The 126,396-nt window shown below is 44.7% G+C and overlaps 1 protein-coding gene across 1 annotated transcript; it reads left to right on the forward strand.

The window, feature by feature from the left end:
- The first annotated feature begins 9,894 nt into the window (after positions 1-9,894).
- COX10 (cytochrome c oxidase assembly factor heme A:farnesyltransferase COX10) lies at positions 9,895-120,439 on the forward strand. The gene is made up of 7 exons (XM_030861373.3): positions 9,895-10,013; positions 15,603-15,736; positions 17,456-17,777; positions 32,041-32,165; positions 85,297-85,367; positions 106,100-106,332; positions 118,610-120,439. Exons 1-7 carry the CDS (start codon positions 9,971-9,973, stop codon positions 119,011-119,013), a joined length of 1,332 nt encoding a protein of 443 aa, XP_030717233.3. The 5' UTR covers positions 9,895-9,970; the 3' UTR covers positions 119,014-120,439.
- The last annotated feature ends 5,957 nt before the right edge of the window (positions 120,440-126,396 follow it).

Genomic DNA, 126,396 nt, shown 5'->3' on the forward strand with positions numbered 1-126,396 from the left:
CCTTTGGTCTGTTCTTAGACTTGTCATTTTGTTCCAATGATCTTGGTAGCTACTCTTGGGGAAGCACCACCAAATTATTTGAACAACTGGAGCTTCACAATACATTTAACACCTTGGTGGACAGCCCTGCCTTATTCACTTTACTTTCTAACTTTTCTTGGCTATTCTTGGTCATTTATTCTTCCTGAAGAACTCGGGGGTTATTTTATTAAGTGCTGTGTCAGGATTATGTTACAGCCCTATATTATACTGGAGAGAATTAACATCATTACAATATTACCTCTCCTGATACAGAAGCATGGTATGCCTTTCATTTTATCCAAGTCTTCTTTTATGTCCCTGTGGCAGAGTAATACCCATATGTTTCATTGCTTACCTACATTTCTCAGATGCCCTTGCACTGCAGTTATGTTGGGGACATTTGATTAGTCCTGAGCAATGGATTGGGAGTATAAAAGACATTTGCCATTTTTGACGCGTACGCGCGAGTCTCTTTCTCTGATAAGGTGGTGACCATACAGGACATATTGAGAATGGTGGAGCCACAACACAGAAGCAGCCTGGATCTTTGTGTTACTGCTTGGAGGATGGCAGCCTTGACGAGTCACCCAGCTTGCATCAAGCTTTAAGTGAGCAAGTAAACCCTTTTGTTGGTGTCAAGTCATTTAGATTTGAGGACTTGTTATCACTGTATAGTCCCTTAGGAAAGGTTGCAAATTTCTTACTCAGTGTGTCTTCGGATTGATATCTCTGTAGTTACTGTGATAGGGAAATTGTGATTTGATTTACCATAGTATTACTTCATACCATATAGAAGGTCCGTGTGCCTAGCAGGTGAGGAAGGGAACAGATATGGGGGAAGAACTTCACCATGGTGCCTCAAAGTCTCTGTTCCTGATTGTCATTCTAGCTTACCCTTAGCTAGTGCTCTAGGGCAAAGGCTCCAGGGCAGCATTTCCCAACTCACACCCACTTCCTCAGTTTTAAGCCAGCTTCACCGCTGCCCTTCTTTACTTAGTCCCGGAAGTCATTCCAAGTATAAGTGTGATTGAACGCTTCAAGCAGCCTCTGTGTCTCTACCTGATACACTGGCTTCCAGATTCTGTTTGTCCTGGCTCCCAGCCCCTCTGGCTCTGAGTTTGGGGAGGGAGGTTCTGGTTGAATTTTGCTAGGCGGCCACTCCTCTTTCTCCATACATGAGTCTCACCCTTTATATGTCATGAATCATAGACTGATGGGTTCTTCTCTCACTCTGGCCTCACCTGTACTCTAATTTGCAGAAATTCTCAGAAATTATAGCCAAATGGGCAAACCCTCAGTTTGAAATGGAGACATGTTCTTTTTATAGAGAATCGGGGAGGGAGAAGTAATTAAATGTGCGAATGCAAACCATTATTTTAAACTAGTGGTCCTTTCATGGATATTTTCATGAGAACTTGGAAAGACTAAGTGGAAACCCAGATGTCAGCTGAGGGAATAAGTTATCTCCTTCCTTCTACCCTCTGTATGTGGAAGGGAGTAGCAACTGCAAAGACTGATTTTCCCACTGAAACTTTCCTGAGAAGATGGAAATGATTATGGTCAGTTTCAAATCATATTTTCCCCCCAGTGGCATAAATCCTGAAGGCTAGCCAGAACACATTTTCACTTGTCCTTATTTAGGTTCCTGTGAGCTCCTGATTCTCAAACACCCATTCATGGGTGAGATCTTATCTACAGAAAAAGTTCTTCGCTCCTCTGGGGTAAAATATATTAAATACAAATATTTTTTCCATAAAGCTAAACTATTCCATTTAAGTAACTATCAGATTATATTCTTTTAATATTTTTGGCATTAAAATGATCAATCTTTTATGAAGCCATTATATGAACACTAGATGGTAGTTTGATTTGTTATAAATGCCTTTACACAGTTAAAAGCTGGCAATCCCTATGTTGGTTTCTAAATTATTTTTGAGATTTTTTTCTGGTTTCTATAATCTCAAACCCTCTGAACCACTGGAATGTATCTTCAAATAGTTTTTCAACACGTGGAATATTTTCTGAGCCCTTGCATTTCTGAGAACGCCCGCCTGTCCCACTGAAAGAGAAATTGCTGGGTATAAGGTTCTTAGCTCATAACTTTCTCCCCCTCAGAACACTGTGTGGAGTCACTTGGCATCTAACTGTTGCAGAGGAAATGTCGGAGACTCACCCAGAGTTTTGTTCTCTTGTAAATAAATTATTCCTGAACAGTTGCAAGATTTTTCTCCCCACTTATTACACCTCCCCCTGCTCGAGGCACTGTGGCACAACGTCCCCGAGTGTCTTCCCGAGACAGGATATGTGGTGGCTGACGGCCACGGGGCCAGACTCTAGCATCACCCAGGTTCAAATCCAGTCCTGCAGTTTACTAGCCATTGTATCCTTGGATAGTGTTATGGGTTGAATTGTGTCCCCTAGAAAGACATGTTGAAGTACCCCAGGATCTGGGAATGTCAGCTTCTTTGGAAATAGGATCTCTGCAGATGTAATCAAATTAAGATGAAGTCCTTAGGGTGAGCACTCATCCAATTAGACTCATGTCCTTAAAAGAGAGAAATTTGGACAGAGACACACACACAGCATAGAATGCCTTGTGAAGACAGACACAGAAGGAAGACTGCCATGTGAAGGCTGAGGCAGAGATGGGAGTTTGGCTGACACAGCCTGGGAACTGAATGCCTGGGTCTCTCAGAAGCTGGAGAAGGCAGGAAGGATGCTCCATAGAGGCTTCCGAGGGACCATGGCGCTGCTGATACCTTGATTTCAGACTTCAGGCTCCATAACTGGGGGACGCTACACAACTGTTGTCTTAAGCCACCCAGTTTGTGGTACTGTTACTGCAGTCCTAGGAACCTAATACAGATTTCTCAGACTATGAGCTTCGATTACTTTATCTATAAATGTGGATAATCGTCTGTTAGCTGTAAGGTTGTTGCGAAGGCGAAATGTGATTAGATGAGACAAGGTACGTAAATTCTGGGACACAGGAAGAATCTAAGAAATAGAGGGGGTGTCTGTGCTGTTATCATCATCATGGCCGCCATCACCACCATCACCATCACCATCTTCCTTGGGGACCCTTTCTCTTGGGAATGCTTTTTTTCTTTTTCTGTACTCTTGACATTTTACACAAAGCTTATGTGATTTTTTAAAAATAATAAAGTCATTTTGCTTAACTCTGGATTCCCAGGCCCACCCCCAAAGATTTTTGATTCGGTAGGTCTCCGGAATGAGTATTATTTGAAGGTGTCCAGACATGAACTCTCATTAAGTATTGAAAGTGCAATGTAATTGAAGTGGTGGACCTGGTATTAGTATTCCTGTTCTATATACCCAGAAACTGAGGTTAAAGGAAATTGAACCCAAGTCAGAAAATGCAAAATCAAGTAATTTTTTGAGGCCGGACTACAATAACTTCACTTGTTTGATGAAATGTGAAACTCTATTCTAGTATGAAAAAATGCCAGATAATGAGGACTCTATAATACATAAAATATGGGAGACGGCCCAGTATTAGGATTAAGAACACATCCTTTGTAAATCAGGCAGGTTTAAATTCTAGTTGTGGTACTTACTTCCTAGCTATGTGAACTTGGAAAAATTATTTAATCTTTTAAAATCTTTTAAGGTCTCAAGTTCTTCATCTGAAAATGGGAATGACACACATCTTGGTGCTGGAGAAAAGTAAATGATGTCATGACAAAGCACTTAATGCACCGTAAATGCTAAAGAAATGGCATATTTTTGCAAATATGCATTGATACTTATTTCAAAAAAGAAATCAACATCTTCATTTCCTGTTATCAATTGTCTTAAAGGTACAAATGCAGGGAGAAAGAAAATCCACAGATGGGAACTAATAACTAATTTTAGAAAAGATCTGATGTTTATGCTTTCTTAGTAGCTTGCTAATTATTTTTGTTCTGAGAATAACCTTGCTGGGATTCTTCTTATTAATTTGCATTTAGCAAATTTCCTTGTACCTTGGAATTCTCTAGTTTTATAACACTGACAGGTCATTTACCAGAATATATAAGAACCATTTTTAAGAGTTCCTGGTAGCTAATAACAAAATGTGTGTTTAGGTGTTTAGGGATGCTCTTTATGGGTTATGATTTTCTCAACCAGCAGTGACCAACAGGATTTGTTTCCTGCTACACTTGGAGCATTCCACCATATTCTTCACGAGGTTTCAAGATTCCAAGGAGGAGGAAACGAGAAAAGGGATACTTTCCTGATGTGGGGAAGCAGGACATTTTGACATCAGCAAGGGAACTGGGTGCACAGTAAACAGCCAAGCAACAAGATAAGAAGCTAGTCTGCACAAAACTGCATCTTGTATTTGTTTTATTTAAACCGTTGTGGGTTTATATCCTATTGGAAACAGCTACCATGTCGAGTTTGTGTTATTCTTGTTAGACACGGCCTGCGTTTCAGCGGTCTGGCGTGATCTGGGTTGCTTCTCCATGCCGTCTTCCTCAGCAAGCTCTGGTGCAGGTCACTCGGCTCCCCAGCCCTACCCCTCAATGTCCCATCAGGGACGCGACGAACCGGAAGCCCGGAAAGTAGCTTAAGCAGAACAGTATGCTTATAGCAGTAAGTCTGCAGACAGATGTTCCAGGCTTGGAGCAGGGGCCCAACAAGTTCATCTAGAATCTGGGCTCTCTTTTTCCTACTCCACCTTCCCTGGCATGTTTCTTCATCACTTCACAATTGCGAGACGGCTGCCTCAGTGCCAGAAATTCCACTTTCAGCCCTGCTTCCTGAGAACGAAAGGCCCAGCGCACCGTCCTTTGCACACCTTCAGTAGTGAATGAGGTTTTTCCTAGAAAACTTGTCTGCAGGTTTCTCCTTCTCTCTCTCTAGTCAGAACTGGGTCACATGGCCTCTCCGGCTGTCAGGAACTCTGGGCAAGTGTGGCTGAGATCCCTCTGTTTGGCTGGAGGCCATCGTAACTCACCTCCTGGGCTGAAGGTACTGCTTCCCTTAAAATCGTGGCCCGTTGATTAATGAAGGTGGAAGGCCGCGGCAGTGAACAGAATTTGCTCAAGTGCATTTCCCTGCGGCTGTTTCATTTTCCTGCATTCCTGAACTTCGCTTTCCACTTACGATGTCACCAAGCTCCTGGATGGAATCAGCCCTGGGGTGTAGAGCTGGAAAAGGTTACAGCTGAGGGGTAATGTCTGACTGGAGTGAACTTGGACCAGGATCCTTACTGGTCACCTTGGAGGAACTATTAAGAGATCTGAGGAACTGATATTGGTTATTCAAGCTCATAGGAGGCTGATTTGTAAACCCTAATCTGTACACTTACAGTGGAACGTCTGTTCACCTAAGAACTCACAGTAGTTATCTGTCCTGGCTCCAAACTTACCCTGTATCCGGTGCCTGGTGGTGCTGGAGCTGGGAGTCTGCAAACCACACTCCTGCAGGCTCTCTCACCGCTCGGCTCTGCCAAGATGGGACAGTGATGCTGCAGGATGGAGAGGGCAGGGGTCCCACCTGCCACCTGCTTCCCGTCTGCCTGCGCCCCTGGGCACCTCACTCCAGTGCTCCTTCACCCCAGCAGCAGCGGCTGAGGCCACGTACAGCTTTCCTAACACCTTTAGATCCAGCTCGGTCAGTTCCCCACAGAGATCACAGCATCAGTAGAGCAGTGCCTGCTCCTCTCGGTTTCCATACTGCAATAATCCTGACCTCATTCCCCATCATCCAGTTACAGAGGTGGTAGCTGCTTTCTGAAGCTGCTACCTCTGTGACACTTAGAGTTCTTTTTAACCCTTTCGATTGCCTAATTAACACCAGTCTCCTGACCTGACTTGACCCAGCATCACCACCATGAAGCCATGGCCAAAGGCAGGGTCCTGAAATACTCCACGCTTCCCACACCTGAGTTGCCTACTGTAGCAGTGGTCACCTTTGCTAAGCCTCCAGAGGAGGACAAGCGTGGGTAAACGCCAGTTTATTATCACACTGAGGCTCTGGACACACACACTTATGTGGGAGCCCTGACGCTGGTGAGCAGAGCTACATCTGGTGGGAGCCCAGCTCACTGGAAGGAGCCTGAGCATCGGCCTTTTCACAGCAGGAGGGAGGCCTCCCTCAAGCACGAAGCAAACCAGGCCTGTCTTGTCACCACCTACCCCCAACATCATGGGACCAGGGGAAGAACCCTGTCTTTCTATTGTTGAGTAAGTATGTCTTCATTTCTCCATCTAGGAGTGGAACTGCTGGGTCATATGACAGCCCTTTATTTAACTTTTTGAAAAACTGCCAAACTGTTTTCAAAGGCAGCTGCACCATTTTACATTCCCAGCAGTAGCACATCAGGTTTCCAATTTGATTTTAAGTCTTATTTCTCTGACTGCTAATGCTGTTGACCACCTTTTCGTGTACTTATTGGCCATTTGTATATCTTCTTTGGAAAAACTCGATTCAGATCCTTTGCCTATCCTTGGGCTCTGAAATCTATTTTGCTTTTAGATAGATAATTCTGTGCTAACTGATTACATCCTGCATACTAGGTTGGGATTTTGCCTAGAGGAAGCTACGTCTGTATCTACTGCAGTAAATTCACCAAGGCTTTGAGAGAGTTAGCATCCACTCAGAAGTCACATCAGATGGAATAAAATGCAGATTGGATTCAGTACAGACTCTGCAAGGAGAAACTTTGAGATTCTGCTTTCAAATTCTGAAGCAAATCCACTACAGGACAAAGTGGGAGTTGAGGGTAGCTTGGTTTTTAACTGAGTGCTAAGCCATTATCTAGGTAAATCGTGATAACATTAGTTTCAAGAGACAAAGTACAAAGCTTTACATTGGTTATTCAGAATCACTGTTTAAAAATACATATGCAAGTGATAACTGTGGTTAATGACCACATTAACATAAAATTGAATACAACTCAACTTTCAGTAACTGTGGGCTAATTAAAACTATGCTTTTAGCTAAAAATAATGCTTTTAATTCTTTATGTCTCTTGTCATAAGCAATATTAAACAAAATAAGCAGGTAATTAAAAATATATTCTACAAAAATCTAAGAAACATATTTATTTTACTTGAAATGTAAAAATTTAAAAATCCAAAGTCAAAGAAATATATATAATTGTGAAGCCCTACTTAATTTCATTAGTGAAGATGCCACAGGTAGAGTCAGGGACAAGAAAGACAATATAATGAGATGGAAAAATGCTGGCCTGGGTGTCTGGAGACAAAGTTCTATCACTCAGAGTAAATTACTTAACCACTCTGGACCTCAGTTTCCAAATCTATAAGATGAAAAGGTGCAGTTATATGGCTGTTGAGGCCCATCTCTACATGTCCTATTAATCTACAGTGACCGAAGGGCAGAGCTTTTATATGGCGTTTTCTAAGGAAACCTGTCCAGGAAAAGTAAGTCGAATGAAGTTAAGATGTTCCAAATCAGGAAGTCTATTCACCTTCGAATAAGTGAAAACTGTCAACACAAACATAGTCCAAGCCCCAAATTGTTTGTTTGTTTGGCTGTGTGTGTGTGAGAGAGGCTGGCACTTCCCAAGTTTTCAGGGTATTTCACAAAAGGGTTTGTTTCCAAAATGTTTGGAAAACAACAGGTTCAACAAAACTGTGGCACACCCTTTTAGCTGCTTAACCAAAATCCATTCTCTACTTTTTTCTTAGTTTAACATCACTGTGGTTTGATTCCAGACAGCACTATGTCTGGGGGATGGATTGTGACTGGCCTAAGCTCATCACTACAATCCTGCTCTCTGCTTTCTCAGCCTCCCTTGCAGCTACAGGCAGCCAATTCACCGCACATGGCAGTGGAATTCTCTTCCTCCCAGAAGTATCTCCAGGGATTACTTTTCCGGAGACTATGCTTTGGGATTATTGACATAGGCTAACTTAATTACAAATGAATGCACTTCCTGACCAATCTCATCAGAAGGTATTCATCATTTAGGCCTTTTTTCCCATATGACACTGACTGGTTTCTCTCAATAAATAAAAACTGATGCATTCATTTATGTACTTGACCTTGCCCCCATTTTTGGAAAGAACTGAAAATGAAGAGAAAAAGCTGTTGGCCAAGGAGGAACATGTCTATTAAACTTCTTGTCTATCACAAACCTAGAGAACTCAGGAATTCATATTTTCGGAGTACATGAAACATTAACACTCATGTGAATCAACCTTTTAGACATAGCTGTGTTGTCAAAAAAAGAAAAAAAAGTTGGATTCTAGTGATTCTCCGTTCTGTGTACCAAAATCACCTGTGATACTTTAAAAAGAAAATTATACGTCCGTTCCATCCATTCCCCACCCTTCCTAATTTAATAGGTCTGGAGGTGGCTCAGGCATCTGTAATTTTTAAAGCCCTACAGGTGATGCTGACAGGCAGCCAAGGTTGAAATTCTCTGTGTTTTACAAACCACAGAGGCTGTGACTCTTCAAGACGCTTGGGTGAATAAGGCCATAAGACACGGTGGAAATCACGTGGTAACAGGTATCAGAGGTTCTGGTCTTGGTCTGGAACTCAGCAGCTAGGTGACTTTGGGCAAATAAAACTCTTTGAGCCTTAACTTGTTATTCAAAAGAGGTTACCTTTTCCTGTGGATGTCAACACCAAACGTTTCTAAAAAGCACATGGAAAATTACAAGGCATTTTGAAAGCTTTTAACATAGTATTTAATGCTGTTTACCTCTTCAGGGAATATCCTTTCCCTTCCTTGTTTGCAGGAAAAATCCACTGTTCCTCCAACTGAGTACCAAGTTTAAATCTCCGAAGCCTTCCCTGACCAGCCACACAGAACTGCTACCTCACCTGGGTTTCTGAAGCACTTTCTGCATCACCCCCATCACACTGACCTTGCTAACTGACAACCCCTCTCGCCCCACTGGTACCGTGTCAGCTCTCACACAGGGGGTCTCATTCTTCTCGGTACCCCCGTGCCCGGCAATGCTAGCCGAGATGACCCACATGACCACCTATCACCTTAGCACTGAAGACAGAGAAATTACCCTCCTGGAACCCAGTCACCTATTTCTCCTCTTTCAAATGCCGAATCTTTTTCCTTCAGTGCACTGTTAGTTGCGGAACTCCAACACCAAAACCGGAACAAAGGAGGAGTGCTGAAACCTGCCCTCCTGATCAGACACGAATGATAACTTATCAGTTCTTGGCCGTGACAGGCGTCTGGCTGGGTACCCGCTGCAGAGGCATCATTTAATTCTCTCAACCATCTTATGGGACATATGCTATTATGATCCCCGTCGCACAGCGACATAACCGAGGTTCGGGGGACTTAGGTCATTTGCTCAACACGTCAGGAGGCCAGAAGGTGGAGCCAGGAATACAGAGGTCACTCCGGAGCCTGGAACCTTAAACTCTGCACGCACCTTCCACGCTCCTGACGACTCCTCGGCGTGGCTCAGGGGCCAGGAGCCCGCGTGCGTCGCTCCCCGCATCTGACAGCGAATATGGTAAAGCTGTAACCGATGAGGCTGGAAGCTGGGGGCACCGTCCCCAGAACCATTTCCTCCCGGCGCCTCGGCGGCCCAAAAGTATCCCGGAGATAACTGCAAGCGGCCCGCAAGCAGCCCGCGGCCGGCCCTGCCCAAGCGCCAGGCCCCTCGGGTCCGGCCAGGGATGCCGGCCTCGGGGCGGGAGGCGCAGGTCCGCCGTCGCGCGCGGCCTTTCCTCGGAAGCATCCGCCGCCCCGCGCTCCTCACGCCCCGCGAAGGTACCTCAGATCCCGTGTCCTCGGCCCAGCGCGCTCCAGCCGGGCGGCCTGTCAACGCCCCTCAGGCCACAGCCCTCCACTTCCGCGTCCCGCCCGCCGGAAGTGACGAACCGGAAGCTTCCGCTCCTCTCACGGGGGGCGGGGAAAAGAAGATGGCGGCGCCCAGCAGCCGGTGAGGAGAGAGGACGCGGGGACCACGGGGGGCCACCGGACTTGTGCGTGATGGCCGCATCCCCGCATACTCTTTCTTCGCGCGTCATGACAGGTACTGCGCCCGTTCTCGGGCACCACCTTGGGGGAATTTTCTTCTTTTTGCCACGTGTGACGCCGTGGTTCCGCCTACCTGCAACCTTGGGAGCCCTTGGCGAGGTCGGCGGGGCACCAGTGCGGGAAGTGACTTTTGGAGTAGCCTGACGTGAAGAGACCACGGAGCTAGGGTCTAGTCTTGCACTGGGGCCCCGGTGGTCCGCACCGTCTCCATCTCCTTCTCCCCCTGGGCGCGATGTCTGGTGCTTCTTTCAGTTTTCAGAGACTGGAGGCTGCGGGAGAGAGGACGGAGTAGAACCTGGGGGCTCCACGAGCCTCTGGGCTTATTAGAGTCTTAGGTCCTAGCCATTTGTAAGTTACTCGTACGTCCCGCTTGAAGGACCGGGCAAGTGCTTTTCTCCCCCACCCCCCAACCCGGAAGCCTTGTTCCAGGATAAAGCGTCCTGATGGCGATGATAAAGATGATGACCACCACGGACAGCGGGCCACAACCACCCCCTGACCCCCAGACTTTTCTTTCTCCATTAGCGTGGTCCCTGATACAATCCTTCCACGCCAAGGACCTGTCACAGCTGTATGTTGAAAATGGGATGCACTTACCTGCCCCTTGGCTCGGTTTCAGCTCAAATGTTACCTGTTCAGAGAGGCCTGACCACCCTATCTAAGGAGAGCCCCCCGCCCCTCTGTTCTTGCATCACCCTGTTTCTTTCATGATGGTTAGCACAGTCTGTAGTTATTTATTTATAACCGGTTTATTACGTGTTTCTCCTAACTAGAAGATTGAACCTTGTGCAGGCAGGGACGGTATCTCTCTGTCACCTCTGTGTCCCCAGTGCCCGACACAGTACCGGGGGTACACTGTTGGTGCTGAATAATTACATGTGAATGAATGAAATTTCTCCTGATGGAGTTATTAAACTGGAGGTTGGGAACTGTTTTGCCCCCCTCCCCCCCGTAGTTTAGGATGATAACTTATGGGTCACGAATGTGTTGCTGGTGGCCCATGCTGGAGATGGACTCCCTTTGGGCCTATTAAATGAGACAGTTCAACTATTAAATGAGACAGTTCAACTAGATGATCTCCAAGGTCTCTTCTGGTCCAAAAGGAGGGCAGGAGGGTGAGAAGTGGGAGTGTGTATAGATGAAACAAGATTGGCAGAGGTTTGGTAGTTGTTGAAGCTGGGGGATCAGTGATGGGGGCTCATTGTGTTCTGCTATTGCGTATGACTGGGATTTTCCATAATGGTACATTTTTTTTTTTTTTTTAACTTTTATTTATTTATTTTTTTGCGGTACGCGGGCCTCTCACTGCCGTGGCCTCTCCCGTTGCGGAGCACAGGCTCCGGACGCGCAGGCCCAGCGGCCATGGCTCACAGGCCCAGCCCCTCGGCGGCATGTGGGATCCTCCCGGTCTTGGGGCACGAACCCATGTCCCCTGCATCGGCAGGCGGACTCGCAACCACTGCGCCAGCAGGGAAGCCCCATAATGGTACATTTTATCTAAAGGGTCTGTAGTTATTTTTGAATTTCTTTGTTGCCTTCTCCCATCCCCGACTGTGCATGTTTGATCCTGACCCTAGACACTCATTCTCAGAGAGCTCATCCTTTCTTAGTGCTTGAATTACTACCTCTGTAGGGAGGTTTTTCCAGTGTGCGTTCCTCAAGATTGGCTGCTTTTCTGCCTTTCAGTTCTGTATTTTCAGCTTCCTATAGGACAAGTCCACCTGACTACTTAGAATTCCCCAGTTCAGTAAGTGGACTGCATATGGTCCACATGGTTTGTTGCTGGACCCATCTTTCTGATGCAGGTATGGGGGGAATTAACAGACAGCTTAGCTTCCTGAAGCTATGAACATAATCGCCAAAAGATCTGCTAGTAAGTGGTCTGTGCAACCTGCTATGATCCACTTGGAAGATCCACTGGAAGAGCTTGATATGGAAGCAGCATGGGGGGAAGGTGGCAGAAGGGTAAATAGGGACTGTATCAGGTATCTAGGGGTCATGCCTGACTGTTCTTCTAAAGCTTCAAAGAATTTTATAGCCATTAAAAACTTTTCAGGACCTTTCAGCTTCTTATCTGTGCACTTCATTTTTTTAAAAAACTTAATTAATTAATTAATTAATTAATTTATTTTTGGCTGCATTGGGTCTTCGTTGCTGCGTGCGGGCTTTCTCTAGTTGTAGTGAGCGGGGGCTACTCTTCGTTGCAGTGTGCGGGCTTCTCATTGAGGTGGCTTCTCTTGTTGCGGAGCACAGGCTCTAAGGCGTGTGGGCTTCAGTAGCTGTGGCACACGGGCTCAGTAGTTGTGGCTCGCGGGCTCTAGAGCGCAGGCTCAGTAGTTGTGGCGCACGGGCAGAGTTGCTCCATGGCATGTGGGATCTTCCCGGACCCGGGCTCGAACCCGTGTGCCCTGCATTGGCAGGTGGATTCTTAGCCACTGCACCACCAGGGAAGTCATGTGTACTTCATTTTAAAAGCCCTAGGATCATGACTCAGTGTTGATGATGAATAGTGGATAAGATCATATGTTTCCAGGTTTTTTTTTGTTCTTTTTTTTTTTTGCGGTACGTGGGCCTCTCACTGTCGTGGCCTCTCCCGTTGCGGAGCACAGGCTCCGGATGCGCAGGCTCAACGGGCATGACCCACGGGCCCAGCCGCTCTGTGGTACGTGGGATCCTCCCAGACCGGGGCACGAACCCGTGTCCCCTGCATCGGCAGGCGGAGTCTCAACCACTGCGCCACCAGGGAAGCCCTGTTTCCAGATTTTTAATGCATCTATTATAAGCCATGTGTATCTTCAAACCTACATTTGTTTACATGGGACCAAAATGTCTTTAAATTTCTGGGCACTGACTCATAGAGATATGACGTGTTTTGACTAAATGAAGTGGTTTTTTTCATCATTTAAAAGTACAGTTTTCCTAGCTGTTTTTTTCCCCCCCCGTAAAATCTCGGTTTTAACCCACATAATCTTGAGAGATATTTTCCAAAGTGGTTGTTTTCCTCACAGGAACATGCATTTCTCATTGGACCAATGGAACTCAAAACTCGTTTTGAAATTAAGGCCCAGAACAATAAAACTTGATGTCTTCTCGACATAATCTTTTAATACTGAAAATTGTATTATCCCAAAGAACAATGTCAAGGCAAAAAAGGAAATACACGCAGCATCAAATAAATAGATAACAGACCCTTACTATCAGAGGACTGAATTCAAAGGAAATTTCAATCAGTGGCCTGATTTCAACACTACTGTTCCTTCCTGTACCTATATACAGACAACACATATTCTCATGTATGTGGAAAATAAGCGTTTCATACTTACCTGAGGGTTGAGAGTATGATTCCAGTGAAGAAGGGACTTATCTCCAGTCTAAGATAATTGCCATGTTTACTGAGGGGTGGTGATAGCTCTCCTTCCCACAGTCCAGGTGAGCGATGTGGGTGACCCAGTCATCAGACATCATCTCATTCTTATATGGAAGGCACTCTGCTAGCTGTTGTAACGGAGGTGAGGAAAGGAGAGTCCCTACCCCTGAGGAACTGAAAAACATGATGCAGAAACAAATGGAAATATTTGCATTAAGAAGTGCCACAAGTGACTTCCCTGGCGGTCCAGTGGTTGGGACTCCGCCTTCCAATGCAGGGGGTGCAGGTTCCAGCCCTGGTTGGGGAGCTAAGATCCCACATGCCTCTCGGCCGAAGAGCCAACACATAAAACGAGGCAATATTGTAAAAAATTCAATAACGACTTTAAAAGTGGTCCACATCACAAAAAATCTTTAAAAAGAAAGAAAGAAAGAAGTGCCACACAGAAACAGTGTGACGTGATAGGGCAGCTGAAGGAGACTTCAACAGTTTACAGGCAGCGGGTGGAGGCAGGACCGTGCCAGCGAGGAAGCAGCGTCAGCGCAGAGGCACGAGCTGGAATGGTGGCGCGTGCAGTGCAGAGCCCGAGACAGCGAGTCATAGGTACAGGTTTGGGCAGGTGATGTGTATTTCGGGCTTCAGAAGAAAACCGTTGGCTCTATGGGACTTGGGTTGGAGAGGAAAGAGAGTTAACCGAAGTCAGGGCGAGTGGCTTGAATCCCACGCCTGTACCGTAGTCCAAGTGTGGGATGACAAGGGTCTGTATCTCTCAGCGGCAGGGAAAGAAGTGGACAGATTTGACCAGTGTTTCCGAGTTGACTGGAGTTGATGATTATTAGGTGATGAAGGAAGAGTTCAAGGTGGTCCTAGAATCTCAAGTAGGCGATGGTTCTATCAGCAGTAGGGAACAGAGTAAAGATAAGGGTGAGAGTAACATTCTCAGAGACGTACTAGAACCCATCCACGTGGAGATACTCAGCAGATGGAAAGAGGCGTAGTGACTCTAGAAATGGGTTGAAGATGAACAATTACCCTGGAATTACGTTTGTTCAGAGACAGTATGTAGTGCTCAGAACAGCAACGACACAGCTGCCTTCACGTGGCTGACACAGCAAGAGGAGCCACCGCAGGAACCCGAGAACTGATAAGTTGCGGGCGGTGGAGAACCACGGGTCCTTAGGGTCATGGAAGCCATGGAAGGAGAGACTTAAAAGAAAGGTGGAGAGGGGGTCTGTGCTGTGGTCCTGTTGAAGGCTTGCCCAGGATGAGGCCTTACATGGAAGCATTGGATTTGTTGATGTTTGAGAGAAGGTTTAGAGAGAAATGATTAAAAGCCAAATTCAGATACAACAAAAATAGCTTCTTCCTAACTAGGTTCATAGACTCATACTTTATTGAGAGCTATTTCCTCTCCCTTTTCCTTGGCTTACCTGACATGGCCAAAATATTAATCTGAAACATATCTTCCAGTTTACTGTTATTTATTGAGAAAAATTCTGCTTCTTATTTTATACTTTTTAAAAAGTGACTGAACTGATTGTTTTATATTTTATTCTTTTTTAAAAATTAAAAAAAATTTAATTAATTTATTTTTGGCTGCATTGGGTCTTTGTTGCTGTGCGCGGGCTTTCTCCAGTTGTGGCGAGCGGGGGCTACTCTTTGTTGCGGTGCGCGGGCTTCTCATTGCGGTGGCTTCTCTTGTTGCAGAGCACAGGCTCTAGGCGCCTGGGCTTCAGGAGTTGTGGCTCGTGAGCTCAGGAGTTGTGGCTCGCAGGCCCTGGAGCGCTGGCTCAGTAGTTGTGGCACATGGGCTTAGTTGCTCCGCCGCATGTGGGATCTTCCCGAACCAGGGATTGAACCCGTGTCCCCTGCATTGGCAGGTGGATTCTTAACCACTGCGCCACCAGGGAAGCCTTATATTTTATTCTTAAAAAGATCTATGGTTTGGTCATTTCAGCATTTGATATAATAAAAGCCTAATGATCCTGAGATGAAAGTGTTCCCTAGCCCTGCTGGAGAATTACACTCACTTAAACGGTGAGCAGGGCTGATCAATACCGTTCATTCACAGGTCTGGATCAGGTCATTTCAAAGTTCTGACCCATCACTCATGTGTTGCTTACCGTGGTGTGGGCTCTGCTTCTGGGTAGGTCCAGTCATCACTTGGTGAGAAGTATTAACGATTTTAACATTTTTCCCCCTTCCTCTCTATTACAGGCTGGGTAGGAGGATGTGTCTGGTATCTAGAAAGGAGAGCCTTGCAGGAGTCACCTCGTAGGTTCCTGCATCTTCTCAGGAACGTCAATCAACAGTGGGTTACATTTCAGCACTTTAACTTCCTCAGGCACATGGTACGTTGAGAAGGCCATCCTCACTTTGTGCTCCCTGCCTTTACTTTCCCTGTATGAGGGGACTGTAAGAAGAGTTTTAAGAAGTACTCTTTGAAAAGGACTTTTATTTCATGTGGTCTGAAGTTTATCTACAACTTTAATCCCTTGTTCTGTTTATACTTAACTGAAACCAGAATAATTCTGGTGTCTGAGTTTTAAAGTATGATCTTGAACTTATTGATTAAGTTTGGGAAAAGATTGAAAACTGCTGGCATGTTTTGACTAGGCCACAATTAGGAAAAGCTGAACTGTTATGATGCAACTTTTTAAATTCTTTAAAGTTCTGTGAATACATCAGTAATACAGAAATAATTGCTTTAACCGTGTGACCTTCCTGTTTTCTAACATCAGCAGTGTATTCAAAAGTCTTTTAAACACATGCCCTTCTGAGCAGATTCAAACAAATTGAGTTTGTGATTTGCTGGGCATTTTACAGTGGGCGTTGGTAATATAGCTCAGTAGACTTTTGTCCAGGTCGACTTCGTGGTATCGGCAGTGTGGTAACTTACATTTGCCACTTTCTCAAATGGCAAAGAATCATAGGATGAAGAAACGACAGCTAAAAACTCACGATTTCAGTGCAAGCAGGAAAGAATAGCAAATTCATACTCTGAAGTCCTATTTGACATTTCTCTCACCTTTTTTTTTAACTTAAAATGCCCACTTTAACTTTTAAAATCTTAATGAAGCACATTGTTTTGATGAGAGATTTTAATTTCCAGAAATGTTCAGACTTTTAAAGTTGGGGATCGAGGATAATGGATGTTTAGAAGAGAAACTCAAATATGTTTAATGCCTTTTTTATGTAAACAGAGCTCTGAATTCATTCATGAGTTTGTAACTCCTTTCTAAGATGAGTATATGTAATTTCAAGTCTTTGTGATGTAATGAAAAATTGCTTAACTAGTTATCAGGATAGGTTGCTCCAAGTCCCAGGAGCATCTATAAGTAACTAGTTGTTGATTCTTTTCTCTGTCAGTTTATTTCCGAGCCTTGGTTTCCTCATCTGAAAATTAAAGCGAGAGATACTGATAATGATCCGTCTTTTTTAACAACTTTTGAGAACATTGGATGAGATATGTATTCAATAAACTCTAAAGATATATGTTATATGAAACTGTGAAGTGCCTCAAGGATATTAGTCATACTTACTCCTTTTGTTAGTAAGTAATAGAGATTATCTGACTCTAAAATCCAATTCTTTCCCCACACCCACTGCCCTAAGGTCACTGAGCCCTGGGTTGTGTCCCCCACTGAGTACGTCTGCATGCACTGTTCACCTGGGAACATGGAAAGTCAACAGGTTGCCTTGGCTCTTGATTATAGAAAACTTTTTCATTGTATTTGGAATATGCAACCTCCAGTTTCTGGTACTACATGGAGGGAAATTCTGGGGGAGATGAATATGAAATAAATTTATCTTTCTTTCAAGGAACTTAAATTCCTAGGATTTTCTAAGCCGTAGAATTTGAAAAACCAGTTAACTGTATTCTCCATATTTCTTAGTAGAGTGATTCCCATGTAACACTCTAACACAAGTTACTTCAGTGAGTATTTTTAAAGGTATAGGAAAATCTTTTAGGTATTTTACAAGTTGGACTGATGGAAGGTGCTACTGAATAAACATTTAAGAGCATTTTGGGCCTTGGTTTCCTAGTAACGTGTACCTTTTTTATTCAGTATGTCACACAACTGAACAGAAGCTTCAACCAGCAAATGAAACCAAAGCCGGAACCAGTGGCATCTCCTTTCCTTGAAAAAGCATCTTTGGATGAGGCCAAAGCCGAAATATACGAGATGAGACCTCTTTCACCCCCAAGCCTGTCTCTGTCCAGAAAGCCAAATGAAAAAGAATCAATAGAACTCGAACCCACCCCAGTAATTGAAGGCTCTATAGCTGTGGGAACAGAGACAAAAGAAGAAAAGCAGTGGAAAGAGATGAAGCTGCGTGTGGATGATTTGCCAGGAATTTTGGCTCGGCTGTCCAAAATCAAACTCACAGGTACTTTGTTTTTCCAGTCTAGTCAGATTCTTACTTGAGAGTGGTTTGGGTTTTTTTTTTTGTTTGTTTTTTGGTTAAACAAAATGCTAATTTTGTTATTGCCCCAAAAGGAATGATTTTGAAACTACGGGTCCCCTCTTAGTATTTTTCCTCTCTTCAACTTAATTGGGATTTGAAATCAAATTTTTGGAATTCTGTTTACGCAGAATAGTAAATAGTATTACCCTAAACATATTGTACTAAAAATGGTCTCTCTTTTATTGGCAGTTAACACAGAATATTTATCCTGCTTATTTCCTTGTCTTTTGTGTGTTCACACCTACTACCCTGTGACGATGCAGTAAGATAATGTGTTCCGTTTCAGTTCTGGAAACAAGAAGGACTGCACTGCTGGGCTTGATGGGCAGTGAACACATGGGCCCTGGGACTCCCAGCTCACTGTTGTGCTTTGCTTCTTGTAGGGCCTCTGGGATTGTCCCACATGTGTGGGAATGTAGATTGTTTCTCTGCGAAGAAAGCTGGTGACTACACTGTTGAGCAAAGCTTGTCTGATTTTGTAAATAAAGTTTTATTGGAACACAGCCATAGCCGTTGGTTCTGTGCTGGTGTCATGCTACCTCAGCAGAATTGAGTCATTGCCACAGAAAACTTATGTCCTGGAAAGCCTGGACTATTTCCTGTCTGGCCCTTTAGAGAAAAAGTTTGCTGACCCCAGCTATAGAGCATGGACTAGTGAGAGGCAAGGATGATGGGAAACAAATCAGTGGTGGTCAACTGAGAAATGACTTGGGGCTGAGTTAAGGAGAAAAGGGGGGAGAGAGAGAGAGAGAAATATTAAGGAAGTGGAATGAACAGAACCTCAGGTAGACGTGGTGGAGTGCTGGGGGCCATAAGATAGAAGGTTTAGGACACAGACTTGCAAGGAGTCTTAACTGCTGTTAGGGGAAGCAAGCCTTCCCCGGTCCTGGGCACTGTGCTCCTTGCTATCCTCCACGCGGCCCAGTTCTGAGAGAGAACGTAGAGTAGTGACCTCTGGGCTGGAGTCCCTGCCCTCAAATCCTCTCTCTCACTGGTTGAGTGACCTTGAGCAAGTTCCATACATCTCTGTGCCTCAGTTTACCCATCTGTAAAGTAGGGATAATAATGATACCTACTTCCTAGGTCAATACTGAGTTTTAAATGGGGTGACATCTGCAAATTGTGTAGAAGAGACCATGTTAAGACCTATACACTTGTTTCTTAAATAAATAAAATAACTTCGTCACCTGGGTGCCCCTGCAGGCACTTGAGTTTGCTGCCCCTGCTCTAGGACAACTTGGGGCCATCTGCTGTGGAAGACTGGATGAATGGTTGTGTTGAGACTTAAGAATGTGAACAGTGAAGGGAGAACCAGGTTTGGGGGGAGAACAGTTTTGGACACACAGAATTCGAGTTGCTGCTGGCATATCCAGGTGGAGAGGTCCAGTGGGCACTGGCTGTGAAGGACAGGAGCTCAGCTAGACCACTGGGCCAGAAGAGCAAGCGGTCTTCAGTGTAGGGTTGACTGTGAAGCCGTGGTGGTGAGCAGGGTTGCCAGGGGTCAAGTGTAGAGTGACCAGAGCAGAAGGCCAAGGACAGGACTTTGGGGCATGTCCCCTTTTAAGGATTGCGCAGAGTGTATAATGGAGTCTGCAAGGAAATAAATGGTCAGAGGAAGGGAAAGAGGAAGTGGCTTTGTCACGGAAGCCAAAAGAAAGCCAGTCCATAAAGGAAGTGATCAACACTTAAATGGTAGAGGTCTCCTAAGATGCCTGGCTATGAAGTTATTTTATTTGGCAGTTAGGAAGTCAGCAATGACAGCCTGCAAAGTCAGGAACTAATTATCAATGTTTCTTGTCAGAGTCTCAAACGAGGTACTTTAAATTATTAATTTAAAATAATGTCTTCAAGTTTGTTTCATAATGCTTATTTCTTTAGGGACAGATAGGAAAAGATGATAACTGGTTTAGGATCATTTGGCGGGGGGCTGGGGGCACATGTTCCTTCCCTTCATACCAGACGTTGTATTGGTTTTCCTTTTCTGTACCTTATAGTGCTGTATATCTGAATAGGCATTCCAGATGCAGGGTTTGGTATTTAAAACATGGTGTCTGAAATCTAAAGCAATGACTTCATCCCTTCTTTAATGGTGCATGTTGTGCTCTATTTATGTTGCTTGTCGACTTACCAGTCCCCAGGTGTCAGTTGCTAAGGACCATACGTGGCACGTGTGTTCAAACGGGGCTTCTGCTGTCCCCTGAGATCAACTCCCAGAGGCCTGGGACCGGACACAAAGCTCTGCATTTTGGCACGCATGCAGATGATGTGATGCCGGTGGTCCTGGACCACCCTTCGAGAAAGTGAAGGAAGGGTTGCACAGGCAGAGGGCCAGGCCCAGCCCCAGTGGCCTGGAGGATGTGGGAGAGCTCGCGCCTTACTTCCCGTGAGCCAGAGCAGCCCTTGCCACCACTGGCACAGGAGCAGCCATCTGGGGGCTCTGGACCACACAGGAGAGATGTGCACAGGCGAGGTATACATCTCGGAGGGGGCAGAGAGCAGCAGCCTCCCCTGCAGCCACAGATGGAAAAGCCCTGGGCAGTAAATTTGTCCTCGGAGCATTTTATATATTCCATGCCCCAGGCTTCTGGATGAGCTAATTGAATTAAAGTCATTTCCTTCTGCTTATTCCATTTAAAGAGGCAGCACCCTTTGGGTGACCCCGACCCTCTTATTTGACCTCTTACCTCCCTGTTTATTTTATTACTTGAATTCACACGTCTTGGAGTCAGCAGGATTTTTTTTTTTTTTAAAGAAAATCCCTGGTATCTATAAATTGATTTCTTTTGGACTCTTAATATCTTGGGCAATTCGTTTATGGCTGATGATAGCCGAGACAGAAATACCTGGGAGTCAGTGATCACTTTTAGAGAACTAGTCTTCCTTTCTTTGCCTCCTTCTGTTTATAGCTGAAATACGCCGAGGATAACTAACTATAGATTTAAGTGAAGAGCCACACAGTGACATCTTTGCATTTCCTTTGTAGGATAAGAGGGTGGCAGTGGGATGATGCTTTGGCATTTATGCCAGGATCTGGGCCAAAGTTTGCAGGAGATAATGCCATTTAAAGATATTTTTTTTCTGTGAAAGGAAGTAAGACTGAGTTTATAAAGAAGTAATAATATGTCTCCCTTGAGTTTCTCTTGCCAGCTGAGCTATTTACAATATGTTTTTGGAGTTTGTTGCAAGGACCACACTGGGGTGAAGAAATTTTATTTGGATTAGGATCATAAGAAGCTTTGGTGACTCAGCTGAGTTTATACTTAATATGTGTCAATAAAAAGCAGAAATTTTTTCCTGAATAATGTCTGTGCTGAAAAGCTACAACACATTTTCTGAGACCAGAATACTAAAATAGATTGTTTATTGGAACCAATAGATTAGGCTGTCCATGGAACTGATATAAACTACAGTCTGTCAGTGTATAGATTTTTTTTCCCCTAGAACCTAGAATGCTGCTCTTTATTAAAAGGAAAAAAAAAAAAAACAAGAATAGAGGATACAATTTTATTTTAGATTGCTTGTAGTTTTTAAAAGTCAACGTACTGTAATCATCAGCTCTGAGATACTGCGTAAAGGATTTTTCCCATTTTCATAAAAATATTAGTTGAGTAGAATTTTAATTTTTAAAATTTTAATATATATTTTGAAATAAATACCTTAATATTTATATACTTGTTAAATGTTAAAGCACTATTTTTATTAGTAAGTGTTTACTTTTAGAACAAATAGATAAGCAAAAGTAAGACGAATGGAATCTCCTTATAAGTCTACCCTCTCAAAATAATAACCATTTTGATGATTTTGGTGTATTCTAGAATGTTTTTCTATACATGCCATTCAGATATTTTTGCTTTTTAAACAAAAGTAAGATCATAATGTAAATGCTTTCTGTACTTTTTAAAAAATTCTGATTCTGTGCATATCTTTTTGTGTCCCTGCGCTCACCCTGTTTTTGATGACTTTCTCTTTTAATAAGTAGTGTTGTCTGAAGACACAAAAGCACATGATAACCTACCACCCAGTTTGACGTGGTGTTGTTGGACTTCTCTTGCATTTTAAGCTTGAGGATAGAGGCTCTCAGTTTCCATTACTGGTAAAACATTCCTGTGGCCCAAAGGAGACACAGAGGCAACCAGCAAGGGAACTTTCTCTCTGAAAAGGTTTTTCCAACGTGTTTTTGAAACCACAGAGCCAGCATCCTACTTTTTCCCAAGTCTGGTTTCTCGTGCCATCCGCTTCCATGCTCAGCACACAGTGTGTCTGTGCCCAGCTTTTGCCCCAGTGCCCCCGCCTGCTGGGCATACCCGCTGTGCAGGAGCAGTGTTGGTGTGGAGCTTGCTCTTTGGGTTAAGGTCCTCAGATTCATCTCTGCCTCGGCTCTGTGAGAAGTACGTCTGGGCCAGGCCCTGCTTTCTCTCTGGTGTGACTGCTCTTCTCTCCCTCCACCTGTGATGCAGCTGCCTCCAGACAGTCCTGCTGTTGCATGAAGTGGGTCCATGTCGCCGTGGTCCACCCTGGCCTCTGCTTCTGGCCCCTCACCCTCCACACCAGCCAGGAAGACAGGGTCCCGTCAGATAGCCTTTATTTCCCATATTTATCCATTTTCTTCCCACTTGGTATTAAGGTAGTCTAATTTTCTACTATTCAAATAGTGAAAGTAATAAGTCAGCTCTCAGCAACTGTCTTCAATTTCAACTCATCTGCACTGTATTTAACAAACATTTCTTGAGGGTTTTAGTATCCTCTCTTTACTTAATTTATTGCTGATGTAGGTTTTTCTCCAATTTTCATTTTTATTCCATCATTTCATTTGGTTTCTGGTAGGAGTGGGCCACGTAGATGCCTCAGCCAGTGTTCTAAGTTAGATGAAAAATGCATTTATCTCGGCTATTCTGTTTTCTATTGATATAATTGTTTTAAATTCAGTTTGATGTTATTTGGATTGATTGTAAGTGTAAGAGGTGTGGTAGATGCTCGAAGAATGTAGAGATAAATTTCACGTGGATGATAATCATTCTCAAAAAAACATTGACGACTTTAAAGAAGAGAAGGAGAAAAAGCTATGAGTTGAGAATGGGCTCAGCTCCATGTAACTGAAAACTTGAAGAGCAGTGACTTAAGCAAATAAAGGGTTTATTACTCTTTTGTAATAAACCTCAAGAGAGGTTTATTACTCTCTTGAGTCTGAAATTAGGAGCCCAGAACTAGTGCTCAAGGATGTTGTCTACATAGCTGGCTGCTGTTTTTTGCTCTGTTGTCATTAGCTTGTGGCTTTTGTCCTCAAGACCACAAGATAGCTGCCACTCCCCCATCATCATGTTATGTTCCAGGCAGAAAGAATGAAGAAAGGGGATGGTGTAGAAAAGCAGAAGCCTCCTTATGAGACTTGGCCTTTTTAGGGATTTCCCTGGTGGTCCAGTGGTTAGGATCCTACACTTTCACTGCCGAGGATGTGGGTTCGATTCCTGGTTAGGGAACTAAGAGCCCTCAAGCCGTGCTGCCTTTTTACTTGGGAAGGGAAGCTTTTGATAGGAATGTCTCCTTATATCTCATTGGCCAGGACTGTACAGCATGGCTTTACAGCTAAAAGGGAGGTTGTAAAAAATTCTTTCCTCTATCATTTAAAAAGCCAAAGCATCTGAAGTCCAGCCTAGTCAACTCTGTCGGTATCCAGCTTCTCTGTATTCTCACAGCACCCCCCGGGCTGTCTCATAATGCAGTGTATCCCCTCCCAGGAAGAGGATGCAGGGCTGCCCACCTCTTCACCCCCAGTTTTCCAAAGAAAATAGAACAGCACCCCTAGGTCTGCTCTGGGACTACACCACACGTGCACTTCACATGTAACGTGTTTAAATGAAGACTGCTTTGCCACCTCAACATGCACTTTCCCAGTGGTGGTTGTGGACGTGTAGCCATCTGTCGGCAGTCTTTCCCTGTCGTCTTGATAATCAGATACACATTTGAGACTCCTAGTTTGTGCGGGGGAGTTGTCAACCCTGGACTGTACAGTGAGGAAGGCCACCCAGCCCAAGACTACCTTGACAAGTGTAGGTTTTAGGTTGACAGTGAAACTTGAGCTAAACAAGGGAACGAGCCAGGTGGTCCCATGGAATTTCCTCTTTCCTTTCTTTGTTGCATTTAACAGTCACTGAAGGCTTTGGCATCCTAAGTTTTCTTCCTCACCCCAAATTCCATCATCGACCTAGGGGACTTCACTATCTTTAGTGGTTCTGAAACTCCTCGAATCGCTTGTTATAATGCAGATTTCTGGGCTTCATCTCCATAAGCCCCTTCCCTCAAGGTCTGGGATGGGGCCTAGGAATCTGTATTTTAACAGAGGGCCCTGGTAGGCATGGTCCCCAGAACATATTTGAGGAGCTCTTCTTACCTGGAGAACTCATTCACCACCTCTGTACCACCTCATCTTCATTCTCAGCAAACTACCTTGCTTTCCATTTCAGAAAAAAATAGAGCTTTAGTTCTCATCAAGTGGGAACTCAGCAACTTCCTGCAAACCGAATTTATCTGAATTCTCACCTGTCATTGCCTCTTCTCCCCTCTGCCTGTTCCCCCGACCCTCCCCCCCATCAGTGGACGGCTCCATCACCGTGGCACCTGGGCGTCCTCTTAGACTCTGCAAACGCAAGCAGGCCTCCCTCCTCTGTGGAGGGCGGGTTAGTGCATCTCTGGAGGAGACGAGACGATTGCTTCCCAACCCTGCAGGTCAGAAATGCCCAGGTGCCTAATTAGCACTTGGGGGTATTATCAAGGGCTTGGTTTCCAGTTCAAAGCAAAACATGGTAGCATCTCATTTATTAAGATTAAGGAACGAAAAACTTACAGAAGTGAATTTAAAAGAATGTTACAGGGTTATCTCTAAGTACTAAAAGTAGTTTTTGCTCAATACCATTATTTTTTTATATCTTAAGGGGGTGGATAGTGAATTGGGAAGTTAAGAATGAAAAGAGGAGTGCTAACATATCAGTGATTTGCTAAAAAAAAAATACAGGGGCCCGCTTTTTATCTGTATTCACACGGGCAGGGGAGGAGGGTAGGTCTGTCTGGCGCTCCGTCACCCTGCGGCCTTGTCCTTGCCGTCGCCCTGCCTCTCGCAGTCACGTCTCCCCGCTTCCCCATCGCAGGCCAGCTCCTCCTCAGCCTTCGGTCACACCTCTGAGCTCAGTGTGAGCGGGCACTCGGTCGGGAGCCCTTCACCTCCCTCACGGCATCCGTCCGCAACTGCACCCTCTGACATGCTCCCACGCTCTGTGGCCATGCCTGCTGGCTTGTCTGAATCTTCCCCAGCCTGTGGGCACCAGGAGGCCTGGGACCACATCCATCTTCCTGCCTTGTTGCATTGCCAGGGCCTCGTTCCTGTTCTGCCCATAATAGGTGCTCAAAAAGCAGAAGCTCGATGGGAAAAAAAGAAAACTAATGAACTCTGTTGCCACCATTTGTAGAATTTGGAACAGCTTAGCCTTTTAATTACAAATAATTATTTTACTGTGATATAATAGTTGAAATGTTTAGTGGTGACTGAAAAGTATTGTACTTGAACTAGATGACCTGGGGCCCCTAGATTTCCTCTGTCTGCTTTGTATAGTGTCACCTTCACCTGTTGTCATTGATAGGAAACTGAGAAAAATCTTCGTTATTTTAATGAAAAGTGCTCAACTAACAGTTTCTTCTTGCCAAACTCATTTTTCAAAAAGTGTTTTTACTTCTTAAAAGCTTGATAAGCATCAGTTTTATGGAAACGTTTTTTAGTTAGTTACAAAGGTTGTAAAGTGTTGGTTATGAAGTATATTGAAAAGAAAAATTTCTTTATTGAAAAGGAAAACTAAAAATAGGACGACAAAGTAGAAAATCTTTTATGGTTCAAGGAAAAACTGTGATTGAAAGAATACTCTTAGGGCCTCACTCGGTGTTGCATAATTAACTTGGATATAAACAGCTTTTATTTATGTGTTTTATTTATGTGTGTCACCGACCTGATAGCAATTTCATCTTCCTTTTCTGAATGCCGTTTGGGTGCAAACCCAGCGCTTCCTCGGGACTGTACTTAAATGTTTCCTTTTGGTAACAGTGTTGCTCAGTAAATTTGAAGTTAGGGGTTTTAATTTGGTTTTAGGATTTTTAAGACCAGCTCTGGTCACTGAGTATGAAAAAAAGAAAGGGGAAAACTAGAAGGCCCGGCAAGTTCTTAGTTTTGCAGCTGTGTTATTAAAAATCTCCACTAAAAAGTCTTTATCTTTTAACCAGAAGTGGCTATGGTTTGTAATCAGTTACCCCCTGATTGACAGGCTTTAATGTAGCTGAGAAGAAAGTACCGTGTCTCTCATCAATTGACTTTTCATCTGAACATAACAATAAGCGTAGAAGTCGCCACCTTCCTCCGTACACGTGTGGGTAAGATAACTGTTGGGACGGTCGCGGAACACGGCCAAGCTGTGGAGGCTAAAAACTCTTAAATTAGACATTGAACCATTTGAAGCTTACGGTGTTAACAGAAATGAAGAGAGAGGAAGAAACATTAAGTACAGCTACCAAGTAAAAATACATGCTCGTCTGAAAATCAGAAAAAACTTAATTCTTGCCTCTGAATTAAGTTGTATAATTTTGAACTTTGAGATCTGCTAACAAAAACATTCCATTGCTTGGAGCCACCGGTGAACAAAACCACGTACAAATTCATTAACCGCCTGTTCTTGGGCAGCTTTGTACATAAAAGAGCTTTCAAGAGATTCATCACAGGCTTGTAGGATTTGGGTTATAATATTGCATGGTATCTGCTATCAAGGATAATGAGATGTAATAGATCACAAGGATAATTTGAAATCTATAGAGAATCTCAAACTCTCATTTAGCCAGTGGTTTCAATCTTTTGAGCAGATCTTTTATCAGAGTTGATAACTATCCAAATTGACTTATTGGAGTTTTGTTTTTCACTTAGTTCTTTTGGGGCCAGGGCTGAAAAATAGCGAGGCCTTGAAAGAGATAAAGCAGGATGTAGATGACCAGTGTGTTAATATAATCGTTAGAGTTATTTCTAAATGACGATGTCAGAAGAGAAAGCACCTCCATTATGCTTACGCTCAGAGACCAACAGTTCTCAGAGTATTGAGCCTTTATCAAAAAAAAAAAAAAATCGTTCCTGACAAAGCTGCTGCTGCGGGAAAACCTATTGCTTATTGGAAAAGGCGAAACCCTTCAGTGGCTCCCGGCTGCCCTGGAAAGCACACTGCGAGCTGGAGCTGGGGAGCCTGGCTATGCGTGCACGCAGGACGTGCAGGCGGCGTCCCCGCAGCGCGGGGCTCCCTCCTCTGGGACCTGTGGCCATCCCCCTTGAGACCCGTGCTGCAGGGGCGTCGTGGGTTATGCGCAGGGACGCGGTGTCCTGCGAGCCCTGCTGGCCTGGTGGTGGTTTTGTCATCAGCTGGGTGGTGCGTGTGCATATCTTCCCTTCCTTTAGCGGAATTTTCTTCTGAAAATGAGTCTTTGGAGTACTTGCTACAGTACATCCCATAAAGCAGAGAGCCAAATATTGTGCCTAAAGCGTATGACTCTGGGTTAGACGGTAGATTGCGTTCACTGCCGCTGGTTGACGCCTGGATCTCCGTGTATAAAATCAGACGTAATACCCACCAATGCTTGCCTTGCTTTTCATTTTAGAGCAAGCTTCTGCAAAGTTTGTTAGTCGTGTACTTTATCAGTAAAACAGTTTTAAGTGCACGTGTGTATATGTATAAAATATTTGTGCTATTGTATATAAATATGTCATATATAACAAAAATGTAAAGTTACTTGTAAGTAAAATTCATGTATTCTTACACCAATGTATTATATTCATTTTAAGATATACAAAGTGTGTTTTAAAAGAGAGGGTTGAGAAGTCAAATATAAGTGAAAGTTCTCATGTTTTCTTCCCATAAGTGCAGTGTTTCCGGGATTTAAATAAATGTAAAGGCACTTTGGCATTGCAAAGTGCTTCACAAATGTAAGTCTTGTTTTTATCACTATCATGGTTAGTCCACATTTCTTAAGGACTGCACTCCGGGCACTCCCCTGGACGTTCTAAGACAGAGGCGCGTGGAGCTTGTGTGAAGTGTTTTGCTGTTTCTCAGAGTTCCTTAAGACACCACTTTGAAATATTAAGTCTAAGCATAGTGGCTGGAAAAATACATCATCTTGAAGCGCATTTTAATAATTACCAAGAGCACTGCTTATTAAGCCCTTATTACTTGCCAGGCACTGTGCTGAGTGCTTTTGTTATACTAGAAACTAGTGTTTCTCTAAAAGGTGTCCCTCAGTGTGGACAGGAGCATGGAGGCTCCGCGTGGCTGGTCCCGTGGACAGTACGCCTGGAGAGACAGAGGCTGTGGGTAGTGGCATTTGCATGATTGAAGGTTGTACTAAGAGAGGTTAACTCGGTGTTGCTCCAGAGACAAGGGTTCTATCCAGAGGGAGTCGTCCTGACTTGATCTGGGAGAGAGAGAGAGAGAGACCCATCCGACAGCTGGAGCCCTTCTGTGCAGGGCTGCCTGGGGAGAAACTGCTTCCTGTTGCCAGATCCAGGGATAGTGTCCATTCCTCCATCAGGACAGAGATGAGACTAGTTGACCCTAAATTCCCTCTGACCTTTTAGGGCTTTATTATTCTTGGAGTCACTGAATTGCGTTTCGCTCCTCTGCTTGTACCCATTCCGCTTATTCCATATTGAAGGCCCGTGTCACTGCCTTAAGATCACTCACGCCACCTGTGTTTGCACCATCGCCACCCTTGCCAGGTCCTCTCCCTGCCCACCTGGTTCCCTGCAGTGGCCTTTGCATGGTTCCTGAGCGAGCTTTCCCCCACTCCGGTCAGTCCTCTGTGTCCTGAAGTCTAGTCTTCCTTAAGTGCCACCCTTGTTACAGTATCACACGTTTTCTCTTACTGCAAACCATGATACCACAAACTTTGCAGGTTAAAACAGCACGAGGTTCTTACTTTGTAGTTCCTAAAGGTCGGAAGTCCAGGTGTGGCCTGGCCGGATCCTCCACTCAGGGTCCCCCTGGGCTGAAATCACTGTGGGCCGGGGCCGTGCTTCTCCCCTGGGGCTCGGGGGCCGCTGGCAGAACTCATACCTTTGCATCTCTGCGTCTGAGGTCCCTGGACCACTCTGCTCCTAGCGGCCGCCTGGGCTTCTTTGCCATGTGGTCCTCAGGTAGCTCACACGGGGAGGCTTGCTTTCTTCTAGGCCAGCCAGGGTGTGCCTGCTTGCGACCGTTTGAAAATCTAACAACCTGTTTTTAATTATAGAGAGCTTCTCCCTGGAGGAGGCAGGCAGACCAGAGACCGCATCTGGTCACTCCTTGTCAGCGACGGTATCTGGCAGGACGTGGCCCTGACCAGTCTTAGGTCCAGCCTGATGGTTCCAAAAAGAGTTGTGGGTAGAGCTGCAGCTGTGCTAGGTGTCAGGGCTGCCTTTGTCACCATGCACCTCCCTAGGTGGCTGCTGAGTCTCTGCATGGCGGTGATTGTGGCTGGGCTGGACCTCCACCCACGAGCCAGGGGCAGGTGGGAGTGGGTGCATCGGGGTAGGGGTATCCCTCTTCCTTGGACCTCCAGAGTCACCCCTGGGCCTGCAGGACAGCGCTTCTGGGCTTCTGTTGGATGGGTCACACTTCATTGGCAACATTGATTTTATGTTTATTTGTGAAGGGACAATATGAGATTACCAAATAAAATATAATTTCAAGTGCTGTGAATGAAAGAATATATTACATTCACTGTTAATGAGATCCTGGTGCTGCAAAATGATTCCATGTAATGAATCCCAGGAAATCAATGAACAGTTTAATTACCATTGTGGCAGTGCTGTGTGAGAGTATTGCTTTGGTCAGTTTTACAATTTATCAATTTTCTTTTCCTTTCTTTAAATTAATTGCTTTGATGAAGTAAGTATAAATACATTCTTTGTTAGCTTTTGATCTTTTTTTTAGAAATGTGTTACAAAATTCAGATTTCTTCCTTTTTAGTAATACTGGCCCCTGTATTATAAAAAATAATGGCCCCTGTGTTATAAAAAAATACACATTTTTTAATGTGTATTACCGTTTACAATTTGTATATTTTTAAATGAGGCAGTATTTCCATTTTGTAAATTTAATCATTGCTAAGTCTTACTAAAACGTTGTCCTGGGCTTCCCTGGTGGCGCAGTGGTTGAGAGTCCGCCTGCCGATGCAGGGGACATGGGTTCGTGGTGCCCTGGTCTGGGAAGATCCCACATGCCGCGGAGCGGCTGGGCCTGTGAGCCATGGCCGCTGAGCCTGCGCGTCCGGAGCCTGTGCTCCGCAACGGGAGAGGCCCCAACAGTGAGAGGCCCGCGTACCACAAAAAAAACCCCAAAAACCAAAAAAAAAAATTGTCCTTTTCTCTCTGTCATTCTTTTGTAAACTGTTTTCTGTCTCTTCTCAACTTACCACTTGACCCATCAGTCAAAAATTTGATGTGCTTTCTGTGTTTATTGTCCATTACCCAGTCATGCTCTGGGGGCAAATAAAAAGAAAAACACTGCTTTTGTGTGTCTGCATACCCTTTTCAATTTTAAACAAAGTGAATTTTCTTTTTACAGTATTTTTAGCTTGACAGTTCAGTGACTATGTTGCTATCTTTTCCACTATGGTGGTAATTGATTTTTAAAACTTATTTATAAATCACAATACAAAATATTGACCTGGATATTTAGAGACATCTAAAGTTGTTTTTTATTTTGGTGACTCTAGATTTTACTAATTATATATTGAGAAAGTTATCATGGATTTTCTACACTCTTTTAACTTACCATAGATGTTTATAAGTAGTCTACTTTTTTAAAAATAAATTTATTTGTTTATTTTTGGCTGCGTTGGGTCTTCGTTGCTGCATGCAGGCTTTCTCTAGTTGCGGCGAGCGGCGGCTACTCTTCATTGCAGTGCGCGGACTTCTCATTGTGGTGGCTTCTCTTGTTGTGGACCACGGGCTCTAGGCACACGAACTCAGTAGTTGTGGCTCACGGGCTCTAGAGCACAGGCTCAGTAGTTGTGGCGCACGGGCTTAGCCGCTCCGTGGCATGTGGGATCTTCCCAGGCCAGGGTTTGAACACGTGTCCCCTGTGTTGGCAGGCGGATCCTTAACCACTGAGCCACCAGGGAAGCCCAGTAGTCTACTTTTGGTCTAAGATTCAAGGTCTCAAAATAGAGTCAAGAATTATTTCAACTGATTTACTCTATGGAGAGAAGCAGTTTACTGAGTTCCACTTTGAGAGGGAGAACCCTGCTGTCTCTTTTCCTTTGAATTCCCGCATTGACACCATGGACCCTTTGTTCTTCGGGTACTGCTGGGAAGGAGCCTGGGTGTTGAGAACTCTTCTCCCAGTCCTGGCTTGTCGCCACACGTGGGGTGACACGTGAGGAGCCACTGAACCCATGTTCAGGACTGCTGAGTTGTGCAAAACAAGATGACTGATCCTAGAACACAACCTGTTGTAAGGCTTAGCGGTTGATGTTGTGATGTCTGGAAAGAGTGACAAGCCTCTGCAAAGGAGGGTGCTGCTTGAGTTTTGCGCATCTCTTGCTAGGTAGGTATGGCTAGGGCTCCTGCCTCCACGGGCTTATATTCCATGGAGGCGCTGGAGTGTGACAAGTACCAGGAGGGAAATTGAAGGGTGATGTACCTGGGGAGAGCCTCCCGCACGTGAGATGGTCAGGGAAGTTCTCCCTAAGACGTGATATTTAAGACAAGATCTGAAGGACGAGAAGGATCCAGTTATGGGAAGAGGCAGAGGGAACAAAAAGTACAAGGACCTTGAGGCAAAAAAGAGCCTGACCTGCTCAGAACAATGCCTAATGTCCAGCACGGTACCGATTGTGGGTTAGGTGTGCAGTAAATGTTTGTCAAGTGAATAAGTGAATGACTGGATCTGAAATACCTATCTTATTTTTCACTTTTGAGTGTAATGGAGTTAAAGGAAAATTGGCGTTTTTCTATAGTGAACACATATAGTTTTTATAATCAGAAAAATGTTTTGTAAAACTTTTTTTTTAATGAAAGATCAGCCTACAGGTCATGTTGTTGTAGTGGATTGTTTCACATGGAGGGGGCTTGCTTGGCCGTTACCGTCTGGCCCTGCGTGGTGACGAGCTCTGCTCTGTTTCTGTGTTGCAGCCCTTGTGGTCAGCACCACCTCAGCCGGATTTGCCTTGGCCCCAGCACCTTTTGACTGGCCCTGCTTCCTGCTGACTTTTGTCGGAACTGGCCTGGCTTCCTGCGCTGCCAACTCCATCAATCAGGTCAGTGTGTCACCTTTCAGCTGGATCACGATTTTGTTACTTCTTAGATGATGATATTGTCACATAAAAAAAAAAAAACCTTCCAGGCTTGCACCTGTAACTGGGAAGGTCCTGTGAACCTGTGTCCTACAAGGTCTGGGACACAGAATCAATTTGTCTTTTCTATTGAGGCGAAAGGTTTTCATATATTTTCAGAGGAGAGAGTGTTAGAGTATCTGCCTCAAATGACCAGGATTCGGGGTTAGGAAGTGTTTTAGGGCCGTCAGACTTTCTCCTCTTACCCACTTCAGGTACATTCCCCTGCGCTTACATTATTATGTGCTGTTCTTTCTTTGGTTTGACTTGTTTGCGTTTTAAACGACCACTATGCAAAACAGTGTATTTTAAACAAGCATATCCAGCTTAAAAAAAAAAAATCAAAAATTCAGTGTTCAGTAAACTTGGTGTGTGGAGTCAGAATATATCAAAAAATTAATTAGCACATTATTTTTAATGCATCTTCCCCTCCCTATTATGTATTATTTTAAACATCAAAGTGATTCTTTAAAATAGTTTTTTCCCTCCGCCTGGTCATCGTGGGGTGCCCCAGCCTTGTGGCTTTCTCATAAGATGCTGTGGTGGAAAAGTCTTGGCTAAAACGTAAAGAAAGTCATTTTCATCACCAGAACACCCAAGAGGAGTTGGCACGGTTTTAAAACTGGCGTCCAAGTTACCAGCAGGAAAACAGCTTGGCTGAGTGCATGCGTGAGTCGGTAGTCTGAAAAACATGAGTGTTTTCATTCGGTGATGCCGAACATCATTGTGGTGTTTACAATGTGTTACCAGCTTTTTGGAGAAGGATCCATCTATTTCAAATGAAGTTAATTTTCTGTTACAATTTTAAGCATCAAAACAGTCTTACAGTGAGGTTCAGACAGCCCTGCTCCTTTGTCCCTCCTGTAAACCATGATGCCATCTCTTCCAAGTTGCTCCTACCCTTTGCTGCCCTCCCATATTCCCTGGCTAAGAGAACGGTCATGGTTTCACAATGAACATGTTTTTAATGAAAATTGGAATAAAAAGCAGTACAAGCAAAATGGATTTATGTGGCTATTTTGGGGTCTAGGTTTCAAAATAGTTTTTAAATTATTACTTTTATGTAATTGTAAATCTGGGTCAAAAGATTAAGCCAGGAAAACATTCTAGTTTTCAGGCTCCTTTTAAAAATTGAAGAACTGCATTTATCCTTGGGATATTAACTGCTGTCTTCTGTTTCAATTACACGGATTTTTAAATAGAGGCTTCAGACAAAAGTGTGGAGACTCAGAAAACAACAAGAAACTAATAAGCATCAAATGGTTCAGAAATGCCCCAATATTATAAAAGATAATACAGAATGGCCTTGAGTTGGAGCTGCCTGCCTCCGCTCCCGCCACCACCAGAGAGAAAAAGGTGGTTCAAGAATTCATCGCGGGGAAAACCCTTCAGTTGTAGCAAAGAAATATCTGGAGGAAATAAATGATTTACATTTAGGCAGAAATTTGTGGAAGCTGAACATAAACCAAGGTTTTAGAAATTTTAGAAGTTTAAATGAGTTTAGATGGCTATGTTAGTTCGCAGTCTGTAGGAAGTACGTTTGCTGCAGGGGGTGAGTTGGGTTCTGTTGCTTTTAAACTGGTGGGGTTCTTTCTGTGCTGACAAGTGGCAGTGCCTGTCGCTTCCGTTTGTCACCTCCGTAGGCTGGTTTCCTCGCCTGGCCCACCTCTCACGCACACAGCCGTCCTCCTCTTCTTCTGGAACTTTCTCACACCCTCTGCAGCAGCGTTGGGCGTGGTGTCCGCCCTTCATCAGTGCTATTGGACGCATGAATAATTTCTTCATCTTACTGTATTCATCACATTGCTTCCTTCCTCTTGCCTTGGACTGTGATTTCATTGGGAAGCCTTGTAATTACTTAAAAATCTCAATGGTTTCCACTGCTGTCGAATTTCATGGTTATTATGGTATCAGTTAGCTTCTTAAATTACAGTATTTTCTAAATAACGTTGGAAATATTTTAGTTCTAGTGTTGTTAAGCAGTCTCATAAAATTAAAATAAGGGAATGTGAGACGATTTTCATTAGTGCTTTTCTTTAGTGTAAGCAGAACGAAGAGCACAAGGCCACAAGAATTTGCCTGAGTTTTTGACCAGCAGATAAAGAGTCCTTGGCAAAAAGGAAGCGCTTCCTGCTTTTTTTTATCTGCGACCCGCAGCATGTAGGATCTTAGTTCCCCGACCAGGCGTCGAACCTACGCCCCCTGCATTGGAAGCACGGAGTCTTAACCACTGGGCCACCAGGGAGTCCCTTCCTGCCTTTTTGAGGGAGCTGGTGTTCAACTGAAAGAATGCAGATGTGTGGTTGGTGTGCCCGAACATTCTCCAGCTTCTGATAGAGTTCTATAGGGAGAAAATGTCCTTCCGTCACGTTTATAATAGGATTCAAGTAGCATTTCACATTTTTTTAATACTTCTCTTAGCTGTTATTCATTTAGTTCTGAGGATTTCTTATTCGTACCCTGCTTCTGTGATCTCTCTTTGTGAAAGTAGGAAAAATAAAGCGTTGGAAAACAGTTCTTACATTTCTTTTAAGGAGGGAAAATGAGGTTTAGCTTCTGATTTATGAAGTCCTGACTAATGCATAAAGAGATTCATGTATATGTAAGAAACCACTAACATGACAATATAAAAAGGAATTTTACACCCATGTTTTGTAAACCATATGCATACTTCATTTAAAGCCATAGGGCAGCTTGAAAGCAGGAATGCCTTCCAAGGATGAAAGCAATCCATAAAATTCAGCGACTGGAAGATAAAATGTTATATAGATGGCTTTGACTGATCGAATCTTGTAAAACGAGAGACCAAAAGGAAGAAGCTGAATAAATTCAATTAGAATGAATTAACAAGTTGAAAGATAAGAATTATCAGAAAATTATCATCACAGCTCTTGGCTATTTGACGTAACGGATACTGTTGTAATAAGCTGTATTGGGGATTATTTTACTTATGTTACACATATATGAATTTTTTTAATAAAGGTCAAGAGTGTATGTCAGTAAGTGCATTTCTACAGGATGAATTTTAACAGTGATTCCATTTTATGGGTGTGCCACAACTTTCCCAGCCAATCCTCTACGGTTGCAACTTTTTGCTTCTACAAGTAATGCCACACGCACCTCTGTTTTTAAAGGACAAAATACTGGAAGTGAAATTGCTGAGAGAAAGGCTACCAGCCAAAGCATTTATGAAAATGATTTAATGCTGGAATGTATGATCTTAGCAGAATAATTAATTTCTAATATTCATACAATGCTTTAGAGTTTACAAAGCGTATTTACATAAATTATTACTTAAGCCGTACAACCCTGTGGGGTAGGTGGCATTATTTCCATTTCTGTTTGTAAAACGTTTTGTTTTGCCGTTGAATTATTCTTTTTAAAAGCAACATTTAAAATTATGATGAAAATAAAGTGTTTATTGCACATCAGTGAGAAACTGTAAGTAAAAATAACAGTAACATTTTTTATTTTATGTCCCCTTGTGCCAGGCACTGTTTTGTGTGAGTCACAGCAGAGAAAAAGCAAAAATCCCTGCCCTCGTATCTTGCATCCCAGCACCCAAATAGATCCACTGCTCTAGTAGCTTGTATCCCAGCACCCAAATAGATCCACCACTTACCATTGTGATTTATGTTATTACTGTGCAGACTTTCTTCACGCACATACCTTCATATTAATTTCTCACAGAAATGATATATATATAATATGTATATTTTCTATATATTTTTTCTTTTAAGTAGTATGTCATGAATGTCTTTCCATGTCGATATTTGCTATATAGCATGATTTTAAGAGTCCTATATAGATATACCATGATTTGTTTAATTGGTTTCTCCTTATTTGACATTTTAGGGATTTTCAATTTTTGCCCAAATAAGTAATGCTGAGCTGAAATTCTTGTAGCTGAATCTTTGAACATGTCCACAACTATTTCTTTAGGTAGATTCCTGGAATTGTGCCCCTGTATTAAAAGATACATAGTTTTCAAAATAAAAAGTTAAAATTAAAAAAGATATGTATTTTAAGTACAGCTTAATTTCTTCCCTGAAGGTCTTTTTTTGTTTGTTTGCTTCAAATCAACTTACGCTTCCACTTGGCAGTGTGTGACAGCTCATCACTGACGCTGCGTATTGGAAAATCTATGCTGGGTTTATAGGTGACCTTAGATGTGTCCTTTTAATTCAAAGTGTTTTGATTCCCCAGGAGGTAGAGTGGTTTTTTATTTGGGGAGACTGTTTAAATGCTTATTTGCCATTTCTGTTTGCCCATTTTGCTGTCCGATGCTTGCCTTTGTTTAAGAAGTCTTGAAGTACGTAGATTGGATTAACTTTTTCTCACGTAAGGTCGGAATATTTTCTGCAGTTTTTTGGGGTTGTTTTTGAAGTGCAGATGTTTCATATGTTTATACAGTCAGATCTTTTAATTTTTAATACAGGGTTTCTTAGTCTTGGCCCTCTTGACTGTTTGGGCTGGAAAACTTTGTCCTGTGCATCCTGGGGTGTTTCCCATGGTCCCTGGTCTTTGCCCACTGGATGCTGTTAGCACCAACCCCCTAGTTGTGACGCCTGAAAATGTCTTCAGACGTTGCCAAATGTTGCTTGGGGACTTGGTTGAGAACTACGGCTTTGATGATTTCTACTTTTGGTTTCACTCTAGATCCTGGCTACAGCTCCTGCCTCGGGCAGTCTCTGGCTCACCTTTCTTCTTACGTAACTGCCCACTGATGGCTGGGGTGACCACGTGGCCTGGTTTACGCTGGTGTTCCTTGTGTAATTATTAACAACGCCCCTTTTAACTCAGTTTAGACAAGAAATCCTATGTCTCTCTCTTCATAGCCCACCTGCGCCTTCCATCTTTCACTATAAGTGTGGTGTGGTAAAAGCATCTTTGTATCGAATGATTTGGGCTTGGGTTCTGGCTTTTCTACTCCCAAGTGCACTGATTGGACCCGGGTCAACTGGCTTGCCTCACCTTCACCCTCTCTGTAGTTACGTGTTGGATCTACTGTCAGGCTGATTGTGGTGCTGTGTGTGCGCCTGCAAATAAGACCAAGAATATTTTCCTCCATTATTACTCTGCTGTTGGTAGATTGTTCAGGAAGTTTGGTGACTCGTTTTGTGTTGGATCTCTTTAGTTTTTATAATATCCCTGGCATACTGAATACTACGGTTGCCATTTACTTTCAGGGTAACTGGCTCTGTTGATGGGCAGCCTGATGATTCGAAATGTCTTCCTCCTATTGAGCCAAAGTCGGCCTCCTTATCCCTCCAAACTATGGGTCATTGCGCTCCTGTCTGTGGCAGTTCAGTGTCCCTTCTTCCTTGTGACCGTGCTCCCAGTCTATCACTTCCTAACTGTGGTTAATAGGCTCTTGTGGTGTTGCAGTGAAATTATTCATCTGTAGCTCATCCCTAGGGAACGCTGAACTCCTTGAGACCAGTGATTATGATTTACTGATCTTGTCTGACCATCACCTCTTCCCACAGCATATAGCTGGCCAGGAGGGTGAAATTCCAAAGGAAGTCATACTGGGAAAAAAAGGAATATTTATGGGGGAAGCCGGGGAAAGTAGTAAGAGATTTCCATAACAGTAGTCGCAGCTGACACTTATTTCGCACTTAACCAGATGCCAAGTAAGGTTCTAAGCATTTTGTAAGTATTAGCTTGTTTGTTTAAATCTACGTTCATGGGATTTCAAAAAATGGCTCCTTTGAAAGATGAAATAAATGATGAATGAATTCATAACCTAGACTTAGCTCTGAGAAGAACTATTGATGTTCTCAGAGACTTTATTTTGGAGAAAATGACAAGAAAGGCACAAAATGTAAGTAGAGTTTCAGATCTGAGAGGTTATAATTAGAGAGGTAAAGGAGATAAGGTCATGTTATCTTTGGGATCTAGTGTATCAGAGTGTTGAATTTTTATGAAAGGAAATGAAAGAGATCAAGAGGTGTGAATAAAATAGGGTCAAGAAGCGACCTGTTTTTTGTTTGATACTGACAGTACTTGAGAGACTTTTCATGGCTGAAGTAAGGTAAAAAGGAAGAGCTTTGGATAAAGACCTCTGAATTTTAGGGTGGGTAGGGCAAAAGAAAATTCACAGCCTTTTAAACTGTGAGAGGAGAGACAGATAAAGATTTTCCTGTTTTCTCCGTGAATATGAGATTAATATCTAAAGCATCTTTCTCTGTTTTCCCTTTCTCTGATTTTTTTTTATTTTGACTCTGCAGTCTGCCTTGAGCAATAGGAGTTGACTTCATCTTCCATGTTGAACAGAAGTGGTTAGGAAACTCGGTGTTGTATTCTGGGGGAGGAAGGCTGATGTCAGCGAACACTGGCGATGTGATGTATAGAACGTATTGTCTGTGTAAGAAAAATCAATAAGAGAAATGTATTTTTCTTCTGAATGTTGTGATTTGTTTGACGTCGATGTTTTAACTGGTGGGCAACTTGCGTTCACTCCGAGGCTTCTGCAGTCCGCAACTTGTGGCTTAGTCAGATGACTCAGATTAGCTACTGTGCTAGATCAATTTTGCAGAGTCTTCGAATAGCATGTGGGAAAAAGTCTCCAACTAAATATGTTTTTTATATAAGGCAAATGATGAGCATTACTGAGCAACGTCAGAAAGAAAATGCGTTTTCAATGCAGTCTCTTTCCCTGCATTGATATAACCCCAAATAGTTCCTAAATTACATTTGATTCCTTACTCCAGCATGATCCGTCTAAGTAGAGTGAGTTTGGCATTGGAATTCATAACCGCATAACTCTAGGTGAAGTTTGGCCAGCAAATGTAGAGATGACGATAATTTGAACATATATTCGTAGACAGTATTTTATAATTTACATGCCACCTTAACTGACCATTATTTTGTTTGCTTCTTACAACAACTCTGAGGTGGCATCGTCCCAGTGCTGTAGAAGAAAAAACTTGATCACACATCTGAACCTGGTCAAATTGAGAGCAGAATCTGTGGGCCGTGGGCCCCTAGTTCACTGCTTCTTCCCCTCGCTTGAAATGTGTTAGTCCGGGCACCACTCGGAATAGGGCTGTTCCCACTGACTGAGTCACCTTCCCTCAGCTGACTGGCATCCTTGCTGCGGAGCCCTGGAGGTGAAGGAGCCGTCATGGGCCGGCAGTGTCTCTGTCTCTAGTGAGACAGGGAGGATTTGAAGCACTTACGCCCTGTAGAAGCCAAGTGCTCCATTAATGTTAGATGTTATTATTGTTATTGATATAAAAGTGTGGTCTGTTTCTGGCCCACTTTCAGAATCTGGTTACCGTCCAGTTATCGCCAGTTAGGGTCATAATGTAGAGAATGGGATATTTTCCTCAGTGTACTAAGAGCCTTGGGTTAGCCCTGCAAACTGTAATATATGCATGTGCGTGAATATGCGTATATATTTATTTCAAGCGTGTAACACCTGCACGTGGTATTGGAATATGTGGGGACTTGGGCTCAGCAGGCATTATTCGTCCTCTGCCACTTCATAGCCGTGTGGAGTTGTGTAGTCAGTGCTGGTAAATCTAAGAAATACTGGTGAAAAAGGCTGATAAATCGCAAAAGCAGGAATTTAATTGAGACATAATGGAATTAATGGAAGTGATACTAATGTAGGTTTTTGGAGTTGTGGTTCTTGGCTTGTGTCTCTGGGCAGCGGGTTGTGATTGACTGTGATGTGGGAGGTTTAGAAACTTGCTTCCTGCCTGGATGGCTCCCTGTCTTCTGAACCCAGCAGGAGTCAGGCTGAGTTTTTCCCAAATTATCTTTCTTTTCTTTTCTTTTTTCCCCAAGTCTTCAGTTATGTTTTGCCTTTCCTGATAGCTTGTTCATCTGAATCCCTTCAGCTTGTTTGTTCTCTGCTCGGAGCCAGCCTCCCTGCCCCGCTGTTTTCTAGGTGAGGTTGACTCTTGGTTGACTGATGACACTGATGTCAAACTTGACCATGAGGACTGACCCTGGGAAGCCATCTCATACTCACACTCTCTTTGTCTTAGTCGCTGCTCTTAGTGTTTAACACGTGAAAAATTTCAATGTTTTAGTATTTTCACTTTAAAATCGGAGTCATTTGATTACTCTGAATTCCATACTGAACTTCCAGACACTTGAATAAGAATAGGAATCAGGGTGTCCGCGATGGACAGTGGAACAGATCTGTTAGACCTGTGCTCTTGAATGCAAACCGACTTTTGAGGATCCTTTGTTTGTTGCTATTTCTAACCAGTTAAGGAGCTCCATACTGCTTTAGGCAAAGTATTAGACCTTTAAAATTTGTATGTAAGTAATTAAGTAAATCCTAAAATTCACATTTTCACGACCACCCAGTCCTGTCTTATCGATTTTCCAAGAAGTTTTAGAAAATATTGTTTGGTAAGAAGGGGAAATTACTTACCTGTGTGATTAATCTTAAGGAAAATTTCACTCTGGCATTTCCTTCAGATCCTATGCCAGATTTCTCTTGGAAGCAGTGATCACAGGGGGAACAAAGAAATTCTAAAGGATTTGAATGATGGAGTGTAAAGATAAGATGAAACAAAAGAGAAAATTGGGTAGTAGTTAATAAGATTTATGTATACTTGTAATATAGAGTATCCTTATACCTGAAAATATACTGTGTAACCTTAAAATACTAAGAAAATACGCAGTTTTAGCTTTTATTCCAACGGAGATTTCTTTAATCCCAGAAGATATTTACCTGCTAGCTTATAAAAAAGAAAACTACGGCTGAAATAAAAGTCTAGTGTATTATCCTAACATTTTCATTAATATATCTGAGTAAAATTACGTTATTCTGATACCACTTTTAGCAAAAATATGGTTGATGATCTAGAAAATTGCTACTGTTCATATTGCTGTTATTAGGTGAACTAATACGAAGGATTAAACGGTGCTGTGTATAATTTCCTTAAACAGCTTGCTCAAGATACGTGGCTAAAGATCTCTCTCCTAAAGCTAATGCTGTCAACTCCTAATTTAAAATAATGGGGACTAAACAAGACGTGGGATGTTAAGAATTTAAAAATATCTTAAGACCAGATTCTCAGTTCTTATCAGAATATTCAGGGATTTTGTAAATTAGGGTATTAGTAAAGGACACTTTTGACTGAGCCTGGATTCCCTCCTTGATTTTCACTTGCTCTTGAGTAAATGACGGAATGGCAAAATAGCTTATTTAAATAAGCATGCGGTTAACCTGGAACAATTAGACAGTCCCCGGATTCAAAGTCTAACATGTTTTCGCAGAAGAAGACAAATCGTTCTTAAGTTTTTCAGCAGAGAGATATTTAGCCATCCCAAATGCCTCTGGCTTAAGTAAAGTCAGGTCGCATTAAAAAATGATGCTTTCCATAAGTATGTGGTGAACAATCAGGCCTCAGGACTTTGCTTTAATGCCTTTGAAAGTCAGGAAGATGTGACTGAGCTGGCTTTCACTCGCGCAGAGTTTTGTTTGTTCTGCTGAGTTCAAGTCCAAATTGCCGAGGCGGGGAGGGGGGAGGCTGTTGGAGTCTCCCCGGCATCCCCCGCCTGTTGGAGAGAGGCTCCGATTTGCCCGTGACCAAAAAAGCAGGGTGCCGTTACGTAGTAGGAACTACTAGTACCAGGTGGTCGTCTCTTCCTGAAAGTCATTTTCGGGAAGGATCCTCGCACGTTCATCGGCTCCTTTTGCCAGTGATCAAAAGGTCAGTCCCTGCTCTGAAGTAGCACCTAGCCTGGTAGGGAAGACAGTTGTGTAAATAAGTACAGTGGAATAATAAAGCACACTAGTATAGGCGAAGAATACAGGCACTGTACAGGGAAGGGGCCGGGAGTGGGCATTGCCCCCTCTGGAGGGCAGGAGAGCTTCCCCAAGAAGGGACCAGAGCCTCCAAAGGTCAGGTGGGTGTTTACCAGCTAGATGCGTGTGAGAGGGGAACTTTCCAGGCACAGAGAAGGTCATGAGTAAAGACCTGGAGACTGAGGCCCCAGTTGGGGCTGTACTGTGAGATTCGGCCGAAGGACTCAGCAGGGGTGGGGCATCGCAGCCGGCCTGCCATGCTCAAGCATCCGGACTACCCTGTAGGTGCTGGGCAACCATGGTGGGTGGTCATAAAGCCATCACACCTGTAACGGCTCTCAAGCACTCTAAGGGTGGAGAAGAAGGCGCTGACTTTGACCCACGGACGCTGCGTGGTCCGTTTCCTCTCCAGCCCCACCTCCTTCCACGTCCCCGTCTTAGATCATGGAGTCTGCCGGGATCACAGCTGAAGTGTCATTCATTCAGCAGACGCTTCCTGCAGGCCTGTGTCCTGCCAGGCACTGTGCTTGGTGCTGGCAGCAGGAAGGTCGCTCATCTGTTGGAGTTTAAGTGGAAAAGCAAAAGGTGGGCGATAAATATTTTAACAAGAAAACACCAGGCAGGGACGAGGACGCGATGAACGTAGAAGCAGGCAGTGCAGCAGCGTCAGGTCCCCACCTGCATCACCTGGGCAGCGTGCCTTCATGGCGCTTTTCACGATTGTAAGGATACGTTTGGGTGATTGATTGATTGTAAGCTCAGTGCGGGCAGTGATCTTGTCTGTTTCTCTGGCGCAAGGGAGCCGCTCAGAGAGGCCAGGAAGGCTGAGGGTCGAGCCCAGGCTCACTGACCAGGCTGCTGGTGGAGGTTCGGTATCTGCCACCCGTGCGCCCTGTGACTCGGGCGGTTGACCGAACCTGTCTCAGCAGAGGACGTTGTTGAGAAAGTAAATGACGCAGTTAGTTCTTAGAGAGGGGCCCGGTACTTAGAAGGCAGGCAGGCAATGTTAATTATTATGACTTCTTATTAACAGGAATTTATTGACTGAGGAAAGGAGATGGGGAGATTTTCTTTCTATAAAAATTGACTCAGCTTTTCTGGGACGCCAAGCTTGAGGACAGACCGCTTCAGATAACAAGTAGAGCTCATGAGAGCTTGAAGGGGCGTCGTTAGGAGAGATGCCAAGTTAGAGGACTTGATCGTTAATTTGATGTCCTAGTGCAGAAAAGAAAGGTGTGTACACACCTGGTAGATTTCTGACACGGGGGAGTGGGTGGATAGAGTGCCATCCACCCATGATGCCCAGGTGGGGAACACAGAAGAAGGAGCAGGTCTTGGCAAAGAAATAATAATGCAGTCTGGATTTGGCGGCGTGGAGTGGGGGGGAGAGGGGTGGCGGGTAATGTTTGCCGCGCTTTTGGCGTCTCCAGGTGGAGATGGGTAGGGCCAGCATCCGAGCAGGAGACAGAGACAACGAAAATGTGGAGAGCTGGTACCAGAAAACTGGCGGCGGGCATCCAGGTGAGAGTGAATGGGGGCTTGGGGCAGAGGGCAGCCTGGACTTGAGGACAGTAGAGAGGCTGCACTCTGTGGGCTGGGACTGGTGTGAACATTTTGGGTGTTTTCTGTGATGGGAAAATAAAGATCTTGGACAGAGGGAAGTTATGTCAGAGGCGCGTGGATGGATCGACTCAGAGTAAAACCCCAAGTCCCCCCGCCTGGGTGCTGCTCTCCTCCCTCTGGCAGCCTTGCTCATCCAGCTCCAGCCACGCGGCTTCTTTGCCCTCACCCCAGCCCGTCAGTAACGCTCCTGGCGAGAGTCTGGGGGTCTTCGTGCCCACTGCCTCCTCACAGGTGTCCACGTGGCTTCGCTCCAACTTCCGCTCAGGTTTCTCCGGCCCTGAGCCAAGGGCAGGCCCACACTCTGCACTCCTGTCCCTCTCCTCTGACCTTGGTTTTATCTATTGCTCTTCCCCCAGGGCCTAGAAAACGGTCCGACACATAGTAGGAGCTCAGCGTGTGAATGAGTCAGTGATGACTGTTGCTTATGGTTTGGTGGGAGAGATGGATGTCAATCAAAAAAGGACACAGATAAATGTAAAATCCCAACTGTGGTGAGTGGTTGAGGCATTCAGGGCACACAGAGGGGATGCCTAGCCCGTCCGTGAGGAAGACAGTCAGTGCGTTGATGCCGAAGAAGCAAACTGGAAACCTGTGCTTGGCCTCGTCATTCACCCCGGTCTTCCTGTGGATTGCGTCTTGGGGTGAGGAGGGACTTACCTGGGGGCAGATCCAGCTGTGCACCCCCCAGCCCCTTAGGCTACCTAGTTCCTGGGACTATAATTGTGTTTGTCGGAAACAGTCTTGCTGGAAAGTGATTATAGACAAGCCTAAGAAGTGAGATTTTTTTTTTAACCTTTTCCGTGATCACAGGGAATTCGTCTCAGTTACCCACAGTGATTTTTTCCACTTCAGAGACAAATGCTTTGGTGTCTCTTCCTTCCATGTTTTATTTGCCATTTGAGGGCTGTGTGGTGGCCTTGATGAACTGGAGGGTGAGTGCCCTGACCAGGGAGCAGCTGCTGTGCTCAGCCCAGATCAATGCAGAACCCGTGCAGCTGGAACCTCCGGTTTTTCAATACAAGCTAGACACTTGGGTTTTCCTGTGAAATTTCCTGAGTTTTCAGTGTGAAGTGTTGGCTCAATTTTTTGAAACCCTGTGTATTCCAAACAAAACCTGTCAGTGGATTGAATTTTCCTTGAGGACTCCACCCCCAAGTCTAGCCTTTGAAATAGGACACACAATTTATATATTATCATTTACCAAAATTTTTTTAAGAAGAAAGCATAGAAAAATCTTCCTTCTGAAAACAGAATTTTCACAACTAAATGGTGGAATGTACTTTTCTCCTCTTATTTTCATCATGCCAAGAAAAGTGAAGCACAAAATATCTCAGTAAGTTAGGTAGAATCAAGCCGGTGAATCTCAGGCTGGAGATGAAGCGGCTGCCTTTCTTGGACACGTGTGTCTTCGCAAGCTGTACCATAGAAGAGCTCGTTATTTCCAAATTTAAGAAAGGGGGTATGGTACTGTGGTAGCATACAAAAGGGAAAGCCAAGGAGGGCCAACTGAAAATTGCTTCAAGAAACACCTGGAAATTTCAAATGTGTTTACAATTATTTTATCACCGATGGTGACGGGGTTACATTTCAGAAAGTGCCGTTAATTGTAACGGAGTAACAGACAGCTCTCTGTGCAATTTAAGTCCGTTGAGTATCAGCACCTTCAAAGACAATAAAAATTCCAGCCTGCATTTATCTATCCCCCTGTGAGGAGTTACTACAATGGATATTGTATCATTCCATGTGAAATTCTTTGCCTTAATCGTCTCTCATTTATTTGCAGTTGTCTGAGGTCAGTTTTCCATTTTGCAGTTGTCAAACAGCTGTCAAATTAAAAGACCAGATCCTGTGTTAATTTACATTTCGTGCCATTCCATATTAGTGCATTTCTTGGCTCAAGTATTTAAATAGTTATCCACATGTCTTAATCATCCTTTCCCTCATTAGCCCATGTTTTCCCCCACAAATGTCCACATACAAATTAAGTATGATACTCTAAATATCTTTATTACTTTCTAAGCATAGCTTTAAACGATTTGCGTGAACTTTTAACAAAATCACTTGAATTAACCAGTTAATCCGCCGTTGCTTTTGCAAGAAGAGAAAGTCAAATCAATGTAAACATGTCATTTTCTTACTTTCGTTGTCATGCTTGTTTGCATGCTTACTTTTATAATTTCTGTCAGATTGAAGCCTAAATAGTCACTGAATGTAGAATTCTTAATTTGCTTTCTAAATGTCTGTGTAGGAGAGTGTAACAGTAAAAAATTCAGCGTCCATTTTTAAAGTTCATTGATCAAAGACGTGTTTCTGGATATGCCACTGATGTTTTACAATGTAGTGTCTCAAGCTGCCAGCAAGTGACATTAACACTGTAATCCTCTGTAAAGAGGTGTTAAAAGATAAACTGAGGCATCTTAAATTTTTCAAGTTTCTTCGAGCAAAAATTGGTCCAGGCTGGGCAGCACCAAACCAGAAGTGGTTAGGGGTGCTCCCAAGACAGGAGCCAAGGAAAAGGCTTTTCCTAGAGAGGAGGCTAGCGAAGCCAGGAAATGATTTGATTGGCTGTAGCTTGAGCCTTATTTGGGAACCTGGTTGGCTGTTTGTGTTTGGCTGTCCTTAGGTTTTGACTCCTTCACCTCTGAGATATTTACAGGCTTAGGTTTTGTTTTGCATACGCAGGCTGCTGAGACATTAGGGACATCTCAGTCTAAAGGGCTCCTTGTTTATTGAATTTAACAGAGGTTCACTCTAGGTGTTTGAGGCATATGTCAGAGTTAAGTAATTCAATCAAAGAATTACAATCATAAGCATATATAATTCTTAGTTATTCGATAGAAAACACTTTAAGTGGATATTCTTAAGTGTGGCCATTAGAGATTAGTATGTGGTAGCACAAAAACATTCCCCTATTAAGTTATATTTAACCTTTTGCACTCAGGTCATTTTAATCAATATTTGTTTAGTATGTGTTTTCCATAAACTTGTATGTTAGGGCTTAATTTAACCTTTTTTGGATTTTGATGCATTCTGCCCTGATCTCATAATTCCCTGTAGCTTTCTGTGACACCGTTTATTAGATTGCATTTTATGTTTTGCATATCTGAACGTGCACTAGCCTCTGAGCCCCTTTCTGGCTGCAAGGGCATATTTTGTTTATCTTAATTCCCGGCACCGGCACTCACTGAATGGCTGTTGAATAAGAAAATGAGCCCTCAAGTGATAAGGTAGATCAGTGGTGAAAGGGGCCTAAATCAGCATTGTTGCTCTGGGCCTTTGTTATTCTAACCTCATCACAGCTGTTATTTAAAAAAATCACATTTTACAAGGTAAAGAGGAGGATAATCCTGTTGTTTGTACAAATTCTCTTGGAAACTTATTAGCCATCTTTGAAAGGATTAGCATTAAGATTATAATAAAACAAGTTGAATTAAAATTGAATAATACGAAGGGAGCAGATAGAATCAAGCTTAAGTTAATGACAATGTAAAAGTTATTTATTACAGCACAGTAGGTTTTTTCATACAGTACTAAATGAGAGTGTTTATTAATTTCATCTTTGTCATTTGAAGACTTTAAAAAATTATTCTTCATTAATTGGTATTGCAAAACGTGTGGATGAAATGAGTTATGTGTTCTCTGTGCTTACAACTAATAGCTATTAGTGAAAACATATTCCAGTGATTCATTTCCTCACAGAAACCTCATTACCAGAGGAAGAAATTAGATAGGAGATACAGAAGCCCAGACTCTTCACATACCCTGCTGTCTACTCGACAGCTCTGCTTGGATTTCTGTAAGATGCTGGAAAGGTAATGTCTAAAACTGAACTTCTCATCTTTCCCCGTAAACCTGCTCTGACTGCCCATCTCCATTGCTGTCAATCAATCCAGTGTGATGGTTGTTCAGACCAGAGACTTTGGAGTCATCCACGACCCCTGGTTTTCTCTCAAACCCCAGATTCAGTCCATCAGGAAATTATGCCGATTGGACACACACACACACACACACACACACACACACACTCAGCTGTAGAGGTTATGAGGAGTGACAGGAGGATGGTTGGACCGTCACATCACCACCACTGGTGTGTCTTGCCTGGGTTATGAATAGCCTCTCACTGGGGTTGCTGCTTCTTCAGCCTGTTCTCAACACGACATCCAGAGTGACGTTCTAAAACGTTAAGTGAGATCACATCCCTCTACTCAAAACCCACCAGGGACTCCCCAGACCCCTGTGAACATGCTGCCTCTCTCCCCCCAAGTTCAGTTTCTTCACATTGGTCAACACATCTTCTCATCTCGCTCATCTTAGGTCTTGAGAAAAGGAAACCAGTCTTATGTTCATAATGTGTTAATTACAAGGATTTGTTAGTCATTGTACTTTCTTGTTGGTTAATTGCTATGATTGTTCTGTCATGTCTTTTGCCTATTTTAGCATGAAGACATTTTCTTTTCAAATGATATGTAAGAGCTTTATGTGTGTTTAATAATTTGTTGCAAATATTTTTCCGAACCTTTCCTTGACATTGCCCTTTATTTATGTTATTTTGGAGTATAGGGAAGCCTTACATTTTTTAAATACTCAAATCTGTTGTTTTATGAGGTTTCTCCCTTGCGAAGGGTAATTAGAAAGACCTTCTACCTTCTACCTATATTTGGATTCTTTAAAAAAACAATAGGTTATGAGGTGGTAATTTAACTTAATATGGTCCTGAATTGTTAGCTTGTCATCCCAGGATTATTTTGAACTGCCACTCTTAAAATAGCTCCCATTCTGTTATATTTGGATTATTTCTGTTTCACTAATCTGTTCATTCTGTTGTTTCTAGAACCACACCCTTTTAAGAAGTTGATCTCTGTAATGTACTTTGATGTCTGAGGTTGCATGTCTCCTGCAGTGCACTTCTTCTTCAAGACTTTTTTTGGTGCTTCTCATCAGTTTATTGTTTCAGGTGAAGTTGAGAATCTTTGTTTTGAAGTTCTTAAAAGAAAAAAAACCCTTTGGGTTGTCATTAGAACTACATTGTACCTGTGAATTTACTTGTGGAAAACAGACATCTTTGCAGTATTCAGCCTTCTTATCCAAAAGAATTTCCTAGCTCCTAAAGACTGTTTGCTAACTCTGGAGGGCAGGAAGGTGCAAATATAACAGGAGACAGCACTAGATAGACCAGCCAATCTGCAGATGAACCCCAGCTTCAGAAAAGTTAAAATATAGGGGAGAAGAGCACATAGAAGAATCAAAGAAATACACTGATTTTTTTTCCGGTTTGCTCACACTTTATATTCTTAGTAAACGTAATTTCTAAAATTTAGACCTTCTCCCATTTTTGAATGTTCATTCCTAGGTTTTCTTAACTCTTAGATTTTTAGTTTCTTTAAAATCAGGTCCCATTTCTCACCTGTTTTTCTGTTATATCTGCCTGTACTCAGGAAGCTTTTTCTTTTTTCCCATACAAGTATGCTGTTATGTCTTCCTTTAGTTCTTCTTTATGGTATTGAGAGTAAAAAGCAAATGCTTTCCAAAGCTTACTTTTATTTTTACTAGTAGGATTTTTTCGAACATACTTTCTACTGCCTCTCGGTACTGTTTCCACTGTTTCTGTGGGAAAGTTTTGATGGTCCCACTGTTACTCCCCGTCTGTTCACCACTCAGCTCACAGAGGTCTCTCCAGCCACAGTCCCTGCGCCGGTGCAGGGTGTGCAGTATTTGCTTGAAACTGCAGGCGTGGGTGCTACTCCTTCTCTCTGCCCTCACGCTTTGCCACAGTGCGTATGGGTCTCCCTTACACCGAACTCCGGGAGTTCTGGGTTCTTCATCTGCCCCGAGGTAACATCCCCTTGTCCCACTTCCTATATTTTGTGTAAGTTTGTAATTTATGCCTTTATTGAAGCAACTGGTTCAGTTATTCAACTTGTTTTCAACTATTTTGTCCTCCTCTGAGCGTCTATTGTATATACCCGTCACTAGGCAACGGAGTTCCCAGGAAACTCCTCAATACCTGGGGAGTGAGGAGGCAGACAGTAATTCAATGATCACAAATTGTATTTGAAAATTACAGGATTGCTTTAGTGAGTTCTGCAGATGAGAGGTGCCTGGTACTATTTGAGTTTGTGAGAGGGACGGAAACGATGCCCAAGCTGAGAAAGATGAGTGAGAGTTTCCCAGGGAAATGGGGGAGGGAAGAGCGTTCTAGGCAGAGTGGCTAATTCGTGCACAGGCCCCACGGCAGAAGGGAGCGTGGTTGAGGACAGCTCGGGGCGCTGTCACTGGAGAGAGATGGGAAGGGGGCTGTTGAGTGCAGGGAGGCCGCGTGGGAGGAGGGCAGAGGGCAGGCCACGGATGGTGTGCGTGCCATGGCAAGGTTTCTAAGAGCATTTGGAAACCATTGTCACGCTCTAGCATCTCTAGAGGGATCACCTGATCAGATTTGGTATTTAAGCCAGAATGGATACGGCGAGAACCGTCAAGAGGCTTTGCCATTCTCTAGGGAAAAGCTGGTGGTGGCTTAGACCAGAGTGATGCCGGAGGGGGTGAGTCGGAGAGATATTTAAGAGAGAAAATGAACAGCACCTACAGATTGATTCACACTCGAGGAAAGAGGGAGAGAAGTTGTCAAGGATGACTCCTAGGGTGTAACTTGTGAGATTAGGTGGATGGTGATACCATTCACTCAAAGAGGACCTAGGTTTGATGGAAGAATCATGAGTTCAGTTTTGGACATGTTGAGTTTGAGGTACCTTCATTATAGCCAAGAGGAGATGACAAGTGGACAGATGGATATATGGGTCTGGAAGTCAGAATAGAGGAACGTGTTGCAGATGGAAATTTGAGAGTCATCCCAGAGGTGGTGCTTGTAGCTGTGGACACGAATGAGCCCAGCCTTGAGGAGCTGTGCTGTTTCATGGCACGAGGAGGGGGATGCCCTTGCCGAGGACACTGGGGAGACAGAGGAGGAGAAAACCAGGGTAGCAGGGTAGCAGAGGGCATAATGAAGAGGGAGGGAGTGGTCAGCAGTGTAGAAAGCTGCCGGAGGCCATGCGGGCCGAATCCTAAGGCAGTCTGCTGGGGGAGTGGGGAGGGGTCGTGGGCGATGGGTTCAGGAAGAGCTGTTCCCACAGTCGCTGGGTGGGAAGTCACGAGCCCACAGTGAGGCAGGATTCCAGAAGATGCCGTTCCCACGGAATAGAAGCGCATGGTGCTTGCGGGAGTTGCGCGGCGTGGTGTTCGTGGTGGCCAGGGTGGAAAGTGGACTAGCCATAGAAGAGGATGAAATGGTGGCAGCGGGTGTGGGAAACTTCACACGGAAATGGTGAGTGATGGCCACGCCCTCTGGGACACAGTGTCCCGAGGCTTGTTCAGGCCTGGTCTCTCCACCCGATGACTTTGTATCTCCGCAGCTTAGATCCTTAGAAGTAGACATTATGATGTGGAGAATCCGTACCTTTGGAATGCTTGGTCGTCCCGTGCAGGCGGCAGGCGGCGGTTGTGTTTTCCTTCTCCGTTGTCTGCCTTCTCCACCGTGAATTTCCCTCCTCCGTGCTTTCGTCTCTTGGTCCTTTCCTTCTGTGGTCTGGGTAAATGTGTCCTGCTCGCTCTGCCTGGGACTGGCTTAATCTCCTTCAGGGTGGATTTTTTTCTTTAATATTGCTAGGGCTGATTTTAATTCTGTAATTATATTTTTAATTTATTTGTCCCTGTTCTGCAGCTCTCTTTTTATATCTTGTCTGCCTCAGCCAGTTGTGTTTCATCTCACCTTTGATTTCAGGCTTTATGATCTGAATTTTATTATGAGTAGTCAATGTCCATTTAAAAAATTATATGTTTATTCCCAGGCACTTTCTGAGAACCATGACAAGGAAGAAAGAGTGACCAGTTGAAAAACTTAAGCCAGAAGCAAGGTTAATGCTTAGGGATGCATGTCTTAAACTTAGGCACTTCAGTTTTAAGCAGCCTAGTAATCAACATGAAAGAGAAAATAACGCAGTAGGGAGGCTATGTAGTATGATGGCTAAGGACACAGGTGTGAGTCTTGCCTGTTAGTAGTGGTGTGACTGGAGCAGATTACTTCACCTTCCTAACGTTTTGATTTCTTGGTAACAATAGTATCTAGTACCAATAGCAGATGGTAACAATAGTATCTGCCTGTGTCATGTGGTGGCATTCGAGACAGGCAAATGAAACATTATTTCTGTTCTTACAGCCTAGTGGGAAATAGATATATACACAAGTAACTGCAGTTGAAGGTAGAAAATAAATAAGAGAAATAAAGCTGTATAGGATATCATAGAAGAAAGATTATCTCCGGCTTCTAGAGGAGGGAGCACATTTAGCTTGGTAGACCGTGCAGGATTTGAAGTTGAGGAGAGGATGGATCCAGTTCGAAGAAATAAGCTGAGCCTGAGCAGGGCAGCTGGAGGGCATCAGGCAGACATGCACGTGTGTGGTGTGGAGGGGCCTCCAGTGGCAGGTGGCCACAGACAGGAGCCGTACGTCAGGTGTCATAATCGCCGGGCGAGGGAGTCCAGGCGATTCAGTAGGAGAGTCGCTGACGTGGGAAAAGCCTAGAGGCCTGTGACCAGTGAGGGTGTTGTTACCACGGCCCCAGCGAGACTGTAGGACACAGGAACTCAGAAATGATGGTGATAATACGGAAATGGATTTGAGAAAAAAAGGGCCTTCGTTCTGAGAAATTAATTTACCTTGAGCTTGACTCTTAGTGTGCAAGTGTGTCCGCCGGCCTGGGTGACAGCCACCACTCTGTGACAGGGTCCCCTTCCTCCTAGGACATGCGAGACCACCAAGCCTTCGGCGTGCTCCGGCAACCTCCGGAGTGAGGTCGCCGTCACCCTGTTGAACCAGTTGGTATCTGCCATCTTCCCAAGTCCATGCTAGCCTACTGTTTGTAGTTTATCACAGTTTTATCATAATTTCTTTGGTTAACATTTTAAAACCAGTGAGAATCAAGAGAAGTGTAATACAATTATAAATAAGACTGTGATCCAGAGAAAATATGTTTTCTGAACTTTTAACTATAAGTAAATGATTAGCAGTGCTTTTTCATGAAATTGAAAGAAAATTATAAGAAATGCCAAATTTTCTCTTTAAGTCTCTTTGAGTAGTTAGTTCCCTAACTTTTACTACATGGAAATTTCACAAATGTTAAAATTAGGTTATATTACAAGTGAAACAGATTTGCTTGCCTAAAGATCATTTCTTACACATTCTTGTTCTCATCTGAAGTTCCAGTATGGTGGTTATGGGACCATGAACTTGTCAGTTGCTGACCCGATGACAGTGGGCCATGTCAGTGGGGAATAAACCTAGCCTGCTGACATCCTTCTTTTTGGCTGATTTTTCTTTCGGTAGACATTTTTTATTGGCAGTTGTCCAATTTGTTGAGGGAGGGATGGGGTAAGATGGTAAGAGGCCTGCTTCTGTAAAGGGAGGTGTGTGTGTGTGGGTATCCTTGGACTGTTATGAAAACTCATCTCCCAGTAGGAACCTCACAATCATCGGAGTGTAAATACAGGGCTAAAAGTTGCCTGCTAGAGGCTGCTCCTTTCCTCACTCCACATGATTCTGTCCATTCGGGTGTGTTCCCAGTAATCTGCTTCCATCTTCTGTCTAATCTGTTCCTGGATTGATTGTATTGGGTTGTTTCCTGCCTCTGCTGGAACAGTGTTAATGCCGTATGCCACAGGCCAGGGATCACCCTGATTCTGCCCCTGTGTCTGCCCAGGCGTCCCTGCACCCCTAAGTGCTTGTGTCCCCTGGTTCCCAGCGAAATGGGTTATACTTTGAATAAATACGTATTCAAATATATATATTAAATATATATATTTTTCTGCTTGCGGCCTGCAGGGCCTCCCGGTGAGTCACTGCAAATAACCGTAATCATAATGATGCTAATAATAGCATCACTTTACATACGTCATCTGATTTTATCTTCGTAGCAGCACTGTTAGCTAGGTCTTGCTTTCCCTGTTGGACAGATGAGAAAATGGTTGCTCAGAGAAGTTAAGTGAGTTGTCTCTGGTTACTTGGCCAAATGGCAGAGCTGGAAGTCCTTCCAGTTTTATCTGACTCTGGAGCCCCTTCTCTCTTGACCCTGACTTACCCACCAGATCCCTAACCTTGCTTTCACCAAACATCAACACACAAGGCCCCTGTTCCCAGATTCTTGCTGCCCTTTCACCAGCAGTGGATTTCTGGGCCTGACCTGCTCCTCTGATGTTTTCTGCATGTTGACCTTAAGCCTTGCCGTACCTCTCTCTGCTCTAGCTTCCCACCCCTCACCCCACAGTCGGAGATTTTCTAGGCACAGGGCTGACTGCAGTCCTGGTTGGTGGCAGTGGCTGTGGGGATGCTCTGAGGAAGAAAAATGCCCTTGACCAACTGAGGGAAGTCCTGCCAAGCGGCAGGCGGTGCTGGGACGGCTGAGACTGGCCTCTCAGTCTTCACGAAAGCCAAGTGCTGGACAGTCCACTGGCCAGGAGACCGCTGCTTCACTAAACTGCGTTGAATTAAGATCTTTCCTAAGTATGTGTCTACCAGAAACCTGCTAAATCCTCCCTGAATCCTAAGAAACCGAGGTAAGGTTTCCAGCACTTGCCTCTGGGGGAGTTGCCTTTACACGGGGTCTGCCTCCTTTCAAAAGGGCTTGAGAGCAGAAGCCAAGCCCATTCAGCCCCCGGAGAGGATGTGCAGGGGGACGGATGTGGAGAGAAAGCTGGCAGTGAGGACGATACTGCGGTGCCTTGCGTTTCGAGGGTACCTCACAGTTTACAGAGCTCTTTCCTGAGCCAGATCTTTGATCTTCCCCGCAGTTCCCTGAGGTGCATGGAACAGGGGTCACCATATGAGTACCGCTCTACTGCTCCGGACACTGAGGCTTAGAGTTAAATAATCACCCTGCCTTGGGTGCCGGAGCTCAAACTCAGAATTCTAGCTTTTCTTCTGTCACGGAACCTATTGGTTCTTCTCCTGGCTCATGCAGTAAACCTTTGATCTGGGGAAGCGACGGGTTCTGAACTTTTCTTTACACGGCAGGCTCACAATTCATCATAAAGAATCTGGATCCCCAAATCGTAGCTCTCTTCTCAGCAGCCTTAAGTCAATAATTTTCTTAAGACTATTTGAGTATAGAATGGATTCACATAGGTAATATTACTGATGCACGAGCTGTGAAAATTAAAACTTTTTTTAGAACTCAGGCTTTTTCCTAGTGTGGATAAAGTAGCCCAGAGCATGATGGAAGCATACGAAACTAATTTGTCTGATTAAAAAGAAAAATTTTTACAAATCATAAAATTAGGAAGGCAGTTTATAATGAAAGGCATTCGATAGAGAATGTAAATGTTATTTCTGTGGTCTATTTGGTATTACATTTTAATGTAAATCATGTATCCCGAAGAAACTGTGAAATTGAGAAATAAATCCACTCTTCTCCGAGTTAGGCAACGTGAGATGGTGTGAGCAGGGCTTTCTGTGCGGGACCAGCGTTCTCATGCTCACAGGGGTGAGGCGGGGCAGGCAGCCTGAGAGCAACAGGTGCCTGCAGTGTATGTTCAGAGCCGTTTAAGTATCTTTAATCTGTCTGTTTTAAGTCAAACCATGTGATGTGTGGACTTGGACCATTTTCCCTTCAGTATCAAGTGCCTTTCCCTTTTCTTCTCTTTTGGTGCCCCGTGTATCAGTGGTACCCAGCTGTGAAACTAGGCTTGGTTAGTGTTACTGAAAAGCAGATACAGTATTTACAACAGTTACAGTCGATTGCATGCTGTTGGTTTCACATCGATTGCATGCTGTTGGTTTCACGTCTCTCTCTCCTGTCACTGTGACAGTGGGTCTCTAAAGAATAAATCAGGTACCTGATTCTTGTCTTCTGCTCAGTTCAGCTGTGAATAGGTTAGTTATTGCATCAGATACTGCAGGGTGACCACTCTGTTAGACTCGGACAGCTATGTAGCCATAGAAGGAATCGCTTCATCTCTTGAACTTGGCACAAAATTTGTGAATTGGGGGGCAACCCCTTTAGAGAGACTAGTGTTTAGCATTTATTACACACCATTGCCATTCCTTCGAGGATGGAGAAGTGAGGGATAGTTTTAGTGAAGTGAGCCATATCCTAAGAATATTCTTCAGGCAGTTTCCCGTTGTTGTTTTCCCTAATTTCAATGAACATAGAATTATGAAGTTAAGACTTCCATAGGACAATCCAGAGTTGATTATTTTTCCTCATTCCGTTCAGAACATGAGTTTGGGTGCTGCCGCCAGTTCCGCTGTCCTTTGTTGGTGGACATGTGCCCTCACGGTCTGTGTTGCACATGTAATTTGTTAATGGGCCTCTTGATAATTAGGATGGTGTATTCATTTCACAGCACCCGCTTGTTAGATGATTACTTGTGGGAATACGTACGGGGGTGGCTGGGGGGGAAGGCCTGTCGCGGTCTTGACGTCAGTGGTCCAGTGCCGAGCACCCTCTGTGCCCTGGGTGTCGCTCCGCTCCCCGGCTCCCCTCTCTCTGCTTTGGTTTCTTTATCTGTCAAAGCATGGAGTCTCCTTTCCCACTCTTAGGAGGCTCCTGAGGGTTGGGTGTTTTCATTATGTGACTGTGGCCTAATGCTGGGGATTATTTGTTTAATGTTGAATCAGAACCAGTTTATAAGTTATACTTGAAACAAGTGTTCTTAATTTTAGAAATGTTCCTTTTCGTGTAGAATTACTTAAATCTCATTTTTTCTTCCTATTGCGTTATCAGTTTTCACTTTGATTTGAAATCCAGTAGAAAATGGCCAGTTAAAGCAGGTGACAAATTGATTTAGGAGATGCTGGTTGGGTTTCTTCCGCCCTGAAATGTGAACAACGAAACGTGAACTTCATCTTTAAGATGTATTTACACAGGTTGTCACTGATGAATGCACATCAGTAAAATAACTACAGGGATGTTTTTATCCTGTCACCTCCAGTTGAGACGTTTCACGGAGGCCGTAGTTTTCAACATGCGCTGAAAACAGAAGGCGCCACTCCTACAGCTGATAGGAGGTGACAGCGTGCCCTTCTTGTTCCACGTTGTCATCTTACTAATAAAAATGTAATAAAGTCCTGAAACCGTCGAGAATTGGATTTCAGGTGCTACTGGTAATTTTCGCAGTGTTCAAGTCATTCTTTGCTGAATTAGCCTTGGACCAAAGAGGTTCATTGAAAGAAAAACATTTGGGCTATTGAAAAATAAAGTTTTATTTCCATACCGAAAACCACGCTGTAAAATTTAAAACATATTCATAGGCCAGCGTTCAGAGCCAGACGACAAAATGCAGCTCTCCGGGGAGGTAAACCAATTGGATCACGGATTACAAACGGGATGCCTGTGAGTTTAAAGAACTGAACCAGGGCTCCTGCTGGTGTTAGGACTTGAGACCTGTGTGTCTCCATCTTTATTGTAAGGCCTCTGAGAAGACTTCACAGCGAATGTTCTGGGTAGTTGAAGGCATCCAGTTCACTTTCAGGCTTTAAAATACATGTCAGTACTTAAGTCGGGTAGACAGCAGCACTAATCATATTAAGCACAGTGTCTGAACTTGCAGCGAATGCATAATTAATGCATTGTTTTAAAGGACCTGATGTATTAGTCAAGGGCAAGAGCTCCACGCCCAGCATGTCCTGGGGGCGAGGAGGAAAGCCGTTCCCGGGCCGCCTGCACCACCGCAGCGAACTCGGTGCACGAAATCTATTTTGTTACACCTCTAATACGAGCGGAAGCCACCAGACAACCCCCATTAAAGTGCTTGCCACGGAGAACTCTCTCTGGGGTAGTAAATGCTAATTCAGTGTCAATTAGAAAAATGCTTCTAACAAAAAACACTGCGATTAATAAGGGGGTACTTGTGTTGATTCATTGCTGAGATTTTTTTTTCCCCTCTGATTCCTTATAAGGATGCATCTTTCATTACTTTCTATTTATTATTTTAAATATGTTTAGTTTGAAGGCACTTTACCATTTCATCTTTATTTTAAAATGTACCCAGATGTTTACTTCTCCATCAATATCCATTTAAACTTAAGCCATTTGGGTCTCGCTAACTTAAATTCCTTTAGTCAGCCCATTGAATAAAAGGTTCAGTATAAACTCTTGAATTAGGGCATTCAAACACAGGTTTAAAAGTTTTTGATTTCTATAATCCTCTTCCTCGTTTTAAAGATGTATAATGTATATTTTAAAAATAAATCAAGCTTTAATAAACATCCTGTTACCACAGCTAATTAGCGAAAAGTAACTCTTTGCAACTTTCAGACTTTATATAGATGTGTTTATATGTTAATAGGGTATTCTACACTTTTATTAGTATACATTTTTCAAGCCATTTAATTGAACCAAGTGTGTTTAATGGTGAAAGTGGTTATAGTTCTGTCTGTCTTACTGTTTTGAGGAAAATCGACTTTGTTAAGCTCACTGGTATGCGAGTGTGTGTGAGGAGGGGAGTGTCGTTGGGTGGAGTTGGGCGGAGACCTGCGACGGGGTGTGATTCCATGGGGTGAGCTTGCTAGTGTTCCTCTGGTGACTCCGTGTTTAATTCTCTCCAGCTTTTGCAGCATTAACATCTATATATTTTTTGTTCTCTGCAGTGTTTTATTAGTGTTTAAAATTACAAGGAAATATTTAAGTATTAATCAGTATGAGCATTACTGAAATACGCTGAATCGTATTGATTTGGTTTCTGACTTGTTTTTAACTTTAGAAGAGATAGATTGTTATAACTGTAATTCGTCTCTCCTTGAATAAAAGAATCACGTTTGGTGCAAAGGACTGAAAGTGCGAGGCTTCATATTTAAATCTTTGAAATATAATCTTGAAAGAAAATAGTTTAATTTGACCAAGACTATGGTATAACTTTTGAATTAACTTCAGCTCTTTTAAAGAGAGTTGGTTTTAAAGTAGATGATGGAGCAATGGTAAATTTAAGCTATGTGCTTTCTTTACTAAACCAACTTCTCTAGGTGTATGTTTTCATAAATTTAATGTTTTGAATAGATTATTTTCTGAAGACTGTTCTTCCTGTATCTACTTTCCTGGTGCTACCACTAAGTAAAGTTATACCACTGAGACATTATAGTGGGGTTGGCGACAGCTCTGTCATAATAAGCGTATTTCAGCTATTTATTATTCTTACCTCAGTTTTCTCATGTATTTACATACTGGTGGTGAGGAGGGAGAGGTAAGATATATTCTGAGGTAAAGCATTAACATTTATAAATAAAAATAAGCCATACTCACTTTAAATTTTCTCTCCCTAGAGGAAGTTTTAAGATTATTGAACAAAAATTCAAATGCAGTAAATGCATTCTACTTATTAAGTTCAGGTAGGTCAAAACTAAGAACTAGACATTTGAGCTAGTGACTTCTATTAAATAAAAACTGTATGTGTGTGAGTGTGCTTCATTGAGAATTTATGCATTTGCCCTACGTTTAGACTGTTAATATTGTTACTGTCATTCTGTACTTAAAAATAAAAAGTAATTTTTTTTTGCACACTTAGCTGTTATTCTATTAATTACACGCTATTGAGAAGTTACTGTTTTGCCCTCAGGTACCAAAACAGTCTGGTAACACAGCCACATCAAAGTTAGCACCACCTTCAGAAGTGTTTTTAATTTTTTCAAAAGTTGCATTTTTAATAGTAATTTGAATCTTGTGTGTGTGTGTATGTGTGTGTGTGGTTTTTAAATTATAGCATGGAATCTTGAAGCCCTAGCCAGTACCTCAAATTTGTTGCAGATGCTGTGTATAAATCTGATTTATCTTTTTTTGTTCTGTTTTTTTTTTTACAGTGTAGACATTTTCTGTTTAATTTTGCTCTTTTGGTACCTCTAATAGTTTAATAAGCAATTTCACTGAACTGAATTTTTAGTTAAAAAAAAAGATATGAAAAACTACTCATATGCTTATGAGTAGATTAAAACATGAAAGGATTATAAATTGTGTTGTTTCATCTACATTTTAATGCTGCAATTTTGAGCATTTGCATTTTCAGCTGTAATCTTTTTTTTTTAGTTTGTCCTATTCTTATGCAACAACATGTTAGCTGTGAACATGCTTATTTGACAATAAACTGTTCCTGCAGTTATTAATTTAAAAAATACTAAGTATCAGATATCTTTTTGTTCAATTATGACTTGATTATAATACTTGTGTTCTTTTTATGCTATTTTATATTTCTGGATAGAAAGTAACTCTTTGCAAATATTCTTTTGGTCAGAATAAACCATTAAAATTGAATGACTTATGATACAAATTATGAATTCTCCAAATAGGGTGTGCATATAGTAGGGATTCTCTATTTTTTTTTTGCATGCGTGGTGACGTCTTGTAAAAATGCTTTCACCTCGGATATTTAGATAATTAAATAAAAAGGTTTGTGGAGGAGGGGAGAGGGTGCTTTGAGAGGGGGCAGTTAAGTACATTATGGATGGATTTATGATTGTACAGCTGGGCCGAGTTACAGCAGGAGTACAGAACCCAAACAAAAGTGTTCAAGAAGAGTATGTCTCAAGGTACATTTCTAAAATCTGTATTTCTACATTTATTTTTTTAAAACACCCGTTTTGCGTTAGTAAAAATAAATCTTTTTCTTTAGATTTAAGAGATTGCCAGGTCCATTATGCTTCAGTTGTAGTTTGCAGAAATGAAATTTCTTCCCTTTGATGAAATAATACTTTATATTTCTGCATTGGTGTATAAATAATGTAACCTTTCCTCAGCTGATGAGCCCCTTGCCATGAAGAACTATTAACTCAAGTTCTCAGTTTCTCCTACCTGAATTCCATTGTTTGATTTCCAGTTATACACATACTGTCTGAATCAGCTTAAAACTTCCTGTGGTATCTGCATCTTTTGTAATCTTTACCAGGATCTTACTCTCAGTGGTTATGTAGGAGAGCTATTTTTATTTAGGCTTATGTGGGTAGACCAGCTCTTTCAGCCTCCTATATTTTTGTTTGCCTTTACTCTGTTTCTTTAAGGCCCCTTGAGAAAACTACTCATAATCACCTCAATCATTTTCTTCATCGCACTGTAAGCCATGCGTCCCTTTAGCAAAAGATGTGAAGATGTAGGTTCTTTGTGCTCCACAAAAACAGACCTCCTTACTTGGGAAGCACGCCTGCAGAAAAGCCCACTTTTGCAGAGCCGTGAAAGCAAAAGGTCGGGAAGAGTATGTGTAAAATACAGCCAGATATGCTTGGCAGTTTTTTTCTTTATTTATTGAAGAATAAAGGTGGTAAGCCTCCTTCTCCTTTTTCAGCCTAAGGACCAACTTGTCCAGGAGACACTGTAGTCGCATATTAAGAAGCGTGCGTAAGTTATAGCTTGTGATACTCCTTAACCCCACGTGTGTACACCTGTGAGCCCAGCATCTTCCCACATCTCTTCCTCTGGGGGGCTGGAGTGGACGTGCTGAAGTCAACCTCTGCCAGTCTGCGGCTTCAACAAAAGTCAGGGAAGTAAAAGCCTTTGGACGTAAGTGGAGAGATTTTAGTCCCCAATTAAATTACACTGAAGAAGTAAGAATCCTGTGAGTGAATGTGCTGTGCCCCCCTCAGGATTATTCCTCCCTTCCTAGGAAGACATTGCTCCCATAATTGTAAAATATTTCTGCAAGTAAAGACACTAGATATATTACTGTTACTAAGTAGATTTGCCTCTTTAAGATAAAATCTGAGTAATGTCCATCAGTGATTGGAAGATTTGAAGCCCAGTCACTGCCTCTGTAATGATCAACTGATCTGTAATAGACAAAGTCCATCAAATAATGTCCTGGTGAAGGTCAGAAGTTTGGGAGCAGAACAGGCCCAGAGTCAAATTCCCGCTCCACTTACTAGGTGTACTATTTTTGTCACCAGGCAATCTCACTGAACCCCAGCTTTCTCATGCAGGAACTGAAGCCTGTAACATCTACGCTGTAGAATTTTCCCTAAGGGTTAAGCTAGGTCAATTGGTTTCAGAACTTCCTCCTTTGCCGTCTTCCTCACCGTCGCGTTTGTCTTCCTGGCCGTCGTCTCTCTGGTCCTCACCGTCTGGCCATCTCGCATCCTCCAGGCCATCTTCCTGGTTGTCATCTTCATCTTTGCTTCCCTCTATCTCCTTTGCAGCTTTCTTTTCTCCTCTTCTTCCTGTCCCTCATCTTTCCCTCCTCCTTTGCTCCTCTTCTCCCCCAGCATTCCCTATAACAGAAGACTTTTCAGGGACCTTCACAGAACTTTGGGGTTCTTCAAACACTGTGTGAAAACCCCCGAATTAGGCTGTGTTTGAAAAGCCCTCACACAGTGGCTGGTCTCTGGTTGTGCCCTCATTGACTAGTGGTTCCCCTAGATCAGGAACCTAGTTCCCTACCATATCCCCAGCAGCACATAATAGATGCCTAATAAAATTCTTCTCGAGTAAATGAACAATTGGGTTTTCATTGTGATGTGTAGCTTGGATATATTCAAGTCATTTAAATGAAGGGCCAAATGGCCATTGATTTATAGACATCTTAAAAGGGCAGTTTATTGAAGAGAAAGTCAAAAGGCATTTCTAAGTAGTTACTGTAATTTAGAAGAAGAACCAAAAAGCTGCTCAAGAAAAACTAAAAGGAGATTGTTTAAATACATGTTGATTTGTCCAGTGAAAGAAATACTCTGCAGTCATTATAGGTGATGCGGTAGATCTATTTGTGTATGTATGTGTGTGTGTGTATGTGTATATATATATATAATTTTTTTAACACAAATGATGTTCACTCTATAATGTTAAGTGAAAGAGCATATTCAGAGCAATATGTAGGGAGATAGAGATAAAAATATATTAACTTTGTGTGTGAGTATCAGTACTATGGTTTATCTTTTATTTTTCTGATTTTATAATTAGAAAACAAAGCATGAAACTGGTTTTTAAAGCCTAAGAAAGCTGCTTTATATATTAAATATACAGGTGTAAACAGATCAATTTCCTTGTTGTTAGGGGTTCTGAATACTCCCGTCCAGTTTAAGATTATCTTTGAAGTCTTAGTTCCAGTTCCTAATTAAACATGATCTTCAGTACTCTATGTCCAGAATTTTCTCAGTGCTTTAAAATTTTGAACATCTTCTTCACCGTCAAATACACCATCTCCCGGCTTAATCCAATAAATAAAAGCCAGAGGGCACAAGCTTTAGGCGCAGGTTTTCCTCTTCAGTTTCTCTGATCACTAGTCCCTATGCTTTCCATTTTCTGTTTTCTACTCATTTTGTAAATATGAGAGAAGACTCAGTAAAATATTTAAATAATTTCGCTAATACTATGGTTGAGACAAAAATAGCGCAGCTAAACTCAAATGTGAGGAGGTAGAAAACCACACTTTGTAATAGCTCAGATATTTTATTTGTCAGCTGATGTACAAGTGTTTATATCACAGAAGACCATTTTTAGGGGCATCGAACATGTATAATGTACAAGAAGGGACATCCAGGGAGTTGAAGACAGTACATGAGATTAGAAGAATGAGTTCTCGGGGTCCATTCTAGCATCCCCCCATATAGCCCAACGGTCCACTTTATTTATTTATTTATTTTAAAAATTTTTTGGCCGTGCCACGCAGCATGGGGGATCTTAGTTCCCTGACCAGGGATCGAACCCACACCCCATGGGGTGGAAGTGCAGAGTCTATACCACTGGACCTAAACGGTCCACTTTAAACACGGGGATAAAAACCTACGTGCAGGGCTGCTAGTCAGGAGATGCTGGCTGTTAACCTATGGGTTGGTAAGTCAGGCAGCCACCCACCCAGCGCCCAGGACTCCATAGACCTCAGAGCAGGGGTGAGAGCGGGGGCGGGGGGGGGCAGCGTCTCTTTGGATTAGCCCCAGGCCCACGCTCTATTGGTGGTTAAGTATTTTGAATGGCCCCTGCTATGTATCACTTACATGTTGTGGTTAGAAGTTTGCATCAACAGTCTTTGTAGCCAAAAGACCTCAGTTTCATGCAGTTAAATCTTAGCCCAAGAGAAAATCTAGAACAACCAAACAGGATATGATACACAGAGGCAAAAAGTGGCACAGACCTACCCATCTCATTTTACCTAAGGTTGTGTCTATGAAAAAACACTTTCAAGTGAAATAACATATGTGAAAGCATTATGTAAGCTGTGAAACGCTGTTTAAAGGTAATTTATTCATAAGTCTGTGCGGCGGAGAAATTTCAAACGTTCCGTGGGAATAGGTTGATTCAAACTAAGAAACTGTTGAATGCTGGTTGCAAGGGTGGGAATAAAGAAGCTCGTAGCACATGCCAGACAAAGATGCTGCACCCGTGCGGTTCCGTAACCCTTACAGCAGCTCTGGGAGGCAGGTATGGCTAGCCTGTCATAGAGCCTGGGGATCAGTTAGAAGAGACACAGAAAGCCCTGCCTTAGCTTGTGTTTCCTTTCTGTTCCCCGGCCTGCTTTCCTCCATCCACGGGAGGTCCTCTGCCTCTGCCTTTCCTCCCCTCTTGGGGCACTAGGGAGACATTAAAACTGCCACCATGTCTGGCAGAACCCCTTAGCAAAAATCAAGGGAGTAGGAAGGGGAAGCTCCAATTCTCAGCTCATTTTCACTGAGAGAAGGGCTCTGTCCTGGCCCCGGCTTTGCTCAGTGGAATAGTTTTAGGTCACTGAATGTGACCGCGTGATCACATTATACCATAAAATACGCTGGATGCAGCAAATAAAACAGATAACATTCCATTTCAAATATTCTAATGGCAGTAATTTAGAAAGCAGTAATATTAAAAAATTATGAAACAGATTTTTCCCTTAAAATTATTATATGACAGCCTATATTGTTACCATGTGATAGTAGCAAATGCACAGGAGTGTTAGACGGACAGACGCAGTATAATAAAGAACGCTGATTTGTGTGTTGCAATCTTGGCATTCATCAGGTGGGTAGAGTAATTAGGAAGGAGATTCTGAAACCAAAGCCAGTAGCTTTTTGACAAAGTCCCTTTCATTCAGAGCATTTTCCAACTAAAAAAACTGGGGGATTAAATGATAAAATGATGAACAAATGGATTGTTTATGACTTCCTTCTAAGTAGACATTTCCTTAGTGATCTATACATTTTCATCATTTATAGTTATGTTAAAAATACTTGAACTTGCTTTTGTTTGGGTTTCCCTTTCCATAATATTTCTACATTCTACGTTAGAATTTAATCATGAACAAAATGCCACATCATTCCTTATCCAAACATCATGAAATCATTGCAGATGAGATGAGGAGATAAAGTAATTGGATTAGAAATGGATGGTTTAAGTTTACACCATTTTATTATATCAGGAATTTTTGATATTTGAGACGTAGATTTCCACAGCTGTTCAATCACTTGTGCCTAAGATGCGTATATGAAACCAGGTTCTGTAATTTTGTTATTTTAAATTCCGAAGGAGAATAAGTGTAGATGGTGAAATCCATTCACCTGAAAAAGTTTTATATGAAGTAAAACAACTGATGTATCAGTTTTAAACAACATGGAGGTATGATCCTTGTATTACTAAATATGCGTTAGCTTGATTCTCTGCTTTCTCTCACGTTGGGTTTATAAGCACTTTAATGAATGGTGGTCATAGTATCTGAGCATAAAAGTTTGCTTTTTAAAAATTTTCTAACCATAATGTTCTCCTAATCTTAAAAAATAAAATTTTATGTATTTTTTCCCATCTGACAATTACATTGGCCTATTGTAGAACAGTTTTTGATAAAGTGTTAAATTTTCTGTGGGATATACATGTATTTTAACCTCTAACCTATTAAATTATTTGAGAAGAAGAAAAAGAAATTTGTCGTGCTAAGAAACTATATCAAAGAATAATCCTGGTTATTTTTACTTATTCTCTGCCTATGCTGATGCTAAATCATAGCATAAAAAATCTTCGGGTAGTATTAGAGAAAAATTATGCACTGTTACTATAGAAATTTAATAATCTAATGTTGAAAGAATTGTGTCATTAGAACTTTTTAACCGTTCTGATTTTGAGTTTAGTTCCTTTTAGATTTATTTAATTCCTAAAGAAAACAGTACAGTTCAGTCAGTTGGAGATTTTGTTGAACATTTTAAGTTAAAAATTTGTAATGTGGTAACTCTTGTAGCTTCTTTATTGAGGGGATGTGTGATGCTTGTGAAGTTCTTTACACAGGGACCAGATGAAGCTTGGGTTAATGTGAATTTGAAAAACTTTCCTAGAATTTCCCTGCAGTTTATTAAAAATAAGCCATTTATTCACTAGTTTTCTTTATTAGAAATGATGGAGTAAAACTTTAAAACTTAGTATTTCAGTAATTAGACTGTATTCATTGAGTTGGATTGGGCTGCAGTTTACTTCTGTACTTTCCGTGAAAACAAAAAATCAAAAATGTAATAACTGTAGTTTGTTGAATGTATTTTTAAAAATAATTAGAAATATTTTACAAATGCATATTTAGGACTAAATAAAGGAATTGTTAATAAATTACTTTTGTGACTCATACATTAAAGGAAGCTTTAAGGGGACCTCTGGTTATCTATTAATCTGTATTACTGTAGCCGCAGTTAAATTACACTAATTTGTACTAGCTGGATTTGTGAAAGGTTCAAATTATGGAATATTTCTGAAGAAATCCAGTATTATTTTTCAAATTAAATCAGAATACTAAAGTTCTTGAAGAGTTTCTTCTTATTAAGAGTAATCTTTGAGTGTGGGCACTGTGTCTATGTTTATATGCCCCCACTGTAGCTAATGGTGTAATTCATTGAATTAACAAACATGATTTGTAATTATACCCATTGTGTAATACAGAGTACTTGACAAAATATATTTGAAGATACTTAAACAGTTGGTTATCAAGCATTTTAAATGCCTGCTGTCACTACCAACACTAAATATTGTTAAAACTACGAAATGGTATTCTGTAGAATGAAAAAGTTTTCTAAATGGAAATCAGTTTCATCCTGACTCTAGTATGGGTGATGAAAAAAATGACTAATTAAGTAAAGTTTTAAATTCATGAAACCTTTATCATAATTGAAATCAAGGAAGGAAACATCCTTTTTAAGAAAAATTAGTCTTTAATTCAGATTTTTCATTAATTCTAGTACAGTTTTAATTAGTGAAGTTTTAGTCTGCATTGACTTTATGGGACGTAAGTGAGACTCTGTGTTACCATACAGAAATCTTTTCTTTTTGTGAGCACGTTAATAACCTAGATGCTGAATGACGTGACTTTTACAGAGAGGAACCCCGGTGTTCACGGCGGTTCTTTGAGCCAGTGTCTCTGAGCTCTCTTTGGTTCTTTGCTTTGGTGTTAAAGAATTCCTTTCTACACAATAAATATTAATAACAGTTTTTCAGTTACTTGTAACTAAAAGGCTTCGTGATGCAGACCGCATAATGTCTTCAAATTCAACGAATGTTAGTGTCTGAAGGAAAAAAGCAATGATTCTTCACAATCCATTCCATCTAGATCTTTAAAGAGTATAGTTTTTCACGTTTCATCGAGTTGTCTCTGACACTTGTGACCTTTGGGAATATTATTGATGATATGCTTACATGCTTGTTAACGTGCTCTTAAAGAAAATCGAGATAAAAATACAAAGTTACAGTATCTGTTGGCTTTAGTAAACAACTTACGTGTTAGAAAATGTCTGTTTTCTGGAAAATATTAACTGGGTCTTAGAATTACCTTAATGGTTGCTCATATTGGAAGATGAAAAGCATCGCCTCTGTCAGATAGGGTTTCAGAGGCACAGAATGACTGTAAGATGCCTAATTTTGCTTTATATGTGGGACACAGATGGTTTCACCTCTAAGAAGGGATCACAAGCACATAAAAAGGAAATTAAACCTGTTCCCAAGGAATATGTGTGGTGTAGTACACTTTCGGAGAGAATTTTGAAATCAGCTAGCTTAATAAGCTAATAAAGCCAGCATTGCCACTTAACTTCAGTAGCAGAAAGTATGCCTTCCAAAGCGGTAGTTCTTTGACCAGACCTGGGTAAAATCAGTGCCTTTGGAGGTTTTGTTTTTTTTTTTAAATTAAACTCTTTATTTTTAGATCATCATAGACTCACATGCAGTTGTGAGAAATGATACAGAGGGATCTCATATACCCTCCACCCAGTTCCTCTCTGTGGTAGCGTCTTGCAAAAACATCACATGACATCATAGCCAGGATACCAACTTGCCTTCGTGTTTTCAAAATGCTTTTTGAGTCTGTCCACAAGGCCAAAGCATAGCACTATGTTTGTTCTTTCATTCTGAATAAAGAGCAACTGTGCATAACTATACATATAAAAATTATCTTTAAAATTAACCTAATGTATATATGATGAGATCTCTGTTATTTACCTTCTGGGCACAAAGATCCATGCTGTAAAGCTGTTCATTCGCGAATAGTTGACTCTTACAGATTTTATGTGGAGTGGTCTTTGTTTTCCTTCGCAGTTTAGTTTATTGGTTCTGTTGACACATTTTACTTTGATTTTTTTTAAAAATCAGAAGTTGAAATCTTTGAATAATTTTGGTAATTAACCATTATCGTAATGGTAAAATTTCTTTGGAGCTCATGCAGCTGTTTTGTTGGGAACAAAAGCATGTCGCAAGCACGCCACCGGCTTTAGATTCTAGGTTAGTAGTTCTGAAATTTTATGGATATAAAGACTCACCTGCAGAGCTGATGGAAAAGGCAGGCTCCAGTCCCCACTCCTAGATGTTCTTCGTTTTAGAAGGTCAGGGGCGGGGCCCAGGGATCTGCATTTGTAATTAAGTACCGCAGAGGATTCTGATGCACTCGGCCCCTGAACTGCACTTTGAAAACACTGTACTAGACATGGAGCCTTTCTGGCATTATATTGTAGAAGCAATAGAATGTTTATGTTTTTCTCTAAATGTGTATAGAGAACATCATCTTCATTTTCTAAATTTTTGTTCAAATATGGAATTACTGTTTTTCGTAGTCTTATTACTGAATCTATTAGAATTTTTAGATTTTTTTTAAACTGAGTTATAATTGACATGTAACATTATATTAGTTTCAGGTGTACAACATAACGATTTGCTATTTATATATATTATGAAATGATCACCATACAGTTACAAATTTGTTACTCTTGTGATGAGAATTTTTAAGGTCTACTCTCTTAGCGACTGTTAAATATACATACAGTGTTATTAACTATAGTCACCGTGCTGTACACCACATCACCAGATTTATTTTTTTTATAACTGGACATTTGTACCGTTTGACCACCTTCACCATATTTCAACCATATTGAAACGGTTAGATTTCAGTATTGCAAGTCAGTCACACCTCTGTCCTCCAGTTGAAATCCTTTTTCAAACCTAGAGAAGCAAAGGCATTTGCACGGTAAAGGGCTTGGAATAGAGATTGAGGAACAAACACCCTAAAAGCGCTGCCTTTGATGATTGCATTTAATCAAGTAGTTTGGTTGGTTGTCCTCTCCTACCATCCCCCACCCCGCCCCCGTCTAGTCTTTTTTTTTTTCTTTAAGTAATGACAGAAAATTAAAAGTAATAAGGATTCGAGATGAAGGTAAAGAGGAAGAAAACGCTGGCGTAAAACAAAACAGAGAAAAATAAAGGTGATTTATTTTTAAAAGCTTAGGAGTTCGAGCAATCTCCTGTGAAGGCAGGCATCCTGAGTCATTGCAAACGAGGTCAGATGAGGCTCAGCAAATTGTTCTGAAAGCTCAGAAACAGGAGAAATTTTAGAAACATTTCCATCCAAAACTGATTTTAATTTTATAAATACTTGGCTATTCAAAATAGAAAATTACTTCATTAATCTAGAAAATTAGTTTGTGTGCATCGTTTTCTTTCTCAGAGATGACAGAAAAATGAGGTGTGACTTATTCACTTGACCTCTGAGTAATAAGCATCCTTTTAAGGAAAAGCTGGGGAATTATATATACCTTTTTTTAGATGTTTTTCTTGCTACTTAACCCAAAAGTCTAGATTTGCTTTCATTCATTACCAGTTTGCTTAACCCCCTTTTTTGCTGTTGGCTTGGCCGCACCATACTGATGTTATAGGAGATTTCTCACCATAAAGCCCAGTTGAGACTCTTGTTGTTTGAATGCTGTACTTAATTTGTTTTTTTGATATGTGCATGTCAAAACTTAGAGTGAATCTCCTCCTTCAAAATACATTTTTTGCTGGGGTGTTCTTTTTTGTGATTATCTTATTTATGAGGTTAGCAGAACAAGAACTCTACCTTGATTCACAGTGTTTGGAATTAATTATAGTGAAAGGGGACAGAAAAACATGCATGACTGTAGTCTGTTCATACAGATATTTGCATGTGCTGATGACTTCATTTTAACAATCAACGCTTTATTAACTTAAGACTTTTTGTAAAGTTGTAAGGTTTAGTTTACATCCTATGTTGAAATCTTTTTTTTAAGTCAATGAGAAATCTTTTTTTAAATCAATGAGAAATTAAATGAGTAAAGATGTTTTAGGTTTTTTGTTTTTTTTTTTTAATTGTTTTACCTAATGCTGGCGAGGATGCTGGAAGGCAGGCCCTCTCAGGCTGTTGAGAATGTAAATTGGGACAGTCTTTCTGGAGGGAAATTTTGGAAGTATAGTTTAAAATTGTTAAAAATGTACATTCCCCTCAACCCAGCAATTCCATTTCTAGAAATGTTTTAAATTATCAAAATACGTGCATGTATTTTATGTATTAAAATTCGTTAGACATAATTTCAACATACAGAAATGGGCTCCGTTAAATTATGTCTTATCCATATAATGGCATGCTATGAACATCATAAAAGTCACATTTCCAAATAGCATTTAATGACACGGTAAGTTTGTGAGTGTTATGAAACAAATATTAGATTATTATAGTGAATACAATATGTATATGTCTGAGTGGTAGATCCAAAAGTATTTATAGCTTTTAACCTAGTAATTCTCCTTTTGGAAATGAATGTATATAAAGTGAAAGTAAACAAATATTTACACTTCTTTTAAAACACTGAACCAAGATAAGGAGAATAAAAATAATTCTCCCTATGAGTTATTATATATTTAATGTTTTAATACAGAAAATCTTAAGGGTAGTGTTAAAAGACTGTGGTTAGGATTCTGACGCATGCTTATCTACAGACTGTAAGAACTTTCTAAAACAAATCACTTTAAAATAAATGGGTGAACGGAGAAAAAAATAAACAGCATTAAGATAGACTGGAAAGGACACTCTCTGGGATGTCAAAAGGACAGAGGGATTTGAGTCCTGACATTCCGGGAGCTGGGGTGGAGTGGGTATCTCTTCAATTCGGTATTGGGAAATCACTGCTATTTTCAGTTGTCAAATGCAGTTTATATCGAGATTCATCGGCATGCCTTAGACAAATTGCTTATATTTCTATGTTGTTTTTCTCCATGCAGATTTACAACTAGTTTTGTGATTGTTATCAGAGCTCTTTAATACCAAAATGTTCTTGAAGTATTCTTTCAAATATTTCATACAGTGATGATCATTAAAGGGACACTCATGAATAAAATTTCCTTAGAGAGGGAATAGCATCCCTCAGTTATAATATATTGGTTTATAGCTCTTGTCCGATCTTTTTCAATACACATACACAGATAGGCACTATACTGTATATGGCATGTCATAATTTTATTTTTTTCTCTTAGTACCGAATCATGAACTTCCCAAGTCACTCAATATCATTTGCTTTTAAAAGGCTTTAAACATTTTGTATATTATGCCATTATACAAATAAAGCAAAATTTACATTAACTAAGCCCATATTGTTGGATATCGGAATTGTGTCCAATACTTTGTGTTTCCACTGCAGTTAAGCATGTCAGTGGTTCTTTTGGAAAAGAATAAAATCATTTGAAACATATTATTATTATTGCGGTACGCGGGCCTCTCACTGCTGTGGCCTCTCCCGTTGCGGAGCACAGGTTCCGGACGCGCAGGCTCAGCGGCCATGGCTCATGGGCCCAGCCACTCCGCGGCCAGGGCACAAACCCGTGTCCCCTGCATCGGCAGGCGGACTCTCAACCACTGCGCCACCGGGGAAGCCCCGAAACATATTCTTTATATTATTATACCCCTGAACCTTATTTTGGGCAGTTATCGTCTGCATCTCTGTGAATCTTATCATGCCGCCTCATTATTTTATAAATTAAGTATGTTATCTCCCGAGCTGGGCTGTGATCTGGGGCCAGGGTCTCCATCTCGCAGCCCCTCAGAGCATCCTCATCCCAGCCGTGTCTCACGCTCAAGCCTCCTGTGCCGGGTGGCGTGTAGGGCCATGATTGAGCACAGGGACTCAGGCAGCCCAGGTTCAAATCCAAGCCTTACGACCCTGGTTAATTACTTGTCTGGGTTTCAGTTATCTCGACTTTCAAATGAAGATAATGGTAATACCTACCTACAGGAGATAAGGCTTAATACACAAAACACTGAGCCCAGGCGTGGGAATAGTAAACCCTCGGTGAGTAATAGCTAATAGCGGTACTTATTCCTGATTTGTTCAGAATAAGTCAGTGCATTGCTGTAGCCTCATCAGTATTAAGAAGGCATTTTCCCATTGCTCTTCTGTGTTTGCTTGTCCGTTACATTCATTTAGTCATGAAACTAACTATAGATTTTCACCTGCTTCACGTTGTGACTGGTTATTGTGAGAAGCTAACATTTGAATGAAGCCTCACAATATTAGCCAGAATCCATCAATTATTTTATGCATAGCAAATTTGCTGGTCACCTCATGGGAAATATATTTCCTTCATTACTAAATCCATAGCTGAGAATGTGCACTGTCTTTCAAGTAAAAAGCTGATCAAAATAAAAGGTTTTACAATTTTATTATTTAAGGTTTCATAAGACAGTTTCAAATGAAATAACCTAGCTTTATATTTTTGTAATGTCTAAGTCAGTGGATTTTTTAGCAGTAAAACAAAATTGCATAGTGATTGCAAACTTAGGTATTTTGTTCATCAGCATCACAGCTCAAAGTGGAAAAACTACAGATGTGCACACTTGAGGCCTTCTACATGGAAGAAACCCTCTGTCACCTCCAATATTTAGTATCAGAAATGGTTTCAGCTGGTAGTCCTAAGCTTGCTGGACTAATAAATGTCTGTAAATTCTTGAGCAAATCAGAGTATGCTATAATAGTAAAATTAAAACAAAACTTCTGAGAAATATGGCCTTAGCGAGCTACAGCCATGAATAAACAAATAAAGCTATGGAAAATATAGGTTTGAGGACTTCTTAAAAGTGAAGAAACCTTTTCTAAAAGAAGCCTCTTCTCTTAAGTCTGCTTGACCTGCCATGTTTATAAGGGCCTTTCTCCCTCAAACTAACCTTCAAAAGCGTTTGTGATGAAACTTTTACATTTCTAATGTGTTTTGGAAAACCTAAAAGATTTAATGTGGTTTGGAAAATGTAATGTAACATTTAATTTTTAAAAATACTCCCAGAACATCTGCAAATCTTTCTTTAAATGTAGCCACATCTATCTGTTTAATTTACTCCTTGTGCTTATTATTTTTCTCATTATTATAATAAAACAAAATTGAAAAAGAGAGCAAAAATCCATAGACCCACCACTCTGAACAAATTATAAACTATAAACTGTATTATTAGTGTTTGAAGCATTTTCCCAGATTATTAGTCTTAATTATCATCTTTAATGACTGCCTGATGTTCCATTAAGGTGTCTTACCACATTGTAACCGTTCCTTTAGTGCTCTTCCAGTGTTTATCTGTTAAAAGCAACCCTGCAGCAGACGTTTTAAATTTTTATCATGTAGTTTTCTCCTATACTTCTATATCATTTCCTTGATATGTAGTTCCAGAAGTGGAATTTATTAGAAACAAACTAAGCTCATTAAATTTAGAGTTCCTTACTGCCCTTCATAAGAATGTTTTCTTTTGTAAATGATATTGAAATAATATATTCTTATTTTCATATTCCTGTTTTTGTTAATTTCAGGCATTTTATATCCTTAATAGTAATCTCATTGACTTGTTATGAAGCAATACAAAATTTAGATTATTAAATATCATGTAATATGTGGTCAGTAAATCTTCAGCGAGCCTGTTCATTTAATTGCAATGTTACATCTGATTTCTTGGTTGCATTAGCTTTCAAAATCTTGATTTGTGGTGGTAGTTTTCTTTTTAAAAAAACTTTTAATAGAATTAATTTTTAAGTCATCACATTATGATAAATAAAATGAGGTCTATATTCTCATTTATATATTTTTAAGGTACATATGCTCTCAAATATATTTAATTATAAGAGCTGTCATTTTGAAAAATTATACTAGTATAAACTAGACTCTGCTTTATTGCTGTTCCTCATATATTCTTTCAAGAATTCATATGTGGATATTGTCTGGGATTTTTAAGCCTAATTATAAGTTATAGTGCTAATTTATCTGTTAAAGATCAGTTGACAAAGTCCCAAACCCCTCTTCCCAGTGTGACTTGTCTTATTAATTTGTATTATACCTGTAAAGACTGTCTTTTAAAGAATGAGAAGTATTTTAGTCACGTCTCGTTATGGAATAAAAGTCACTGTCAACGGATAAACTGAAATAAATGTCTTAATGGTTAGGTAGTTCGGCCGACTGTGTTTTTATAAAGACATTCATTACGCAACATTGTTTTTCATCATTACAGATTTAATTATAAGTCTGTTTGCCTTTCTGTCTGCTATGGCTGCTTGTGGGAGTGGTAGTTACTTACTGTTTTCCTGGCACATAAATTCAGGGTTTCTCTGCTTCACAGAAGAGAGACTAGTACATGATCTGGAAGGCTTTTTTTTTTTTTTTGCGGTACGCGGGCCTCTCACTGTCATGGACTCTCCCGTTGCGGAGCACAGGCTCCGGACGCTCAGGCTCAGCGGCCATGGCTCACCGGCCCAGCCGCTCTGTGGCATGTGGGATCTTCCCAGACCGGGGCACGAATCCGTGTCCCCTGCATCGGCAGGCGGACTCTCAGCCACTGCATCACCAGGGAAGCCCCTGGAAGGCTTTTTTTAAATATAGGAGAACGGTGGTCCACTTGGTATTTCTAAAGTAAAATCTCTGATTAGACGTGCACTCAAATAAGTTCTTACATGTTTTGTCCGTAAAATCTGACTCTGGGTACCATTTAGAGTTTAACCTGGTGCCAGCTCCTCATTTGCTTTTTTACCCATCCTCAGTGTGGAGGCTTCCTTCTGCTGCTTTCACTGTCTCCTGTCACCAACAGTAAGAAAGGGAGTACTTGCATCTCTTTGAAAGCCTGCCCTCCCATTAGTGTATTTAAAAGGAAACTGGAGGGGAATTCCCTGGCGGTCCAGTGGTTAGGACACCGGGCTTCCACTGCTGGGGGCTCGGGTTTGATCCCTGGTCGGGGAACTGAGATCCTGCAAGCCGTGAGGCACAGCCAAAAAAATTAAAATTAAAAAAAATAAATTAAAGCTGGTTAAGAAAGGTGGTCGTTAAAATTAGAACCTTTTCTGTGTGGAAGTATTTCATTAAGACATTAATGCTGTCCGTTTAACTCATATTTATTAGAAAACTAGATTGCTGCTTTACACGGATAGTTGTGCAAACACAGAAAATCGTATATATTCTAAGAATTGCCTCTGAGGCAAAAAACTGTGATGCTGACAGAAACTACGTGGAGATGTAATCGGTTGCAATCCTTTAAGTATTGGGATTTGATGACCAAATAAATAGCTTAGCCATTCACCTAAGCTGCATGATCATACTAATAAGTTCACAGTCACATATCACTTACTGTAATTCATAGGCATTTTTAAATGTTTGCCTGTTTTCTGGGATTATATTGATATTTGACAGAAAAGTTAGAAATATTTAAGTTCTCTTTATGCCATTTTTAATTAATTAAATTTAAAACTTTAAAAAAGTTCCCATTGAAAAACTCAAAGTGAACGTCAGAACCCTATTATATCTTTCCTCTCCTAGAAACTCCAAGTAATTTGGAATTTTTATCCACATATCTTAGAAAAGGAAACATTTCTTCCCGGTTTGCTTTTAACAGGAAGACTGAAAATATTGTGTGTGTGGATGGAAAGCTTTTCTTCCGTGGATCAACCACTGTGTTACTTCGGCATCGTTCTGTAAGGTGGTCAATGCACGTGTTACACTCTCAGAACACGGTAACCATGCTTATAACATGGCACAGGTTTTTGTTTGGCTTCTCAGGAAAGAAGTTATATACTTAAACTTTTCTCAGTTCTGGGAAATTTCCCAGTATCCTTCCCTTGCCCATGACATATGTCTTGCCCTACCAAAAGAATTTTCCACCGTTTCCTGTGTTTCAGTGAAGGAACTGTAGGTCCTTCTCTGTAGGCCCAACTCTATGCTCAGATACATATTCTGAATATATCAGACACAGAATCAAGACATGTCCAGTAATCAGGTTGAAAGGAAAGCAGTGGGAATATAGGAACAGAAACAATTATAAAAGGCTGTCGGAAGTATTCCACTTAATGACTACTTATATAACACCTGTGTTCCCTTCTTAAGCCTTTGAAAATGCCCCAGTATATTTTATGTGCTATTTTATTTTTTGATTCAAGTATTATTTCCATTATTATTTATTTATTGTTTTGATGTAATAGTCATTGTTTTTATTCACCATTCCAGTGTTTTTCTTTTTCACTTAAGTTCCTAAAGAAGCTCATTTTGTAATATACCTGCTTTCAGCACGAAGACTTTCAAAAGGTTATTTAAAAATAATTTTAGGTAATCAGTAAGAGACTGAGGATTGTAGGGGAAAATAGGCAGCAGAAAAATTTTACTAAAGTTAAAATGCACTATAATTGTACCCCCATCACAGAATATCGGAGACAGAAGGGAATGGGGTCATTAAAGAGCGGTTTCGAGTCACTTTGCTTAAGATAACAGTAAGTAAGTAGGTAGTTGGTGTCTCCTCAGAAGACGAATCATTTCCCTTTGCAGCCGTATAGGATCTGAAGTTCAAAAATAAACCGTAATCTTAGAAGAAATGTGTTAATCTTCCAACACGTTATTGAACATTTACAGAAGGCCTGCGTAACTATATTTTTAAGGTATTTATTCTCTGATCGGCAGAATGAGTGAGACACATTTTCCCCCCGATTCCCCCAGCCTCCTCCTCTCTGCCGCCCCCTCCTGGGTGTGTAGAGTAACGCGACGATTAAACCAACAGGGGCCGGGGTGCCGGCGCAGGCTGGCTCCGGGCCACATGCAGACGGGAGGTTTTGTGTTACTCCAGGTTTTGGTGTATCGACGTGTCCTCACGAGGGAGGGGGATCACCCAGTTGAAATACATACTGCAACCCCTGAGGGATTAAGTGTGTTTCCTTTGCTTTATAGTTAAGAATTTTACAGTTTCTTTGTTTGGAACATCTCCGATGGCTTAATGATTTCTGTAGCTCCCACCCCCGCCCCGATGGGACCAGATGTGTATCAGAGCAGCAGCTGAATCTCTGTAGATTTGCCAGTTTTACTGCTCACCTTGTGGTATATAACCTTTTCTTTTCGAATATCGTTTCGTTCTGCCATGGATCCCAGATAAAGGTGATTTTACTTATTTCTTGCCTTTTAAAATGTTCATGTTCTATTTTTTTTTTTTAATGGTGGCATTTAAGCTCTTTGTAGTATTTTAGGGAACTGTTTCAGAGGTCAGACTTGTCATATTGATAGTTTATCACCATTAATGGTTTCAGTAAGCATGCCTGTTTTTTTATAGTTGTGGAGGAATCCGCAAGACTTTATTAATTTGCTAGTCTTTTGTCCCCATTAGATTAGGATGAAGTAGCACTAGTTGAGGAAAAGTTCCTTTAATCTGTGAGACCCAAGTTTTAAAAAGTTGGGTTTAAAAAAAAAAAATTCGAAATCTAAATAGTCTGTTCATATTAGTCGCCTTTAGTGGACTTTAATGCATTTCCTTATTGTTCTTCAAAACTGGCCTTCAGAATTACCTGTTTTAAAAATGATTTTTGCAAAGATGGAATTATGGTCCTTGGCAGCTGTCAGAATAGAAATCCCTTGGAGCTTGTTGCGAGATCTCTGGAGGATTCTTAGCCTCGCCCCGGACACCTCCTGCTGTTGACCGTGCTGGCTAAGATGAGGGGCCCAAACTTCATGTGCGGTAGGAGCAGAGACCACGTCCTCTCTTTTCCAAATGCTAACCTTGTGCTCAAGTCCGCTGACGACACGGGGAGACGTGTGGGCTTGGGGGAAAACTAAGCATGTTGAGGTGGGAGTGGGAAAGATCCAGCTAAAAGACACCATGCTGTGGAGAAAAGGGGTGCCTGATGGACTAGGTTTCATAGGAGGTGGGAGGGAACAGGGTCGCCAGCCCAGGTGGAGGGAAGGAGGAGGCTGCACCCGTCGGTTGAGAGCGGACCAGATTGAACTCGCCCCCCACCCTCCCGTGAAGGGGAGCAGAGCCAGTGGGCTAGAGAGGTCCAGGGGGCTCACCAGGGAGTGGTACGAGCCCCCTTTGACACTGGTGACTCTGAACTTGAAGTGAACCCTCTTGTCCTGTCGGCGGTTGTTCGGGCAGAGCTCCACTGCCGAGGCACACACGAGAAGCAGAATGTAGGGCAGACCAGTGAGTCAGCTCTGCGCTAATGATGGATGCGGCACGGCTACCGCGAAGGGTCCCTGCGGACCTGACAGGAGGTTCTGACCCTTAGAGGGGAGCAGTCAGGGGCGAGAGAAGATGAGGCCCCGGGAGGTAAAGGGGCCGGAGCTTCTGTGAAGGGCTTTCTGTGCCACGTGAGTGCCTGGACTTTATTCCCTGGGCAGCGGGTAGCCATGAAGAGTTTTAGGCTGGGAACTAACATGATCAGGTCTGTACCTGAAAAGATCGTGTTTGCTGCTGTGTGAGAAATTGATAGGGGTAATCAATAATGCAGATAGGAAGTGTGGGGAGTCGCTGTAATCTAGGCAAAATAAAATGGTCGCCTGAGTTAAAGGAGTGGCACCAGGGATGGAGGGAAATGGGTGTCCTTGAGAAATATTTAGGGTCAACATTTTATCCTGTGATTCTTTCTGGGGGAAAAAAAGGATTCTAATTGACTAAGGCTCCATTGATATTGGCTTTCTACTAGATAAGTTTAGTTATTCTTTATTAGTTAACCTAACGAAGGTCTGTCCAGATTTTATATTTGTATCATTTAGGTAAAAATTTTTATTACTTTTTCTTTTTCCTAAGTAGAACATACATGGTCTTTATAGACAATTATAAAATACAAAAAGAATACTCACCCCACATCTCTCTACCCAGATCTTGTAAATATTTTGCTATGTTTTCCTTCCATCTCTTTTCAGAAAGCAGTGTTACAAATTGAGTTCCCTCTGGCAGGAGAAAGGGTGACCTATAACACCATTTCTGAAGCTCGTCAAAACCAGTGCAACTTTCTGAGTTTTCTTTTACTTATAGGATATGGTACTTCAGGCCCCTGATAAGTGCTGGGTGACCTTTTAGGGCGAAGCCTTAAAATACAGCTTAATGAGCGACAGCCTGAGTAGCATGTTTGGAGGAGAACATTACCCCAGCACCACGTTGAGCACACACACACCTTATTTAAAATACCTCGTGGGGAAAAATCAATGGGAACAGCGAGTCTCACTTAATTTGTTTATTCTTGGTATGGCTGTGGAACACTGGTAACAACCAAAGAGCCATGGCTGACCGCGTATCTTAACTGATGTGTAAGCTGAAAGTAATGGTATGTGGAACCCTGCTGGATAAGGTGCCTCTCCCGGTGCTTTATTTATTTATTTTTGTTAACATCCCTTTTAACTTGGTCTGAGACCGATTGAGACATTATCTTGGACCTGGGAGGCTGTGAGCCATACTGGAATGACAAACACTTGTTGACAGCTTTGAGAAGATGGATGGAAAAACAAACTCCGACAGGGTTCACACGTTTGTTTTCCCTTTGAGTCTTTAGAAGAACGTTGCCCCCATTATTTAGCATAGGGGAAGAAAAAGTTGCACCTCGTTATCAAAGTCAATATTTCCTGAGCCTGACTTGCAGACATCTCTAGAACACATCTACTTTTTGCATAGCGTGTAATTAATCAAAATAGGAATAGGAAGTTCATCACTAGGGCCAAGTTATATTTCGACCTGCTTTTGGTGTCTGTGTCATTTTAGCTTACAAAATTCAGTAGTGTGGTAAGTATGTTGTTATCTGTTAGAAGGGCTAATAAGTATATTTTATATCTGAGCAGCATCTCTCTGGAGTAATAATAATTATCTACTAATATAAAAGCATGGTATAATAGAAAAGCACAAATCTGATATTAGGAATCTAACAAATATTTACCCGTTGGTGTAATAGTGACCCATATCTTCATGTGATTACAAGGAGGAAAAAGTAATCCATTTACTACTCTGTTAAATACACAGAACTATTGATCCCCAAACTGATTATGAGACAAAGATTAATATAAATTATTTACTATGTTTATAATGATTAATGCCTTTCAGATACTTAAACTAGGAGTAACGTAGGCAAGTTATTTTATAGGTATGACGTGAGATGAAATGATTTGGGGCCGTTAGCTTTACAGTGAGTTAGAATAATTTCACTGCATCCGTCTGCCTAACATCTTCCCATTTTCTTCTGGTAATAGAATTGTCCTTTCCTATCGAGAAAATAACACTCACGATTTGAGGGCGATACAGTATCACTGTATCTCTCCACCTGCACCCTCCCTGTGGTCACAGGCTAGTCGCATCATCACCTAGCTGTGAGGATTCATGGCCATGGTGGCTCTGGACTTTTCTTCTGGAGGTATCAGGCAATAAACTTTCTGCTAGGGTCACCAGGAGGATGAGAGTCTAGGGCTGCCCGTGCCATTTTGCCTGCTTCCTGGAAGGCGCCTGCATGCAGGAGTACTCGGGGTAGATGCGAGAGACGGAAAGAGCCAGAATCATGACAGCACATTTGGCACTGGACCCAGTAATTCCTAAAAGCAGGCACAGCCCTGTAGTAAGAAATTAAACCCCATTTTTGCTTTGAGCTGTTTGGGTTGTGTTTCTACCATTTGCAGCCCCAAGAGCCTGACTCATATAGCAGCTCATATGATAGCTGGGGGGCAAGAAACTAGGAGGAGTGTCACCAGTGGAGGCTGGTGGGGTGGGGAGCCAGGATTAAAGGGGAAATTTTAAATGAAAAGAATTCCAGAAGAACGACGGATTTTTATGAGGGAAAGAGACTGAGAGAAAAACTTCTTTTGGAAATGAACATAGACAGAAAATAAGTTGTTTGCTGAAGGAAAAGCAAGTATTATTCACTCCTGGGCAATGCACTGCTCTGATGTTTGAAGTTCTTACAGCCTTTCCTGTATTGGGACGTTGGAACTAAGAGGCCCGGACCCATATGGTGTTGGCTTCAACTGGAAAGGGCAGAGGTGGAGCCTTGGAGGTAACTTGACCCAAGGAATCAGTGTTGGGCCTCTCCTCCACTTCCCTTTCTCCTGTTCCGTGGCCACAGGCAACCCAAGAGAAGGGAGGACATACCTTCCTGGGCTTTTGGTTTGTAAAATCCCAAGGAAAGACTCTGTTTGAATCCGATACCACTCAGTAAACCAGTCACTGTGTCCAGGCGTGGGGTAAAGTACTGGGTGACATGGCCATTTGAGACCTAATGACTAGAGCCTTCTAAAGGAAGGGCCCGAGAGGACAGGCCTGGGTTGGGCGGCTGTCCAAGTGTGCTCACCGAAGCGTATCACTGGGGGTGTTATTCGAAGCAGCGAGGGTATATGAAAAGGCGGGCCAAACAGTGTGTTCTAAGGGTTGGTAAGACAACATTTGTATTTTATTTTCAACACAAGTTGTAGCAGTTTTACTTCTCTGCTTCGGACGTAGTTGGAGCCAACTGAAATGATAATAACATTATGAAAAAATTGCAAAGCACAGGGGAAAAATGTGAGTAGATTATCAAGCCAGCTATATGTTCTAAAGTGTTTAAATTTCTCATCTGTATCACCGCCGCTTTACGTTTTGGGAATGTGGTTTCAATAGCTAAACCAAAGCAGTGAGCCTCACTGAAAGGCATTATAGGAAACGCATGAAAAACAGCGTAAAGCAGCATAATGTGCTTGGAGGAATTGTCTAGCCCTCGCTGGAATGAACCAGAAGTCTTGGTCAGCGTGGTATTTCTACCCAGATGTCGCTTGTCCTGATAAATTTGAGCGTTCGTGGGAGTCAGAAGCTACTGCCAAGTTTTGGCACCCTGCAGTTCAGTTGCTGTGTTCTAGACCTCAGTTCCCATCTTTGGATGGCTGACTTGCCAGAAACAGAGAAAATATAACATCTTTTTTCATCCAGATGAAACCATTCATTAGAATTCCTGAACTAAGTGTGTGTGTGTGTGCGCGCACAGACTTGAGAACTGCCAAGATAGTTATTTATACAAGAGTTTCTGTGTTATATTGGATAACACCTTACCAGCATTTAAATAACATGATTTGTAATTGGAATCCTCATTAGTCCTGTGAAATTAAATTAATAAGTCAAATACTTATAGAATGTGTTTGAATATTGGGGAAGGGAGGGAATGTGACAGACGGAACATTTTAATTATGTGTAACTTGAACACATTCAAAGAATTTTTAACACTTATAAATTGTAAATCGTTTCAACATGTAATTCAGTCTACAAATATACTTACTTGCAGTGATGGTTTATTTAATAAATTATTTATTGAGTGCCTATTTGCGTAGTTCCCTTTAACGTTAAGGATGGGATATTCACATATCTCAGGAAGCCTGTCATTGAGATCATAAGATGGTCATACTGGACAGATAACTACTTTTAAACAGCGGCCCTGTTGAAAGTATTAGAGAAGAGGCCTGTATCAGTTAAGGTTTGATCAGGATGTCGGAACCACTTGAGAGATATAAGGGATTAGGCCTGGTGGGACCATGGATGTGTTGCAGTCCTGTAAGCCTCTTGCCCCTGTACCTGGTGCCAGGCCTGAGGAAAGCAGAGGAGAGCAGGAGTGACCCGGAATCCACAAGGAGGAGCAGAAGTGCATGAGAAAAGACTGGACCACATGTCTGTTTCCTGCTGCTTCCAAGCCTGCACCTTTGATGATGCAGGTTGACCTGCAGGAGAGCATGCACTTGACCATGGAACAGCACACAGACTTGGCCCAGGATCACGAGACGTGGACAAGCTCGGGGAGCAGCTGCGGGCCCCGTGCCGCTCCAGGCCAGCAAGGTGAGCCAACGGATCCCAGCTGCCACGTGTGAGCCGCAGTAAAGCCAGACCTCACACCAGTTTTGCAAGTGTAAACATGGCCGCTCCTGCATTCCCACCTTCCAGATCTCATGTGTGCTTCCGTGGCTGCCCCTAAGCTACAGCTGTCGGGAGAGGGCGTTCCGGGCAGCATGGTTCCCGGTGAGCTAAATCAACGCAGCACAGACCCATCACAGCTCATCGTTGTCGGCCTGGCGCTTGGATACACCCTTCAGTCGTACTTCCAGATACGGCGATAGCAAAAAGTTGTGTGTACACTGAACATGATGAAATTCTCCTTACAACCAACAGTTCACTGATCCACTCCCTGAAAGAGGAGGCAAAGTCCCTTTATTCATCTCTGGGGGAATGTTCACTTCTCTTCCAACTGATCCTGTGTAACTTCAATACTGAGGCATGAGAGTAAATACTATTAGCATATATTCAGTGGTAGGAGAATGGAAGACAAATAAAAAATGTGGTTTATATATACAAACATATTTATAGCAAAACAAGGAGAAAATACTCAGAACTATTACATTCCTTGTTTCTGCAACTGGTCGTAGGGTTGTAGCTGGTGTTTATAACTACCTTGTTCTGCTGGCCAGTCCGCGTGCCCTTTGTCCTTGGACGGCTGTAGTTCCTTGCCACAAGAGATGACCCAAAGCTTAGTTCTTGGAGGCTCTGGACTGGACCTCTTATACTCTGGGGGCAGGAAGGTAACGTGGCAATCCACCTCGTGGAACAGTTTCCTGAGTAGTTTCAACATGCATCTCCTCGATGACTCACTCCAGTGTGTTTACCTATGAGAAATAAAAGCATGTGTTCATGCAGCGACTTATACACAGACGTTCATCGCAGCTTTTTCGTAATAGGTAAAACCCGGAAACAACCCAAATATGCAACAAGTGAATGGATGTACAGATTTTGGTATTACCATGTCATGGAATATTAACAGTAAAAAGGAATGACCTATTGACACACTCAGTGATAGGATGAATCTCAAAATAATTATGCCACGTGAAAAAAAATCCAGACAAAGAGAGGGCATATTATTTGATTCCATTTACGTAAAAGTCTAGAAAATGCAAATAGTCTATAGGGGCACAGAGTAGTTCCGTGTCTGCCTAAGGATGAGGTGTGGACAGGAGGGTGGGGGAGAGGGACTGCAAGGGGGCATGACCGAGCTTTTGGGAAGATGGATGCGTGCGGTGTCTTCATATGGTGATAGCTTCAGGGGTGTGTACAGATGTCAAAACTTAACCAAATCATACATTTTAAATACATGCAGTTTATTGTATATCAAGTGGACCTCAGTAAAGTTAAAAAAAAAAGATTGAACCAAAAAATGGACAGTCTGTATTTTCATTTACCAACTAGAGTGACAGTGCTATCATGTGAAATCAGAAACAGACTTATCACCTTTTAAATTCTGTAATTCTTGACAAGTGATTGTTGTATTTGCAGCATTTCGATCTCACCTCAGGTGCAGCCACATTTCCAAGTGGTTCAGGCAGGTGCCATGGGGATTGAAAGGAGGAGGGGATCACATCAGGTCAGAGGTTCAGGCTTCAATTAAACCGGACCTTAGTCTTGAAGGAAGGGTCGGGTTTGTGAGGGGCTGGGAGTCTTGTGGGCGGGTGCAGGTGTGGGGGAGAAGCGGCAGCTCTCGGCCTGCATGGCAGCAGTGTCGTCACACACTGCCCGACGTCGGTAGGTGAGAGCAACTGTTCTCATTTGCTGCTGAGGAAACTCTTAAGGCTCCAGACACTAAGTATTTCCTGCAGCCTCAGACCTAGAAGCCACCTAAGTCTCCATCCCCCGGGCACTTCGCTGTGTTCATAAGACAGTGCCAGGTGTGACACCCTGGTCTCAGGTGTACAGGAGAGCTGTCCCAGGCAGAGGGGCATGTGGCCTTAGTCTCAGTGTAAGCTCCTCACTTGTGTATGGTTTCATCTGGCATCTTATTCCCTTCAGACCTGGCCTTGGCTCTAGTAGCCCATTTCCTGTGTCATCTGGTGCTTGGTTAATTCACAGGCTTTGGGATGTGTGAAAAGTTCTGAAATTGTGGACAGCACTAATGCTCTAAAGCTGAAACATTGGCTTTGAGGAATGCAACTGTGTGTTTAACACGTGGTTTTCAAAGCGGGTAAAAGTAGAACTGTGCATGTTCCTGATAATTAGTGCATATATTTTTTGAAATGTGTCTCTCCCAGAGAATTTTTCTCTAAAGAGTACCAAGAGTATGAGTTTGTAGTATCAAAATTAAAATGAAATTTACTGTGGAAAAAAAACTGTAGCATTAAAGCAGGAGAGAATAATTGTTTCACACTGTATTTAATATTTTGTTTTGTTTTCAATCTTTTTGCAGTTTTTTGAGGTTCCATTTGATTCAAACATGAATAGGACAAAGAACAGACCTCTGGTTCGTGGACAGATCAGGTAAAATCATGAATGTCAGTCCCCTCCATGTTACAGAACATTCATTTGCTTGTCCATCCTGAATCATTTCCCGGTATTTTGCCTTGAGTTGTAAAGTGAAAAGAACACCCCACCCGCAAAGGGACATACGGGGAGGGGGATATGTAGTGCTCTCCAACTCTAACCAGAATGCAGGGCTCAGAGCTCAGAATGGATCTGAGATGGGCAGTTTTGCTGTGGGAATAACTGACGCGATAGTTTCCCTTATTAGACTCGGTTTTGAGACGTGGGCTTGTTTTGCTCGTAGTGGCTAAAGGTAAAAACATTCCATTAACACAGGTGATTTCAGACAGATCCATACAGGGTCTCAGCATCAAGCTATGTCTGAATGCTTATGTTTTCAGATGAGCTGAGAGCACCGTTAGACCCCAAGTAAAGCACTGCGTCCTTTACTCTCCTCTCCACCAGATTCAACTAAGTAGAACTAAAAGGCATATAAATATTTTAATACCACTAACGGTTAATAATTAAACATTTTACTTCCTGGAGGCCTCGAAACCGGCATTTTAAAATATTTTTTAAAGTCTAATAGCCAGCACAGGTGAGAAGAATAGAAAGGACCAGTGGTTCATACTGCATGACTGTTCTAAGTCAGAGAAACCCCTGTCCACCTGTCCCGGCGGAGCCCTCACGGAGCTTCAGATTCATTGGCGTAACACCGTGGATCAAATAATCATACATATCAAGCAAAACAATAAAGGAAGCAAGTTCAGATGCAGTCAGATGTCTGTGTAAACGTAATTTTTAGTATTTGCTGCTTTCAGCCATCCAGTTCTTAAATGAATCTAAATATTGAAAAGGGCAGTAGATCCAGATGAAAACACCTAAGAACAGAAACCTCATACCTGACTGATCCTTTATTTCCCTTTGTGAGATCTGATGCAGCTGTCTGCTGTCTTTATGTTTAGAAAGTGTCAGAAGCACTTTGACTTGAGTAAAGTCGTTTTAGAGGGCACATATAAGCCCCGTAACCCATCTCAAAAGCTAAACGATGCTCCTGCCACCGCTGAAATCACGGGTGCCTTCCTACTTGTTTGGAATTTCTGTCCAGGCTTTCTTCCTCAGTGAACTCATACTCCTTTAGGACCAAGGGAAACGGGATAAGCCCAGCAAACAGCCATTAGGCGTGGCATGGTCATCAGATAAAGGCCGTCATTCTTCTAGTAGCCCGTCTTACTTCGCCCAGCGTGCTCATTTCCTCGCGCCCAGGAAAGCACAGTCTCAGTACATCCAGGAGGGAGGAGCATCACGGCATTGGTGGCTGGTGTTGGCAGTGCCCTGGCGTTAAAGGAAGAGGCTACAGTACGAGATTATTAGTCTTGATAGACTTGGAACTTATCTTTTGTTTGCAAGATGACCGAGGCAGAATCTCATTTATGATAATAAACCGTAATTGCTCTTCTAGAGGGCAAATTATAGGCCTGAAAAATCTAGACTCAGACTTATTTTTCTAGCTAGGATGTATTTTATTAAATAGGTACAAGGAGCTGTTACGAGTCTGTGGCAAAATCTTGCATTGAGAATCATAGTTTTAAAACTGAAGACTTAATATCTTGCCATTTAGTGTTTACTATAATTCAGTAAATCATTTTCTTCTACACAGATATTTTATAAATGAGTGGCCATAGGGGTATAGTAGAAAGTCTTGTAGACGACCATTGACATTTATCTCTCAGCTTTGGTGGCTCTCCCATTCATAACGGCTATTGGGCCTTAAGTCCAAAGCCTAGCCAGTTTGCTCTGAAATTCTCTTTTGGTGTTTACTGTCCCATTTGATCTGGGCCTGTATGAATCTGCACAACCTTGTAGACTTAGTCACAGTTTGGCAGGTAAAGTGTGATCCCTGTCATTGTTGACGGGCAGCGGTGAAGTGAATCTGGGGAAGAAATCCTTAAAGGTCTTTTGCTGATGACAGCCTTTGTCCATAGCTTGGTTGTATCCATTTGACAGACATACTGTTTATTTTCATTATCTTTTTCAAGTGATTGCAGATTTTTTTGAAAATTTTTGTTTAAGTGAACTAAATTCTATTCTAGGGAGTTAAAGTAATATAGCAATCCTGAAGGAAAGAAGGACATGCCTGCACTGGTCATTCTGAGAGCTCTCGAGGACCTGGGGGAGCTCCCTGAAGGAGCTCTTCACTTGTGTGCACCGTCGGTGCAGTTTGCATGTGCCTGGCTGCCTTCTCTGCGCTCCTAGGTGGCTTCCCTTCTAGAAAAACACGACAGGGAGGGTTCGGAGCTGGCAGAGGAAATAGTGCCTTCTTGCTTACTTATTTTATTCTTTATTCCAGAAAGGGTTAGAGGCTTCATAAGACTATTAGTAAAGTAGAGAAATATGTAAAGAAAGTTGGGGTTACAGAAAATAGAATGGGGATAAATGGTAAGATCACAAGAAAAGCATATCAAATTCACATAGTTAATAAGGTTGAACTGTAAATGTCATTCTACATTTCCTGGTGAAACCACACTTACATCATAATGAAAAGCATTATACGCGTTATTTATATTTAAGTCTCACTATAGCACTGTGAGGTAGATGCTTTTTTATGTGTGTGGTACACGGGCCTCTCACTGTTGTGGCCTCTCCCACTGTGGAGCACAGGCTCCGGACACGCAGGCTCAGCGGCCATGGCTCATGGGCCCAGCCGCTCCGCGGCATGTGGGATCTTCCCGGACCGGGGCACGAACCCGCGTCCCCTGCATCGGCAGGCGGACCCCCAACCACTGTGCCACCAGGGAAGCCCAGGTAGATGCTTTTAAATTCTTCCCAGTACTCACGTGAGAAAACTGGGGATCCAAGTACGATGAATAAATTTGGCCTCGGCCACTTGACTCCACACCCTGAGTTCCTAACAGCTGCACATAACTCTCTGTAAAAGTCTCTCTGTCCATGAGAAGAAAACACCACTCCAGGGAGACCAGTCTTCTGCCTCTTAGTTCTTAAAAAGTAAGAAAGAAGGGGCACTTGGATGATATTAGAGGAGCGGCCTCAGTGACTTCTGTAGCGGCGGCAAATCATGGATTTCAAAGGCATCGCTGGGTACAAGCCAGAGACAGGACACCAAACGCCAGCTCCCATTGGGACCCACGTGGAGTGCATGCGTGGCCTCGACACGAGCGGGGAGGGGAATGGACTCACTGACCCTTCAGCCTGACCCAGAGTTAAACCGACATGGTAAAAAGAAAGAAGAGAGGAGCTGCCTGTGTGAGTGTGTCCCAGGTGAGGGCCATGACCAGAGATGCTCGGGGACAGCACTCTGCCACAAGTGTGACCGTCATGTGGGCTGAAGTCAAGGGGCCCGTTCTCCCAGCTTACCCAGGACGGGCCTGCTTTATACCCGTTGTCCCAGCAGAATTGTGGGAGGTGTCCCCTCTCCCTGTCAACAGTGTCCAGCTTGAGTGTTGACCAAATGCCACCTACATGAAGGGAGTGACGGTGACAATTGTGATGTTCACAGAATTCCCTTACTTTTAAGGCTGTTTCATACAAATTCCAATTGTTTATTTTGCCTTGAAGAGAAGAAAGAGCATAAATGGAAAGTACGATGTACCTAAATCAGAAGAGAGGAGGCATTGCGGGTAGGCATTGTCATACTGACCCCTTTAAATAGCTTTTTATTCATTGACTCTCAATATCTTTATGTCTTATAAATTGGAAAAGATAAATAAGGTCAGCTGACTTGTTTGGACATTCCTGGCCAGACTGTCATGGCTCTGGTCATCGCTGTGCGGGGGGGGGACTTGGGCTTAGAGCTCCCTTTCATTCTCAGACAAAGAACATTCCCGAGAACTCACCTTGCTGGTGAGGAAACCCACTGAGGAGGTTGAATCTGCAGACTCAAAGGCAAGAGTGAAGGTAGACGTCAGAGGAGCTGACGTTCTTATCAAGAAGGTCATATAATCCCATAGCGTTAGGAAATAATGAAAACATCTATGTGAAACTTTTGAAAATTGTAAAGCGCTATAAAATTTAAAGACTCATTCAGCTTTTCAGAAAAAAGGCAGATTTGGTATAATCCAATTTTAACTTGATGATCGGAAAAAGTGAATTAGCAATCTTTAAAAACTGTATGTAATAGAAAACATCTCAGTCTTCAGATCTTCTTCGTGTGGTCATTGCAGTCTAGGAAAAACATTATCTCACTCACTGAGCAAGTCAGTGAATGGCTCTTCCCACACCACCACTTCCTCACGTGCAGGGTGAGATCGTATCTCCTACCTTGTTCATCTCATAGCGTTGTTGAGGGGACAACGTAAGATCGATAAAACCATGTAAACTGAAGTGCATTGTTGGGGAGTGGGTTTGACACTCCAGAGGAACGTAGAGTTGTTTGCAGAACTTTCATCTTTTTCCAAATCTGCTTTGAAATACAAATATTTTCATACTTATCAGGCAATAACATAAAAAAGAAATTCAGATTCGTTTCAAGGGATGGGGGAAAGGAAGCAAAACACTTGGCAGATAAGGGAACTCAGAAGATGAAAGTGCATGTTTCCATTTTCACGGTTAAGTTGGTCCAGCCAGTGGCAGGTTAGTGAATGCTTCGTTCATCCTGTCATTATCAGGACGCATTTATGGAGGATGTCATCCCTTAGAGGATGTGCTGGTTGCTAGAGTGACGAAGAGGCAAATGACATGGGCTCCATTTGTGGAATCCCATTGGAGAGAGCGGGGCACACAAGCATGAGGACCCTAAGTGCTGTCCAAGGTACAGCTCACTCAACAAATGTAATTTTTGAATACACCTGCCAACCAGACAGACCCCACGCCAGACACTGGAGGGGTAGCGGTAGAACCTGTGCTGGGGGGTGCCCAGGGGAGGTGGGAGCACCGAGAACCTGACCCAGACCGAGGAGGTCAGGGCGACCATCAGGGAGTGGGGTCTTGGAGCTGAGGACCAAAGGGTGAGTAGACATGGGGCCTCCGGCTCTCCTTTCTGCCCCTCCCTCCCCCGTCTGCGCCCTGTCACTGGTCCTCTTCCCATCTCGCTCCTCCCCTGAGGTGCTGCCCTCCACACTGCTGTGCCCACAGCCCAGACTCCTCTTCCGAGCCTGGACCCTTTGAAATTCTCTTCTGGGTGCCCTGCGGCATCTCACATTCCGTAAGCTCATCATTTTCTCTCCCAAGTCTGTCTTTTTCCTTCTATGCTTGTTAATTTACATTCTAAAATCAGGCACCTGGAACTCATTCTAGACTTTCTCTTTCTCTTATCCCCTTCATCTGACTCTTCAACATATTGTGTCTTTTCCACCACCTGGATCGCCCTGGCGTCTGCCCTCTGACCATCCTCCGTTTTGTGGGGTGATTACAGCAGTGCCCCAGCCGCCATCTCTGCTTTCTCGCTCACCCCCTCTCCATCCATCTTCCACTCAGCTGGCAGATAAGCATCACACTCGTGTCTGGCTTAAAACTTTTTGGGGTCTTCCAAACATATTTGGGGAAAAAATGTGTTTTAAATTCTTTACTATGTCATACAAGGCCTTTCAGAGTCTGGTCCTTTCTAGTCCTTCCAGCCTCATCCCTCTGTTCTCCTTTTTATTCACGCTTTTATGTTGTATTGTCACTAAGTGGAATTGCTGCGTTTTCCACCAAAATGCCCTGCTTTCTCTGAGCCCTGCCAGCTGTGCTAGCCTTGCCCTTCCATGCCCGGGTAGGTCTTCAGCCAAGCGGGGCTGCCCCCGGACGGATCGCTCTGTCCACACTCCAGTAACGGGGTGCTGGGCTTTGGTCTTGGTGGCTTTCTTGTTCTTTGTGCTTGTGTCTGCCACTGCACCACTCAGCACACTACACACCTGTCCTTGGGCGTCTTCCACTACCATGTTGTGAGCTCTTCCAAGACGAAGACTGAGTCTTCCATCTGTTTATGTCCACTGCATAGGATTATTTATATAACACGAATATCCTGAGGGCCTAATATGCACCAGGCATGATTTTTAATGCTGTGACACAGCAGACAACAGAACAGACAAAAACCCCGGACGTCATGGAGCATTCTTGCTCGCCATCACGTGTGGCAGTGGCAGATCTCTTGGTGCTGAATGAGGGATGGGTAGGTGGGTGGACGGACAGATAGACGTTAGAGAAGTGGAAATGACCTCCAGGCGAGGGAAGTACAGACACCGAGGAGTGAATGACATGTGACATCAGGTGACGAGAAGGACGGGAGTGGAGAATTAATGAGAGAAAGTGAGGCCGAAGGTTAGAGGGAGCTTGCGGACCTTGGAGGACAACTTGACTTTGGTAGCTGGGCTTAGTGTGAAGGGTTCCTGGAGGAGAATAGTAGGGAAGGAAAGCTGGGGAGGAGGGCGAGGCAAATGTGCCTGCCGGCTGAGCTGTGAGGGCCTCCTGGAGGAAGTGGAGCGCTGTCCACGTTGTTCTGGAGCTCCTGACTCACTGGTCCGCAAGGCAGGAGGAAACAGAGGTCATCCCTGTTGGGAAGGAAGAAATGAAACAGACAAATACGATCGTTTACCTGGAAAATTCAGAGGAATTGACAAAAAAGCTGCTAGAACTAGTTAAGTGAATTTAGGAAGTGCACGAGATACAAGGTCAATAGACAAAAACCAACTCTAGGAGTTGCACTTCTGGGGTGACAGCTTGAGCTGCCCCGCAGACCCACCCCCAGTGAGACCAGGCCAGGCAAAGAGGTCTGAGATCTTAACACCCCTTCCCTGAGCTGTAACCCGTCTGCTCTCGACCTCTCACTTTTCTTAAATTCTGCAGCCCTCTGTGCCAGTACCACAGATTCATTATAAGGTAGAGAAGCAAAGCAGCCATTAGGACACAACCCCCAGAGAAGGTGTGGCCTCACAGCCTCACGACCACAGCAGAAATCCATGCCTTTTCAGTCGACGTTAAGACAGAAGGGCATACGCCCTACAGGGAAGCAGAACCCTGTAGAGTTCTCCACCTCCCCTCTGCCGAGAGTCGTCTCAAAGGCAGATGCTCTGAGCACCCAGCCACCTAAATATAGACTTTTCTTTTCTTCTCTCTTTTAATTTAACTCAGCGCTTCTCAAACTTCAGTGGACTTAGTCATTATTTTCCAGATTTGTACATATATAAGCTTGCATGTACTTTATGGTTGACCTCGGCGGGTCATGAAGGATGATTTTGAGTAGAATATATTTCCACCTTAGGGCTGACCGACACAGGCTGAATGAACTGCAGCTCAGTTGTGTCTCAGGAAAGGGAAATGCACCCAGTCCTCCCAAGGTGTCGCTCGCCAGGCTTCATGCTGTTGCCTTTCTTCTTGCTGAGCTGCAGTTTGTCTCTGTTGGTTCAGATATTGGAGAACGTGACACTGAATACGTATTTAATAAACAAGGCAGGACTTCCCTGGTGGTGCAGTGTAAGAATCCGCCTGCCAATGCAGGGGACACGGGTTCGAGCCCTGGTCCGGGAAGATCCCACATGCCGCGGAGCAACTAAGCCCGTGTGCCGCAACTACTGAGCCCACGTGCCACAACCACTGAAACACGGGTGCTTAGAGCCCGTGCTCCGCAGCAAGAGAAGCCACTGCAATGAGAAGCCCGCGCACCGCAATGAAGAGTAGCCCCCGCTCGCTGCAACTAAAGAAAGTCCGCATGCAGCAACAAAGACCCAACGCAGCCAAAAATAAATATTAAAAAAAATAAAATAAACAAGGCATAGTAAGATAATTGGCTATTTTTGAAAGTCAATTACAGTAAAAATACACCCCTTACATCTTAGGCCATAGAAGTTTTCTCTAATTTTTTGAGGATCAAAGGAAAAAAATCTTTACAGCTAAAATGCCATTTGATGACCATAAAAATCTATGAAATTGCATTATTATTTACTTCATTTTCCCAAGGAGGATACAGAGGACAGCACTTTTAATTATCTGTTGGTTACCTACATAAAATACCAATTCTGTGTGTCTAAAATTTTTACAGTTGAAAAAAAGAAGTGTCAACCATTTGGGACTGCTTCTTATGTCTTTTTCACTAGTGGAAAGAAAAGGCATTTTTATATTTAGATGGCATGTTTGAATTCATCTTAACTCTTTCAGGGACCCAGTTATGAGTTACTCCGGTGGTCTCGTCTAGCGGGCACTGGGGCTCACAGTAATTGCAGGTGGTTGCTGGCGACATCCTTTGCAGCTTCTGTTTCCTGTGGAAACACTTGACCCCATGGCTTTCTGCTTTCTACTCCAGCTCCGGGGCCTTTATGGTGGAATTACGTATCAGAGTCTTTAATGGCTCGGGGGCCACTTGGTGAACTTGAGTATGTTGTCCCCACGTCACTTAGGTGCATGCCTTACGCACACCGCTGGTCGCGGAGTCTCGGTGCGTTTGGTAAAGAGCTCAGCGTCTGCCTCTGAGAACGTCTGGAGAGGGGCTGCAGGGGTCAGATGGCGCTGTCTTACCTCCAGGACTGGCTCTTCCCTGCAGACTTGACCTCTGTTAACTGTGGGCCACACCCCTGCATCTGTGCCCCTGAGGCTGTCAGCACAGCCGCAGCACCGCCCAGGGGACCACGGCTCTGGGAGCCTGGATGACTCGGGGTTGAGCGAGGCAAAACCAAGAAGGAATTTGAGACCTCTGGGCCCCCCGTTTTTCTGCTGTTTTGTATTCTCACCAGTAACTTCCTGCCTGCCTGCCACTTACATGTCACACGCGTATCCAGTGTCCTTGAACGCCCTCTGTGTGATGAAGCTCTGTATTTACTTGCAACATTGGTCCTAATTGGATAAAACGGATTTCGTAGTTCTCGGGTGGCCGAGGGGAGGGCAGATGATGAGTGGTTAAAGTGAATGTCCTCAGTAGTTCCTCCTGAGACAGCCCTCGTTTCTTCCGAGGAGGATGAGACCAGGTGCTTTTGCACAGGTTTTCGCTGTCAGCATCTAACACTTGTTTTTGGCGGCTGGGGCCCCGTTTCTGCCTTCTGGGCCCCAAGCTCCAGCCCTAGAGGGCAGCTGCAGAGCGTGGGTGCCTGGCCTAGAGGCTCCCTGGGCCTCCCAGGCCCTCTGCCCCGTCAGGGCCTTTCCTTCTGACTTAATATTTGGACAAGTGGTCCTTCCGCCACAGAGATGAGTGTTAAATCAGCCCCTCCATCTGGTTTTTCTTCTCTTTTTACAGCCAGACTTCCGGAAAGCATGGCACCCCCTCACCCCTCCCACCCCCGTGTCGAGGCTGCTGCTCTCTGCGCTTCCACCTCATTCCTCTCTGCCTATTGGGTCTTCAGGTCCCAATTCCACTTAAACTGACTCATCATAGACATGGAACCCTCAGCCTTGGCCCCCAGGTCTTCCAGCCGAGTCCTCTGTCCCAGTTCCCAGGCCCAGTGTGAGAAGACTTGCTGGCCCGAGTTCTGGTCCAGTGCCCTGGGCCAAGGGCAAGGCTTGTGGGGGCAGTTAAGCGGGGCTGGGGCGCGGATTCAGGGCACAGAGCACAAGGCCACGCCTCCAGGGCTGCTTTCCAACAGCTTGAGCCACCCTCGGCCTCATTCTACTTGGTCACCTTCTAACTGGGGCCCACCTCCCCACCCCCAGAGCACCCACTTGGCGTCAGATCCCTTCTGTGACCTGTAGGCAGAGCCTCCGGAAGACCTTCTGAGGTTAGACGTTCACTGTTTGCCTCAGTGCACAGACCTGTGTGTGCTCTCACTGTCCTCCTGTATCTGGCGCTCTTCTCTAGGAGGGTTTCCTGGTTCTGTCAGAGTTGGAGCTTTCTGTTTTCTGTTCACTCTCCTGTTTGTTTTCAAAGAGGACAGAGGGATACATCTTTCTCTGAGTTGAAGTCCTTCAGACTTAAATTTCTAACATAGCTTATATATTTTTTTAAGTAATAACCTTTTTTCATGGTCTACCCTAATTAAAATTAATCTTTTTTAAGAATGTCAAGGCCAAATGTATCTTGTCTATATTTTAGAGTTACATACTTCCCTTGTTTAATTCATCAAAAATGTATTGATCACCTAGAATGGAAGCAGCACTGTCAGTTTTATTGTTATCATGCTCAAAAGGCTTATAATCTGGGTGGAAAAATTAGCCGAATGCATAAAATGCTTAGCAGACAAGACAGGGCAGCCTATAAACATGTGTTGACGGAAATAAATGAATTGGTACAAACAAGAAGGTCTCCGGGAGGTCAGAAAGGGGAGATTCGGATAAGGACCAGCTGGGCAGTGAAAGCTTCCTGAAGAAGTCAGGCGTGGGCTGGGCCTTCTTTTTTATTTTGATTCCGTCTCCTTTGAATTATCCATTTTCCAGCTCGGTCATGTTGACAGGGAAAGACTACATGTCAGCGTTAGTTTTCCCAACTTAATGGCTCCGATGAGAGTGCTCCATAACTGGTAAGCTTGAGGTGTGGGCTGTGAGCCGGAGAGACAGCGATAAGAGCAGAGTGGAAGGTGATCAGAGCACTTGGAATTGGGGGCAGCCCATACCTGGTTTTGAAATGAATGATGAAGATTGAGTTTTCGGAGTGAAATTAATGGATTGTTTAGTTGGCATTATTAACTTAAAGAACGGGGTTTAGCTGAAGTATTATAGGGATTTACAGGAGACATTTTTCACATTTACTGAAGGTTTTACCAGTAAGCAGTTAAGCAAATGTAAACATCTTGCAGGCTGCAGGGGACCTGGGAGTGTTATTCATTCCCCCTACCCCCGTCACGCTGGTCTAGTAGACACGTAGCCGGCCCTGGTGAAGCTCTTCAGAGCTTCTGGGTGGTTGCGATTAGTCTCTCATTGTGTATATAATGCGAATGTAATAAGAACATAAACATTTTATAAGTGTAGAAATTTTTTTTAGTGTTAACCAGTCATTTGGAGTGGCAGGAAGAACAGATTTGGTCTCAATAATAGTGGTGCTAACAGACAGAACTTTATCCTTAAAATCATTCAACGTATGAAACATACTAGGAAGAACCAGCAAAAGGCCTGTGTGCATGTCATTGTGACAAGTCATCACAGTGGCTCTAAGAGGAACACGGGAGTTTTCTGAAAGTTAACATGCTTTTCTCTCATTGTCATAAGAAAAAAAAAAGAAAGCATTTATGAAAGCATCGTGAGTTGTGAGCATTTGTTGACGGCAGTCCTGGGGATGGAGGAATCCTTCAGCTCCCAGGCCCCTTTGTATAACCAGACAATACTTAGATATTCTAAGAAATATGAATATACAGAGTAACTATCGTATCGTAGCGACATAGCCAATGCCTTGCAGTCACGTGGGAAATAAGTCATAGGACCTTTTACTAATAACCTGGAGTCATTTGGTCTAATGTCCTATCACTTTATTTCCTCCCTTTTCAAATAAGATGATGATGTGAAAAGACTCGACACCATCAAATGCTACTCCCATTGACGGCTGTTACGGGAGCAGTAGTCTTAAGATCGTGTTCTCTCTTTTGCCTGGTTTGTAAAGGTTTGTTTCAGCCAACATTTTGGGCCCCAGCCTTAGGTACAGGGCATGTAAAGATGAATGGTACAGAGTCGCACTGAAAAAGTGTACGTCGGGGATGGGTAGACAAGGCAGCAGAGGAGGTTAGCATGAGACCAAGAAGTGCTGTGACAGCAGAGGGCACGTGGACCACCCATGGGGGGCCAACAGGGAGGAGAGAGGGGTGAGGGAAGATGTGCTTGGAGGACGTGTTTTGATGTCAAGGCTGAATTTGGAGGATGATTAAGAAACGGCCACACCAAAGATAAGAGAAGTGTCGCTGGGGGCAGGGTGTGGGGTCGTCCTGGGGCAGAGGAGCTGCACGCACTCGACAGCAGAAACCTTCCACCTAGACCACAGAGTGCAGAACAGCAGCCACCAGACCAGATCCTGAGGAGGCACTTTTTTGTTTGGTGCACTGCTTTTCTGCAGTTGCCAGCGTTTAAAAATAGAAACTTTGCACATAAAACCACAGATTTCTAGGCTTCTTTGGCTCGCTCCCACGTGGAATCTGCCAGCGCAACCTGACTAGCAGTTCCCACAGTCCTCACGCCTCCTGTTTTTTCTTAAGTCCGCCCACTTTACGCTTCACATTGCCAGCCTGGTCCCTACAGATGTCCATGTTTGCAAACACTGTTTGGACCTGTGGACCAAAGGCTCCGGTCCCAGGCGGTGCAGGAGATGCAACCTCCCACATCTGCACCCTCACGTCCAAGTAGCTGCACGTGCATGCAGCTCCCAGGAGTCTCCAGAGCTGTAGGGATGGATAGTTTTATTGCCTAGCTTCATTTTTTATAAATTGTGTTTTATTAAAGCTTTTCAAAGACTCCTAACAATTCACTGACCCTAAGTTTATGTAAGTGAACAAAGCTGCTTTTTTTTTTTATAGATTCCTATAAATTAAAAAGGGAGGGGGTCAGAATTAAACCATCTGGCTCAACCAGGAAAAAGGAAAAGTATGTGTCTCCCACCTAGGCAGGCCTAGGTGTTCCTCCCCGGGGCCTGGGGGTAATGGAGGAATTCCATAGGTGGTCCCGCCCTCAAGGATGTGAGAAAACACTGAGATTGGACCACTACACTAGAAACTTGCTTTTCATGGAGGAGATCGAACAATAGGAATCTTCTCTTTGAAAATTCCAGAGTCTTCGTACAAATAACATATTCTTAATTTGAGCTGAATCGATGGAGCGTCATTCAAGAGGTAACCATTCACTTCCTCCCTGAGTTAGAAGGCTGAATCTGAGAGGTCAACAGCGGGCCAGTGTTCCTTTGAGTGTTTTTTGGTTTTTTTTCCCCCTAACCTATCTTTCTTATCTTCCCCCTAGATTAATAAGATTCTTCAGTCAGTTTTCAAAGACTCATTCAGCTCAGACCTGCTTTGTTTTCCTCCTTAAAGTTTTACTTAATGTAGTACCACAGTCCCTATATTTTGAATATAATCATGCCAGAAATACATACTTATTCTTGCATTTCTCTTAAACATGTTGTAAAATTTAATTTTTTCTTGAAGCAGGTTACCATCATTTTATATGTAACTGATAGTCTTTCAAAACTTGCTGTAACTAATTTCCTTTTAAAGTATGTTTTGTGTCCTTATTGTCGTCACATATTCCTTAAATTCTAAATTTACATCAGTCCCCTGCTACCTTCCAGTATCTGTAACTTCAGACTTGTTCAGAAATAGAAAACTCCTAAATGAGGTTCTGAAGAGACATTTTCAAAACAGTCATTTGTGAACACTTTTCCCAAAAACTCAGGTCAGAGCTCAAATGTGGCATTTATGTAGGAAATTAAAGTTAAATTGGCTTGGTTTGATTAAGGTTTTGAGTTTTCTTTTGTTTTTGAAGAAAGGGAATTTCGTTTTACAATTTAAAAATCATTTATTCTGGAAAAATGACCAAGAAGTATGAGATTTGTTTTTGTCTAAACCAATTACCTGCAGAGCTGCTTAAAATATAAAGCCTTCTTGATTTAATATAACATTTCATAGACCTCTCTGACACATCACTTAAACAGGCCACATTTCTCCAGTAAATTATTTAAAAGTCAGGTAATTTAAATTACATTTAAGTGTAATAAGTAGGTATCATATTAAAGCTTGTATTTTCTCATTTGTTCCTAATTTCTATAGATTCCACTTTGATAGAGCTACTAAGGATTGGTCCTTAGTAAACAAAGAAATACTAGATTTTATGGGAGGAATAAATAATTCATAGAAATGTGTTGACAAATCCCCCTCCCACTCGTATCTCTTAGTTTCTTTCCACGGTAGCCTTGGCCAGGAAAGGCACAAGTAGAAAGACCTCACGCTGGTGCTCAGTAGAAAGATCTCTCAATTTAAAATGTAATTCAGTTTTGGATGTGAGTTTGGAAATAAATCATCATTCCACCCTCAGCATGAGCCGTGAACCTATTTGCATGAGTGAGTGAAGGGACACAAAAGAATATTTTTTAGCTCAAGAAAATTGCTAGATCTTTTCCTGCCACCATTCCCCACCCCCATCAAGTAATGCTGTTTTCCTTATTCACACATTTTTTTTTCTGTTTTATTGACAATGAGGAATGTTTTGCAGCAGTATCACACCCCATTCCCTGCTTTTCTGATCTTTCCTTTATAAATTCACTCCAGCAACATCCACTCACAGAGATAACTCCTCGGTTCTTAATAAAAGCCATGACAGCTACTGTGGTAGACGTGTAAGAACACATTTTAAAAAAAAATGTTTGGGGGCTTCCCTGGTGGCACAGTGGTTAAGAACCCGCCTGCCAATGCAGGGGACACGGGTTCGAGCCCTGGTCCCGGAAGATCCCACATGCCGCGGAGCAACTAAGCCCGCAACTAAGCCTGTGCACCACAACTCCTGAAGCCCGCACACCTAGACCCCGTGTGCCACAACTCCTGAAGCCCTCACACCTAGACCCCGTGCTCCGCGACAAGAGAAGCCACCACAATGAGAAGCCCGCTCGCCGCAGAGAAAGCCCGCGCACAGCAACGAAGACACAACGCAGCCAAAAATAAATAAATAAATAAATAAATTTATTTTAAAAATGTTTTGCAGGTGATCAACCCAGTTTCTCCTGGTTCTGGTTTATTTGTTTGTAATTTGCTGTAATAAAATTAAATTCTTAATTTAAAGTTATAATTAGAGATAGAAATATTCTGCCATTTTAATTGTTATTATTAGAAACATGCTTCACAGCCATCATACATTTATAATTTATGATTAAGAACTGACATTCTTGAGTATATATACATGCGTTTTCATATTCTAGTATATATCCGTTACGTCTTTATAATTTTGAAAAAATAAATCGGGAAACAATTTATTGCAAGTTTATCGGCCTCTACCTCCAGCTTTATTTAAATAAGTCCTCTATTTAATAACTGTTTCGTATCACCTGTTCTTTTTCTTGTAGCTGATGTTGCAACTTGAGAGTTCATAGTACTTGTGTTTGTTTAACGTCTGTCTTCCTTTCTAGACTAAACTCTGCTCTCTGTCTTGTTCACGGCTGCTGTACCCACACCCAGTGTAGCGGCTGGCTGTGTAGGCAGTGAGAGATTTGAATGAATAATGAATGAACACCTTGAGTGAGCACTCTTAAGTGCTTTATTTACATTATTGCATTTAATTCATAAGCAATTCTGTGGCGTAAGTGTCTCCCACTTCCCAGATGAAGGAACTGAGGCCAGCAGGTTAAATAATCTGCTCCAGGTCCCATAGCTCCATGGGGTCAAACCCCTGCCTTCCCCGTAGTCTTGTTACCGAGCCTTCTGTGTAAGCCAGTTTGACTCGGGTTGCAGTCTTGCCATCAAGAGTCCTAATACAACCCTTACTTTACAGTTGAGGAAACTAAGGACCAGAGAGGTTAAGTAATCCGCCCACGTTTATATAGATAGTTTACATCAGAGTTCTCATGAGAGAACTCGGAACCACCTGATTCCTGTACAACATGCTTAGTTATGCCATATACAGAAACCAGAATGATAATGTGAATAAAGAGTATAAAGCATTTTCGGAAACATTTTTGTTGTGAAACGTTCCATGGGACACAATGGTAGAGAGAGCACACTGAACCCCAGGACACCCATCACCCAGAGTCAACAGTTATCAAGACGTTGCCACACTTGCTTCATCTTGCCCTTTCAGTGGCCAGAACACGTTAAGCCACATGACTAGGTTAGATTCAAGGTCTTTGGAACAGAGGGGTTGAGGGATACAGCTGAGTTCCTGCGTTAGCTGATGACAGATCTAGTTCACAGCGCTGAGTGCTTTCCACTGCAGTGACATTTATGTAAAGACAAGTGAAAGTGGGCGACTTACCAGGCCAGCACAGTCAGCACTGGAAGCAGAACAAGGGTGCAGGGTTCTGTCAGCTCAGCCTGCGTCAGCTTGGCCAGACGCAAGCCAGGTAGTCACGTTGGTGATAGTGTAGCGGCGGGTCTCCAGATCACCTGGGTTCCTAACAAGTTCCCAGAGGGAACTTTGTGGACTCTGCATCTGCCCAGAGACCTCCCCATGGCCCCCCCTACCTCTGCTCTCTGGCCCCCAAAGCACGCTGCCCCGCCCTTTGCCTGCCTCCCATCCGTTTGGGTTGGGTTTGGCTTCAACATCCCCCGAACTTCCCGTGTCTGCTCCACACCTCCGCCCACACTGGGTTCCTGCTCCCGGAAGGCTCGCCCCTCACTTGACTGTTCCACCTGTTTCACTGTCGCCCACTGTGGGATAAGCACCCCCAGCATGAGGACCATGTCTGTCTTGCTCACCGTGTTACATCCCAGGTCTGTCCTTTGTTTCAAAGAAATGGAGTGCTTCCCAGTCATTTCCATGTCAGGGAATGCATAGGAAGTTAGGCCACGTGGGCAGTGGGGTGAACTGAAGGAGCTGTGAGCACACAGGAGGCTGCTCCCAGCTGAAGACCCCAACCTCCCAGCCCCCTGCAGCCCCCAGAAGTGAGAGCATCAGTAAATGGTATTAGACCAGTGCCCTCCACGTACCAGTTAGAGGGTGAACCCCGGGTTACCTGAATGAGCCCGCAAGGAAACCCGAGTACAGGTCCTGTACAGGTCCGAGTCTCAGTTTCTCATCTGTAAAATGGGGATAATACTATCTATCTCAGTAAACTTGTCTGACTTTGTTCATTTTTGTTTTGTTTTCAATGCCGCCGTGCCCAGTATTGATACAGGTTCAGGGAATAGGCTTTCTCATATACTGCTGGTTGGAGTGTAAACTAGTATAAACTCTCGAGTACAGGCTGGGGTACAAGTCAGAACCCCTAAAAATGTTCATGTCATCTGACTTAGTGATCTGGGAACTTATCCTCAGAATGTATTATAGTCAGAGCTGTGAACAACGACCTGTCTATGAGATATTCATCCCAACATTATTTCTAATTAAAAACTGGAAAAATGCTGTGTCCAAAAAGACATATTGATTGAATTAATTGCGGTATATCCACGGAATAGGCCACTATGTAACTATTAATGATAATGGTGTGAAATAATTCTTAACTGCATAGGGAAATTATTAAGATATATTGAAAATAGAATAAGCAACAAAACCACAATTCATTGTGTTCTCAGTTTTGTTTTTTTTAAAGAGCCAAGCAAAGTAATTCTTTCTTCATTTTTGGCTGCATTGGGTCTTTGTTGCTGCACGTGGGCTTTCTCTAGTTGCAGCGAGCAGGGGCTGCTCTTCATTGAGGTACGTGGGCTTCTCATTGCGGTGGCTTCTCTTGTTGCGGAGCACGAGCTCTAGGCGCTCAGGCTTCAGTAGTTGTGGCGTGCAGGCTTCAGTAGTTGTGGCACGTGGGCTCTAGAGCGCAGTCTCAGTAGTTGTGGCGCACGGGCTTAGTTGCTCTGTGGCATGTGGCATCTTCCTGGACCAGGACTCGAACCCGTGTCCCCTGCATTGGCAGGCAGATTCTTAACCACTGCACCACCAGGGAAGTCCCTGTTCTCAGTTATTTTTAAAGTAGATGTATCATTGGAAAAAGACTAGAGGGCTTCCCTGGTGGCACAGTGGTTGAGAGTCCGCCTGCCGATGCAGGGGACATGGGTTTGTGCCCCGGTCCGGGAAGATCCTACATGCCGCGGAGCGGCTGGGCCCGTGGGCCATGGCCGCTGAGCCTGCGTGTCCGGAGCCTGTGCTCCGCAACGGGAGAGGTCACAACAGTGAAAGGCCCGCGTACCGCAAAAAAAAAAAAAAAAAAAGTCTAGAAAGCTATAAACCAATGTTTCTTTGAAAAGCTAATTTAGAATATTTTGTGTGATTTTCTGTCCTTCCAAATTTTTGGAAATGAACATGTTACTTTTATGGGTTTTTTTCCGCCCTCTCTCCCTCCTTTCCTCAAATGTAGGGGGAAGAGTAAGTACTTTTAAATTTTTTTAAAATTTTATTTTATTTATTTATTTTTCAGTACGCAGGCCTCTCACTGTTGTGGCCTCTCCCATTGCGGAGCACAGGCTCCGGATGCGCAGGCTCAGCAGCCATGGCCCACGGGCCCAGCCGCTCCACGGCATGTGGGATCCTCCCGGACCGGGGCACGAACCCGTGTCCCCTGCATCGACAGGTGGACTCTCAACCACTGCGCCACCAGGGAAGCCCCTTAATTTTATTTTTTAAAAATTTTTATCAGAGTATAGTTGATTTACAATGTTGTGTTAGTTTCAGGTATACAGCAAAGTGAATCAGTTATTCATATACAACTATCCACTCTTTTTTTAGGTTCTTTTCCCATATAGGCCATTACAGAGTATTGAGTAGAGGTCCCTGTGCTATACAGTAGGTTCTTATTAGTTATCTATTTTATATATAGTAGCGTGTATATGTCAATCCCAGTCTCCTGATTTACCCCTCCCCCCCTTATCCCCTGGTAACTATGTTTGTTTTCTACATCTGTGACTATACATTCCACATATAAGTGGTATCATATGATATTTGTCTTTCTCTGTCGGACTTAACTTCACTCAGTATGACAATCTCTAGTTCCATCCATGTTGCTGCAAAGGGCATTATTTTGTTCTTTTTTATGGCTGAGTAACATTCCATTGTATATAAGTACCACATCTTTATCCATTCCTCTGTTGATAAACATATATGTTTATGAAAAATAAAGCACAGGAGTATAAACTTCACAGAATTAGTCATTGGGGCACTTTTACCCACAACACGAGCCGACCCCAGGCTCCTTGGACCGGGAAGGAAATGGGTTCCCTGAGTGTCTGGGCGCTGAGAGTGCTCACCCCTACCAGGGCGGATATCCTCATTTTTGTTTACATGGTTTGTCAACCTACCCAATTTTCATTCGTGCCCCTGAGCACGGATTTAAACACCAAACTTGAGTCTCATGATTTTCTGTGATTCCGACAAGGGTCAGAAACTAAACTTGCACGTAAAATCGCCTATCTCAATAAATTAAGTTCACGTGCACTTTTGTAAAAGGGCTTTTTACAACACTAATACCTTTGAATCCAACTGGCTTCCACAGTCCTTGGAGAAGGAGTGAACGGCCTTTTTTTTTTCCCCACAAGGTGCAATTCAGGAAAAATAAAAATGTTTATGAGCCACATTTTTCTTCCACCCAAATAAAACTAGCTTTTCAGAGTCCCATAGGGAAAAAAAAATCTGTTCTTATAAGCTATAAAGTACCTGATTGAAAGAAGAACAGCAGTTACAATTTTTGCACTGCTTCTCAGCCGTTTCAGTTCCACTTTCTGGACCAATGTGAGAGGTGACCCCAGGCGTCTTCCTCCCCGTGCCCCTGGAAAACTGTGTGTCTGCTCTACAGGGAAGCTAGGTGGTCCAGGTCACATGGTGTGTATCACATGGTGTTTATCCAGGTCACAGCAGAGAGAAATCTACTTCAGTAGGTGTGAGGGAGAGAGTTGGGGCCGATAGCAGAGGGAGGGATGGGGAAGTCAAGGCTAGTTGGGTTTGGAGGGCATGGTCAGACCTTGGAGAAATGTGAACAAGGCCGTTGACGTGAGGATGTGGCTCAGTGGAGGGAGAAGGTGAAAGACAGACAGGGAGGGGATTACACAAGAGCAAAACTGGAGCGTTTACCTTTAAAAATGAGAGAGAAAATGGGAGGAAGAAGTCAAGATGAAGGTATCCATCACTCATAGTAAGAGGGAAGGATGTCTGTTGAGGGGTTGGGGGCTCCTCGCCCCCCCCCCCCCCGCATCTTGTCTTTTCCTTGAGGGACAGGCAGGCAGTGTCAGGGACATGGCCGCACCCACACGTGTGCCTGCAGGGACGCGAGCCGGCCTCCCTAAAACCAGAGCCCCCTCGGAGCTGCAGCCATGACGCCTGTGTCCCCATGGGCACGTGCTGGGGCCTGCGAGTGAGCCATGGCTTCTCCAAGGAGGAGACAGGCTCAAGCGCCCTCCTTAGGTTTCTTCAGGGGAGTAAAGAAACATGCAGATGGGCAGGGACTAGTAGATGCAGTTTATCCACACTTTCGAAAAGCCTTTCACAAGAGGCCCCAGGAAGTCCACTGTATAAAGTAGGCTCTGTTGAGAACCAGGCTTGCGGTCATCTTTAGCGCTGTAGACTTTTATCTGACAATTTACATATAGGGCGTTGTGCTGCCTCTTTTGAAAGCTGTGTGTCCGTAAACCACGGTTCGGCCGGGCAGCGTGATCACCGCGGGCGGCCCCTGGTGTCTCATTGCTGGCCCAGAGCTGGTGCCGTGCTGAGCCTATAATTTATTACACATAGTGGTACTCAGACACACTGTCCTTACGCATTAGTACTAACTGGGTGATGTTTTTAAATAAAGAATAAGTAAATGGACAGAACTGCTTCCAGAAGTAAGATACTGGTTTTTGCCCAAATCCTAAATCCTGGGTTCTGAAGGGTTCATCTGTCACGATCACTTAACTTCCCACCAGCTGTGCAACAGAACCGTGTGCAAAGCAGGTGCCCTGTTGGGCAGCCCTCGCGTCAGCCCTGGGAGGAGGGAGCGGTCACTGCTGCTCAGATAAGGACAGGGAGGCCAGGACATCCTGCGGCCTGGGAGGTGGGGCAGGGCCGCCTGTTGAATCCGGGCCTCGGCGGCCTCCACTCTCTTCACTTTGTTAGTCCCGGCTGGCGAAGCCAGGAGGAGCAGCCCGAGCTCCTGCAAGCCAGTCCCTCCTCGTTGTAAATGTCATCCAGAGGATGTCCTGGTTCAGGGCAGAAGCCAGGCCAGCACCGCCCCCCAGCTCACTTCCCTGTACCTGTGCCCCATGTCGTGATTGCCTGGAGCTGAAAGTGATGGCTCTGTGTCCCCTGTTCTCTTCCAGCCCGTTGCTAGCTGTGTCCTTTGCCACTTGCTGTGCAGTTCCGGGAGTTGCCCTTCTGACCTGGGGCGTAAACCCACTCACGGGAGCTCTGGGGCTCTTCAACATTTTCCTGTACACCTGCTGCTACACCCCGCTCAAGAGGATCAGCATTGCCAACACGTGGGTGGGAGCCGTCGTGGGGGCCATCCCTCCCCTCATGGGCTGGACCGCGGCCACGGGCAGCCTGGATGCTGGTGAGTGTCTCAGCGTCTCTCCACAGACCCGGGGCCTGGGTGCTGGCCCCGCGAGCTCAGGGGCTCTTCCATGCGCTAACGCCGCTGGTCAGAGGCCACTTCCTTCCCTGAGCTGCGGTACTTGGTGGTAGATACCGTTCTATTCAGTACCAATCCTTTGGCACGTGTGCGGTTGTGGCCGTCGGAAGTATCGAGTGTAGAGCTGCAGGGAGACCGTGTCAGCCTGGCTTCTGGGTGAACAGATGCTCTCACCAGTAGGGAAGGGCTGAGAGAAAACAAAGGGCAACAGGTAGAATGAGAAGAAAGCACCTGGAAGTCAGGAGCCAAGGCAGGCCTGGTGCTGTGTGGGGTCGGTCCCGATCCTGGAGTGGGTATCAGGGCCGGCCCGGGCACAGCGGATGCTGCCTCGTCAGCAGGCCTCCTGCACCAGCTCTTCGCTCCCCCAGAACCAGACTATTTTCCCCTCTTAGGAGAGGACAGACTATTTTCATTAGTTTCTAATTTATTTTTATATGATTTGCTTACATTTTTCATGCTGTCTACAATAAAACCATTGAAACATTCCTCCAGTTTTTTGGCTGGGATGTCACAAGTAAATTTGTGGGGTGAAAATAGCTCCTTTTTACCATCTGTAAGGGAAGTTTCACAGTCTAATTAGTCAAGTAATTATTGTTTTTCACCAACGCTTAGGAAGGAAGTGGTGAGGTTTCCTGCAATATATGTAAGTACATATTTTTCACATGAGCGATCAAAAGGCTGTTGGCCATAAACCGTTGCCCTAGAAGCCACGTTTCTGAAACGTTTTCGTAAAAGCTCTTACGTTCCCATTTGGAAGCTTACAGAGGTGATCGCACCTTTACCAGGATTGTCTCTTACAGTGGCTTTAATATCCTGTAAATGTTGGCGTTTCATGAATCTGCGAATATAATATTCTGAAACGTATGTGCCTGTTTGTTCTGTGATGAGCCTGAAGCCAGTCTCCTGCGAGCGGGAGATGGTGTCAGCCCATCGGTGAAGGGCTTGGCCCTGGGGGAGGGGGCTTGGGTTTGGGGCGCGCCCGCCCTTAGCTGGCTGCCCTTCAGAACCAAACTTGACCTCCTTACGCGGTGTCTCCTCACCTCCCACCTGGGACTGGAAAGACCCTTCTCATGGAGCTGTTGTGAGGATTTGCTGACTTGTTATTGAATCTCCCTCAATCATAAAGCTGGTGTTAATTAGTACGGATGAAGGAAGGTGGTGAGATTTGATTCATTGGCAGAGTCTGAGCAGTTCCCGATTGTTCCCTGGCTGTTGTTTTGGGACAGGGAGATGCCTCCCGGCTTAGAGGGAAAGCACTGGGTCCATCAGCGATCTGTGTCTTGGGTGAGGGAAGTGGGAGGGAAAGCAGGGCTCTGGCATCCCTGGACCAGATGACGAATGAGCTCCCGCCCCCACCCTCCACCCCCGGTTTTCAGTTGTAAATTTAAAGAGCCCACCTGGGCACTGCCAAACCTCCTGGTCAGATTCCTGCTGTTCAGTTCAGCCTGATCCCCACCCTTGACCCAGCTAGCCTCCCCCTGCTGTGCCCTCCAGGCCTTTCCAGTCATCGCCCAGACACTGGAAAGCAAGCAGGTCGCTCCCAGGCTCTGCCTCCCCGCCCGCCCCGCACTGTGTGCTCTGTTCCCATCCACGTCCTCCTGCCTAAGCCCTCGGATGCCTGCTCCAAGCCACCTGCCTGCCGGATGGACACAGCCCTGTTCAGTTTCCTCAAACCTGTCACAAGGAACAAGGCACCAGAAACTACCTTTTCTGTCCAGGGAATCCCAGCCAGGGCCAGGGTCAGGGCCAAGTGTGACAGCCCCAGGGACAGGTATCGCTTGGAGGTATGTGAGGGCTGTCCAGTCCAGGGCCGTGGAGAACTCAGTCACCTTTGTCATGCAGGGTGCTCGGACCCAGGTTCTTGCTGAAGGCTGGAGGCCCCTGGCAGTTTCCTGCGAAGAGCTTGGGCTTCAGCATGTGTTCAAGCTGCCTCCCTGGAGGCCAGAGAGAGAAGCTTTTCAGGTCCTCCCACTTAGGACGCACATCCAAGTGGAGCCCTTATTTGTTCAGCCACAGTCCGGATCTGGCTAAAATGCTAATGGGCATATTTAATTTTTTTTTTTTAATTTGAGGTATAGTATTTCTGCAATCCAAAGTTAATTGTTTGTATACAAACTCATTAATGAGGAACAGCTCAGGGCCAGGCTGTACCTTTTATAGGTAGCGGCCTGAAAATGCACGTTTGTCTTGAGAAACGAGACCCTTCATCTACCTGAACTGACCCTGGTGTAAAGCAGAGCAGCCTGAAAGGTTTGTAAAGCCACGAAAAGAAGGTCCTTTTGCAGTTGTTGTGATTGATTTCTATTATACCCCTTTTGTGTAAATCTTGAAGGTGCATTGTGGGGCGCACAATGACAACATGGTTTACTGCCCCCAGAATCCTTAATTACCACAGATCAAATCACACACCCAAAGCCTTGTGAGGTTTATACAGAAAGAGGAACGCTACTTTAAATAATGCTTGCAATTGCTTCAAAAGTTTCAAGACATTAATTTGATAGGTAGAGCCAACTTGAGCTAAGCAGTAGATCTTTGAATGAATTGAGTAAATGAAATAATGGATGAATGAAACAGTGAATAAGTAGCTTCCGTTTTAAGGATGAAAAAACTCTAAGGTATTCCAAGGTCAATCGCCAGATATATATTGAGCATCACCTATGAGTACAGAAGGAAATGACTCAAAGAAATAAGGCAGAATCTGAGAGAATGTAGTTGAAAGATTTTTATTCCTGGATTTTAGGGACTAAGTCAGCTATGGTTTTATATAGTTTTTTCATCTTCTAGAACTGCACTTTGTACTGTGGCAGCCGCTAGCCAAAGTCCAACACGATGGTGCTCAAACTTCAGTGCATGTCAATCACCTGGATGGAGGGCTTGTTAAAACTCAGCATCCTGGGCCCTTCCCCCAAAGTTTCTGACTCAGTGGGTCTGGGGAGGTGCCTGAGAGTCTGCATTTCTAACAAGTTCCCACGTGATGCTGATACCCCTGGTCCAGGGACTACATTTGAGAACCGCCAATCTGAAAAGGCAGAACCAGCGAGCGCTCTTACTGTTAGAATGCCCTGGAAATACCGAGGGATTTGGGCCAAGGCCTTGGCAGATGGTATTATCAGAGATGCGCTAACAGTGTCATCTGTACTATTTACCGAGGTGGTTGTATCTCTTCTGGGTTCTTATCTTTGGGAACGTGTTTGTTTGAAGGAGCCCTTCTGAGAAAAAACAGCCAGCAATGTTTCCTTTCTTCTGTGGTATCTCCAAACCATCTTGTCTTTAAACCTCCAAAAACTGGTCACTGTGGAGCAGCCATGAGGAGAGAAGTGTTTGGAAAACTCTGTCGAGCTTGCTGCTGGGGAGGGAGGGGGAGGTGGGTGACAGAGGTGACAGAGGCCCACTCGGCTCGCGCCTTCCCGAACCGTCCCCCCAGCCGCCACTGCATGCGAGGCCCTGAGAGATACAGGGTCACTTAAACCCAGTCCCGGTTCTCACTTGTGTCTCACGTCTCAGAGTCTTCAGGGAGAGGCAGGCCGGTGATCGAGTATTTCCCTGAGCAGAGAGCTTTAGCGGGGGCTCCGGGCTCTCTTAAATTGGCCCCCAGATCGGTCCAGGAAGACTTCGGAGCCGAGTGACTTCTGAGTTAAGTCGCGGCCCGTTTAGTTGAGAAGGGAAAGTGCTTTCCAAGAAACGGAAAGTGTGTGCACAGGGGTTGGTAGGCATACAAGTCTACACAGACCGAAATCCGTGCCTCCGCCTCAGGACGCCGCATACCAGCCCCGGCCTTCATTTCAGTCGCCGTCTCCCTGACCAGGTGGACTTGGGCTGAAGCCCTTTCCTGGGGCTTGGTGGACATTGGTTACGACTGGGGGGCAGCAGCTCGGGGCCGTGTGTGATGGGGATCCTGAAGCCTCACCTTCAGGGTCCTGCCTCGAGGGAACTGACTCTGGATGGGAGGAAAGATACCAGATTTGTAGCTACAGAAAAAACTGTGTGCTTCCCAGACGGCCGACAGAGTGAAGAAATGCAGTGTTCGGAAGCACCCTTCTTAGCATCTAGATCTTTCTGTGGTTTTTGTAGTGGCCACGGGGCCAATCAAGACCTCCAGGGCACCAAGCACGGAAGAGATGGTGCTGCCTTCCCGCCTCCAGTAAAGACGTGAAACATAAGACAGCCATGGGGTTCTGATTTCTTTTCCCCACAACATTATTATTGTTGTTGGTTTTGTTTGTTTGTGTTTACCACTAGTGGAAAAGAATTTCTCGCTGTTCTAGATGCCCCAGTGGTGTGGGTCCAAAGCCTGTGCTTGATGTGACCCTTCAGAATCCAGCTCAGTGTGGGTGGGCGAGTGAGGCTGGATTGGTGGGCAGGGGGAGGGGTGAGGTGAAGACAAACAGACTAACGGATGGAAATTGTAAAAGCTAAACAAACATTAGGTGTTCTTGGTGTTTGCTGCTTTGTAGCTGCACAAAGAACTGTGAACAGCTAGCTCTTCTCTCCCAGTGGAATTTTTGTTTCAGAGGGTGCCAGTCCCAGCCAGGGCCCAGCCCTAAAAGCGCTTTTTGTGTCAATAGAGGTGATCATTACAGTGGAATTTTCTCCTGTGTCCATTCTCCTCTGAGACCCAGGCTTAGACCTTTCCTCCCACCTGCCTAATTACTTTGCTTTCTTTGGGGGGGGGGCGGGGGAGCTTAACTGCTGTTAGCAGAAAACATTAAAAATGCTTAGCAACTAAAACTCAGGAAGGCCCAATAAGAGGGCTGGCCCGTGGTGCAGCCAGCTCGCTGCCTTAGGAACGGAAGTGCTTGGTTTGATTCTGCAGGCAGTGGCCAGCAAGGAGACAAGCGACCTGCACGCCCGGGGGAGGGCGTGGGGGTGGGGGGCACACCGCGGATAAGTGCCCGACAGCAGATGCTCCTGCTTGGCCCGGGCTGGAGCCGCACATGGTAGCCTCTCAGCAGCGTTCACCTCCAGAGACGGTCTAGTTTATCCCGAAGGCTTCGGGTTAAAGTCCCTTCCTCTCTCCCATGCCAAAGCCACCTCTCTTCCCATCACCCCCATTTCTTAAAAAGGCTCAGATTCTGTTTTGTTATTTTCCTATATTTGAATAAATCCCCGGTCTTGTGGCATGCTTCTGGTGACTGCCTTGAAGAGATTTGTAAATGGCCTTTGGTTTGTAATTCAGATGTTGTTGTGTGGTCAACATTAATTATGTCAGCCAACATTCAGTTACAAATGAGGACTCAGAGACGGACTCTTATCAGGAAGTGACATTTGACAGATGGATGGTTCTAGTAACAAAAAGAGAATGAGTTTTTTTAGCCTCAGCTGGTAAACTACAAAATGTTAAATACCGTTTCACTTTATTTACCTCCTTTATTCTGGGATGGGAAGGTAGAATAGAATTTACTCACTCATTCATTCCACAAATATTTATTGAGGGCTAACGAGTACCAGGCACTGTTGAACCCAAGCCCTTTTGAAGATTTCCTTTAAAACACTGCCTCACTTGGAGATCAAACTCGAAAACGAGTAAATTCCTTTCGTGTGAGATTTTTCCATAACTAGTCTTAGAGCTTGAGATTGATTAAGATAAATGACATTTCTAAAGACAGAGTGACCAAGAGACATTGCAGGAATATTAGCAAACCAAACGATCTTTAGAGCCCTCTTGTCTTCAAAGACGAAGAAACAAAAGTCAGAAGGACCACATGAGAAACACGCAGCGAGCCGGAGGTCGGCGGTGTAATTGGCGACCGTTTGGCACAACAAGGCCCAGCCTTGTCACCCCCGGGTCGCGTAGCTGGGCAGGATCACAGGAGCTGGACCACAGTAGGTGAGGCCTGGCCCGCAGTGCACATTTAGTCAGTTCTGTTCAACAAACAGATTCATGCTCGGGTGATAAACGGACAGACCTTCAAGTGTGAGCTGGCGAGTGGGGAGCAGGTGAGTTTCCTAGAGCACCCACAGAGGCTCGGAGCCCCCAGGGGAGCGGGGGGAAGAGGAGGGGAGGGGTCACCTTGCTCAGAGTCAGGGCTTTGTGCTGCCTCTTCCCCCGACTGTGCTTCAAATGAAACCTCGGGCGGCTCCGCATGGACGGTGGGGCGTGGACAGCGGGGCTGGGACCGTGCGGAGTGGACCGTGGAGGGAGGCAGGGAGAGCATCCCTTCTCCTCGCCGTGCCTCTTCATCATTCCCCAGTCACTGCCAGAGCATTCTTCAAGGGCAGGCGGCCATTGCCGACTCTATTTCCTATTTCCAGGGGACTTTTCATCTCCCCTTTGTCGCCATGCAGTTGATGAACTGGCCCCCGTCCTCTTCCCTTTCTCTACGGCACCATGGAATTTCAACACATGGGGGAGGCTGACCTGTCCCACAGGCGCCTCTGTGTTCACCCTCAAAAGAAGGGCTTTGAAACTGCTGACCATGAAGCTTTGGACTTGGCTGTGCTCCCCCAGCCAGCCCCAGTTTACATGAGCACGACACCCCAAAGCTGCTGAGGGCCACGTGGAGAGAGGGAGCCCACTGTCCGCGGAGGGAGGACTGCCCGAGCCCAGCCCAGGCTTTGCTGGACCTGCGTCGGCAGCGAAGGGCAGTGAATGGTTGGGGTCGGGGTGGGAAGGGTTGAACGTAAGCCCGCCAGGCAGCAGAGAAAGCAAGCTGAAACCACTGAGCTCCATTCCAGAGGAGTGTGTTTTGGAAGAGCCCATACAGAGTCAGAGCTCCAACTTGGAGATTTTTGTCTCCACCCTGTTGGGAAGCCATTGGCTGGGATTGCCTTGGCTTTGTTTGCCAACAAAATGATGGAAGTACGCTACGAACCTGAGCAGAGGGGACAAGGGTGAGGGTCTCCACCTGCCGGTGTGGCGTAGAGATGCTTGGGAGATGTTCCGAGAGTGTTTTCCAAGAGTCACTGGGAAGACACTGGCTGGCCTTGCCTCACCTAAGGAGCCCCCCTAATCGGAGAGGGTGCCAGAAGATAAGGGTTCCCCTCAGCTGGTCACACACAGCACAGTCGACGAGCTCACCTCTGTTTTCTGTGTGTGGAGGGAAGGAAGTAAGGCCGCTGACACCTGGCCCTTCTCTGGAGTTGCCTCCAAGCTGGGATCATGGCATCATGATCTCAGGAAGTTGCTGTCCTCTGGAGAGTCCGTTCGCACAGATACGCCAACTACCTCACAAGTTTCCGTATCCTGTGTATTCATAGACCAACAGATATTTGATTAAAAGAAAGGAAGCAGACATTTCTTCTGGATACGATTAAACCAAGTATGTATGAAGATTCTGCAGACCGGTAGGAAAATGAGAAAACACATTGCAGAGAAGGAGGAAACGCACGGCTTGTGTGAATGGATTGAACCTCAGAGACCATCATTGAATCTCAGTTTACATATCACTTCTTCCAGGAAGCCTTCCCTGACCTCTCCAGGGCCGACTGAGGTCTTGCTCCTGTGTGCTCCCCTGAAGCCCTGCACCGAAGGTGACATTCCTGGGCTGTGACCCCTTGTGTGTTGTCTCTGTCCCTGGCCAGACTCCAGCAGAGGCCTTGAGAGTAGACCGTGCCTGCCCTGTAGTGGGCAAACAGTAAATATTTGTTGTCACAGACCATGGGCCCAGTGAAAACAGACTGCTTCGTGGGGGTGAGGCTGAGGTGAAGCATTTGAGTCAGGAAACCGAGGGCTTTATGTTCCCCCCAAGAGGAAGGTGGGTTCCCCCAAGGCCCCTGGACTAATTCCAGCCTTCCTGTTCTAGCTCGCCTTATCTTGATGGAGACAGTCATTTGTTTTACATCTTTTACGGAGCCGAGGCCTTGCAGCCCATCGAGGAGAGCTGTGTGGGGTGGGGTTTTCTGATTACACTCCTTGAAGGCTAAGCTGTGATTTCTAAAGCTCTTTCATCTGTGACATGACCCAAACCCCTACCCAATTTCCTCTCCCAGAGAAAGCAGCATGCCACTCTTACGAAAGTGATTTTTTTTAAATTATGTTATTTGAAGGAGAAGCGTAACTAAAAACGTGTATTGAGCAAAACAGAATACTCCAATTGGCACGGGGAAAAAAGAGGGCTTTTGAGAAAGACAAGATTCCACGTGGGAGCCTGATGTCTTAACCGTTTCGAGCCTGGTTTCCTGGCTGAATTGGCTCTTTCTCAGCCATTGCAAGAGCAAAACAGCTCCTGAGCCCTGACCTACCCGTCCCCTCCCCCGTCTCTACGTGAGCCCTGATGCCATTCCTCTGGGGACACCGCTTGGTCTTGTCGGCTCCCCTGGGCTAGGGCTGCGTTCAAAGCCTCCGAGTGGCCCGGTGCCCCGAGAACCAGTCACACTGCCTCCTCTGTGCTGGCCCCTCTGACATCCAGAGATGGCTCTATTTTGCCATCGGAATACGAAGAAGTCTCCTTCTGTCGGTCTGTTTTCCACTTCACTTGTACCTGGGTGCTGCCCCCTTCCCTTCTGTCTTGGCTAATTCCCCAAGGGTGCTCACTGTCAAGAAAAATATTACCTGTGTGTTTGTAATTGAACAACCTTGGTTGTTTGTTTTTTAAGGCACCAGCACTCTTATCTTAATACATGGGATTTCTCCTTCCAGCAAGCCCTCCTCTGCTCTGCTCCACTGGCCTTCTGACGACCACCTGGCAGTCCCTTGTTACTGTTCGGCAACAACTTTCTAGGAGAAGGTGCTGGTACATGGTGCCGGGGTGCTGAATAGCCTTGGGCAAGTTACTTAATCTCTCATCTATGAGGTGAGAGCAGCTGTGCCTGTAGAAAGGTGCCGGGAACAGGAGAGCATGGACGTGATTCCCCTCCGCGGGCCTGCCTACAAGCCTCCAGGCCTTCGTGGGGATGGATGTCTGCTGGGCAAACCTAATACGGCCACAGAGAGAACCTTCACGTCTCCACCATGAACCGTGCGGGTCCCCCCCGGAGGAAAAGGCATCAGTGTGTGCCACTCCAGTTCCCCCCAACCACCTGTCCCCTCGGTGGTCTCTGCCACCTGTCCCTCCTCCCTGCTCTCCGCTGCTCTGGGGGAGATGCCCCTCCCCATCGGGTGTGCAGGTACCCTGAGACCCGGCCCCGCCCTTGCTGGCTGTCTCCTCACTCCCCATGCCTCCCCACAGCCTGCACGTCTCCCAGAAACACAACGAGTGACTCTTCCCAGGATCAGTGCAGTTGAGACGTGGCTCACACACCACCTTTGGGGACGCCTTCCCTGAGCAGTCACTCCCAGGTCGCCCATCCTGCTGCCCTCTTTTGATTCTCTGAGTAGCAGCCATCAGTGTCGCCTGCGTCGTGTGCGCCTCCCGCTGGACCCCGTGCAGGGCTCTGTCGCTTTGGCCGCTGCCTCTCTGGCCTCCAGGGTCGTACCTGGTGGGTGGCTGACACCGTCCTCTGTTTGCCACCAGATTCAACAAATAGTAGCTGCTTCTTTTTTTTTTCCTCTGGCCCCACGGCATGCGGGATCTTAGGTCCCCAGCCAGGGATCGACCCTGCGTCCCCTGCAGTGGAAGCGCAGAGTCTTAACCACTGGACACCAGGGGAGTCCCAGTAGCTGCTGCTTTTGCTGTTCAAATTGGAATGTGTCTACATGAATGAAGATGTATATATGTGCTAGTTATAGACAGGGTTAAAATGGTCTGCAGGGGATTTGACAGCCACCCTACCAAAATAGGGACCCTAAGGGCAAGTCTTCGTTATTTTCCTCCTGGATTGGAAGGCTGCCAAGGAGTTGGTTGACTCACAAATAAAGATCCAAAATGAAGAGCAGCTTCCTTCCTCTGATTCTGTCCGGCAGGTGCGTGGCAGGACTTGGAGCCCACGCCTACTCTCTGGAGGACTCTCAGTGATCTGACTGTGTTCTCTCCTGCTGAGGGTCCTGTGTTAGCAGTCGCCGCCCCAGACCCCGCCCTGTTTTTCTGCACATTCCCACAGACGAGGGCCTCAGCAGATCTGCATCACCATCTAAGATAGGACAGTGGGTGCACATGCTCAAGCCCCCTGCAGCACAGTGCTTCCCAGGGTGGGTTCCAGTGGGTCCTCAATCTCCCAGTTCTCGGATCAGGGGCCCCAGAGGCAGGTGGGGGTCTGAGACACAGGGAACCCCGAGTGAGTCAGCGCGTCCAGGACCCTCCGAGGAGGAAGGAAGCAGGGGCAGTAGAAGGTCCTAAGGTTTACACGTCAGTGCTGGAAACGGGGGTCTTGGGAATGGCTTTTGTGGAGCAGTTCTCTGTGTACATGGGCTCCGGGGCTGGGCTGGAGGACCCTTTGCCCCATGGTATGCAGCACTTCTCTCTGGAGATGAAAAAAAGAGGAACAAACCCTCACAGAGTTCACATCCCGGAGGGGAAAGGAAACAGGTAGTGACGGGATAGGTGGCTCACCCCGTGGGGGACGCATCGCAGCCCAGACCCTCCTCACGACTTGCCGTGTGGATATCCCAAGGGCGTGTCAGACCGAACACACCAGAGTTACCCTTAGAAGCTGCCCTGCACGGCTTCTGGGTGTGTCCTCTAGGGCGCGAGGTCTCCGGGCACCCCTGGGCCCAGGAGTCGCTCCCGACACCTCCCTCCCTTCTCTGCACTCACGTCCTGTCACCTTTGCCTCCTTGGTCCCTCTCAGGCCCATCTCTCCTGCTGCGCCATCACCGCCCCGATCCTCACTCCCCTCATCTCTCCTCTCCTCTCCTCTCCCGAGTGATCCGTCCAGAGCTGCCTGGGCCCCTCCAGCATGTCCTTTCACCAGGGCCCCTTTCCTCAGCCCCTCTCGCCACACGCACATGTGCACTCTCACGCGTTAAGTCCCCTCCATGGCTTTCTGCTGCTTCTAGGATGGAACAGTCCTTGGCGCCGCCTGCAGAGCGGGGGCGAGTGGCCCTGCCTGTCCCTCTGGCTGATCCTGGAACCTGGCCCCGCTGCTCTCTGCACTCCAGACACATGCCTGCCTTCTTTATTTTAATTTACTTTTTAAATTATCATACAGTAAAATCGACCTTGTTGTTCTGATGTACAGCTCTGTGGATCCTAACACACGCCCTAGTCTTCTTGTCATGCTGTGACTGCCGCGCCTCCTGCCCGGGGGCCTTGATTACCGCACTGGCCTGGTCACTCCTCTCTGGGCGCAGACGTCCTCCTCTAGACGTCTGCTCCGCTCCATGCGCTGCGCCCCCGTGCGCTGCGCACCGGTGCCCTGCGCCCCCTTGCACATGCTTCTGCACAGCCGCCGCGGGCCTCTGGATGCGCGGCTCTGGGGGAACTCGGCCCACGTGGCTTGGCGCTCACGCTGCATCCGCGGTGCCTAGGCCGCGCTCGCCTCTCAGTGGGTGCTCGGGGAACATGCCCTGTGTGAGGAGAGGAGGAATGAACCGTCCGCTCAGGAATGGCTGCAGCCCCTTCCGGAGACCCGGCCCAGTGCCGCGGGGGAGCCGGGGCTGCAACCAGACGGGCTCCCGCTGAGTTCCTCTTTCACCTCTTGTTGGAGAACTTAGCATCATCTGATTCGTTCGCTTAATGAGGATTATAAAACCTACCTCAAGTCCTGCAATCGGATTAAGTGAGGTGACTGTAGAAGTCTTTGTTAGAAGGAGGCACTCAGTAACTGGCAGCCTTCACCCCACCGTGTTGGGGGGAAGATCCAGTTCCGGAGAAAGGGTGCTCAGGTGTTCACCTGTTCTGAGAAACAGCGGAGCCTCTGCTCCTGTGCCGCTCTGCGTATTCAGGTTGCGCTGGGGAGTCCCCCGCCCTCCCTGCGGTGCGGGCCGTGCGCCCCGCCTGCTGCCCCCGCGTCCCCAGTGCCGCCCATAAGGACTGCGGTTCTGTCGGTGCCGAGCCGGGAGCTGCCACCTGCCCGGAGCGGCCTTCCACCTCGCTGCCCAAGCCCCTCACTCGCGAGCCGGCTGGTGGAAACAGCTAAAAGCCCGGCCCAGAAGGCCCTCTGGGACTGGGCCGCCCCTGAACGTGACCCCCTTTGTTGTCGCGGTGTTGGCACCGCAGGGGGCGGGGGGCGGTCAGGTGCCACAGGTGCTCAGCCTTGTGGGAAGCCTCCCGCCCCCGCCCACCTCCATCTCCGAGCAGAGAGGGAAGCGCAGACGCGCGAGGACCCGAGGGAGTCTGGCTTGCGGGGTGGGAGTGCGCCGCCAGGGCCGGCAGCTGTCGGAAAGGGTGCCTCTGTAGATCTCTGATGACGGCGTGTCTTGCTTCCCCAAACCTCTGTGCAGGAGCGTGTCTTTTGGGAGGAATCCTCTACTCCTGGCAGTTTCCTCATTTCAACGCGCTGAGCTGGAGCCTCCGCGAAGACTACTCCCGGGGCGGCTACTGCATGATGTCCGTCACCCACCCGGACCTGTGCCGGCGCGTCGCCCTGCGCCACTGCCTGGCCTTGGTCGCCATGTCCGCCGCGGCCCCCGCCCTGGACGTCACCACGTGGACCTTCCCCGTCATCGCCCTCCCCATCAACCTGTACATTTCCTACCTCAGCTTTCGGTTCTACAGGGACGCAGACCGGAAGAGCTCCCGGAAGCTGTTCTTCTGCAGCCTCTGGCATCTGCCCCTTTTCCTGCTGCTGATGCTGACCTGCAAGAGGCCGGCTGCGCAGGGCGACGCGGGCGGGCCGCAGAGTTGACGGCGACCGGCGTGTGGGGAGGAGCAAAAATCATCCAGGGAGACGCACGGGGTTTTTTTTTTTCCCCCTTTGCTGTTAGGCAAGGATATTTTGGTAATTCCAAAGCACCAGGAGAGAAGTCGCTGTGTTGAGAACAAGATTGTAAACTAATTTGGTGCTCGGTGATCACTCGACAACTCTTTCCGCGGTGATATCCAAAATGCTCCCCAAATAAGAATTGGGTTGGCTCCGCAGTTTTACGTGAGGAGCGCATTTCTCTTTGAGGGTCTTTCCAGAGCTCTTCCTCTAACCCCACCCACTTTGTCCTCTCCCTCGGGTAGAAGTGCAAGCGCACCTTCCTTTCTTAGCCCCTCCACACACACTCCCCAGCTGCCGACCGGGGTGGCCGGACGAGGTGCACACTCGCACTCTGGTATCTGTGGTTCCGTGGCCTCTGTTCCCTCGCCGGCTGTCAGAAGAAATGCAGGCTGCCAGTCGCAGCCCCCCTTCCTGTGAATGAGCCAGGGCCCCCGGGTCCACCTTCCTCTGTCCCACACACATCCTCAGCCTCATTTTCCCTCAGACGATAACAGAACGCCAAGGACGTGCTGCTGCCCAGCCTCTGCGGGAGGAATTCCAAACGGTTGTCTGGGGAATCTCAGACTGGACCACCCACTGCCCACCCTATCACGTATCAGCATTTCAGAAACTCCAAGGAATCAAAGGCATCTTTAAAGTTCACTTTAAAATATCAGAGGTGTCAGAGCGTTTCTTTCTGGAAGGGTCATGCTGGACTTAAAACTAGAAATCCCTCCGGCTCTGATCCATCTCGTCCTCGTTAGTCACTGCTGCGGTCATCAGCTCGGCTCAAGGCTGAGTGAGAAGGGAAATCAGAAAGGGGCCAGCCGGCCCACATAGCTCACATTCTTGTCCCTTTAGTGAGGAACACATTTCCATCCTGCTATCTTCTAAATTCAGAAATCAGCCTCCACACGTCCAGTGGCTTGGAGAGCCGGAAGCAGGAGCCGGACTCCGGATGGGGATGCATAATGGTCCTGGGAGGCGCATGGGTCCCCGCAGACAGGGGTGGCCTCCGTCACCAGCAGCCTCCTCAGCCCCCACACCCACCTGCTTGTCCTCTGTCTGTCCATTTGCCCGAAGGTCTTGAAGCTGAACAGGATACTTTAGTCACTCAGTGCCCCGGAAGGAATCCATCTGGGAATTTATGCAACACTTAAACAGTACCTGCAATACGCCTGTTCTCTCAAAACCTTCCAAAGCGATTGCAGGTAGCATCTGATTTCTGTCTCTGCTTACCTGAAACATCACCTCCTGGCTGCATCCAGGTGGCACTGTGGGAACTGGCATGAGTGTGTCTGGTGGGGACATCCACAGCCCTCAGATTTGTAAAGCGAGTCGGTTCTCTTCCTGCTGCAATAAACCAGCACCTGGAACCATAGTGTGTGTGGCGTCATTCCACTCCCTCTCCGGTTCCTGGTGGAACCGATAACACTTGCCTCACTTTCATGAGCTGGGAGGAGCGCAGAATGTCCCACCTGGAGATGTTTCTTATTGAGGGGGTGGAAGCAAGCATGCTGCGCTCCCGAAAGAATCCGCCTGACACCCACCCTCTGCTCTGGATCACCTAGTCTCTCCCTTCCCCTCCCTTCAAAACCATCGCCCTAGAAATGGTCCTTGGGGCCTCTCTGACCTCCTGACTTGTCGTTCCCCGGCTCAGAAAATACAGTGCCCAGTGTGCAGTCTGCACAGCCAATGATGTCTCAGCTCCTTGGTGCTCAGACCCCAGGATGAGAACCTTCCACAGGAACCCCTCACTGCCACCCCCACCCCCACCCCACCACTGTGCTGCTTCTCACACCTCCCCGGGGCTACCCTGTGCTCAGACCACCACCTCCCCAGACCCCTGTCCCTTCATCCCTGCGGGAACGTGGAATTCACGCTCCCATGACCCCCTCAGCCCTAGAGCCCAGACAGCTGCTCGGTCACCTGGGCTCCTGACGTCCCGGGGCTTCACCTCCACAGCTGGGTGTTCTGACCCTGGCCGATGACCAGTAGCATTTCCCTCACAGTGAAGCCCGTGTGTTTCAAGCATCCCTCGGCAGGTCTCTGGGAAATCCTGTCACCCCACTGGGGAGGCACGAGCATGTGCAGAGGACCTCCCAGGGACCCAAGGTTAAAGACAGGAGGGTCTGAGTTTGCTCATCCTGTTGATTCCCTGGCCATGTCAGGAGCCCAGCCTGGGACGCACTGTCTGGACCTGATCTGCAGAGTTTCACTCAGCCTGTCAGGCCAGTGGCTGCAAGGACAGGACTCAAGCTGGGGGCCCTGACTCAGGAGGGGGGCCACACGGGTAGGAGCAGAAGCCTGTGCTTTGAAACGGGTTTGCACTTGGACTTTATTTCATAATATGGCAAACTAGTGACAAGGAAAGGGGTCATGTCCAGTTTCCTTATTTAGCTGTTTAAGAAACATGATTCTTAACACGCTATTCCTTCTGACTCTGGGAAAATTGCACCAACTTCCTTTTAGTAAAACCACTGTATCCGTTGAGGATAAAACCAAATTTCACCAAAGGGTCTGCCTCTGTAGGCCGACAGTGAGGGGGATGCTGTTCGTTGCCTCTTCCCAGGATTGGTTTGTGTTTTCAGACATAAAAATAGGGTCTGTCTTGCCCAATCAAAACACCTTTATTGCGTTTTAAATACACTTTGAGTGCCCCGTGCCCTGATGCTAGAGGGAAAAAACAAGGCTGTCGGAAACTGTGCTTTGCTCTGCGGATGTACAGAGTTGAATTTCCCTCTGACCGTGTATTTTTTCTCAGTCCATCCTCACTCCTTTTGCCTTGTTAAGAAAATAACTAGGACTCAGCACTTCTCTGCCCCATGGCAGTGCTGGGACCAGAGCAAAGGTTTTTCTGCTTGCTGACGCAGGTGTGATGGGAGACTCACTTCTCTGAGTTCAGTTGGAGTCAGGGTCTCCGTCCTCTGACCTCCACCCACCCCCCCTCCCCAGCACACTCCTGTTACAGCAGGACACTTGTAACTGACGGCAGGAGGGACTCAGGGGAGAAAGGTTTTCGGGAAATGCTCTCTTGACCTTTCTAATGACATGCTCACAGCCCAAGAGATTTTGACTTAAAGACGAACTGGGTTGGGATGTTGCCTTGCTTTTTCTCTGGAATCATCGGCCAGCTAGTGATCATCCACAAAGCTCTTCGTGTCCGGGGCATGTTTTCTCCATCCGTCTTGTAGGATCAGTGGTGTCAACTGACAGGCAACTAAATAAAAAGCAAGTGGAAAACAAACAGGGTCCAACAATCGACTGCTGCTCCACGGCACTTTTTCCCCAGTGTCTAGAGCAATGCTTGGCCCAGTGTAGGTGCTCAGTAAGTGCTTTTTAAAAATTATTATTTTTTTTATTTTTGGCTGCATTGGGTCTTCACTGCTGCATGCAGGCTTTCTCTAGTTGGGGTGAGAGGGGGCTACTCTTTGTTGCGGTGCATGGGCTTCTCGTTGCGGTGGCTTCTCTTGTTGCGGAGCACAGGCTCTAGGTGTGCGGGCTTCAGTAGTTGTGGCACATGGGCTCAGTAGTTGTGGCTCACGGGCGTAGTTGCTCCGTGGCCTGTGGGATCTTCCCGGACCAGGGCTCGAACCCGTGTCTCCTGCATTGGCAGGCAGATGCTTAACCACTGCACCACCAGGGAAGTCCCTCAGTAAGTGCTTTTTATGTGAATAACCCCATCTGGGCTACGAGAGGCCCCTGTGGTCAGAAGGACAGGGTCTGTTAGCCTGGGATCAAGAAGGAACTGATTCGGAAAGCTGTTTATAACAGGCGGTTTCGTGAGAGAAAATGGCTTGTAAACCGTCCTTATCCCACTGCTGGGACAGTCCCCGTTCCCACCCCACCTGCAGGACAGTCCGGGGCTGCACCGACCAGAGCCCCCACCCCCACCCCCGCTTCCAGACCAGCACCCACAGCTTCTCTTGTTTCTGGAATCTCCCTTCTCTGACTTCAGACCATCCCCCCCACCGTTCCTGCTGTGTCTCCCGGGGCACCTGTCAGTGTGCAGCCTGCAGGTGTCACTCACCTGTCCATGCACCGTCTCCCTGCCCCACCATCAGATCCTAAGCCCAGTAAGGCAGAAGCGGCTGCTTCTCATTGCTGGATCCACGGGCACCCAGAATAGAAGGGACTTGGGAGTGACCATGAGGCGGTTGCTCGGTCAGTGAGCAAAGGAATGAGTGGGTGGCTTTAGGGCAGGTGCTGGGGCCGGAGCGACACTTGTCTCGGCTCCACTGGGACCAGCACGGGGTGGGGGGGTGAGTAGGGCACACGCCCCATGTGACTGAATCCAGGGCAGACGCAGCTCTCGACCTGTCTTGTGAAGAAAACAGCCAGGGTCGAGCCAAGATGACGACTATCCTTCCTTCCTGATGTTACTCGGTCTTTGTTTTCCGAAGTGTGGTACACTTTCGCTCTTTCCTGTGTCTTCAGGGCTGTCTTGGCTCAACGACTAAGCAGCAAGGAGTTCTTAGTCACGTCGGCTTCTTGGCCACGATTTTTCTTGCTCTCTCTTTTTGCTTTTTCAAATGCATTAGCAGAGAATCTAGTGTCTAGCTCCATCTTCTTCCTTAATCGTCACCCACCTCCGGCGGGTGAGAGCCAGCCCGTGCATCCAGGTCAGCTTAAAGGAATGGGACCCCGACCTGGCGCATAAGCTGCGGGGCTGCCTAGGAAGTGGAAGCCAAGAGGGGGAGGATCCCAAGTGTGAGACGGCAGGTCGGCCAGGCCGGGGGTGAAGATGGAGTGCCAGGGTCTTGGTAAAAGCCAGTGTGTCCTCAGCAGACAGCTCCTACCCGACAGCTCCTCTCTCTAAAGCAAAGCCCAGAACAGAGCTGGGGATGGGCAGGAGCGGGCAGGGGAGGGGAGCAGAGGAAACTTTGGAGGAGACAGAGCAGGGTGCTTTGCTGAGTAACCCTACCCCAAACACCTAAAGAGGGGCCAGGTGACAAGACGAACAATCCTGGGAGCATTAGCTGGGCTAACACAAACACCGCCCTCCACCCTTCCCACCCTCAACAAACAGACAGACACAAACCAAACAAAGCGTCAGTGAGGGGAGAGGCACCTGCCCCTCTGTCATCCGCTGAGCAAGTGACCGTCCACGTGCCGTGCCGTGAGCCGGGCCTGGTGTGGGACAAAGGGACGAACCCAGCTTCGGCTGCGACCCCCAGGAACTTACTCTCTGGAGAGTTCTCAGAGAGGGAGTGGAAGGCGCATTCCAGCTTCTTCCCCAAAGTCCTCTGCTTCTAGGTATTTTGGCCACAAAACTAATTGGCCGGGAGGCAACTCTGCTGAAAAGGTAAAATAACAAAAAATAAAAGAGGGACGTTAAAAAGGACATGATGGTACATGAGAAACGAAAAACAAAATTAGAAAGACTATTGCAAAATCAAAATATCTGAATACATTTTAAAGGTGTGTAGGGAATTCTCTGGCGCCAGTGGTTGGGACTCCGGGCTCTCACTGCCGAGGGGCCTGTGTTCAATCCCTGGTGGGGGAACTAAGATCACGCAAGCTGTGCAGCATGGCCAAAAATTTAAAAAATAAATAAATAAAATTTTAAAAGATTAAAAAAACTTAAAAGGTGTAAAGATTCATGGCAGTACTGTGCAAATAACTTCTTTTATTTTGTGGATTGGACCTCAGAGCTTGTCTTCCAAGTCCTTCATTCATAGTATTAACTTTTTTTTTTTTTTTTTTTTTTGCTTGGTGGTTCATCTCCTCGTTTGGCATCATGCTTTTTATGTTTTGCTAAAATCTCTTCCTTCATTAAGAGAGGTATCTGTTTCCAGACGGTGGGGTCCCAGCTTGCACCTGAACTGTCTCGCGCCATGAAAGCCTCACCCCACTTGGTGCCCTAGACACAGTGTCACGTGTCCTCTGACCGACGTTCCTACGTCCTACAGGAAACGGGGGTCTAGCTCTGCACCTTCGAGATCCTCGGCCTCTTTCCCCTCCAATGCAATGTGTTTCAAAATAAGAAACCAACTCTGGGGGCAAAGCATCGTCACCCATCAGCTCCAGAAAGCCATCTATAACGTCACTGGCTGGAGAAAGGCTAGCGCATTTCAGCGCGCTGAGATCAGGCACGGCTCGATCCAGGCGGCAGAATCTCTCTCCACTTGCTGTTGTCACCACTCTTGGCAGGCTCTCTCCCCTTAAGAAGCAGACACCCCTTAAACAATTATTCATTCCTTTATTCACAAATACTTGTTTACTACTTACCTCGAGTGAGGTGCTGGGGTGCAGAAGTGAAAAAAATAAACCCCCCCGTCTTCCTGCCTGGGATATCTTGAGAAGAAAACAAAAGCCCCCGGTAACTGGTTGCCTCCTCGGCGGGCCACTGGGTGACTGGAGCCAGCTGCTTGTTCAAACCTAAAGGAAAAGAAAGTGGACGTTGAGATGCTGGCCCTGTTTGGCCTGATGTAGGGTTTGTGCTGATTCCTGACCCACTCGGCCTGGTTCACATCGATCAGCCCGCGTGCGGGATGCAGCCGTCCCCTCCCACCGTGAAGGTTTGAGGAACTCGGTGAGACGAGGGTGGACAAAGGGGAATTACACTGTACTGGGGTGGCCAAAAAGTCCCTTCGAGGTTTTCGTCACATGTTCTGCCAAGCCCCGCGTGAGCTTTTTGGCCACCCCATAGTTTGGTCCTCCGAGAGGCCTTGGGGTCAGGGCCATGAGGAAGTGGGCCCAGGAGAGGCGCGGGGAAAGGGGTCGCAGCAAAGGCAGTGCCCAGCGGCTATGCGGACCCTTAGATGCCACTGCCCATCACCACGATAAGCCTCTCCTGACCACCTGACACCTGTGGTCCCCGACTCATCGTAAGGAAGGGCCTCCTTTATATACAGACCCGGGTGAAGGTCCACTTATTACAAGACCATTAACAAGGTGAAAACCCAGGGCATTTTACTACCTGCTCTTCACACCAAGTCAGCCACACCCCCGGGACTTCCCAGGCCGGCACCCTATTCGGGGTGGCAGAGCCACCCTCAGAGCTAAGTCAGTTCCTGTCAAGAGCATTTGCCTCAGCACCTTTCTTCTCCAAGTGAAGTGCTTCTTAGAAGACGCTTCCATTTTCTCAGGAATCGTTTAGGGAAAACTTTGGATTAAAGAGCCAGGAATGAGCCAGGCAGGTCCGTTTTCCAGTAGCCCCAACCCTAAGCTTCCGTGGGCATTGGGGTCCCCGTGCTCCCTGGCTCCCCGCCAACCACCCGGCTCCTGCCCAGACACACGGGACAGGAAAGCATCAGCCGCAAGCGGGGCTCCCTCGGAATTGTCCCTGCCCCCCCATCTAGAAAGGGACACTTGGCATTCTCG

Source organism: Globicephala melas, chromosome 20 (genome assembly GCF_963455315.2).
Source record: "Globicephala melas chromosome 20, mGloMel1.2, whole genome shotgun sequence".
NCBI lineage: Eukaryota > Metazoa > Chordata > Mammalia > Artiodactyla > Delphinidae > Globicephala > Globicephala melas.

Coding starts and splice junctions, on each gene's coding strand:
- COX10 (XM_030861373.3), top strand. CDS start 9,971: ATGGCCGCATCCCCGCATACTCTTTCTTCGCGCGTCATGACAG. Junction 17,778..32,040: donor GTCCAAAATCAAACTCACAG/GTACTTTGTTTT, acceptor TCTGTGTTGCAG/CCCTTGTGGTCAGCACCACC. Junction 85,368..106,099: donor CTGGTTCGTGGACAGATCAG/GTAAAATCATGA, acceptor GTTCTCTTCCAG/CCCGTTGCTAGCTGTGTCCT.